At 40.4% G+C, this 144,179-nt stretch overlaps 2 protein-coding genes and 1 long non-coding RNA gene across 6 annotated transcripts in view; all 3 read right to left on the bottom strand.

Annotated features, from left to right (window-relative positions):
• Positions 1-41,806: 41,806 nt before the first annotated feature.
• LOC106924438 (uncharacterized) lies at positions 41,807-84,018 on the bottom strand. Its single transcript, XR_001419630.2, has 3 exons — positions 83,850-84,018; positions 42,802-42,920; positions 41,807-42,626 (listed from the first exon to the last, which is right to left on the bottom strand). It is a non-coding gene; the product is annotated as an uncharacterized LOC106924438 (long non-coding RNA).
• A 1,659-nt stretch (positions 84,019-85,677) lies between these two features.
• On the bottom strand, positions 85,678-109,168 carry khdrbs1b (KH domain containing, RNA binding, signal transduction associated 1b). 3 transcript variants are annotated; one of them, XR_001419659.2, is made up of 12 exons: positions 108,826-109,168; positions 104,949-105,070; positions 102,867-102,983; positions 102,415-102,561; positions 98,120-98,253; positions 96,860-97,100; positions 96,613-96,680; positions 96,270-96,328; positions 95,927-95,956; positions 94,463-94,656; positions 92,240-92,301; positions 85,678-87,473 (listed from the first exon to the last, which is right to left on the bottom strand). XR_001419659.2 is itself a non-coding variant. In XM_014998323.2 (10 exons), the coding sequence occupies exons 1-10, from the start codon at positions 108,917-108,919 to the stop codon at positions 94,550-94,552; spliced, it is 1,119 nt and encodes a 372-aa protein (XP_014853809.1). In that variant the 5' UTR covers positions 108,920-109,168; the 3' UTR covers positions 93,286-94,549. The 3 variants fall into 3 exon arrangements, 2 of the variants coding, with proteins under 2 accessions (XP_014853809.1, XP_014853829.1); XM_014998323.2 differs by lacking the exons at positions 85,678-87,473; positions 92,240-92,301 and having other exon boundaries at positions 93,286-94,656; XM_014998343.2 differs by lacking the exons at positions 85,678-87,473; positions 92,240-92,301; positions 95,927-95,956 and having other exon boundaries at positions 93,286-94,656.
• A 21,420-nt stretch (positions 109,169-130,588) lies between these two features.
• Positions 130,589-144,179, bottom strand: part of LOC106924569 (homeobox-containing protein 1) — an 18,958-nt gene continuing 5,367 nt past the window's right edge. Inside the window, exons 4-10 of one of the 2 annotated variants that reach the window (XM_014998355.2) lie at positions 142,368-142,478; positions 140,977-141,204; positions 140,187-140,343; positions 137,641-137,723; positions 135,830-135,925; positions 134,114-134,232; positions 130,589-133,097 (exon numbers count right to left, since the gene is read on the bottom strand). In XM_014998355.2, coding sequence (XP_014853841.2) covers positions 132,942-133,097; positions 134,114-134,232; positions 135,830-135,925; positions 137,641-137,723; positions 140,187-140,343; positions 140,977-141,204; positions 142,368-142,478 — 950 coding nt within the window. In that variant the 3' untranslated portion in view covers positions 130,589-132,941. The remainder of the gene's footprint in view (positions 133,098-134,113; positions 134,233-135,829; positions 135,926-137,640; positions 137,724-140,186; positions 140,344-140,976; positions 141,205-142,367; positions 142,479-144,179) is intronic. The other variant, XM_088010096.1, reaches the window with a different exon arrangement.

Here is a 144,179-nt window from a genome sequence, read left to right as displayed (position 1 = left end):
CTAAAATAGTTTGAAATTTTTTCTATTTGTTTTTTTTTTTTTTTTTTTTTTTACATCTAATGAATTTTGTGGCCCTCAAGCAGTTTAGATTTGCCAGTTTTGGCCCCGGGCACAAAAAAAAGTTTGGATCGAACCGATTTAAAGCAAATGTCCGACATGGAGACTTGGCGACCCTGATAACTCAGGATTGAATATTATTTTTTTTTAATCTCTTTTTCTACACTATTTACTGGTGGCAAAATAAACTGTTTTTCACACCTTTGCCAATACATACGAAAGGTGCTGCATGTGTGCTGGTCAAAATTTGAAAATGACAAAAAAAAAATAGATTCTCTTAATAAATGTTGCATCCACCAGCTCCGCTCATTTAATAAACACCTCTTTAGTCTCTTTATTGTGTTTTAGCAGTGTGGGAACAAGGCTGTGCTGAATTATTTACTCACTGTCTGCTCAGAGCCTCATCTGTCTGAAAAAGGTCTATAAATCTTAAGGATATCCATTCTAGTCACATGAAGTTTCTCTTTCACCCTCAGAAAGTGACTTCACTGGAAGTTTAATTTTTTTGCAGTGACAGACAATTTTGAATGTTCATGACAAGACACTATAGCCAAAGTACCATCAGTTATTTACTATACAGAAACACTTTCCCTCATTCTCTCCTCAGAGAAAATTATACAATGTTCCTTTCTCTCTGTTGCAAGGTTATTCATGGGAATCCATCTTTTTTTTTTTTTTTGTAACCTGAAAAATGGATTCTGCATAACATGGCGTAACAAATGTAGGTTCACACTCCCACTGTTGTACCACGAGAAAATCTTTGAGATGCAATCTGAAAACCAGAAAATCAACAAATCTGTGATAAATGTTTGTAGAAAGCACAACGTGCTGCCTAAACCTGCTTGGTCATTTTAGGCTTTTTGTTTTTTTTACTGTTTATTTCATAATTTGTACTTAAAGTTGCACTTGGTAACTTTTAGAAAAATTTTATTTTTTTAACAGATTTGTTAAAACTGATAGTGAGAGTGTAATATGAGGTCAATGACTTGAGAAAAAATTAAGCTCCTCTCTGTGGTCCTACTGCTATCTGCAGAAATGAATAGCTCCCGGTCAGAAACAACCAATCAGAGCCTGGAGGAGGGTCTTAACGCTGTCAGTCAGTTTGTGTATGCGCTGCTCACACCCCTGCCCTTGCTCTCTGACATTCTACAGCTTCATTCCCACAGCGGAGCCTGCCATGAATACCAACGCTAATGCTAGTTAGCATAGGATTTTCAATACCAATGCTAACTAGTTAGCACTAGCTAACTAGCGTTAGCTAGCATTAGCTAACAAGCATTATGCTACCTAGCCCATGCTAACTAGCATATGCTACGAATGCTAATTAGCATACGCTAGTTAGCATTGGCATTCATGGCATTAGCCATCACCAATGATGGAGGATAAACTGTTTTTGTGCAACAGTAAGCTGTTTTTCCACCATCATTGAAGTGTGATTGACAGCGCTAAGACCCTCCTTCTGGCTCTGATTGGTTGTATTTCTGCAGATGGCACTAAAACCAGAAGGCAGGAGAGATTGATTTTTCACAAATTATCTGTTGAACTGTCACAACATCAAGACAGTTATAAGAAAAACATAAAAAACATTTTTTTAAAAAGTTATCTTCTGCAGCTTTAAATGGGATTTATCCTAATCTTCAGTTGTAGTCGGGCTTGTAGCTCATGAAAGGTACGCTAATTTCCATCCAACATAAAAAATAGTTTGAAATTTAAAAAAAGGAGGAAAAACAGAGCCTAGAATGTATCTGACCGTTGCTGCAGAGTGAAACATCAAATCCAGAAGACTAATAAATATTCAGCTCTTCCTCGAAACCAAAAGAACGTCCTACATTGTGACAGAAAGGCAGACAATTAAAATAAATCTCTAAATCCCAGTTTGTAGATATGAATAAAATCCTAATTTTAGTTGAGAAAAATGACATCTGCTTGCAAATTGCAGACAACATCTGTGTTATTTGGCAACATTTACGTATATGATAATGAGAAAGAATAGCTACAAGACTTACAAAAAAAAAAAACACAGCTTGTTACAGAGAGAGGCTCAGAATCAGGTAACAGAAGAAACACCCCGAATCTGTTTGCAGGAATAGATGTGATGTTTATTCCCATAACCTGTTTAAACAGCACAGTTGTTTTGCATGAAGAAGAAACCTGATGTCTCACCACTGGCAGGAGACAAGAAACCGTCTGTATCTGGAGGAAAACAAGTTTTTGTTTTGTTTTATCTCGTCAGAAAAAGCTTTCAAAATGACAAATCACCTTTGAAATCAACGGAACGGTTATGATGTTATTCAGTCAAATATTCAGTATCTGTAGGTTTTATACTTCTAAGCATTTAACAGATCATACTTCTTGAATTGCTGCTGCATTTACCAGACTGGCTCTGCCACAATCTGCACTCACTCCCACTGAAAACCAATGCAGCCATTGACTGTGTACAGGACTATGCTGATAATATGAATACAAATAAGCACACAGCATGCCAAACTGAAGGGGGAAAAAAAACAAAAAACATTGATGCAATTGAAATTTTAAAAAAAGTGACTTCTGTTAAGATCCCCACCGGCAGCTAAGTGGATGGAAGCTGATGTATTATACAGTTTATAGAGTATAGAAAACGTCGACCTCACGCCTACAGGCATGTAAAGGTCAGCTACATTATGCATGGAGGACACACATATGGAACATTTTAGATACTCCATGCTTATTACGCTCAGTAAAAAGTTTGAAAAAATACCGCAGAAAGTTATGTTTAAACAATTAAATTCTTATTTTTTTAAAGCTTTACAGCTCAGAATATGAAATCTGAGGTTATTTTAACAATATGTATTTTTATCTAATGATGCTGGTGTCTATGTTGTCCTCTAAGATGCAGCTTCGGAGCGGTTCAGGAGTTTGTGTCGTCTAGTTTCTTTAGGCGTGGGATGCCTCAGGGATGTAATCTAGGACTCTTTCTTTTTTTCTTTATTAGCCCTTTTAGGGCAGCAAATAAAGCAAATTTTAACTTCACGTAATTATGTTAATGACTATTCAGTCTACATCCTTTGAAAAGAAAAACACACACACAAAGCTCAAAGAATTTCAATGGATTTGATACATTTTTTGGGCTTCAGTAACAAAAAGACAGATTGTATTTTTCCACCCAGGTAGTCTTGGCAGGTCTTAATGTCAAACTTAATTTGACTTTAAATTTAAAATCCATCATCACCAATCAAGGGGTAAAAATTGGTGAACTTAGATTTGGACAAGCTTTTTTCAAGTTGCTCAAAATCTAGACAACTTTGTCCATGTTGGAGTTTGAACAGATTATTGAAGCCTTTACTCCCACACAACTTGAACATTGTGACCCGCTGTATTATAGGGTGAGAAAGGATTCCAGCTGTCACCTACAGTTTGTTCAAAACACTGACGAGAACACATCCCTCCTGATCCAGAGCTTTAATTCTTTTGCTCTTAAATGTCTTAATGACCTCGCGTCACCTTCGCTCTCCTTTACGGACTCTAAGGTCGGCTGGGCAGCTGCTCTTATTCGTTCCAAAGACAACCTCTGCAGCGCACTGCGAATGACTTTTAAAATGCGAGTGTGCGTGTGGGCGTGCGGCAAGTGTGATATCTGAACACAGGCTTAATAATAAATGTGCAAATGTCACCACCTGAATATCTGAGTGCGTTTCTGCTTGTTTTGTCTTGTATTGTGAGCTGCAGCGGCGACAGATGTGCTGCTCTGCTGGAGGACCGGCCCTGAGGGTTCGACCAGGACCCGGGTCAGATGCCTGAACACCAAGCTTCTGTTTTTACAAAGAAACTCCCATTCAGAGTTTCTTTCTTATCTATGTGTCTGAGTCAGTGTTACAAATCCTCATCAGGACTTCCCATCAACTCCTGTGGAGTAAGGATAGTTGAGCCTGACAGAATTGGCAATAAATGTAGATTTAAGTGGCTTGATCAAGCAATATGCCAAAAAAATTGCATTCAAAAATAATAAGAAAAGCAAAACAGATATTTTGGCATGAAAAGTGTACGGCTGACTCTAGTGAATTACACAGTGAATGTCAAATATCCAGTTTAAAACTAAGTGCACAGCAGGAGTAAAACCATCATGTGAGTAAAACTGGACATTTGGAGTGAAGGAGAAGGATTGTCCAATCAAAACCGTTTGAGGGTGGAGTTGGAGGTCCAACCCCGCCCACTATCTGGACTCTGGCTGGACCTCTACAAACTTTCAACAATACTTTCCATTCAGGATAAAAAGCGTGTTGGGAAAATAATACGTCTAAGTATCAGTAATATGTAAAATTTATTTTTTTGTAGCTTTATAATTATTCCCTCACCAAAAACATAGCTGGAGTATTGATTTAATCCTTTCATGAATGTTTGAGAAATCCTTTAATCTCACAGAGCAGCCCTCCTCCGCCTCTCAATTCCTTCAGACTAGCCAGCAACATTTAGCAAACAGCTGGTGAATCTTTGGAGCTCAATATAGGAGCTACTTCTCAGAAAAGTGCTGGTATAAAAGTCATTTAGGGGTTAATAGAGGAGCCATGTTGTGATGACTTCTTGAAGAGGTTCAGAAAGAGCAGGAGTTTTTAAAGTGACAGAGGTCCAATTTCAAGGCGTTAAAGTCAAATTACTTGATTCTGCTATAAAATGCCTCCATGTACCTGGAAAGTACATGACTGTGCCCCTTTAAGCCTAAATCAACCAGGGGTATGAATAATTCTGGACTCAACTGCAAATGGTAAAACAGCTAGATATATAAATGTATACATGAATAAGACGACAGCAATTTATCACATATAAAAGTGTGAGAAAGCAGAATGTGAAAATATGGCTCATTTCACATGTGATCCTACAGAAAGTAGACCCAAGTGACCTTTAGATAACAAATCTCTTGGAACATGACGCCGACCATGGCAACATAAACAACATTATCAGGGCAGCTTAACTAATAGGGGTTAGTATATATAGAGCTGGAAATGACTGGTCTGTGCTCTGCGGTTCTTCCTTGCATTGTGTGGACATATGTCTTAATTCCATTATCTCATTAGATGCCGCAGGGGTTTTCACAGCTTTTCGTGACTCACACAGACGAAGCCAACTCCCTTATGACAGACGCCTCAGATGAGAAACTACACGGCAAATCGAGGAACGCTCTGCGTCTGGAGGTATATGGATGTAATTAGACTTTGAAAGGGAGGAGATATCTGTAAGCCGTAGGAGAACGAGGTGTTGGCATGAATTAATAATCGTGCCGTGCTCCATACTGTCCACACCGGAATATGAATAGAATGTCTTACATTCAACTGATGAAGAAACACAATGGTCTTTTTCTGAACTGCATCGGGTCGACGGTTTGACGGACTGCTGTCCGTGAAAACTTTAACGGCCGTGCTTCAGGGTTTCGCCTCTTTAAGCAGTTCCTGTTCTGATGCTCTTCCTGTCATCCACGGTGGAAAAGTGCTTGGTTCCCCCGGCAGCCTCCAAATCATCCGAATTAACACCTCTGGAGCTTTTTAGACATAAACATCTGAACTTTTAATCCCAACTTTTCATATTTTCGGACCTCATGTGAGGAGTTTTGTCTGAAAGCGACTCGTCTGGCGGTATATGTTGAGCAAAAAGGATAAGTACTATATTGTCTTATGGTTTGTGTCTCATTATTTCCACTGATAAAGTGAAGATTTGCATCAACTTTAATGATTAATACACAGTGTACTAGTCATAACAATTAGTCACACATGGTAAAGACTCAATATCTTGTTGGCATGGTGATTACTTTCAAACACCCCAGTAAATATTCCTCTCCTAATAAATGTTCACATATGGATGTATATATAAAATTTACTAGTCTTTACTAGTCTAGTCTTTACCACTTTATGCTAAAATAAGTGTAGCTATCCAATGTTTACAGATTGTATATCAATCTCTACCAATAGTTGACATTGGTATGGTACAGATGTAGCAAACCAGAGGAATTAACAAAAATAAAAGGTTTTTTTTTTTTTTTTTTTTTTTCAAAAATACATGGTGTCTATTCTGATTTGCAAGCGCTGTTAACATCATATAACTTTATATAATGTGGGATTCTCTGCTGACCGGTGTGAACCATGTCTGAAGGCCTGGTTGTGACGTTTTATGGTTCTCACAGCTCCGATAGTCACCAGAGAAGCCAACTCATTTCTTGGTTAATCCATTGGTGCCCGTGGCAGCTGGCTGGATCTACAGTCTTTCTTCTCCATCAGTAACTCGTATGAGGTCACATGACTATTCCCATTCAAATCTCCCTAATTTCTAGGAGACTTAAAAGCTTCATCCAGTCATACAGTAGACATTACTGTGTTGTTTGTTCTCACCATCTTTATGGGTTTTGGCTTCAAAACCAAACTGTAGAAATAAAACCAACCTGGAAGAAATTTGACTTGATCCCTTGAAAGTGGCCTCCGTCTCTTTAAGAACCTCCCAACGTTTCAGACACTCTCCCTTTCAGCATGTCATCACAACAATACTTCTCTGACTGATACTGTTTACAACCGTTCTCAGGAGCCTTGTGAGCTCAACAGAGATGTTTTCACCAGGTGTTTGCTAATTGCTGCCGCTAGTCTGGAGGTGCAGCGTCGCAGCGCGCGGGGGAGGGGTGCTCCGTTTGGCCACAGCTCAGCTGGGGACTGAAGCTCCAAGGTGGAGCTTTAGGTAAATAGGTGGTGCATTAGTAGGCGCTATGGCACCCCTTGACGGTTGCCATGGTAGATTCAAGGATTTCTCAAACATGCATGATTGAGTTAAAGCAACACAGCAGCTCAATGTTTAATTAAGTTATGACAATACACAAAGCTCAAAAAGTTGATTTTGTGTAATTCCTCTCCAATGATGACTCTTAAAAGTTTTCTGATCTGCTGTCCAGAATCCTAAAGACTATCAGAGGCTCTGCTAAGATTTTTCATGTGGCTAATTGTGCAGACTGCAGTTAATCCCCCTTGCTGTGAAATATTAGCACTGGCTCTTTACATATTTCCACACTGTCTGTAATATGTGTGAATTTCTGGGTTTTTATAACAACACCTAGTCTGGCTCCATCGTAGGTGGACAGCTCGTTGTCAAGCTCGGCATGCTGCGCGAGCACACACACACGCACACACACGCACAGATTAGAGGCAGCCACATGGACAGAACCGTTGTTAAAGTTTGGAGGAAAGGAACAGACACATTGAGGGGCGGCGGAGTAGAAACAGACAGGAAAAGGTCGAGGCAAACGGAGATGGATTTATGGATTTAAGGAAGGGGGCAGGGGGGTGATTCAAAGAGGGGAGAGCTCAAGGAAAGTGAAACTGACTAGATAAATTAGATAATTGTTGATTAACATAAAAGTAATTTCGATAGAACATGGTTATTAGAAACAGTGTTGAAGTAGCTTACCATCTCCGTAAAGAGCAATGCTTAACAGGTAGAAGTGGACATTTTCAGACACTTCACAATTCAACTATGACTCAGTAGGCTATGATGTGAATGTAAACCCACTGAAGTGACATAATAATAATAATAATAGTGGCTAAGCAGCGGAGCATTTGCCCATTGTGACTCTTATTCACTGCTGTTTGTCAAAGTATCCAACACTGTAGATGCCACACATCTAGAAAGACAAAGTTACATGATCTTGGTGATCCAATCACTTTGTTTGGTCTTGCTGTGTCCCATGAACTCCATAGCACCAAACCCCTGGGCCTCAACTGTAGACGGCTGCCAAGTCTTGGAAGTACAAATTTCTTTGCCTTGTTTATAGTTAAAGAGGAACGGCAACATCACTTGCTCGATGATGTTGCCGTTCTGCAGAACAGATGAGGCAGAAACAACCAGCTGTTCTTGCTGCTCATCAAGCCACTTGTTCCTCTTTAAAGCATTCACCATAAGCTGTCTGGTAATCTCACTTTGGGAGATTTTGTGTGTTAGTTGTTGGATTTAGAATCTCGATGCATTGAAAAATGGTCGACTTGTAATCAGAATTGTACCCAACCAAAGGGAACAGACTCCTGCTGCATTGACAGACAGTTTAATGAGCTCACTGACTGCTATACAGGAGAGGCGTATGCACTTACAATCTTTGTGTTCTTTCGTTTGCTATGGTCACCTCCAACATTTCGGGACGTCAAAAACATTCAATAGCTTTGATGTTGAAGGCCATCACTTCAACATCAAGTACAGACTGAAATCCTACAGGAAGTAGAAGGTTGGACTGCGCAGGTTCTTCCTTAGAATACACCATCCAGTTATTTGGTGCATATGAGAAAATCTTTGTCTGGAGAACTACAACAGCCTGGCATTATGAATCAGCAGGGAAGCATGTTGATACCATCCATGTTTGGATTTGGTTAAACCTAAGGAAATAGGTTTACTCACATTTCTACTTATGAACCACGAATAAAACGAAACAGGTTTGATGATGGTCTCTGCATTTTCAAGCATTTCAATTCAAAAGTATCAACGCTTATATTACCAAATGTGAGCAAAACTTTGTCGATGTTCCGCCAATGTAAAAAAAAAAAAAAAGTAATTTCAGTCTTTCCATTAAATAAGAAACGTAACCAAAAATCACGTGAATGAGTTTACGTCACTTAAAAACGTGCCGCACCGTTTTCCTCCTGCCACTTCCTGTCATTTTTATGTTTTCTGCTAGTAGTCACATCTGGTTATGGTTTGTAAATTTTAAACATTCGCAAATAAGTCTTTGAGACAATATTTTTGTATGTTCTTGAGTCAGAAATAACAGAAGAAGCTCCATTTATAAAACATTATGTTTGCCCATTAAGCTTAAATGTCCGGATTACAGTGGAGGTTTGAAATCACAGGCAGGGATAAAGTTGGAGTGCTGGGTGGGCACAAAGGGGAGTGGAGATGAAAAGACCTTTATTCAAACATCAAAACTGAAAATAATACCGTCTTTGCCAAACAAAATCAAAGCACAACAGATGAGGAAAAACAACGAGGGACTGACAGAGAATAAAAGAAACCGAGGAGTATTTATGGAGACTGACATGGTGCCGGTGATGTAATCCGAAACTAGGCGAGATCAGAAAGCAAGACTGACTGAAACAAACCAGGGAACAGAACGAAGCACAAAAGAAGAGCGGGTGTGAATCAAAAGCAATAAAACTAAATCAATGTGAGCTTAACAGAACCAGACACAGGAGGACGACACATTAAATCATTAAACCAGAGAGAAAATAGAACCAAAGAGCTAAAACGTCAGAAATCTATATCCGTAAATTAATTTAGCCCAACATATTCTTCATCTCTATGCCGTTAAACAGATGAACTAGCAGGTTCATTTTGGTCCTCCACATCACTCTCCCTTAAGATTTCACTTTTTTTCCCCATGCTGGCCTTAAATAGCAGCAGTGCTCTGAGTGTGATTATCATTAATTCAGTTTAATTTCCTCTGCCATAATGAAACATTCATATCTGCACATGAATTATTGGGCTTGGGTCTATCACAGGCCGCATCGCCAGAGAAGAAGCAGAAAATGGAGTTGAAGTTTTAAGTAGTGCTCAATATTTGAACGGCGAGTTCCAGGAAGCAGGATAGAAGTTGTATTGACTTCTGTCGATTGTGTTTCACTTTGTCTCTCAGAGAACATCGAACACATTGGAGCATCGGCTGGTCTCCGAGGTATAAAGATGGTGCATGAAGAATAAAACGGGCGAGAAAGACTGGAAATGATGGGAAAACAGGAAAAAAACAAAGGCTGCAGCAAAGAAGAGCATTTTGATACAGCTAAAGTCATCTTCTCTGTTGTTTCTATGAGGCGTTTTTTATTGAATCTATTAGGTTACTATGGTTACCTGGGAGCTTTAATAGCTTTTTCCCACACCAGTACTCAGAGTTCAAATTTGACGTGATCATAGATGTGTTCAAGTGTGTTTCTATGATTGTTTGAGCTACGCTAGCAAACAAAAAGCTAGCCAACAGCATAAATGTTTTTATGAACGTCCACCTTCATTCCTAAAAGTTTGTCGCACAACAATTCTTAAAAAAAAAAAAAAAGTAAAAAAAAAAAAAAAAAGTTCCACCATCGTCTATTTCCATTGACCAGAAAATTGGGCATTTTGACATTTCGAAAACACATTTGCTTAATGGAAACACGACAATTTTGGAAAAACTCATTTTTGAATAAAACATTTCGGCACCAAGATGAGGTGAGATCAACGACTGGAAGTTTCCGCTGGTGCAAACCACAAAAAAGAAGACAACAGGAAGTTGTTGGAGGATGACGGTGCAGCATGTCTTATCACAGGAACAAACTTATTCACGTGTGATCTTAAGTGTGTTTAATGCAAACACTGTGTGATGCAATTGTTGCAGTTTATTTTTAATTTTGTAATAAAATCTCTGGATTTGGTCTTTTTAACAGCATTTTGCGAGCTTGGCTACCATTTTTTTCCTCTCAAAGTTAAAAAGTTCCATCTTCTTCCTAAAGTTCAATTTGTAAAATAATTAAAAATTTTCATTTGAACTTTTTTCTTGTCCATTCAGTCTTTGCCGTTTCTTTATCTTGGGTTTGTGCCACACATCTTTGTGCTCCAGTGACACAGCTTTGTTTTTATATTAACGGATTAAACTCACATCCATCTATAGCATGTCTTCCATATTGTCTGACGTTAGTTCATAGAGGTTTGTACCAGAATAAGGAAAACCCATAAATCTCTCTACCCAGGGACTCCCCTAAAGCTTTGGTTATATCTTTCGGCACCAAATATAACAAGATGTGGAAAAACCTCATTTTAACTCTCATATCTTTATTTAAAAGGACAGGCCTTCACTGTAGTTCTGGTTTTACTGGTGGATCTCACTGCAAATCAAATCTGCCTCTACATCAGTAGAAAGTACAGGACGTGCAATCCTGCTACTTTAACTAAAAAATTTGACCTTACATGTAGTGATCAATAAAATTATGTTAACTTTCTATAAAACCTGGGATTACTAAAAACTGGCAGCGCAGATCAGTGTGTCGCCACCGACTTAAATTGTAAAGCTTGTATATACTCTTGTTTTTTTTTTCTTGTTTTGTTTTTTTTTATATCTGTGCAATATTCTGTAGTTTGCCTCATTGCTAATTTTTGAACAGAAAGCCATTAAGCTGTCAAAAGAAATCACTCTGCCAATATTCTGCCCCTGGTGGCAAACTTAGGTAAAACCTTCAGCTACTTGTGTTGACCTACCATTTCCTGTTCTGTGAAAACTAGAGCATTAGCTAGACTCAAACTGGATTTCTTTGTTCAAAACTACAGAAAATACTGAAAGAGATTCATGCTGGTGGAATTGGACAATTAACACACAGTTGACGTATTAATATAAGTACGACAGCTTTATGTACGACGTACATGTAGAGCATTTCGAAGCCATAAGAAGTGGGAACGGGTAAAAGACCGGGAGAAGAAAAGAGGCCAAGGTGGATAATTATATCACAGAATTAACAAATGGAGAGAAAATTCTCTTTCAAAGCACTAAAATTGTTAAAAGTGTGTGTGAGCGTGTGTCTGTGTGTGTAAGGAAGCTGTCAACTTCTCCAGGCAAGAGAGTTCCAGCAGTGTGTCAACCTAATGGGCAGAAACTGGGGCATAGTGAATTATTCAGTAGCTTTTTTCAGGGGAAAGGAGATGCTTCCAGTATCTTCCCTTTGGAAAAAAAAAAAAAAAAAAAGCACACCCTGCTCTCCCAGAACCCTCAAACACAAATTTGAGCTGAACAACTATGTGATCAAATCAGTTCCAGCAAAACCAGTAGCACCAGGATGAACATTCCTGGATCGAAAGACAGACAGAGCACAGCTGGGACCGACTTCAGGTTAGTTAACAGAGAACATTTTTAAGTTTTATATGCTGTTTAACTAATGTAACAGTACATCTGTCTAAAAGTAATAATTTCCTCAACCATATTTTAGTCTGAGAGGCAAGAGTGTTGACACTAGAGATGCACCGATCTGATATTAATACCTATATTGGTCCCGATATTGAAAAAACATTCTAGATCGGGTATCGGTGACAATGTGCCTGATAGATAAGGGTAGATCTATTCAGTTTAATTCTTTGCTTTGTGCTCTGAGTAACGTCATGCTTTGTTTATTTTACATTATATTTAGAATTCCTAAATTTACTTTCTGAACCATTTGAAAGGATAATGTCAAAAAACAAACACAATTTTGAAATTGCGGTGTTTCCATCATTTAAGAAACACAATTAAAATCCTACATGAATAAGTTTGATCATGTGATATGTCATTAAAAACGACTACCTGTATTCTTCTTCGTGGTTTGTGCAAGTGGCAACATCCGGTTGTAAACCTTGTGACTCATGTGATGCAAAAAAAGTGTTTCCATCACGATTTTGTGAAATAAACCAATTTTATTACGGCCAAAACAAACAAACAAAAAAACCCGACCTCATCCTAGCATCAAAACTTATTAAAAGTTAATTTTTTTCAAAAATGGGTGTGTTTCCATTAGGCAAGCTTTTTCTCAAAATGTCAAGTTGTGCAATTATACAGTAAAAGTCTTGGCAGGCCGTGCCATGACCTCAAAATCAATGTTCCGTTTAATACAGCACAGCTCGATCAAAGAGGAATGGGCAAAAAAAAGGAAGAAAACATAAATGTAGTGGCAACAATTCATTTGTATATTTTTCGTCTAGAAGGTAGCTAACGACATGCTTTACACATATTCAACAGAAAAAGCAACAGGCAAAAGGAAGCTAACAGAACCTGAACAAATCATACGTCACTAAAAGTTTCTTTCCTTTCAGTTCCTTCTTTCTAAGCTGCCAACAAGTCAGACCTTATGTAACACATGACATTTACAGCAAGGTCCATTCCCCGTCTACTTGTCTGTCTCGCTCACACATTTTTTTTTTTTTTCCTCCTCTTTACCTCAGACTCTCTCCTCCCCTCTGCTTCTCCGTTTTTTGTTCAGACTGACTCGCTGACATTTAATTAGCTGCTGAGTGGAGGATGCCTCGCCACATCAGCCCTGTAGTGTGGGTGACCTTTTCCGAGTGGGTCACTCATCTACCTTTAGCGCGCCGCCCTAGCATCGCCGATTGCACACGCACGCACGGTCATTACTCGCTCGGCGTTAAAGAGCAAGCAACGCGGCGTGTTGCAGCGAGCCGCCAAGCCAACCCCCGTTTGGCAGGAAGTTGGAGAAGTCTTGTACAAAGTCAAGCTGACGCAAAAGGAAGCGTTTGACGGTCCGTGTGTTCCGACATCGCGATTCATTAACCGAGGTTTGATATCTTGTTGTGACGACTTTCTTTCAGTAGGTTGCATCACTTTCATCAGCCACCTGAAGAGGAGACCAACAACAGCTAATCCTTTCATCTCACAATGCACAAGAAAGCGCACACACCTGCATGTAAAGTCAAAGCCAATCAGCAGCTTCCCGTTCTGGTGAACCCCTCACTGGCCGTCAGCGGCCCCCGTGTCTTCCTTGGCTCCAGAGCAACTGTGAACCATAACCCAGTAACGTCAGCTGCCAGACACCTCCTATCAGGAGCGGTTTGGATGCCTTTTAATCCCTTCTCTAAAGAAGTCTTTTCTGTCAAAGCAGAGAAACGTGACCCCAATACTAAAAGTAGGAAAAAAAACGAAGAGTGAAAGCTACGGTGGAGGGATCCAGCACGAGGGTCTGGCAGAGCAGACAACCCAACTGGCCCCCGATGTCTGTGCTGGGCTGCAGCCCAGGCAGTCTGGGTTTTGTTCTCTCTGGGTTTAGAGTTTGGAGGTATCGCCTGCATAGACACATCATGGAGAACGGAAATGATTTGGATCACTGATGTAACCATGGGTCAGCACAAGCAGAAGTGTGTGACAATTGTCTACTTACAATGGCAACAAACTGACAGTTGGATAAGTTTTAAAAACTTTAACTTTCGGTAAAAAATTGTGATTTAATTATGTTTGTGTTGCCATTACAATCAAGGAGTTCCTTACTGACAGATTATAATCAAATTCTGCTCTGTGACTTTGAGTTGATGGTATTTAAGATGCAGTTAAATACTTACAATTTTATAAAATTAACATAATAATATATAAAACTCCACAAAGTGTAACATTTATTTTGTAAATCTTAATTTAGCTCTTTTAGACTTTTGTATGAGTGTGTGAGATCCTCAGGCTGTAGTAACCTTTAAGTAAAGATGATGGTAACACAGAAAGTTAAAACAAAACCAAAATACACAATGACCTAACAGCACAGACGACCACATTTTCAAGAATAAGTCATTTGACACGCTACCATTTCCAAACCAGTATTGTTAAAGTTACTCATCCAAATCACAGTGTTACTATTTTTAGACACATTTCCCGTCTTCTTGCATCACAGTGAATAGCGTTACATAGGCAACGAATCACGTTTAATTGGGGGTAATTTAGTATGTTGAACGCTCTCATCAACTACCAGAGGTAAATAACAACTATGGAGTCTATTCCATGGTGAACGGTATTTTTCTGACAACTGTCTGTAAATCTGAGAGATGTCGGCGGTAAAAATCCCAATGAAGAATTTTTTGACATCTTCTGTAAGGACCCTGAATTGAATTGCCAGTCTTTAACTTCTCCATGAACCTCCATCCACCCTTTGACCAAAGTAGCTTTTAGAAAACTTCTTGGCAGAATAGTTGGGTTGAAAGCCAAAAGTGAGTGTACTCCCTGGCTCAGGTGTTAATTCAACAAATTCATGTTAATTTTACAAAGTGTTCCACAAAAGAAGAGATCAGATCAAAGATATCAAATTGATTAGAGCGGCTTTAAGCTCAACAACAAAGGCCACCGGTTTGATTGATTGTCTCACATCAGCCACACAAACCAATAAATGTCTCATCGGAAAACACTGCCAAACATATGTTCCTCTGTGGCCTCACGGCCACTGAAATGGAGAACGGAGTGCTGAGAGCCATCATTATTGTCCTTTCATCATTATGCCACTGGCATGATGTTTGACCATATGTCATCTCACTTCTTAACTCTTCCAGGAGCCAGTGGAGCTCAGCCCAGAGCACTCCATCATCTTCTCTGATTCACAATTTAATCCATTTTCCTAAAAACTCATCTGTGCCGCGGTAAACGCGTCCAACTTTGTTCCGAAGATGGTCTACACAGGTTTGCCTTTTACTTATGCTATCAGTCAGAGAGTGGGATTATTCCAAGCCATCATTACTTCATTACTGATGTAACCATTCTCAGTCGTGCAGCATATTACTGTAAGAATATTTCAAGGTGTGGATATGAGCTTAAAACTTAGCATGCTCAACCCTTAGGTCAGTGGTCCCCCAAACGTTTTCCTGTGGGCGCCACATAACTTTTCCCTTCTCTGGTGGGGGGCCGGAAATTGTTGACGGGGGGGGGGGTGCGTTTCTCGATTGATTTTTTACCCAGAAAGCACATGGGCAAAAACCATGAGTGAAACGGTCACTGGGACTAACTAGTATATATTCCATTGAGGGAATGTCACTATAATAATTTCTCATATGTTAACATAAAGGCTCGTTTTGAAGTATAAGCTGCTACTTACAGGCATCGCTTCGAAGAATTCAACCTGGAATGCTGCGTTCTTAATAGACGCGTGTTCATCTGCTCTACCGCTAGCAAACAACCGTACTGATTAAATAACATAAAAGTCAAGCAGTTCCCTAAAAGTCCAACAGATGGCAGCAATGTGCCATGCAAAACAAAACACCCATAGTTTACACACTTCCTGCTAAAGAGCCCCCTGGTGGTTGAAGAAAAATCCACATATAAACCGGAAAATACAATAAATGAAAAAAAAATCTGAATGCTCTCTGGTATTGTCCAGGGGGCCGGACCAAATGTGGCGGCGGGCCGCATCCGGACCGTGGGCCATAGTTTGGGGACCCCTGACTTAGGTTGTTAGCCATTGTTAGAATTTTAGGATGACACATTGTTCAAGATGGCTGGCATTATTTGAGCGTTTTAAACTAGTTATTGCAGACTTTTATGACATGGATGAAGTTAATGTCACATCATATGTTTTCATCTTTGGTCATTCTGGTCAGACAACAACAAATTAATAATATGTAGCAAAATCAGAAACTGAGGACTTTGCTGTTCATGAGTCTCACATCAGTTATCAAGTGGAAGGAGATAAAGCAAACAGTCATCTAAATGGTTAGCATTAGCTTTCACTAATTTTTTGTGATTAAGGGTTTAGAGCTAGCTTGCGCTAATTTTTTGTGTGTTTAGAGTTAGCTTCTGCAAATTTTATGTTTAAAAGCTTAGGATTCATTTCTGCTAATTTTCTATGCGTTTAGTGGTTTAGTGTTAGCTTCTGCAGATGTTTTATATTTAGTGTTAAATTGATTTGACACCAAAACAAAAATTATTTTCCAAGACCGACATGGTGGACATCTTAAACAAAATCAAAAACCTCTAAGTATATGATTTCTATGGTAAAAATGATGTATGAATTGATATCAAAGGTATTCAAATTTAGTAAAAAAAGAAAAAAAAAGAATTTTCTTTAATGAATATGCCATCTTGATTCTTTTTCAATGGCTAACATTTTTTTATTTTTTTTTTAAAGCAAGTTGCTGACGAGCTTGCTTTTTTCTGTGCCAAGTTATGTTCTGGTATCCGCATATGAAAAGATTTTGCTGAAATATTCATTTATCTGCTACACTTCGAGTCTAACCCTCAACCAGAAAACTGCAGCGTAAACCTGTATTTGAACACTCGAGACATGGTTGCTGCAGCCAAGCTGCCAGCTAATGATTGTAAACAGCTGCAGCAGTAAGGGCCATCACTGGCCTGTATTAGACTGTCTGGATCTCCTGTGGAGTCCGAAGCAGAAAAATGTGACCAGGGCAGCCGTGGACAACAGCTCAGCCATTTCTTTTTTTTTTTTTCCTTTTCACAACAGATGACACCATTAGGTCAGAACAGATTGTCTTTCCATCACTTCTCCACTCGTCTTGGTTCAGTCAGTATCAGACCAGGCTGTTACACAGACGTGCCGGGGCCCCTCGGTGCCTCATTTAGCAGCTCGGTTGAGGAGTGAGCTGGGTAAATGAACAATCTGTCACCATGGTAAATATACCATCATGTAAGAAAAAAGGAACCGTTTACATTTAATTATTGAAACGCCACAGCAGTGAAAGACTTTTCCATTTTTGCAGCGAATTAAGCGAGATGGGGAAGAAGCTGACATTACCAGCTCTGACAACTCTGAGCTGAATGAACATGTTCAAATGTAATTTATTTATATTCATTCATTAACCTATCTTTTTCAGAGATTCTGACCAGATAGCCAACAATCCACAGCCCTGAAACATGAACTGGAGATTTGAAGAGGCCAACTGTTTTGTCATGTAATGTAAATTACAAAACAGATGCACCAATCTGATATTAATATCTGTATCGGTCCCGATATTGAAAAACATCCTAGATTGGATATCAGTGACAATGTGCCTAATCCATAAGGGCAGATCTATTCAGTCTAATTCTAAATTTTGTGCTCTGAGCGACATCATACCTTTATTATTAATTTTACATTATAGTTAGAATTCCTAACAATTCTGAACCATTTGAAAGAAGTTTTGTTACATTTTATTTTTTACATGTTGTGAACCTTGGTCAAACATGTTTTTGTCTGTTTCAGTTTCTTTATTATAAATAATAAATATAAAATAAATAAATATGAATGCAATATAAATTTACATTACATTAGCTGTTATACTCTGTAACTGCATTGACTGAACAAATTAAAGTTGTTTTGTTTTTACATGCTGACCAAGCTTGTGAAGCTATAGTGTACTGTACCGGTGCAGATACTAAATATGTTTGGAATTCAGTACATTTATGTTTTTGTTTAATAATAGAAACATTTTAAGTCAATCCAGCTGTTTTTCTGTATCGGATCGGTATCTGCCTCTGAAATATCGGTATCAGTATCGGCAGTAAAAAAAAAGTGAATCGGTGCATCAATAGTCCTTTCTGAAGGGTACACTATCTCTCACCTGTTCTGAATGGTCACAAATTTGCTAATCTACTGCATCAACAAAGAGGAAATATGAAAGGTAATATTGCTTCATCTCTCAGATTCCTAAATATTCTCCTACGTATTTTCCCGTTTATGTTTGCAACCTCGTAAACACCACGCCTTCCCGTTTAAAAGACGAACAGGGACGGCGCCGTAATGTGATTGTGCATTCCCTCGGCGTCTCACGCGGCTGTTTTTCACGTCAAGCAATAACTGCAGTGACAGCAAACTGAGGGGAAATATTATCCCTTTTCCATCTAAAAGGACAGTTAGGTGTCCTGATTAATGAGACCGGGCGATCCCTTCGAGCCGAAGAGTTTCGCTAACATCTCACAGGTCTGCACTCCTCCGGTGTCCTTGAGCCATTCAAAGAGATTTTGTGGACTCCGGGGACGCTCCTGTAAAGCAGACCCTGACCTCTAATCTCCAAGAGGTGGGAGGGAAACTGAAATTTCCCCAGGGATCAACAAAGAATTACATCCTCATTATCATTTTATCCCAAAAGAAAAAACAAAAAAAAAATTGTGGATGAAGTCTGACACCGGAGGAAGTTTTAAACATTTCCCTATTTGCTTTTAGCCAAATGCAAAACCGGCACACACAGCCTGAGGCATGACACAAACCTATTAAGAATTTAAAACCCTTGGAAATAATAATAGAGTAAGACAAAATTATAATCTGGTTCAAGATATTTTTCTCCTAAAAAAAAAAAAGCACAACTCTCCTTGCGGACATGTTTTAATCTGCTTTGCTTCAGAATAAATAAGCACACAGCGCAAACATTCTCTTACTTTTTCCTTTACTCTACTGCCAAAAAAACTTAATATCTTAAGGTATACTGGTATATTATGCCTTGCTGCATTTTTTTGTTTTTCTTAGTACACAGCATTTCTCCATGCCGTACAAAAAAATGTACTACCCTTCTAAAACGAAGCTCAAGCCTCTCACTATTGAAACGGCGGCCAAGTGGAGCGGCACACAGCTCGTCCTTTAGTCAAACAACAGGAGTTCAAGTCCATTGCAACAACACACACTTTCCCTCACCCCCCCAGCAGAATACCGAACGTGTGTTAGCTCCGGGGCAGCTTAATGTCAATTAGCATCAAGTATGAACTGACCCTGGGAAACACAATCACAGGAAATGGCGACCACAGAGAAAACCAGTGACAACGCATCTCATTAAAAATCTTGGCTCTTAAATCAAATCTTTTTTTTTTTGTTGTTGTTGCTGCTGTTCACTCTATTGATTGTCCAAAAGAGTTTCAGCAGCTTTGTGCTTTTTCTTCTTCTTTTTTTTAATGTCTGGCACTGTTTTTTTTTGTTTTTTTTGCTGCATTAATTTAATCTTATTTAGCTTGTGTCTGCAAAGCTGCAGATTTGCTTTTGTGGCTATAACTGCCGCAGTAAAAGAAAATTAATCATCCAATTTGGAGTTGTGCTTTGGATCTTATGCTGTGTGTTTTGGAAAGTGCCAGCTCTCTCTGTTCCAGGCACAAGTGTCTCATGAAGCTTACTTGTGTTTTTTTTGTGCTTCTTAATGCACTCTGCTGAACGTTTTAGAAGTATGTTTTTACATCTAAATAAATGTTTTGATGGCTTGGTGTGACGGAATCTTACACCCTGACATCTTCCAATATCAAATCACATCTCGCTTCCACTGTTGGTACAAAATTTTGTCTGGTACATTTAAGATTTTATTGAGTCCTGGATATGATGTGCTTTAAGACTGATGTCCTATACATATATTTTATGCTTTTATTTTGAAATAAAGTTTTTGGTTTCTCCAGGTCTGTTAATAGAAAAAATTCAGTTCATAACAAAAATCCTCTACAGACTCCTTAAGACAGATTCCGGCTAATCTAACTCCTCCCCAAACTCTTAAAAAGTCTTGGTTAATCTGGGACACGTGACAATTCCTTGAGTTTCTCTTGTGTTCATTATTAAATATGTGTTTAGGTCGATAACCTTCAAACAGCAAAGAATGAATGGATTCTTAATTCTCATTCTCAGTTTTAAACACTTAAAATCAAGTTCATGGAATCCTTTGCAATCACCGACGAGGTACGAGATTAAATCTGAAAAACTATGATCTTTAAAAATTAAAACAGTCACATTAAATTATTCTTCAACAGTTGAGGCAAAGTCAAAATTAAATTTAACAAGGGTAGGTTTAAAGGTGATTATTTTTGTTGTACCTTCTTTTTCATTGTGCATAATTTTCACCGTTAAAGGGGAGGTATTTATGTATTATGCAGTTACATAGTGCGATTATATAGCATAATCAACTAACTACATAACCAGTTGTTATGAAAATGCTATAGATATCAGACTTCGCAATTTGATGCCTTGAAATTGCCCTCTGTCTCTTTAAGAAGCTCCTTCTCTTTCTGACACTCCCGTTAAGTCCTGGAAGACGAACAAAACTTCAAACATGAAAAATCAGACATTCCTGAACAACCGTCTCAAGGTTCTCCACATTTGCTAAGAAGACACCATCAGTGACATCAACCTGTGGGAAAAGATCTGCCAACTCTCAGTGGAGGCAGAAATTAGGAAGAAAAGATGGAGCCGGGTAGGATACACACCACACAAAGTGCCAACCAACATCACCAGACAGGCTCTCAGGCAAGCAATACGCCATCCACGAATCACCAGGCGATGAGTTGAGAGAGGTAGATGGGGATCTGCCTCTGCCAGCCCATACCCTGGGACAGGGTGAAGGGCAAAAAGACGATGATGATGACTGTTAGGTCCGATAATCATAGAAAGTTTCTTTTATCAGGGCATCTTCCAGGCTGAACACTGATGTCCGTTGTCTTAATGTGCGTCTGGGGATGTTGATGGTGTCTTTGTATTTAGGCGTCCTCAGAAACTTAGGTTGGACAGAGAGCTGAAGAAAGTTATTGGTGGGTTTAGAGTTCAACATTAAGCAGGATTGCTTCTCACCTAGCACTTCTGTGAAAGGTTGTACTAGGGATTCCAGTTGCACCTTTTATTTTTATTTTGACCCATTGTCCGTGGTTTTATTTTTGAGCAAGATTAACTATTGGACCTGGACATCTACAAGAACAAACATCTGGTTTATATTTAGCCCCATAAGTGCTGACCACAGATATATAAATTTAGCATTTGTTTATTGAGATTATCAATGCTTCTAAATTTGATTTAATGGTTTCAGCATACATAAATTGTAAGTAAGTAAGTAAACTTTATTTATATAGCACCTTTCACATATAGCACCATTATTAATTTTTCTAAAAATAAAAATAAGCCATGCTTAGCCTGGTGGGGGGCCTAGCAAAGCATGGTGGGCCGCCAGGCTTATAATACACTGGGTGAAACCCTGATAGCAATACAGTCAATGAAATCTAGTTATAACTCTGCCTAAGGCCCCTAACAACCTCAGGCTCTGGACATAAGTGCTTAAGTTGTCGTCTCCCTCAGCGCTTTTTATTGGTAATCTACTTGTAATGGCTCTACTTACGCCCTTATATTTATGCGTTTCAATAAAAAGGTCCAAATCGAACCATTCCTTCTGGGAGCCAAATTCATTGCCTCACCATTTGTGTAATTTATTGTAAAATGCTTGGTACATGTAAAGGTCTCCTGTTCACTTTTACTCTAACATCTCCCCGCAAAACAGTTACTGTTTTCACACAGTACGCCTTGTCCGGTGTATTCTGGAATCTGTGGAGGCTAGGGCTGATATGTGATTGGATGCTGCTCACATTCAGCTGGCAAAGAACTCTTCCTTTGCAAAGATGGCTTCATCAATCCAGAGGATCTAACGCAGGTAAGAAAATAATGAGGGCAGACTTCAGAGGTTTGAGGTCAAGCGGTGTGTGGGATGTTTGCTTTGACCAGCATGTATGCCGAGGAAGATGAAAGACACAAAGACAGTCCAACTCTTATTTTTCGCCGCCAGTTACGGGCGTCTGCTCATCATTTGTCACATCAGTCGCTGGCTTTAGGGAGGAAGTTATCCTCAGAAGTCTGAGCTAATTTTTTTGTCCACTTTTCTGCATAAAATAGAGTATCTAAACCTCGATGAATACTTTGTAGTTCACCCTTAGCCATTATTATGGGTGCGGATGTTTTGGGGTTATGGCATTACCAGCTTTACATCTCAATAGGAACATTTATGCCTGTTCCTTTGGAGAATAGTTGAACCTCAGGCTGACTTGATGTAGAGCATTTGTGAATATCAACTTTAAAGTGTTGATATTCACAAGTGTTCCCACACAATGTAATTGGTGTTAAGACTTTGACTGGGCCATTCTGTCACATTCTTCCCTTTGATCCGAACCAGTACATTGGAGTTTTGGCTTCACGTTTAGGGTTGTTGTTCTTCTAGAAGAAACATTCTCACTCCACCACATTTATAAGTCTTTTATGCCTCAAGCAGGTTTTTCCCATTGAATTCCCAAAATCCCCACAGCATGATGCAGCCACTACCTTGTTTAATATTGGGCATTACGTATTCCAGTTATCTCATCTCATGTTTCTTGAGTTCCTACGCTGTAGTCCTAATTTGTCTCATTTGTGTAATTAACACTGTTGAGTGTTTATTTCAGGTCAGATCATAAAACTACTCGTCTCCATTGTGAATTTAATGAGGACTCAGGGATTGGTAACACGTCGTCTCTCCACAGTCCAGCTCACAGTGAACGCCAAGGCACCCGCAGTGTCCCACAGGGGAAGCAACAATCAGACAATGCATACACGTTTTCCGTCTCTGACTGGTCTTTTTATTGTTCAGTTATTCTGGTAGTTTGTTGTTGTGAGGAGGCATTGTTAACATTCAACTCTAAACACTTTTACATTTTTACTGTCTGGACTCAGATGTCTCAGTTAGGCTGCAGTTGTTACTAAATGCATCATGTATTACCATGTACTTTCCAATGATCTTATACCTGCTTTCATTATACATACGTGTTGTTTGCTGTTTCTCTGTTTTCCTTTTTCTCTCTTTCTGCAGGTTTAGAGGCAGACTTCAAGGGTGTTGACTTGTGTCCTCTCCGTTTCTTCCTCTCCTCTGCTCCTCCCTTGTTCTTTCCCTCTAAGCATTTCCCTCCACCTTTCACCCCTTCTTTCTTGTCTCTGTGTCTGTTACATTTGAAAGTAACCCAAAGCAATTTATAATAAAGTTTTACATGAAAATATTCAGTAGAACATAAAGTTGCAATGCTCCGCTTGTGGAAGTCAATCTGTTGACTTTCACCTTGCCACTCCGACAACAATTCAGAGTGCTACACTGCCGGACAGGACAAGCTAAGAGAAAATACATAAATATGACTCGGGCAGAAATGCTCAGTAACAAAGACCCGTCTGGCCCAGACAGGTTGCTAAAGCTTCTGCTGTGTGTTTATCAGAAAAGCTGCCGAGCTCCAACAGCGTTTGGCCTTGGGGGCGATCGGGTCTGAGTCAGACAACTCTGCCTCACAATGCAACTGGCTGCTGCTTTGGCCTTTTAAAACACCTCACTACAAGTACTTACACAGCCTTCTCCCCCTTTTTAAAAGACTTCCTTGCACCTTATCAATGCAAAACCACAAACTTTTACCGAACAGTTTTGCTCTAGTTTCTAGTGTAAATATCTCGGTACGCTTGAAATGAGAGAAAAATATCTTACAGGTAACTTTTCTGAAAGAAATGGAAGCATGTTTTAAGTCAATAATCCCTTAATGTTGATTTAAAAGGTACTAGTTCCACTGGCAGATTATTTCACTAATAACATGACAAAAATGTCTTCTTATAAGTGGAAATCTGGCAGTGGAACTAGCACTTTTTCATCAGTATTGAAGAAATATTGATTTAAAACAAGCTCAGTATATATTGCTGAAAAGTTACCTGTAAGTAGCTGCAGAGGTCAAAGCTCTGACTATATGCGTTGCAGCTAGTCATGTCAGCTACAGCGCTTCTGCTTGAAGGACATAAATTAGGTCCAAGAGTGAAAGACGAAGTCTGTTACAACTTTCATCCCCATTACCAAACCCGACTACAGCTGCAGTACTGAACCCAGAGAGAAAGAGCTTCATTAGGCCAGAGCAGAAGTAGAAAGTGAACTAACCTCATGCAGGTATGTGCATATGAGCACCCCCTCCTCCCCCATGCTCTCCAAGGAACACTCTCTGGTGATTCGCTGTTCCACAGGATGCCTCCAAAATGGTGGCTCAGGAGGCGCAGTCCCCCCCCCACTCCCCCCCAACCCCACCCCCCCATCCCAACCCCCAGAGACACAAGGTTCTCTCTAGACGGCATCGCCGAAAACAGGAGGAAGTTGTGTGTGTGGCGCCGCGCTCCCTTTATTTTCCTTTTTTTTTTTTTCCTCTCTGATCTGATCTGATGTGAAATCACAAATTGGCCCCTAGCCGCTGCCCCCTGAGTACATAACAGAACTCATTAAAGAAAGGAGGGTTATTAAAAAGTGATGGAGCGAGGGAGGACTCTGACAACAACGAAAAAAAAAAAAAAAGGATTCGGGTTTATAAAAGGAGGCTGAGGAAGCTCCAGAGAGGAACTCACATCCGGGGGAGAAAAAAAAAAAGTCGTTGAGAGAGCTGGTGACAAGAGGAACTCGCTATTCCCTCTCAGGGAAACGACTTCTGCAGGCGCACGAGAGTTGTACAGGTCTTACATGTGCGCCAATATTTACTTTTCCAACAGATTACAACATGGAATAGAACATCTTTCCCACCGGCTATGTTTACGTGCCCTACATATGAGGCTGTAGCACAGACAATACGCCAATAAGAGTAAGACAGTTGGGTGCAGAGTGAACTCCACGTCGCTTCTTAAATCCCAACAATCTGCAAAGAGCCCCCTTAAGGTCTTGGCTAAAAATACAACATGCATTACTGCTCACTTTAGATAAAAGCATTTGTTAAATGACCGCACCATAATGACTCCGCTCCTCGGGGGGAAGTCTCTTTGTGTGAAGCGGCAGCAGGAGATGGTTGGTACTCTGCTTCGACTCTGTTTATTTATAATTAATCTGCTGCGACTCGAAACACATGAATAAAAGTCGCATGACTCTCAGAGGTTTGAGAGCAAACGTCAAGACGAAAGCGGACGAGTGGAAGTTGAAGGAATCCCACCAAGGTGCAGAGGATGGAGGCGTCTCCATCGTTCCTGACCGGGCAGAGACTTTGGTCCACACAGGTTTGTATATATTGTATTGGAGTGGCCTAATCAAAGACTTGACAAATCTCATTGGTGTGATGTGGCATGACCTTAAACAGGTAAAACAATTTAGCAAAGAGTGGGCCAAACACTGATGACCAGTTGTCTGAAACACCTGACGGCAGTTCATGCTGTCAAGAATGCAATTTATCAGACGTCATCTGAAAACTACTTTTTGTACTCGATGGAGTTGTCTTATATTTTTGTAACAATCTGAAAGATTCATGTGTGACACAATAAATCTGTATGAAGCCAGATCCTTTTTCCTTCACCGCACTGCATCCACAAACAGAAGAGATTAGAAAAATGGCTGTGGGGTCGTCCGTGTAGGAAAAGGTGTGGCTCGCTGTGTGGCTGTCTGACACTTTATAGCTGTGTGTAAAAATGGAGCCAGTGACCTGAGGGAGCTGCAGACAAAAGAGGAGAAGAGGGGCCCTTCTTCCTCACCCCCCATCCACCACCCCTTCTCCATGGACAAGTGAAATGGAGAATATCACGACAGAGGGAGGATGGATGAGTCAGTGATGCCTGTTGGCATTTCTGTTCTCGAGCGAGTCACTGCGGAGAGCAACCGGCAATATCTGGGGAGACAATAACCTGTGGCCTGCAGCAGCCCACCTGAGCGCCACAGCAGAGACAAAACCACCATCACCACCACCTCTACTCAGCCACTTCTTTATGAACACCTCATGTAGCTAAAAAGAGAAGCAAGGAAAACATGACTCTTCTTAAAGAGAAAAAGAAGTAAAACAACAGAAACTATTCACCAATCCAGCTGGAGTGTAATCAAATCATTAAAATGTATGGTACTTTATGTGCTAAATTAGCCTGCTAAAAACCAGCCCCTTCTTCTACGCTTCACTTCGTACACAGGGTCTGGAACTTCAGCAATTGAGAAACAAATGCTTCGTGGAGGCGTTGAAGTTTAACCAATAACTAACGTCGGCCCATTAGAAATTCAACAAACGTCCGATTGCAAACGCTATGAAGCTTACGGGAAATTTCCTGCGCTGTAAACAATCATCCTCCAATGTGAAGAGAGAAGTGCTGATCTGAACAAGATGGCTGTTGATCTTAACTCAAGATGTGGATGTGTGGTCAACAAGGACAGAACGACTCTGTTCACTTCCTCTGCTGCTATTGTTAAAACTACAAGCCAAACCAGAGGAACTTTTGTTCTATGAAGCAAAGCCATTTGCAAGCATCTTTCCTCTCATCTCTTTGCATAAAATAATATTGCATATGACCTTTGATGGAAAGTAGAAAAGCTGGCTCTCAAAAAAAAAGCATTAGTTTGAATGCTACTATAACAAAATAACAGCAGAATTTCACACAAGGTAGTACTAGATCATAATGCATTTAAAATGCATTAACAGACAATATGAGGTGCCCTACAGAAAATATGGATCTATAGCAACAGGTGATTTCCATACACCAGGCCTGCTCTGAAAAATATGTTGCTTTCTAATGAGGCAACAGAGCTTTCAAAACTGTTTGATCACTCTGCACTGAGATACAAGAAAAAAAAACACATGTGAACAAGAAGGACAGAAGCAATTAGTCTGGTGTTCTGGTGAAGACATGACAGAATACTCTGAGAATACCACAGCAGCACTGAAAACATTTCTGACATGGTGTCTGCGTGAAGCAGGGTTGTCTGCAGTGACAGCAACCACGACAAAATCACAGAGCAGACTGGACATGAGCAACACACTGCAGGTGTCAATGTCTCCCATTAGCCCCGGATGGGACCGTCTCGTTACAAGACACAGGACTCCCACTGTTGCTATAGGGAGTTGTATTTCCCTTGAACTTTATGTTGAGAGTAGGTTGCTCATGTTACATTGTTGCCACAATGATACGAGGACGGCGGTAGTGAAGTTATGAGTTCAGATCAGATTTACATTCTTTATTGCTGGTTGTGTCATTTTGTTTTGCTGTATTTATCCACCACTCCTTAAAGACTCATCCACCCATCCATCGTCTATAGCAGGGGTCACCAACTCCAGTCCTCGAGGGCTACCATCCTGTAACTTTTAGATGTGTCTCTGCTCAAACACACCTGGATCAAATAAACTGCTCGTTTCCAGCCTATTGCAGAGAGGAATGAATGCTGGTGAGGGAATTCAGACTGTTTGGAGCAGAGGTGAATCTAAAAGTTGCAGGATGGTAGCCCTTGAGGACTGGAGTTGGTGACCCCTGGTCTATAGCCATCTTTCCTTTTTGTGTCATGGAAAAGTTGGTGCCTATCGCCAACAATCATTGGACGCGAGGCGGTTACAGGTTGCACCGTAACTGCTGGTCTGTGAAAATACTGTCTCTTGGCAGAAGGTAAAGAGCATTTCATTTGTTTTTCATGTCACAACATACATTAAATCTAAACTGCATTGATTTAACCTGGAACGGATGTAGCAGTGTCTTACTACAGTTAATTCAGAGACCAAATGTCAACACCTATCACACATTCAACAGCAACACAGAGAAGTTGGCAAGAAAGTCACTGATTCCTTGATAGCTACGCTTGGTAGCTATCAAGGTCAGTGTTCAGTCTCCATGACAGCCAACTGCTTTTCTGGCCTATGGGTGGTGGTATTCTGTACTGCTTCCATCGCCGCCACAGGTTTTAACTCAGCTATCCACCAGAGTATCAGGATATACGTTTTACCACAGACCCAACAGTTTCAAGTGGACAGAAGGATGCTATCGGCCACGCGAGCGTCGCAAGTCTCACGCTAGTCTGTACACATGGAGCATGCTGTTATTCAGGGGGATTAATATTAGAATGACAGAATCACTCAGGTCCAACCGACTCCACAGTAAGGCTGCAGTCTGTTGATAGCAAAACAAAGAGCAATGTCTTGTCATTTTTCACACTGCAAAACCCATAATTTCTCACCCTCACAAATGAGTGCCATGTAACTAGTTCATTAAAGCCAACCCTGTCTTAATCATCACTCCCCGCTCCCTGCCGTGCTGAGCTCGGCGTCTCCACGGAGTGAAAAGCTCACTGCATAGACACCCGCATCAACACCAGACTAATTAACGAGCTGGCTAAGCAGACTGAATTAATGAAGATCTTGACACAGGGACTCCTCAAGACACACTCTCAGTATCAGGTAATAAAGCAGGACTAAATAAAGTGCTCCACTGTTATTGTGGAGCTGGTGCACTCATTATTGGAAGGCCAGAGCAGATTTGTCCTCCTTAAATGTGTCTGTTAAACTTTTAGCAAGAAGTATAAATAAAAACACTAAAAAGGTTTTGCTTTCTGTACGTAGACAAAATGTATTTTAACATTTAATGAAGCAGTGAGCGTCTAATGGATCTCTTTGAGGAAGATAATTTAAATGACCATTTAAATGCCAGGTTTCCCCTCAGACGTGACCTCGCTGTTTGACAGCGTTTACCAGCCATGACAAATGTGTGCAAAACTTTGTCTAGATTCCGCTAATGTCCAAAAACCTCAACTTGGCAATTAAAATCACACATGAATAAGTTTGTTCACACAACAAGCCACTAAAAAAAACTTGCTGCACCATGGTTCTCCTACAACCTACTGTGTTCTTCTTCGTGGTTTGCGCCACTGGCAACTTACGGTTGTTGATCATGCGACTCTCGTGATGCAACAAAAGTTTCCCTGTTGCAGTTTTGCAAATTAAACCAATTCTGATACAGCCAAAAAAAAAACAAACAAAAAAAACATACCTGATCCTAGCTCCAAAACTTACCAAAAAGTTTTAAATTGATGTTTCACCATCTCCAATTTTGACATTTACTTTCAAAACGTCAAATTGTGAAATTAAATGGTCAATGGAAATGCAGCTAGTGACAATGTCTTTGTCAGTGGAAGAGTTTCTTAACATTGGCTCTTTGGTTTTTACTGCTGCTGTTTTTATTTCCTTGTGCCAAATGAAAACAACTTGCTGCTCCGGAAATATCCAAAGGAAATATTTTAGTCTTCACAGTCCCTGCTGCAAATTTACAATAAGAAGAAATTTAGGAGTGTCCACTGCATGTACTGCCAGTTTCAGACCCATGTCACATTGCTTCAGAGCGCTTTGACTTGGTCAGTCCTCATAATCTTAAAAGTACCCTGGCTTAAACTTTACATTTTAAACATTTACCCACATATTTTAACAAATCTTTCAGATCTACCTCCATTTCTCCCAGAAATGTATGCGTAGCTGTGGGTGGCTTGGAACCCGCTGACAACGGCTGGCTGTTCTAGTCTGTAATTCTTTTTACACATGACAGGCAGAGAACAACAGATACGGCAACAGCTGCTGAACATATCGAAGAAAGTTTCCAGATGTTCGATGTCACAAATAAACTCGCTTTTTCATTATTTTCCACTGTTAGTTTGAGTGTCAATATATGTCTATCATTTGCAAAGGATATAAACTAGTAGTAAAAAAAACAAAAAGTAGAACTATATTGATCACTTTGCCCCTTTCTATTTCATACTGCTGCAGCTTTCGTCTTTCCGTACTTTTTCAGGTACAGGAGCTGTTTGTCAATTTTTACCTGCCTTGAAGAGATCTGTATTGAACAAATGATGATTGTAGCTGATTTTCTGTCCTCTGGAGTTCTCTGTATTACACTAGTAGTAAATGTTACTTTGAACAGCCTTCTATACACAAAAACTTCTCGCCATCTCCGAGTGTTTTCTAAAAGGATGGAGCCGTCACTATTGGCTGTAGTCAACTCCCACACTTCATGCCACCAAGGCAGCCACAACCCACATGACAGCTGACTTCTATATTAGAACAGTAAAGCCCAAAATTATTGATACCGTTGGCAGATTTAGATTTAAAGTAAGTTTTCCGAGACTCAAAGAGCCCAGAACTCCACAGATGCATTTATATGGATATTTAATGGAAGCAGGTCAATTTCAAAAAATAAATTTTTGATACAAAGTTTTGGCGTTAGGATAAGATTTTTTTTTTTTTTTTTTTTGGCCGTATAAAAATTGATTTCACAAAACTCCAACAGGGAACACTTTTTTTGCATCACTTGTCACATGGTCAGCAACCGGATGTTGCCACCGGCGCAAACCATGAAGAAGAAGGAAGTAGTTGGAGGACGATGGCGTGGAATGTTTTTAATGACATCATGTGAACAAACCGTGATTTTAATTGCGCCTCTTATTTAATGGAAACACTGACCAAACTATTGACCACATTTTGAGCACATTTGCTCATGGCTCCTTTGGTTCCACAATGCTGACTTAGTTTTCTGAAAGCTCACAGGTTTGACGACATCCTCAACTTGACATGTGATTCACTAACAACCATAGGAGACTTTGAGCTGGGCTTGTCTTTGCTGCTTCCAGGTAAGAATGTGTTATGAAACTAACTAATATCTTCCTAATTTCTTTTGGCTTTATCAGGATTCAGGGAGCCTAAATAGACACCAAAACTAATGTAAAAAGGATATGATATTTTAGACTCATGCCTGGTCAACATGGCAAGATTTTAAAATTTTCAGCTGATTGTCAAAACCTGTGAGATCACACGCAATGATAAAGAATAATAGGTATAACAGGTTTGGTCGCACGGCAGGAGCAACCATGGTTGGGAATTTAGCGTATCATTTATTGTGATAAATTTCTTATAAGAATTCTGACCTACCATTGCGACGATAAAGTCCAAAGTTCAAAATCCACCAAAACTGTCCGTATTGTAGGGATTGTTGACTTTGTTTGTTCAATGAGGGTATCAATAAATATCAATACATTTGAAAGTATGATTAAAGTTAGTGTGCAGTTTGTCACTTTTATTGATATCACAATAGTGCCACAAAATATCGAGATAAAAGTTTAAATCTATATCATCCAAACCACACACCAACTGATTTCATCCACCAACACTGAAGGGGGAATCTCGCAAAATCTCTCAAGACCAAACGTGAGTTCAGAGACAAACATGGCCGACATGGGACATCTCAAAATGACTAAGAAACAGCCCAACTAGCAGGTATTAGCTTTGTTGTGCTTTCATTGCAAAGCTTTGCTTGAGTGGCCTGCTGACTAACTACCTGCTGACAAGCTTTTACAAGGGGGGAAAAGACTACAGGCAGGGACTGAGGGAAATTAAAGCAGAATACTCTTCACATAAATTAATATGTAGGCTAATGTATTCTGGTCATCGCACATGAATTAACAGTAATGAGCTAATTTGAGTTTTATTGCTGATTACAGTTTATGTTTCCCCATCAGGGATGCTAAGAATATCCTCTGCCTACACATACAGTGCCTTGCTAAAAATAAGTATGGAGGCTTTTTTGCTCTGTGATGGAGCAAAAACGGTAACAGCACACAACTAGAAAGGAAAAAAATAATGTTTTGTTTTTTTGTTTTATAAATAAAAATAAGCAAAGTGTGTCATATCATCCCTGACAGATGTATATGTTCAAATGGAAAATGTTGGGTACAATAGAAAGTGTGGGTCTTACTCATATTGTCACCTTTTGTGTCTTTTCTCTTGCTGAGAAAAGACACTAAGTTTGTCCTGACAAATGAATTAGAAAACTTATGATCCTTTTTATGTCTTAGATTAAAAAAAAAAAACAATCAATTACTTTTCTACAAAAATCAGATTACTTGTGAGAGTAAATGTTGGAAAATAGAACCAAAAAAAAAAAAAATTAAAAAACGTCTAACAAAAAATGTGAACCATGACTAGTTTTACCATAATTCTCCTGTGAGGGACATTTTCAGAGTACAACTCAGTTTTCTTATCAAGAAAATTTTACAGCTAAGATACAGATCTCTTAGTTCACTGAGTGGGTTTGCCGATATAATTTCTTATTAACCAACTTTACACCTTGTCAGAAACTTTATCATTGGCCTCTCTAAAGTGGCCATAATCATGATGGTAGTTCAGAAAAGTAAAATAAACACTAACAGACTAATTTCCGATTTTTGCCTATAAAAGGAGAAGCTCTGTTTTCAGATTCAGGGTCTTTTTCTTGGATAATCCTCCTTTTTTATTGTTCTAAAATTGAGATACAAAATCTTTTCTTTTCTGAAAGGAAAAAAAAGGTGTCATTTAATATCTGTTTTTCTTTGAAACATGCACTCCTGGTAGAAGTGTTTGGTCTCGTTCGATGGATCTGGAGAGGGAAGAAGAGCTGCTTAGTCAGGCGTCCCCTAAACAGGCATTGACAGAAGGACCCTGTGGACCGGGAAGCGATAGCGGGCTTTGACCGGGGAATGAACTCGGTCGCAGGTGCTCAACCGTTAACATCGACAGTCAATGAGCCACAGCGGGATAGCCGCCAAATAAATACAATTACTGCAAATTTGCAGTTGACAATTAGCAACCGCTACCTCAGCTAACCCTTGTGGATTCACGCCGTTTTGCTCCTACTTAGCAAAAATCTATTTCCCCCCGCTCTCCTTCTGTTCCTGATGGTGGTATTCCGTACACTTATCTTCAAAGCTTATGTCAGCTTGAGCCCGGGGTAAATATGACAGCCGAGGTTAAGTTGAGCACATGACAGGAGGGCAACGAGGAGAAACAAGACGAGTGGATTTGGGTTATCTTCCGGCCGCAGAAGACACCTGAGTCGGTCGATTTCCTGCTGTGTCCGTTCTTGTCTCACCTGCTGCCGTTCGCCTTTAGGAAGGCCCGCCTACTCGCATGTCAAGGACGACTTGATGTCTTTGTCCTGAGCCGGAGGAGGCTTCTGGGTAGGAGAGAATAGAAGCACTTGTTGGTTTAAGAGTGCGTCCTATGAAGGCTTACCAAAAAAAAAAAAGAAGAAAAAAAGCAAAAGCCTTTCTCCAGTTCAGCTCACCAAACTGGACCTGCCTCAATTTTACAACAAGCAGCAAACTGGGCTTTCAGCTTTGGAGTAGCTTTTAGCTTCCAGCTAAATGGTAATCCCTCCCTTTGAAGGCTGGCCAGCCCCAATCCCACAGCTGACATAGCCACAGAAAATAAGGGTTTTGCTTTTGTGACCTTTATGGTGCTCCAACTAATCTGTCCTCCGCAAGAGAGGGGAAGGCGAGGGAAACTGGCACAGCTTTCTATGACGAGCTCACCGCTCTACCTTCCTGCACGTCCTCTGGTGTCTCTCTCAGAAACCCTCGCAGTCCTTCATCCACCCGAACACTATAATGATGTTGTTACTTTCTTTACAACAACAAGCGCAAAGTCACGCTGCCGTTTCAGTCGTTTGACATTTAGCGGCTGCTCTTGTTTCTGCCTCCGGCCCCGTGTTCTTGGTGAAAAGGAGGGTCGCTGGCGCTCTCGCTCCCCCGGCGGCGTTTGGCACATTTACAAACGAGGCATCATTTAAGGCTGTTTCACACCTAGCTGGATCGAATCACTTACATCACTGGCTTCAGCTCTGATTTGGCTGCATGGGCCACTAAACATGCGAACCGGACTGCCTGACGGGTTTTGAAGGGTTGTAACGTAAATTGGATTGTGAAATTAATTAATGAATCGTTTTCTGAACAGATAGGGAACTAAATAGAAATGGCTCACGAGTCTTGACATTACATTTAGCCATCACTCTGACAGTGACAGTAAAGCCGTTTGTTTTTTCATAGATGATATGTAGTAAACTATTTGAAGAATTCTAGCTAGCTAACTAAGTCGCTAGGTAGCCAGATAGCCAGCTAGAGAGATAGTTAAATAGCTAGCAAGGTAGAGAGACAGATTTATTTTGACAACAAAATTCAGTCACTAGATCACAGACTCAAGGAATAACGTGTATAGAATGAATATCTTCTAATTCTAGATTTACTTTTCAAGTATGCAGAGTGTTTGAAATGCATGTCGCTCTTCTCAAATAAAAAAAAAAAGAAGCACAGTCAACTGATATAATTAACAGCTGTTAAATATGGGCCATCTGCACATGTAACCATCTTGTCGTTGCCTGTTTAACAGACATGTGACTCTTGTGTTTCTTTATTGTGTGTTTTAAAACAGAAGCATTAGTGGGAGATAGTTGCTAGCACTGTCGCCTTGCAGCAAGAAAGCCCTGGTTTCGAATTACATCTTTCTACAAGTGTGTTTCACCCCACAGTCCAAAACATGACTGTGAGCTTAATTGGTCTAAATTGCCCTTAGGAATGAGTATGTGCATGATTGTTTGTCCACTGGGTTTCTGTTGCTGTGTGATGAACTGGCAACATGCCCATGGCGTACCCTGCCTCTTGCCCAATGACTTTGCAAGGACAAGTCGGTATACAGACAAGGGATGGACGGTTTATGTAAAACAGCGTTAGCACTTTTCAAATCGAACATTGAGAGTAAAGAGTAGATAATATCCTGACACCCAATTACTGGTTTTCAAACCAAAACTGCCATCAAACATTTGCAGTATTTGGAAATGAGTTTATTTCACTTTGGAGGATGTTATCTCTCTTTTGTGACCAATGAAGACTCCTGAGTGAATCTTCATTGCACCTCTTGGAATAACTTTGGTATGCTTTGTAACCCTGCCCAGACTAACAGACGTCAAAGATTTTATTTCTCATCTGTTCTTAAATTTCATTAGATTGGGAGCATGATGAACTCTTTGAGATATTTAAACCTACTTCATGTAGGTAGATTCAATTTAAGAGATTGATTGATTCAACAGGGCTGGTGGTAATCAGATCTGCTTGTTGATAGTCAAAGTTAAGTTTATGGAAAATTCACAAAGGGGAAATTGTGCTTTCAAGTGAGGCCTGTATAGTTTGAATAGAAATCATCACTTGTTTGAGGAACTGAAATACTCAAGTGTCACAAAAAACCTATTCAGAAGACGGAAACACTTTTTTTCCTCTAATGCATTTCCATTACAAATATTCGCAAAATTGTGTCTATATTTCGCTAATGTAAAAAAAAGCACAATTTCACAATTGCTTTGTTTCCAATAAATAAAAAAAGCAATTAAAATAAGTTTGTTCACACGATAAGTAATTAAAAAACATGCCGCATCACAATCCTCCAACTACTTCCTCTCGTCTTCTTCATGGTTGGCACCAGTAGCTACGTCCAGCTGTTGATCGTATGACTTGTGTGAACAAATAGTTTAATTTTGCAAATTAAACCAATTTTGATGCGACTAAAAAAAAACAAAAAAAACGCCTCATTCTGGTGCCAAAACTTTTCATAAGAAAACTTGACTCTTTTTTTTTTTTTTTTTAAATTGGCCCGTGTCCATTAAGCAAATTTATTTTCCAAATGTCAAATTGTGCAACTATATATAACATAAGCTGGAAAAGTTGTGTTCCAAAATCTGAACGTGAACAAACTATTATTAAGGGTAATCGTGAAATGGCTCCTCTGTTGGACGGCATTTTGTTCGATTTATCAATTTTCGGTCGTCCAACCCGTTGTTATCTCTTCATCTCTTTTGCTCCTTCCACATCCGACCAAAAGTCGGTGCGGCCTCAACATGAGCTCCAATTGACAGGTTGCCTCCAATCTCCAGCCATTTTCCAGCATGCTACCAATCAACACTTTACTCCCACCCTGGGGAGATGGAATGCGTGTGAGAAAAAGAGAAAGAAAAAAAAAAAAGCCAGGGGCTGAGGAGGGGATATGGTGTTCGGAAACAGAAATGGGGACAAGAGTAACAAGAAAGCAAGAAGGCAGCTTGTTGTTGAGCATCCCAATTTTACCCCCAGATCTGAGACGCCCCGTCGTCTTCTGCTATGCCTGCGTAAAAAGATCTGTGCTTCAGCCGAGGCCTGACGTACGCGGGCGCTACAACCTCCCCCGATCCACAACCACCAACAACCACTCATTTTTAAATAGAAGCATGGAACCTAAGGGAAGAGATTTTCCCAGGCCTTTGCTAATATTTAAAAATAATGTGCTTGCTCTGAATATGAAAGAATCAGTCAAATCACACTGCTGCAGATATTAATCTTTCGTTTTGCCCAATAAGACCTTCTGTACTTTCACATATTTCTGCAATTTATCATAGCGTGGCCTCGCTGCCTAACCCCTCGCCTCACAAGCGTACTATTGATCCGAGCTATTGCAAAGATAAATGCAATCTTTTACCCAATGACCAGATTTTACAAATGAGAATATAAATGGCTTTGCACACATAGCCTTTATCTGTGGCTCGGGTCCGGAGACCTCGCCGGTATACCGTTTAGTTCCGATGTAAATTCACTTTGATGCACTTTCGACTCAAACAGATGGAGGTTTGATGTAGAGGCGGCAGCAGAAATGGGAATTGTAAAGCTAATTACCGACAGAACTGTGAAGAAGGTGAAGAACAAGAAGGAAAAGAAAAAAGATCAAAGTACGGTGGGATTTCTGATCGGACTGATTAGTGACAGCTCTGGAGGTAAACGTGGAAGATTTTATTTTCTGACATTGGCAACATGATGAGATGAAGAATGCTCCCTGTGAAAAAAAATATGAACACCCCTTTAACATTTTTACATCTTCTCACTTTTTAACCACATTGGGATTTTGTGCAACAGACCAACACAAAAGTTTGACGAGTTTGGCATGCTTTTGTATTCAACCCCCTTTACTCTAAGGTCCTTATAGAGAAAGAGACAAACAGCTGTCCATAGAAGTCACCTAATAATTAAATGGTTTCAGTCACTAATGGATCATCCAGTCATGTCAGGACCTCTTGTGTTGTTGCCCAGAAACTGGGTAGAAGTTTTTTTATAAAGACTGAGCAACAGTATCAAACCCGGTGGTGTTCCAAATATGGTTTCCAAAACCTATATCCATATTGTTCCTCCACTTCAACAAACCGTTCTGTAGTTTAAAGGTATGATTCAAGCTAATCAATTGCTTGTTTTGTGATAGGAGAATGCTGTGGTTGATCGCACTCAGATCGAGGTCATTAACACTCACAGGCAGATCAGGCAACTGAAACCAGACAATCTATATGCCTGCATGAGAACCAAAGAACCCAATCAAACCATTAAACCATTAAACCCAATGCCCAGTCCCAGCCTACACCCCAACCTGACGACCCACCTCACCACCCCAAATGGCAAACATACAACAGTGGTGGAGGGAGACCCCAGTCCTCCCTCCACCTGCTCAAATGTGGTGTGATACGTGTTGTTATACTGTGCATTTAAAATAATAAAGTGAATGGCATAACTCAGTCTAAAGCCATTGTTTTTAACAAGGTCAACCATTCATGTTACATTTCTCTCAACTACCTTTGAAAGGTAAAACTACAATGGAAATAGGACAAAAGGCTGAACATTCTTTATTGTTTCCTGGAATGAACCATAGTAAACTTAAGACTTTTTCTCCAGCTATAATGAAAATATGCAAGAATAAAGTTGAAGTAGAATGAGAATAAGTCCTCGTAATAAATGATAATCTTACAGCTTTATTCTGGTGATATGACTATTCTTGTAATTTAATGACTTTATTTTCATAATGTATTTTTTTTTTTTATCAGTATGGTCCTAATACATGAATAAAGTTAGTCTGCTTTGGGGTTTTAATGCAGTTACAAGGTACAGCAACTGTTTCCCATAAACAGAAACCTGCATAGAAGTGAATGCAGGCAGTTTTTATTTAGCTGTGACAAACACAGAAATTAACCAAGACAAGTGCAATTAGTAGGTGAGGCAAACAGGATGAAAAATAGACTTGCTGAGGTTAGCATTAAGTGAAAAAGTAGACACATAAGGAGAGAAAAATAGAGAGAGGTGGCAAAACAGGCTCGGGCTAGTCGAACGTGAGGAGGGAGAGGAAGAGCTCAGGAGACAGGGAGTGAGAAAAGGCAGAGTGAAAACAGCAGATATACACCGCGGGCTGTTTGTGGCTGGGTCAAGAGCAGCGGCAGTGACGGTACAGGAGCCCAAACAGAAGGCCGAGGAAGTGGCATTTGTTGATTTCACAGAGCGCCACGGACCGAGCAAAACAATGTTGAAGCAATCAGAGGGTAATTGCTCGCTAATGGCTCCCTTTTCTCTCGGCTTTTCTAATTGGCTGGAGCGCCATCTGCCCGCACGTGCGCGCCCCGCGTACACAAGCCGGCCGGCAAATGACACAAAGGTCTGGCAAATTAGGAAATAATGTCTTATGAATCAGACAAGTGGAGCATGAAAGATTTTTCTTCCAGTAGTGAGTGACCCAGGGGGAGCGTTTACAGTTTATACTGCTGTTGAAACCTTCAGCAGGTTTGCATTGATTTTTTTTTTTTTTTTTTTTTTGTCCTTGCAGCAGAGTGGATTAAATAACTGTACAGACGTTTCCTTTAATAAATGGATCCTGGTTAACGTGAAGCGAGTTTGCGAGTCCAACCAGCTGCAGCCGCTGATGGATGCACCCTGCGTCATCGGACGGAGTTTGGTGCACACTCACACCTTCACTGCCAATCATCAGGCATCTCTGCTAGCACTCTGCGGGAAATCTGTTTTGTCCGTGCGGCGCAAAGCATCCTGGCAAGGCACAGGCACAGGTGAAATGTCGTACGACTAGGAAAAGTGTTTTAGAGAGTAGCAGTTGCCACGGAAACCACCTTTACCCAGGTCCCTTCCCTCCTTTTTGTTTGTTATCCTTGCAGGATCTTACCTAATTGACAGATGCAGAAACTCTGACAAAGACACTTCTGGAAATGACTAAACTCCCAGCCCACTTTTTATTTTATTTTATTTTTTTACACACACCGGCTCCGCTTACCTCATTTCCTATTTACTGAGACATTCTTCCACACTGCCATATGTTTGTTTTTCCTGTGTGGTGCATCATATTTTTCAGAATACAAGCTAACAAGAGCGCTCATATCGGTTTTTCATATTTCACCTCGTTCCAACTACAAATGTAAATGTACGATGCTCCAAAATAGTGTTTTGCCCTTTCATTGCTGTTACAAATCAATAGCTGTGTTTTCATTACAAATGTACAAAAATATGTTGATATTCAGCTAATGCTGAAAAGCACAATTTTGCAATTGTCTGAATAAGAAATGCAATCATTGAATAAACTTGATAAGTCATTAAAAAGAATGCCATGCCATCATCCCCCAACTACTTCCTGTTTTCTTGGTGGTTTGCGCCAGTGGTAACATCCGGTTGTTGATCGCATGAATTGTGAATTGTGTTTTTCAAAATGAACCAATTTTGATACAACCAAAAATACATTTCATCCTACCGCCAGAACATTTTCAAAATCAGCTATTTTCGAAATGTCAAATTGCGAAATTATGTGGTCAATGGGAACCAAGTACCAACAAAATGTGACCTTACCTAAAAATTTGAAAAAAAACACAAACATTTAATGTCAAAGTGAAAACCAACTTTAACTAAAAAAATGACAATTAATAAAAGCAAACTGCTTAAATATTCAGTGACTTAATTCAACAGAGGTCCAGCTAGTTGGTGCTTATATTCTCACAATGAGTGGAATGGAGGTCACCAGAGTGCAGTGAGTGTTTATCAAGTGGAAAGCCCATTCACTGGTTTGTCAGTACTCATGGCAACCACCATTACAGTCTACATCAGAACGCCAAATTAAATATAAATGCTATTTAATTACATTTCTATAGAAAAGGCATACATTTTAAATCCCTTTGAGGATTTCTGAAATATATTTTTTAGGATTAGGTATATTTGGAGCTTCAAAGAACATACACTGCATTGAAATTGAACAAAACAATTTTTTTATGAGTCAGAGGGCTTTACTGAGAGTGAGCTCTTTGATTCATTAAAATATTGTATGATTAATTTAATGTTAAGCAGGTAAAAATAGTTTTAAATATGTTTTTTTACTTGATTTGAAATATTGGCCCAAAATATGAACACCAGTGATTTAAATTGTGTTCATGTATGACGATCCATTTTCAACTAAAAACCTAGAGGTTGGAGTCCTTGTCAAACGGTGTTTTTGACTAAAGTCCCAGAGGGTTAGAGCCCCGGTTAAACGACATTTAACTGAAGTCCTAAAAGGGGTTTTAATGTTTTTATCTTTTTTAATCTTTTTCAAAATGTCTCTCTTTCTCACTGTTTGTTCCATGTCACATGCTGTTTTTATTTTCATTATGTAAAGCACTTTGAAATGCCTTGCTGCTGAAATGTGCTATGCAAATAAAATTTGATTGATTGATTGATTTTAATTTTCCAAAATAATTTCCCCATTATGCACTACTTTGATTATACACCGAAAGTTGGGTTTATAGCATATAAAGTTGGGTTTATTCATATAGTATGAAGTTTCATGGCAATGTATAAGACAGAAGGCAGAATATATTTTGTCTCAATCATCCTCTTCACACAGCAGTTGTATAAACATTGTGGGTTCACCAGGCTGAAACAGAGGTGTCAAGATACCAGCTCGGAAAGCCAAGGACAGCTACACCTGGCTGAGATTTAAAAGAAAAAAAAAAAGTGATCGTATGCATCATACATAATAGATTTTGTTTTCTTTCATTGCTCCGCTGCTCCTACAGCGACGGAGCTGGCCGCGGGTCTGTCTGAACGCTCGCCTTTCTTTGAATTCCTTCTCAAACGCTGCCTCCGTCCTTTTCGAGTCCGTCGCCACAAACACCACATTCATCTGAGCTGATGCAAACACGAGCAAGATAACCGAGTTGGAATCGCTCCATTGTTGTCAGCTCAGTAAAAACAAAGTCTTCAAACATCAGCTTGAAGAAACAATGTTGAGAGCTCAGCATTGAAAGGCGGTGCCGCTCTCACACGGAAAAGATCAGAGGCAAAAGCCTTTTTAATTTCAATCTGTGTGCGCCTGCTGGACGTTGTTCCAACCCAGGGCAACGTGAAGTTTGCTTTTATTATACATTTGTGTGATGCAATGGCTTTTTCCAACCACGCTTTGAGTTAGCTTCATTGGTTCTGTTGTTCTCAGATAATGGCTTTCAGACATAGCTTTTATTCTACTTTACGATCTTTTTCAAACTTTGCATCTTCAGGTTTTACACTGGTTTTCACATCATTGTTAGATTATTGTGCAGAGCGATTAGATTCGATTCAGTTTAGTTATATGGCACTAATTCACATGATGCAACCTCTCAGTCAATCCACAGGGTTTGTTAGCAACTGACTAATCGGCATTTGTGATCTGCAAAATGCCAATTACCTGGAGGAACTGAAGCTGCCTAACCTCCAACAAGGTGTCGGGGTAAAGAGAAGAGAACTGTTCCGAGGACCAAAACCTGTGGTACTCCAAAAGTAACGCTGGAGTGTGAAGAGCTGTCATTTACAAGAACAAACTGGAATCTGTCAAACAAAACAGACTTAAACCAGCCCAGTGCTGGTCCTTTCATTCATAAAGACATTTTGACCAGTGCAAATGTAGACCTGTTTCAGCGCTATGATGAACTCAGACTTGACTGAAACTCTAACTGATCATTTTTATGCAAATGCTCATACAATACACATATCAAATTAGCATCCATAAGGACAGAAGAATCCAATGTTTCCCAGCATAACATTTCAAAACATCATTCACCAAAGTTCAGTTCTGACACTCGTGCCCATCGCTGGTGCTTCCAGCAGCGGACAGACCATATGAACCCGGTGGATTGGTTGAGGCCCTGACAGATAAATTGCAATGGACAATGTGTCCGGACAGGTTGCTATGGGAAGCAACAGACACTTCTTCAGAAATTTAAGCTACATGGAAAATTTAAGTTAGCTTCTAAAATGTCGCAGGAAAAGAAAAAGCAATTTAGCCGTGTTTACATCCACTGGTTTGCAGTGAATTAACCAGGCTGCATGAAGTGTAACTTAGTCAGATGTTGACCATAATAAAAAGGAAGTAAAGGCTGCAAACTAGCATGCAGCACACGTATCAGAAAAACACAGAGAGAGGTTTTCAAGAATGCGATGTAATTCTGTCATCTCAACTAGTATTGGCAATGTTGCATACTGTCCAGAGACAGGAAACTAAAACAGAGACACTAAAAGCGAAAAAAGCTGAAAACAGCTGGATGTTCGCTGCATCAGATCTCATTCGTAAAATGCGCTTCCGTCTTTTTTGGTCAAGCTAAACACCGCCTCAAGCTAGCGTAAAAAAGTTTTAGCAAAATTTGAAAGTTATTTCAAATGTTGCCATTCTCATCAACCTTTTAACACATCAAATGAAGCCCAACCCGAGACACAAACATGTGAAGTATATACGGTAGAAGTTGTTTTTTTCTCTCTCTCACCATGGCTGTACTCGTGTGTGCTGTGAGCTGCAGCCCAGCACGCCACGGCGCTCTGCCACTCGTCCCCGAGTGTGACAGGAGCAGATGTTGAACTCGGCGCCAGCCGCAGGACTTTGAACACAACTCCCATCAAACAAAACCGACTCCCCCCGCCTTGTGGACAGTGGCTCTGCAGGCCACTTCAGCTCTTCACCCGGCGTTCGCTCCTTTTTTTGTGTGTTCATCATCTGCTGATGATGCCTGAAGGAAAAAATAAATAAATACACACACACACACACATATATATATATATATATATATATATATATATATATATATATATATATATATATATATATATATATATAAATCCAAAAAGTTCCACTTAAATTAAAGCCCAGGCAAGCGTTTCGGAAAGCTGTTTTCATTTTCCTACCTTGTGGCGCTGATGTCACTGCGCTTTGACTGATTGAGTTGTCAGAGTATTTAGGTCACCGTATGAGGTTTGATGGACGTGGAAGTGCAGGGGATGATGGGTAAATCGAGCAGCATGGCCTATAAAAAGGTCAGACAGGTTTGCTACATGAGCAAATTAAAAGGACTAGGGCTGAAACGATTAATCGGGTAAATAGCGATTAATCGATTATTGAAATAATCAAATTTAGCGATCGATTAATCGTTAAGTAGAGCATACAGACTCAAAAAAGGCCAACTGCTGGAAGAACAATATGCCAAGTAATTAAGCCAAAACTGTGCAAGAAAATATATAAACATTTTACATTTAAGATGAACAAAACCTTTGTCTCTACGTTATCCAAACAATCAACAGATCATCCCTACACTGAAATGATGTTAAGTTTTGCAGATTTTTTTTGCTGTAGATTCATTATTCTTTGCAACAAATAATCACGTGCCCATTAAATAAATGCCATGTTATTGCATGTTTGGCAATAAAATGTTTATTTTCTCATTTTAAAAAGGAACGGAATTGTTTTTAAGCATCTTTTAAAGATAGTTAAATGGAAAATCAGCAGAATGTGACTACAGTTTTTAACCAATTAATTGATTAATCGTCAATAGAATAATCTCTAGCAGGAGCCCTAAAAAGAACTAAAAGAGGAACAACGGGTGCTTTCACTTGTTTGAGTTTGTCTCCTGGGTGTTTCCAGCTCCTACTCTGTTACATCCTAACTTCTTCCTGGCGTTTCGAGGCAGACAGCAGGTCGGGGTTCTGAACTAGCAACCTGGTAGCCACTTTGAGAGGGAGCCGGCTCCCCTCAGAGGCGTGCCGGTTCAGAGCTCCTGGCAGAGCCTTCTGACAGGGAGCAAACACACGTGGGAGTCGGCCCATCTGTCTCGGCCTCACCTGCAGCGGTTCACGTCTGAACACACTCACGTACGCAACTCGGCCGGACAGCGAGATGTGAGAACGTGTTGGCAGTGACTAACGATGGGAGCGGTGAGGGAGAACCAGCCAGGAGATGAAGTGATCAGTGCATCAGGCAGATCAGACTTTTCCTATTTCCCCCCAAAAACTTGTTCTTCTGATTTTTCTTTTGCTCACAGGATTCGGTTTGATGGATGTAATATTGTTGATTTCCTTTTGAAATGTGTGGCTTTACTAAATGTATTGTTTGAGGTAGGCAACACAAAGTTTGAACTTTAAAGAATTAAAACCAGAAATTAAATATGGGCTTTGACTGGGCCATTATAACATTACAATACATTTTGATCTAAACCATTCCATTGAAGCTTTGGTTGGATTTTTAGAGTTGTTGTATTGCTGGATGGTGACCTAAACCACAGCTTCAAGACTGTCTTCTAGAACTGGTCTGTATTTACTGTAGCTCGGTTTCCTGTAAGTCGTCATGAGAATTTTGAGAGAATTTTTAAAATGTCACAAAAAAGGAAAAAGAAGATGCGAGTTTAGGCGTGTTTTCATCGACTGGCTTGGAGAGAATCAGATGTCAACGTGACGCATGGTTGTAATAAACACGATGTAGAAAACAATAGAAAAACGGGGCATATAAGATCAAAAACTGATTTTTTTCTGAGTTTTGTGGATGCGAGTGTTCGCTACTTCAGCACTTATTTATCAAAAGTGTTTCCATCTCACCTTTACTGCTTTGGCTCTTTTTGTGAAAGCCAAAAACCACCTGAACAAACGTTAAAACTTTTTCTTTTGCGAAACTGACAAAGATGTTTTGAATTTTGGCGTTTCCATCAACCGCCTCTAACGCGCATAAACAAAGACGCAAATGGAAAACCTTCTTCTCACCATCTTCACATCAACGCTAAGCAGCAGGACTATAAACTCATTCTAAAAGGTCAGATTTAAGGAGAGAGTCATAATTGCACTGGCGACAGATTGAGGATCTGGGTTGAGGATCTCTGCAGCTGCTCCAGAATCACCCTGGGCCTCTCAGCTGACTCTTCATTTAATGCTCTCCCTGCTCAGTCTGTCTGTTATGGAGGACGACCACATCTTGGTAGGTTTGTGGTTCAAATATACTTTTTTAATTTTTGTATGTTGGATTAAACTCTCCTCTGCAATTTGAAAACTTAGGGCTTGTTTAATAACCCTAGCCCTTCTTTAAAACCTACTTGCAGCTTTACCCCCACCTGATGCGCATTATTCAAGTATTTAAAGTTAAGATTAGTTGTGGGTAGGGCTGAAACGATTCCTCGAATGATTCGAGTACCTCGATTACTAAAATATTTGTTTACAACAGCCCTAGTTGTGGGTTATTCTGAGGCTGTGGAAATTGCAAAACTAGAAACAGAGGCAAAACATTCCAGGAGACTTCCTGTGTAGGGTGAAAGGTCATGACCAAACATGTGGTCTACAGATGATAACCTGGAACAGAGGAGTTGAAGGGTCATGTAGTTTACTATATTTAGGGGTGACATGGCACACTCTTCATGTTCTTTTTTGTAGGATAAATGAATAAATAACCCAAAAACCAAAACAGTTTATCACATTAAATCCCAATGAAACACACTGACTTTTGTGCTTGGACAAAACTGAGATTCATTTAAGGGATTTGAATACTTTTTCAAGGCACTATTATAATTTTGTATCCCTATAATATATCTGAAACATATTTATTGATTAAATCTACCATATTTTCCATATTAAAAGGTCACGTCAGTCAAAAAATGTGTCATAAAGAGATAAAAAACAAACACAAGTCACATGACGAGCCAAACTAAGAAAAAAGTGACTTATATACTAACAATATCACAACAGAAAATTGATTAGCATCAATACATAACATCTGGTAGAATTCTCATAAATGTCGCTGAACTCTGATCAAGAACAGCAAAGCACTCTGGGAGATGTAGGCAGAGGAAAGGCTGTTGCTGCTCAATCCCTCACAGCCAGTTAAACTGGGATGGTGGCATCAACCAACAGTCACTTTTTGGTTACCTAGCAACAACCTGTTGAGTAACTTGTGCAGCAGCAGCTTCATGTTTGGTCACCTGCGCCTCATAACTGCTTATCATTCTTAGAAAGAAACAGCATGGAGTAAAAACTGTGGATGAAACATTCAAGGTCGTGTCACCAGTTTGTCAGAACTTCAGATATTTAAAACAAATAAGAAAATCAATGATTATCAATATTGACCGATACGATATGCTTACATTGCATCAGCCCTATTCTCCAGCCGTAGCAATTTTATAATTCAGAAAATGTGGCGCAATTTGTTGTGAAGAATAATTTTGAGTAAGCATTTGTTGTCACGGTAATGAGGAGCCGGAGGAATAACCAAAACATGTATCTGAATTTGAAACAAATAAGCTGTTTACAGCTACTTTGCATATTTTGCTGCTTAGTTCCTATTCGAACAACACAATAAGGACTTCATAGATTTTATTATTGTTCATTTCTTTTGCCATCCTGAATCCAGTTGAAGTAAGTGACTAATTTCTCAGAGAATAGTCTGGGCTCTTTAATTCCTGTGGCGTTCGGTGGCGGGGATGGAGGGGTGGAAAGGTGTGTGACAAAGAGAGAGGAGGGGTGAAGAAAGCAAGATAAAAAGAGAGAAGGACAGATTGTGAACGAGCAAAGGAAAGGTGGTGGCGGGTTCCACCTAAAGCGGGGATTCATTACCATGCATCTGTCAAAGCGCCGACGGAGGTCTTGTTGCCAATGGCAATGTGGAAGGGAGTTAAAGAGCACGAGCAACCCCCTCCCACCCGTTTTCTTTCTTTCTTTCATTCCCTCCTTCCCCTCTCTCTGAATGTCTCGCCTGTCTCTCCGGCTCTCTCGCTCTGAGCCGGAGCAGTTAAACACATCAGCATGTCTGTCATTGCTCCGGCTTCGCCATCTGCAGAAGCCGACACTGTGCAGACAAGAAAAGTCCATTATCGCTTCCCTCACTGTGACTATTTATCTCTCTCACCATCTCTCCCTGTCACTTTCAAGCCCACCCACCTACCCCACCCTGCCTGCTCTGCTACCACCCACCCACACAAACACACACACACACACACACACACACACACACACACACACACACGCACACACGGCATCGACTGGGACTGTCACGGGCAAAACATTGCATCACTTGTCTTTCCATTTTTCCTCAGGAAAAGTGGCACTGAGCACACCTTTTCTTCCAAAAGAAAGGTGGATGTAAACAATGTGTTTGTTGGGGAGAATATTCTACGATGTGTGTGTGCTTGTGTGTGTGTGTGTGTGTGTGTGTGTGTGTGTGTGTGTGTGTAGACTAACTGAATAATACCCCAAACACCTATCGTCCATGTGTTCCCTCCATAAGACATTTAACCCGCAACTGCTCCAGCGGCGAGGCTCCAAGCCAACCCACTGGATCAGAAAGTTTGGTTTCTAAAGCCGCCTGGGACCAAAGTCAAGACTGGAAAAATTCACAAGAGGAAAACAAAGAATTTTAGAGAAGCTCCGATCTGATAATATCGGCATCGGTCCTGATATTGAAAAGAGTTCTAGATGGGGTATCGTGACAATGTGTCCAATCCATAAGGTCAGATCTATTCAGTCTAGTTCTATACTTCATGCTCTGAGCGACATCAAGCCTTACTATTTACAGCTCTGGGAAAAAATACAAGACCACTTAAAATGATCAGTGTCTCTGATTTTACTTTTTATAGGTATATGTTTGAGTAAAATGAATGTTGTTCTTTTATTCTATGAATTACTGACACCACGTCTGAAATTCCAAGCAGAAATTTTGTAATTTTATTTGCAGAAAATGAGAAAAGGTCAAAAAAAAAAAAGCAGTGCTTTCAGACCTCAAATAACGCAACGAATAGAAGTTTATATTCATTTAGAAATAAAGAGTCCATTCAGTGCAAAGGTCTCTTAATTTTTCCAGCGCTGTATTTTACATTATATTTACAATTCCTACATGCACTTTCTGAAACATTTGAAAGGTTTGTTGCAGTTTACATTTACATGAATGACCATGTAAACGTAAACTTACAAAAACGACTTGTTGTTTTTGTAAGTTTTCAGTTTCAGTTTACCATTTATTTTTACATTGGCTGTTCTACTCCTAATTGCACTGACTGAACAAATAACAGTTGCTTTTACATGTTTGACCAAACTTATGAAGATATTGGTGTATTTAAGTGTGCTGTACTAATGCAGAGTTAGCAAACGTGTAATTCAGTACATTTATGTCTGTGTTTAAGTCAAGTCAGCTGTTCTTTATCAGATTGCATCGGCTGATACTAATCCTCAGATATCCGCATCAGTATTGGAAATGCTCTCAGTGCTTCTCTAACAAATTACTGCAACTGAATAAAGGAGATCTTCCTTTAATAACAAAACCGGCTGAACTGGGGTTAAGACATTTGTGGACATTTAGGTCATTCATGTAGTCCGCTATGATGCCCTTAAAACTGCGTATCAAACTCCCCTCTTTCAACTCTTAATACAGAATACCTTAGAAAAACCCAGCACCAATCCGTTTTGCTTTCCCTGGACAGTTTGGCATTTTGTGCTATCTGCGGAATTGCATTCAGGCAATGCGCTCCCCCACTGTGACCTTCATTTTAAACTACAAAAACCCCGATGAGTAACAAAGCGAGCCCTATTTCAGCTCGCTGAAATCCCTGCCCACACACCCTCTGAGCACTCGCTATCTGAGCTGGACGCAGCCAGTGTCTAGGTGAGAGAGGGCCGGTCGGGGATGGAGAAGGGTCATGCCTGGCCTAACTGAATAGATAGGATCTCTATCAGCGCTACAGAGACCTCATACTTTTCAAGCCTCCAAGCATGCTAACAGAAAGCCAGGTGAGAGTCCTTCCATGTCCAGGATACTTTTTAACAGAGAGATCAGCACAAGCTCATAAGTTATAACTCTGATGTTTCGTGTGAGTTCTGGCAGAAGGTAAATGCTACTGATGTTCCGCTTCTTTTTATGTTCTAGACGAGGGACAAATGCTAAGGCTAACTAGCATATCCTGGCAAAGAAAAGGCTTCCCTTCTCTCTCTTTGTACAATCGCCTCTTTGTATCTGCGACTGTACAAAGAGGCTCTTCCCATCATGCATCTATACACATTTTTGGACAACTTTGACATTCTTGACGCTCAGTATCAAGTGTTTGACTTCAAAGTTCACAAGCGTCGAACTTGAGGTATTGGTGTACAGTCTGAACACACGCTCTTTTAGCAAAACACCAACAGAAGACAAAGAAGTCCTCAAGGTTTGACTACTTGGAGTCATTGTAAATGACTCAGCGACTCAACATTTACATTCAGTCATCTTAAACTGGCGACGCTGTCGAGGCTGAAGTGAGAAAACCAGATTCGTCTAACTTCTTGTTTTGTCTTTGATTTTCTATACTCCACACAAGGCCCTGCTAAACCAACAGGATCCGATGAGTCTGAAAGCTCTGCTTCATCCCAAGTAAATACATCGGATTCCAGTACGCTGGAGGAAAAACAGTGACGACATCTCCGCCAATCTAGGCAACCGGGTGATCCCTCTGTTGTTCTCTTCAACCAGCATTTACTCCTGTGTTTATCTACATCACCAGGCCCAGCTGCCGTCCGCTGATTGGTTTTGGCTGAGTAATGAGCACGATTGACACAGAGTACAATTTAATTAGGAGCCTCAAACAGCAACGCAGAGATGGAAGATACTGGAAAGGCACGGGCATGACGATTAATGAAACGACGCCTTCCCGGCATTCCATCATTTCGATCTGATTTATTAATTATCCGTGGCGGTATTCTTTTTGGTTTTTATCTTGCTTGTCATGCAAATTGGCAAAAGAGATGCACTAAAACAGAGAACACACACAGACACACACAGATATCATGGGGAGGCCTTCGTTCGAGCCGCGTGATGCCGAGCTGTGCCTCGCAGCAGGTGGATGTGAAGTTGTACATGAAATTTGGTTTGACTGGCAGTTTAGTAAAATCACTACATGCAAACATGGCAAAACTTGGCTGAGCTCTTATATGCACCCATTATTTGATTATTATTTTATAGGCACAGGGGTAGAAGCTGGCATTTTGATTAAATGCTGCATGTTTTCTGCTGCCGAGACGGTAGGTAGTGGAAAATAATAAAATAAAAAATAAAAAAAATGAAATCCCACTTTAATTTCCAGCTGCTGGCTGCCTCTGGCACGGATTAGGACCAGATCACGCTCGAGTGCGCTTTACGTCCTCTGTGGTGCCCTGTTGTTAACCAAACGCGATCAGACAGACGGTAATACAGAAAGTGCAGAATGGCAGACAGACGCAGTGTGAGTGTAAACAAGCAGGCTCTCGGTCTTTAAAAAAGCGAAGCTGTGCTGTGATAAAAGAGATGGGAATCTCAAACTTCAGTTTATAACATTTTAAAATCCATCTTAGTTTAAGTTTATATGTTTTATCCTACATGCAAGCAAACTAGCTAAAAATTCCACAGTTATTTTGAATGAAGGTCGGCTGTTTTCCTGATACATTTCTGTGTTTCGTGTTTACATACCCTCATAACGGGAAGGAATATCACAATTTATCACTCTTAAAGACATATTTCAGTCATTATTTCTAGGCTGGAATGATTCTACAACATACAACTTCAATGAATGAAGAAAATAACTTTTTTCTCTGAAAGGTACTTCCAAATTTTTGCACTGAATTCGCCTATTTGTGTTTTTTTTTTTTTTTATTTAATAGAACACATCTAAAATATCCAGGAAAAAAATGTAGTTTGGAAGCTGAAATACCTTGGCCAAATGCCACCTGTTGTGCTACTGATTGGTGTTTACAAACCAGTCAGTCCAGGAGTGCCATTCTTTATTCTTGGTGCTGATTGACTGTATGACCAAGAACGGAGACAAGGAAGACTGTAGATATTAGCTTCTGCAGTAGTAGTAGGATGGTTTGTAGTAATGCATATCAAGATAAATTTGGTTTTTGAACTATTAAAATAGGCAGCGTTATGAGTTTTTAGAGGGGATCTCAAGTTGAGGGCATTTGTGGGTGCTGTCCTCTGCAAATCCCCTGAAGGTTACCGTTTTGTGATTTTTCTCTAATTCACACAAGGTCATACTTCACATACAAGTACAAATATATACATACACTTTCACTCGCAGCTGGATAAATGTCCTGTAGCAACACCCTTTTATAACCACTCTTCTTATGACCAAATGGTTGAGCTCATTAAAACTGATTGTCTTCCACAGATCTGGCTTTTAGCCCCAGTTCCTCCTTTTCAACTATTATATTATATTATAAGACTAATGTTCATAATTGCACTGACTTTCCACAACCGAATGACACTGGATTGGATTTGTTTTTATAATGTAAACTGTGTTTTTTGTCATTTTCCACAAATATTCAATAGAGGAAAATGTATGCATCCTCTTTAGCAAAAGTTTTATGTTTTCCTTTAAGAAAACCTAGAAGCTGCAATAAAAAGGATGAATTCTTTAAAAAGAAATACATTTTCTGTAGTTATTTATCAAACTGTATACCTTGTCGTTTTTCAGAAGGTCATGTAACATTAGCGGCTCTATGAGTTTTATTCAGGTGGACTTAGGGCAAAAATGGCTTTGTGGATTGTAAAGGTCACAGGTCCCTCAGCTAAATGGTGCAACGCTGTGAGCAATGAGAAAGTTTACTTAAACTACAAAGTAATTTAGCAAGGGTAATTTCAAAATTTTTGCTCAAGTACATATATATATGTAGGATAGACAGACAGACAGACAGACAGACAGACAGACAGACAGATGCTTTTTGTGTTAAAGGAAAAACATTTTATCAAGATATACAATTTTTGATTAAAACATTTGAGTTAGCAAAGCAGTATTTCCACTGAGGACTGATAAACCAGTGGAATTACATGCATGCTTATGTATAGGGATAATATTTAAGTCCCTGGTCTGTCCAATCAGGAGGAGACTCGGAGGAAGATCCAAAAAAAAAACTGGAGGGGATTGGAAATATAATCTTTCAGGTCTGGTAATATCTAGGAAAGTTTCATAGGGTATGACTGGGATATCGTTCGTGGATTTGTAACCCTCATAACCCTATCTTGGCTAGGCAGAAAACTCTAGATGAACAGAAGATAAAATCCACTGGATTCCAGCGAATGCTTCCTTGTGAAAATACTGACTGGGATGCCTCTTAGGCGACTCCCATTGGAGGCTATTCTTGGCACGTCCCACTGGGAGGAAACTCTGGGGCAGATCCCAAAAAAGCAGGACGAACTACAGAATATAATTGTCTGTGTCTTGGAAAGCATCGTTGGCGATGTCTAGGATATTGTTTCTCGACGTCTTACCCCCTAACCTGATCATTCATTCATTGATGGATTGATGGATGGTGAAATGGATGGTAAAACCCACTGGATTCCAGTAGATGTTTTCTTGTGCAACCACTTCCAAAGGGGTTGATGGAACGCACACCTTTTCTCTCTGAAAACAGCCTTCAGTCCCATTCCTCCTCCACATCTCAGCAAAAGACCTTGATATTGCTTTGAGTGTTTGCCACGGCACATTTCCACGGCAAATCTACCGTGATATGCTTGTGCCAGTGTTGCCAAGTCCTCATCACTCATCGTGATGACTCACCAAGCAAGCCCATAACACAGATGTATCTCAGCCACGGAACCCCAGGGAATATTTTGAAAATCCTCGTGCATTTGCATCAAACAAGTGTCCCATTTAACTCACGTGCAAGGAGCAAACTAATTTTGATACCCTGGGAAATTAATTATCCTCCCTAGTTACTCATCATCCTCCCTGTGGGTCATCCTCCCTGCTAAATCAGGCAAAACAAATTGAATCCCAAGTCAAATCGCGCGGAAACATAATGTGATGCGATACCCACCAACTTTCTTGCAAACTATAATCCTCCAAATGTTTAAATTCCCCCCTCAAGGTTATTAGAATTAACACCCGGCTCGTGCAAAATCAATGATCATTCGAGTTCACGGTACAAAAGGAGGCGGCGCTCGTGCTTGCAGTGATCAAACAGAACGGCAACAAGTCCTTGAGGCATCTTCCACCCACATGAAAAAGTGCTCTGTGGTCCCACATACGTATGCATGGGCACCCGAACCTTTCCAAAGCAGCTAAAAAAAAAAAAAAAAAAGCATCCAATAGGAGGGAATGGATATGGAGGAACCCAAAATTCTAATCCTTTGACAGCAACTCAGTGGGGTCCCAGTGGCGCTGCAGCATCCGCCTGAGGGCACTGGTAAACGAATCTGTCTGCCGTCACGAAGGCAAATGAACACAGGGAGCTAAGTAAGGGAGCAGGCGGATGTGGCAGTTAATTTGTGAAATATATTAGGATTTATGAGGCAATGAAGTGTAAAGGTGTTTTATTACTCTCCCACTGCCATCAGTCCACCAGGATGGCAGAAATGACACTCGGAATGTTTCGGCTCCTTTTTTATTCGCTCCTCTCTGCTGGCAGGAAACGGGCATAATGTAGGGAAAAAAAGGGCGAACCGATTTTAAAAACATCTCATTTTTGTCACATCCTAGATATTTTTCCTCCCCTTAAACTAGAAAGCGTCATATTTTCTGCTTCGAGACGAGGCTCTTCTCCAGGTCAAACCGTCAGCCAGCCTGACAAAATACACCTGACGCTGTATTTGCAGAAACTTATTTCCAATATATGCTCCACGAGTTGAAGCCACCATCAATATGCTACTCCATGACCCCCAGCTGAACCAATCCATGGACCAAATGCCGCTGATCTCCACAAGCTATCTGGAACACAGCATAAAGGAGGGATCTGATGGGTGTGTGTGTTTGCCTGCATATTTGGCCACACGCGTGTGTGCGTGTGCCATGGGACTGGAATCCGAAGAGAGGTTTTACTGGTTCAGTGCATCCTGGTCGAGATCAAAATCATCTTGAAGTTGCGTGAATGAGGTCACCAAGGAGGGTAATGAAGAAAATAAGTCATCTTGGTGGTTTGAGGGGGAGTATGGGTATATGTCTCTGTGTGACTCCATCTTTATAAAGTGGATATATTGCATTTAATAGCTGGATTTGATCATTAGTTTGGTCAGTAATGGCTGACTTTGCCCCTCAGTGTGAATATTTTGGTGATGGATGAGTTTTTGTTTTTTTTGCAAAAAGCAGTAATGTTTGGCAAGAGAAGCCAAATTTGTGGAAACCAGATAACAGGAAGGACATAGAGTGCAGCAGAACATGCTTAATTGTCTCATTTATCTGTTGGTTAGCCATGGGATTTACTGATGGAGATAAGAAGGGTGTACGGCTATCCAGATGCTGTCTCTCAAGACTGTACTCTGATGGCCATATGTTTTATACTCACTAAACATTGTTCATATGCTTGAAACTTTTACCAAGTTATTTAAACTTTTCTTTTCAGGTTTTACACTCAAATATAAAAACTACATTACCAAAAATATTCACGTCCCATTTTTAATCTGTTAGGTTTATCGACATATTGGCCCAAAGTTTTCAGCTATAAGAGCTTCAGCTGTTCTGGAAAGGGTTTCCACAAGGTTTAGGAGTGTATTCATGAGAGTTTTACGTCTTTCTTCCAGGTGTGCACTTGAGAAGTTAGACACAGTTGTTGGACAAGTTGGATTTTCTCAAAGTCAACACCAAGTGTTTCCACATCTGATAGTCCAGTAGACTAGGTTTGGCCAACGATCAAAAATTGCAACATTTGTTAAATTTTTAGTTGGTGCAGTTCAGTTTCACACTCCACTGTGTGAAAGGAAACCAAACCCTTAGAAAAACCTGTTTACTCCCTCGCATGTGGTAGCGCTGCACCAAGAACCACTGAGGAGAACGATGCGCAAACCTCAGAATTAGACACTGAACTCAACTGCTTTCTTTGCAAAAACGTAAACAAAACGCAGTGACATCATATTTTAACGGTTGTAGCTATTATCTTGGACAAAAGATCACATACCATTTCTTCCGCTAGTGCTGGACTAGCACCTTTGTTTTGGTTGTATTAACCCAGAATAAATAAAGCGCTATAGTCCCTGCTTTTGGACTGGTCGCTGGTCTGCATATGCATTCGAACCACGCCAGAGTTACCTTCATATTTATGTCTTTCTTCCAGGTGTGCACTTGAGAGGTCAGACACCTCTCGTCCGCATCAGAGTTTGATGCAAACGACTTTCTAGGCAAACGAACTAGAGTTTGATTACAACAGAATAAGCAGGGCTGGTGTGAACAGGTATTCTACTGAAAATACTTTTGACTGTGAATCAATGGGTAGAGTAGTTGTTTAGCAATTGGAAGGTTATAGGTTCTGTTGAAGAAGATTTTAAGTTATAATATATTTTTGGGAAATCTCTGGCTCTATCTTCCTCTTACGGATCCCAGGTTCTCCCGGCGGGCCGAAGTGAAGCCACACAGAAAACAACAATGAGTGTTGACATCAAAGAATTACAGAGTTTAATCCAATAGAAGACAACGTATGAAATTACAACAGAAACTACAGAACAACAGAGACATACATTCATTTACCTGAAACAAATGAAAAAGAAGAAGGAAAGAAAGAAAGAAAAGCAAAGACGTGCAAAGACGTCTTTGGAGAATTTCAAGAGCAAAATCTAATTTGTTACTCCTGTGTAGAAAGTTTTATAGTAAAGGCGTATTCTTGTCTTTTAATTTATTCAATAAGGCGTATCTTTCCTCATCCAACCAGGAGCTGTCTCTGACCCTCTCTAAAATTAGAAACTCCCTGCAATTTGTTTCCAAGATCAAAAGCCATTTATCCCCTTTGTCTAAATAAAGTGGAAGCAGAGACTCTCCTCTACTGGCCTGGACTCCTGCTGTTTTACGACTTTTCACAGATCAGTGTGAAAAACTGGAACGTCTCCTGATTGTTTCCCACACAGACAAAGGGCAGTTCAAAAAGATCTTAGCAAACAATCTGCTGTAACTACAGGTAAAATAAAGGTCAATAGGGCAGAATAAGTTATTAATCTGAAAACTATAATTAGGCCATTTCATTCAAGACATGTTAAGTTTTAAAACTAGCTTATTTTAAATTTATTTTCTTAACAGTTCAATTCCACCTTCCCCTCTGTCACATGTTCTCCTGACCAAAGCGTTTAACCCACAGTTGCTTATTTATCAGTGTATTTGTGAATGTGAATGACTGTGGCTTTGAGTGGTTGGCAAGACTAGAAAAGTCCTGTTATTATAGTCCTATTACCGAGGGCCTGAGCCTAAACAAACACCATAATCATCTCTGCATCAAACGTGACACTTGAAACAGAGCAGTCAGGCTCCTAGCAACTGCCAAATTAAAACTCACTTGCACTTGATGATGTAAAATTTGTATTCAAGCTGTAGGGCCATGCTATGAGGTGTTCTTCAGCTAATCTGAAACCTGCTTTAAGCTAGGAGGCTATTGCAATTAACTGCACAGAAACTAGGTGACCTCTACCTGACCCCAGTTGGGGATTCCAAGAGCCCTTCCAATCTGAGGCCGAGTTGTTGCCATTCCCAATCGCTTCCACACAGTGAGCATTTTCTCTTTGTGTTGAGTGCAAGTCTAAACAATGCCTAAATGGCTCACAGGCGTCCAGACTCTATTTGATAGGTATTTGATTCAAAAGTGAATGTTTTTTTTTTCATATCTAAGATGTTTATTAGAAGTCTAAATATAGACTTGTTTTTGTGAAGACTGACTAGCGTGCAAGAAGAAAAAGAGGAACAATTCCCAGCCTAGAACTCCTGACACCTAAGTTACTGATCCTGAGTTTTTCTAACAAAGCTATCTGACAAGCTACCCACCTCTGTGCAAATAATACGTTTTATAACAATTTTACTTTTGTTGTGATCCATTAGTATTCACATTATCAGTTGCAAACATTTTTACACAATGGTGGATATTTCTCTCAAAGCAAAAAACTGAAGTTTATCTCATGATATTGTTTAAGTGTCTGTCAGTGCACACCAACTAATTGTTTACCACACTTTTAGATTGAAATGTATGTTTCTGGGCTAATGTCTGGTGCAGCAGTAAAGAAGGTGCCCTACATAAAGAAGACTGTTCTCGATGTCCATGAAATCTACAAAAAAAAAGTTAAATATCTTTTCATATTTGATGCTATTCATCTAATTTTTCACCCATGAATAAGAAAAACAATACTGAGTGTTAATATGACTACAGCAACATGACTGAAAAATGGATGAATTTAGTTAAGATATATTACATGAAGCTGCTTACGTTTAACTTGGAATTAGAAATGCTAAAAAGTTAGCTAATGGAGGTTAGATGCGGATTGTTATATCTCAATGAAATCTCATCTAAAACAATAAAAAAAAATAAAAAAAATATATATCTTTGAGGTGCTGCCAGAACATTTTGCACTTCATTTTGTACTTTTCTTTTGATGAATAACACTAGTTTAATGTATGAAATGTTTTTTTATTTACCTTATGTGTAGCTAATTAGCATAGGTAGGAAAAACTACCTGTGATGACATTTCTTCATATTCTCAACTGTAAAAGCCAACAATGCATCTTTTGACCTTAACTGCATTTGTTTGAAAGAGCAACAACTCTTAACTTTAAACTGATGCACTTGAAGTACAGCAATAAACTTATTGATATAAGCTATGGTGAACAAAAAACCTAAAGAAAAATCAGCTTTGTAAATATTTTATTAGAAAAAAAGTACATTCAGAGCATTTGCCAACCCCTGCAGCGCACATCTTTTTTCTTGGCAGAGCAACATTTAATATCAACCAAAAAAGTTTGCTTACAAGAAAAGTTAATGTGTTACCTTTCCATTTCCTGATGTATGATCAATCAATCAATCAATCAAATTTTATTTGTATAGCACATTTCAGCAGCAAGGCATTTCAAAGTGCTTTACATAATTTTAAACAGTGAGAAAGAAAAAGAAAGTAATAAAAAGATAAAAAGAAAAGATAAAATCACAGATTTACAGGGTTAAACAGTGAGAAAGAAAAAGAAAGTAATAAAAAGATAATAAAATCACAGCCTAACAGGACAAGGCCTCCAGCCTTGCAGCACCAGGCTCCGTCCGCCTGTTTCGCAAAAATTTTGCGCTAGGACTTTCGCTGTCCTACGCGGATTTTGTGCATTAATTGGTTACCTGTTAGTCTAGAATTTACAGGGTTTTATATACGCGCAATGACTCCCAGTCACTCGCAAATACATAGAAGGCATCAATTGCCATAAGCAACTGTAAACAGGTGGGTTTTAAGTTGAGATTTAAAGGCACCCAGTGTTTCAGCTGTTTTACAGTTTTCTGGAAGTTTGTTCCAAATCCGTGGTGCATAGAAACTGAATGCTGCTTCTCCTCGTTTGGTTCTGGTTCTGGGGATGCAGAGCAGACCAGAACCAGAAGATCTGAGGGGTCTAGATGGTTGGTACAGCAATAACAGATCTTTAATGTATTGTGGTGCTAAACCGTTCAGTGATTTATAAACTAACAACAGTATTTTAAAGTCTATTCTTTGAGCTACAGGGAGCCAGTGTAGGGACTTTAGAACTGGTGTTATGTGCTCTATCTTCCTGGTTCTAGTGAGAACGCGAGCAGCAGCGTTCTGGATCAGCTGCAGCTGTTTGATTGATTTATTAGTCAGACCTGTGAAGACGCTGTTGCAGTAATCAATACGGCTAAAGATAAACGCATGGATGAGTTTCTCTAGATCCTGCTGAGACATTAGTCCTCTAATCCTGGAGATGTTCTTCAGGTGATAGAAGGCCGACTTTGTGACTGTCTTTATGTGGCTCTGAAGGTTCAAGTCAGAGTCCATCACTACTCCCAGGTTTCGGGCCTGATCCCTGGTTTTCAGTTGTAATAACTGAAGCTGAGCATTGATTCTAGTTCGTTCCTCTTTAGGTCCAAAGATAATAACTTCAGTTTTGTTTCTGTTCAGCTGGAGAAAGTTTTGGCCCATCCACACATTTATCTGATCTAAGCATCTGTTCAGTGATTGGATGGGTTCAGAGTCACCTGGTGACATCGTGATGTAGAGCTGTGTATCATCCGCATAGTTATGGTAGCTAATCCTATTTCCTGCTATAACCTGAGCCAGCGGGAGCATATAAATATTGAAAAGAAGGGGTCCTAGGATTGAGCCTTGGGGTACCCCACATGTGACCTTTGACCTCTCTGATGAGAAGTTTCCAATTGAAACAAAGAAATTCCTGTTCTTTATGTAAGATTCAAACCAGTTGAGCACTGGACCAGAGAGTCCGACCCAACTCTCCAGTCGATTCAGTAAAATGTCATGGTCAACAGTGTCGAAAGCTGCACTGAGGTCCAACAGAACCAGCACTGTGGTTCTCCCACAGTCTGTGTTTATATGGATGTCATTGAACACTTTTACAAGGGCCGTCTCCGTGCTGTGGTGAGCACGAAAACCAGACTGGAAGGAGTCAAAGCGATTCATTATTGTTAAGAAGTTATTTAATTGTTTAAAAACTGCTTTTTCAATAACTTTGCTGATGAATGGGAGGTTGGAGATCGGCCTGTAATTCTGCAGTAGTGATTTGTCTAGATTGTTCTTTTTTATCAGTGGTTTGATAACTGCTGTTTTCAAAGTCTGGGGGAAAACACCTGAAGACAACGATGTGTTTACTATATGGAGCAGATCATTAGCAACGACAGGCAGGACTTTCTTAAAGAAATGTGTGGGTAGGACATCCAGACAGCAGGAACTGGAGCTTAATTGACTTATAATTTCTTCTAGGGTTTTATAATGAAGTAGTTGAAATTGGGTCATTTTTCCTGCATTCGTTTTGTTTGGGCACAGCATTGGTACTGGCTTTGGAGTGGATGTGCAGATTAATCCTCTGATCTTTTGAATTTTCTCTGAAAAGAAACTGGAAAACTTGTTGCAGGCGGCATTAGATTGAAGTTCAGGTGGCAGCATCACAGGAGGATTTGTGAGCCTGTCAACAGTATCAAATAAAGCTCGGGCGTTGTTAGTGTTTTTGTTTATGACATCTGCAAAGAAAGCCTCTCTTGCAAGTTTTAGTGTTGTGTGATAGTTACGTAGTCTTTCCTTGTAGATGTCATAATAAACGTGTAGTTGAGTTGATACTGTTTGTGCAGCAAAACTGAGCAAAAACAAGGATTTATGTTCCTCCCCTGCTGTGGCTCTTACTTCCTCCTCCCAAGACAGTCAGAAAGTGCTTTTTCTGAATTCACAATCAAGCAAACTTTTAGCAGTTCCTCCACTGTCTCACTCTCGGGGCCCTCACTGATTCTAACTGGACGTAGAACTGAAAAATGTATCTATGTAAATGATATAATAATCCAATATATATACTATTATGCTTATTTCATTTTGGTTTAAAGACAAAACAATTAGATACTTCTCTGTAGCAGGACGACTGTAACGTGAGCTTAGTTTTGTGTTTTCTTGCTTAGTTTTGTGTTTCTTCTGACTGTTTGCCTTCAATCTGTTAGTCTACTGGATGATTTAAGGTTTGGAGATTTGAGAATAAATAGCTCAATCCTACTTTTCATTGACCATAAAACTCATCTTGTGTGTGGTGGACATAATGAGGATAACAACTACTCTCTCAACAGGAATTCTGGTGTATCGGAAGTTCCCAGTTCAAGGCATGGTCCTTGGTGATCCCTGAGGATCCTAACCAATTTTCTCTCACTTGAAAGGTATTCAGCAGGAAAAAAAAAGAGATCCCAGACTCGCATCACAACTTGTTGGAACAATAAAAACAGACTATTATTGAGCTTTCTGAATGACCTTCCTGAGCTCTGACTTCCACCCTGCTTAAAAATTCGTGGACTCCGCTTAAAAGTCGGGTCGATCAGACGAGTGGATGAGTCAACTGTTAAATCAGTGGCCAGCGCGTAGACACGAGTGTCAGGGGTGATTCATGACAGCGGAAGGCAGCAGAAGCGAAAGTTTAACAAGATGCTAGCGAGACGTGCCGGTGCCAGGATCCACGGTGCAAAGAAAGAGGCTCTGACTGGAGGTACAGCTGAAAGTGTCAGAGCCAAAGATTGGGGAGATTTTTTATAGAACTGACCAAAATGGACAGAAATGAGCTTACTGACTGGCAGCTCAGATTGACATGGAGTTAAAAAGACGTGGCTGAGATGGTTTGGACATGCGCCAACAGAGACAGTGGATATTTAGGATAAAGGGTGATGAATATGGAGCTGACAGGAAAGGAGAACCACAGGGCACATGGCCGCCTGCGTTACATCACGAGGGTTCATGGAGGAAAATGTTTGTGGTGTGTAAAGAGGGAGCAAATTATAGAAGTAAATAAAACGTAAACTTCATTTGTTTGCTAATCTGGCCTCATTTTCCAAATACCTCAAAATAAACCAGCTGGTTTCTCAACTTTCCCATCGTTTTTATTGGTTATTGATTCTATTCTTATTTGTTGAATGTTACCCATTTTACCTTTTGGCAGTTTACTACTTTCCGTTACTTTTTCATTTTTCACTTAGGAATTTATTTGAGTGTTGGTAACTTAGTGAGTTTGTGGATTAAGGAATTTTTGGTTGGAAGACTGAAATATTTTGTTGATAAACTTTTATGTTTTGAAGTGATAGTTGTGTTTGCTCCATATTTTCTCAAACAGCAGAACTATGCTGTTTGAGAATAACAGTGGTGAATTTAATCATTCATCTATTATGATCTAATATGTGAGACTTATTAGGCACATAATCATGAATAACAACTGACTGAAAACTATTTGGATTTTATTTCCTGATAATTCACAACTTGCTATTTTAATCTAAAAGTCATCCTCTTTGGCATGGATTATTATTCATACCAAACCCATCGTTACATCAAACTGCTTGAGCTTTACATCACATTATAATGTTATTCTCTCATCAAAAACTTCTGTAGTGTTGCTTTGATTCTTTCATGCATGTTTGAGAAGTCCCTTAATCTCCCATGGCAACCACACAGCTGTGCAAAATGGCTGGACCTATGCCCACCTTCGAGGTGCAGCTCCTCCTCAGAGCTCCTTCAGACTAGCCAGCAGCAATTAGCAAACAACTGCTGGAAATACCATCTGTTGGTTTCATTATACGAGCTACTTCTCAGAGCAACGCCCATTGAAAACGTTGCTAAAGGGTTAATAAGAGGCGTCATGTTGTGATGACTTCCTGAAGGTGGAGTTATGAGTTTCTTAAAGAGACTGAGGTCCAATTTCAAGAAGTTAAATTACAAAGCCAAATTTCTTTTAAGTCATTTTTAGGTAGCAGGTTTGTAATTGTGCTATGAAGCGACATTGTGTGGCTGGAAAACACATAATACTGCCTCTTTAAAGAAAAAAATAAATTGATCAATACTTGTTAATCATAAAATCTAACATAAATGGCTACCACACATGTACCGTGCATACCTTTTCTGCTTGTGCAATGAGTGCTTACCAGATGTGCGTGTGTGTTTTCTACTGCCTTATACCTGCCAGCCCAACAGGCCTGCAAACTTCCCACCCAGTACGGCGTATTTCATTAGCGGCCAGCGGGAGACGAAGGAGGGAAAGAACTGTACCTGACCCGAGGAAACGTCGCATCGAAGAACAGCTTCACCAGTCGGCTGGGCTGCTGCTGTTGCTCTCGAACACACCAGCGGCTGCAAGGAAGACGGAGCCGGGATGATTGTTCTCTTCGTTTATTAGGCCGCCACTTAAAGACAGCGCCTCTTCGACACGCTTGATCTTCTAATGACACCTAATTATGAGGCTGGCTAATGACGGGTTCTTGGAGGTCAAGGCGTTGGCTGGCCGCCGTGCTGAGGAGGATTTTTTAGAAATACAGAGGTAATTATTGGCAAGAGCTCCCCTCTCATTAGAAACGCTCTGTATCTGAGCAGTGCACAGAGAGTGAGAGGAGAATCTAATTATCGCCCTCTTCTCACCAGCCCCTCCGCGACATCAATACTCCATTACAGCACCTTGTCCCCGGAGCGCAGACAAACTCCCGACTCCCACGCGTATGCGGCGGCCGTGTGCACGTGCAGCTAAAACGCATGGAAGTCATTAAAATTACACGCTTTGTGGTATTTGCCGCATGTCGGCCCTGAGCGTTAGAATCTGAAAGTTGAAGCGACGTCTTCTCGACTTCACATGACGACAAATATTTGTGAGAATATAAAAGAATTTAAAAAAAACTATTGAACTTGAAGACGTTCCCCCAGAGACAAATTCCGTGGGAGTTTCCATTTGGATTTGGATTATAACAAGGTGTTCTGCTGAAAACAAACAAAAGAGTCCTGACAGGATTTCATGTGACTTCACTGGGCCAGATGGAGCTCGACGTGGAACAGCAGCTCTTCGTAGTTGTTGCCTCGGTGAAGATGACGAAAACAGACATGCCTGATTTCAGGCCGAGTCTCCTGCAGAGTTCCAGGAGATCTACGTTATCACAAACATCTTATAGGAGGATTAAGCAAGACGTACTGCACTGTACAGGGAAATAGTTTTTAACAATGTCCACAAATTTCTATCTCAAAAGAATGATGTGCATTTGCACTCACACCACCTGACTCAGAGCCAGTTTCAATCAGAGCTGGAAGATTTTTGGGGGAATATCTCAGATTTTGCACTTGTAGATAACCACTGCTGGTCTCGATACAAAACAACGTCCAACTCTTTAGAAATCGCATCCCAAAATCTTTTGATCCGTTTGCGTTGTAAAAAATAGCGGTGAGAATAGGTTCTAATCTCTCTTCCACATTTACTGCATAGGGAAGAGGACTGATGATCCATCTTACTCAATATGAGTAGACGGTGTAATATTTTCTATTGTCTCTTCACAAATCCAAGTAGTGAGAAGACTTTCTGCGAGGTACTATAATTCCCACCCAGCTGACCAAAGCACCTTTTCAACCCGCGGCCCGTCTCAACACAAAGAATTTGTCACGCTCCATCTCTTGCAACATAATAGCTGACTGACTTGTAACAAGCATTCCTTAAAAGGCAGACATGCCTACAGAGGGTTGCATCAGTCTGTGTGAAGTTGACCTGCTGACTTGCAGCTGGTGGGCTCAAGTCTCTGCAACGGCTCTGCTTTGACGTAATTACTTGTGATCTAACTGAACGGTCTGGGAACAGCTAAAGCCAGGCTTAGTTGTGGACAAAAGTCAACTCTTAGACCAACGGTCTTGTAATATTACAAGAAAAAAAAGTCACATGAGAATGACATCATAGTATGAAAAGTCACAATAGGAGAATAAAGTCACAAGACAAAGTCAAAATGATACGAGAATAGTTGTGATAATCCAAGAATAAAGTCATGTTACAAGAAAAAAGTCGTTCCGTTACGAGAATCAAATTGTATGACAAAAAAGTCGTAATATTACAAGAATAAAGTCATAGTAATACGAGAATAAAGTCATAGTAATATGAGAATAAAGTCATAATGTTACCGGAATAAAATCATTGTATTTGGTGAAGGAAGTATTAATTTTATGGGAACATAACACAAAAAGTAATTAAAAATAAAATGAGTAATGTTGAGCATCTTATGAATTTAGCTTTGAAGCTTTTTGTCTTATTAAAACAACTTTTTTCTTGTAAATGTATTACTTTTTTTGTTCCTATTCTGCTAATGTTATGACTTTATTCTCATAATACAATGACTTTACTCCTATAATTAAATAAGAATAAATCCAAAATTAAAACACCGGTGGAAATTATAAGTTATGCAAAGCTATGTTGCTTTGACCAGCGGGTGGTTATTGTGTACGCGTAATTAAAAAAGGAACATTATTAGCCTCGCCCTACTCCATCAGACAGCAGTGATAGCAATTCCAATCACTAGATAAATCAGGCAGAAGGAAGACTTGAAGGCTGAAACATACCAAGACCTGAATGAGGAGGATGCTGTGAAACTGGAAGGCCTCAGTGGAGCCTGCGGTCTCCTTCACCACATGAGCGGACTTGAGATTGTGGAAATACTGAAATATTGACTTTGGCAGATTCCAGGAACAATCTCAGATTTCTGTCCAGTGGGAATCAGTTGTAGGAACAGCGAAGGCACCGCAGAAAACCTTCAGTCGTCAGAAATGAATAATATGGTGAATTATATGTTGTTAGATTCAATTTTTAACTATCAAGAGCAGCATTATTGGGTCTAGTTTTTACAATTCTGTGCGCGCATTCCACATTACAGACCCATAATACAACAAGCTGGACTAGATTGCAAAAATAGAACCAACTAAGATTGAAAAAGAAAAAAGAGATAGCAAACAAATAGCCATAATGTAAAATTCTTTACCTTTTTGTCTTTTTGGTTTGTTGTTTTGTTTATATTTCCTTCTAATTTATGTAAAGCACGTTGAAATGCCTTGTTGCTGAAAATGTGCTAGCACATTTATATAGCACATACCCACAAACATCAGTATCAAAAAGCAGCATTAGAACCTTTACCCAAAATAATATTAATAGGAAGGAACCCAAGTCACAGGTGGGACAGAAAAACCAGATATCAGTCTGCATTTTTTTTTATAACATTGGTTTTAATTGTAGAAGTAAAAGCGATGAACTATGTTGCTTACACAAGCAGGTAATTATTACCTAAGTGTAACTCATCAAACATTAGCAAAAACAAGTTTATTCTACAAAAGCTCAGCCTGGCATGAGTCACTAAACGGTAAACGTTCACTGCAAGTTGCCTTGGGAACCTCCGGAGTCTGGATCCGGTCTCGTCTTTAAAGTTTCAAGCCCGCGGGTTAGAGTTCAGGAGGCCACGGAGGAGCTGAGATACGTCTGCGGATGCACTTTGAGACCCTGTGCTTATTGTTTCACCACGGGCGCTTTGCCACCACTCTAATATCTATCGTTGAAGTTGGACGTCTGTAGGCGAAGGGCAAAGGCTTTCGGGAGGAATTAAGATAAGTTGGAGCGGAGTTTGTTTGGACTCTCCCACTCAGCACTCAAGCAGAACTATAGTAAGTGGGTGGGGTTTTTTTTCCCTTCTTCTTCTCTCTGACAAAGATATGGAAGGAGATAGAGGGCAGGTAAATGAGAGGGAGGGGTGACTCTGTGTTCCAGACGGCATGTGGAGGGGAGAGAAAGGTTTGCGTAGGGAGGATATATTGCATGCAGCTCCATCAGTGTGTGTAATGGTGCTGAAAGACTGCGCCCTATACCGCTGACCACCGTGATAGTAGAAGTTGAATTAAACGGTCCCTGCCGGGGAGCGCCAGTCTCATACTGAGCTATCAAAAAAAAAAAAAAAAAAAATTATTTTCTTACTCTGCCTGCTGGCACACATCAAAACCGAGCCTTCTGGTTTGCTACTCAGCGCGAGATGAACTCAGTAATGACGACTCTTCGTTAATTACCTTTTGTAGAGCGAATGAATCCGTGCTCGCCGCGGTGTGGGCCCAGGTAATTGGACGACACGCTACCAGTGGAAGGATAGTGGTAGTTTGATAACTGTGGGATAATTGTGGAGTAGCGAAAGGGGTTAAAAAGACATGTGAAGTGCCTTTTAAGTGAAAGATTTTAGCTTTCAAAAACTCTAATCAGGGGTTTGTTTGTTTTTTTCCCACCAAACTAGTTCTAGTGACTATGTCTAATTAAAACCAGTATTTTCTTTTTTCCTTTTTCTATTTTTTGGTGATGGCACCGACTCTTGTCAGTCAGATATTCACTTTAGCTAGTGGTGTTTGAGGCCAGCAGCCATGTTCAAACCCCCACCACTCAGTTGGAAGATTTCTTCCTGATTAAGTCTTTCACATGTCACCTTACAACACCAAACTTTAAGATATTCATTGGGACTTCTTGTATCTGGCCACTCGAAAATAGCTTTCAAAATTTGTCGCCAACAAAAATCTGGAAATTGTGGCGTGTATTTGTATTCAACCCCTCTAATCGGATCCCTTTAAATAAAATTTTGTACTGCCAAAACAGGCTGGCTGCACATGTTTAAATTTTAAAAATGTAAAAGGAAAACTTTTTAAATTGTAAGAATGTAAATAATTTTACTGTAAACCAGCCTCACAAAATTAGTATTTTGTGTTTTCTTTTTGGTGGAACCGTTTCAGCAGATGTCATTTAAAGTCACTAGCAGGGTGCCAAATCAAGAAGAGGCGTTTAGGTATTTAGAGTAAAATATTCCATGTTGCATGTCAGCACAAAACATCTTAGGTTTTCCACAAACGAGATGTGACGTTAAAAAAAAATCCTTCATCTGGTGTCATGAGATATTGTGACGATACGATACTGCGTCATTTCCTTTCCCTGCATGTCAAACCAAGGACATCCAAGTTGGGATAAAATATAGACAAACACTAAACCCATACTTTGTTTTCTTAGCTGTTAAATTTGTACCAAATCCAGTTTTTTTTCTTGCCTTCGCTGTCCAAACCTTAGTTACTGCACAGACCCTGCGGCTGTCCAGGGTCATAGTGAATTATGGAAGCCAAAAAGGCACACGGATCAATACAAGTTTTAAGTGCTGTAAGTCCAACCTGCACAGCATATTGATTAAACAGCAGGCCTTGTTGGCGGTGCATGAAATTCACTGTGTTACAGCAGGCCCTTTTTTTTCCCAATAGCAGGGTCTTAAACTTTCCAGTTACTTTCCCTCTGTTTACCTTTAACCGAGGAAACTGAGGACACACAAGATACGTCAAGTTTCTATTGATCAGGTTAAGATTTAAGACTCTGGTAAAAGAACAAGAGAAGAAATCAAGAGAAGAAATCTGCTCCTCCAGTTCACAGAGTGCAGGAGAATCTGAACAAGCATCAACATCGTGGTCATCATGACCCAAATAAGTGACAGGAAACACCGAGGTGAGGGGTGTTAAGATGATTAGAATTTCATTTTAAAGGTGAATAACAGATTTGCTATCAGTCTTACAAAAGATTAAAAGTCTTGGTCATAAATTCTTTACTTAGTAAAGAAACTGGTTCTGTTGACGATAAATCCTTGGTTTATTGACTTCTGACCAAGGTTTGCACATAGCAGATAGTGATGATTAGCTTTTCGATTATTTTGTGCTGCAAACTTCACAAACTGCTGCAGTTATTTGCCAAACTGTAAACAACATAAAAAAAATAAAAAGACAGACAGACAACCCCAACAAGCTGAAAGAAATGCAGTGGACCCCCTAGTCACGGTTCTGTAGTCGCAGATTTTTCTGTGCCTCTAAATTCTTTGCCGAAAATGTACCTACTGGCGGGAGCTTCTTTGGAACAGATATCCAAACTATTTATCAGAAAATGAAGAATAGGAAGCTGAAAAAGCGAGGCCCAATACTTCTTGGAAACTTACTGACTGGCATTTTCAAAGAGGCCATTACACCACCAAATGTCAATACAAGGCATTATGGGTCCATTTGTTTACACCAGATTCTGACCCAACCACTCAGCAAACCATGATACATTTTTCCAATCTCATATAGGTTTGATTAGGTCCAAACAACTGGATCCCAAATGTTTTTTTATAATCTTATTGGACCATCCTCTGTAATTCTGAGATATTGTCATGTATGAAAGAGTTAGCAGATCAGCATTGTCTGAAATACTCTCACTAGCACTTCTGGCGCTAGTAACTGTGCCATGCTCAACGTCACTTAAATCCCTTTTTTTTCTCATTCTGATGCTTGTTTTAAATTCAGAAAGTTGGCTTAGCTAATTTTGGAAATACCTAAGAAAACATCAACGAGGTGGCGCTGCAGGGCATCGAGTTCTGGTCCAATGAATAAGCTGGCACAAGGTCAGCAGATTCATTACTTGTTCCAACAAACAATTGAGGATGTTTAAGCATTGCTTCCCTTTACATGAAGATGATCAGACAGCACAAGTTAGTTGAGCCACAATAAGGCTTCTGACTTTTGAACTGTTCAAGGTATAACCCAACACTTAAATACCAACTGCCGAAGACAGGCACCAATCCTGTCTTCAGTAAGGATTGTGGAGGTACAGTATTCAGATCATTGTTCTTATTTTTTACTTTCATTGCCCTAATAGTTTATGATAGACTTGTGATCCATTAAGGTTGAATCTGACCTCTTACCTTGAGGTAGGCTATGTCTCCCAAAGCCCTAGGAAGATTCTTTGGGAATTTGTCCCTTCTCCTTAACATAGGGGAAACTATTTTCTATAAAGACAAATGTATTTTCTCTATGAGTTGGCCTTTGCTGCCTGTAGGCATGGGCCGGTTCTGGTTTCAAGGTACAGTGATCCCTCGCTATAACGCATTTCACCTTTTGCAGTCTCGCTGCTTCGCAGAATGTTTTTGTGCAGTTTTTTTCACAGTGCATTGTGTTCTGCGTCCTGATTGGCTAAACAGTCTCCGAGCTCCTTCTCTACCTGTGTGCCAATAACGTTACGGTATTTAAATCTAAGTAATACAGATTGGCCATTCAGGAGATGAAAGCTGAAAACTCTGAATGCCTGCTGGAAAAAACTGTGGCCAGAGGCAGCGCAAAACCCGACCGGAGGCTCGCTTGACGAGATCCATCGCTCTGCCGTAGATACTCTGTGAATCTCGCGGGTTGGAGGAGATGCTTTAATGACATGACTCTGGATCACATTAAGGCCCGATTGATGAACATGCACATCCGCTGACCTGAAAACAGGTTTTGTTCTTTGGTTTCAAAGTAGAGTATTTAATTATGCTGTACAATAATGGTAAAAACTAAAGGTAACTACTTCGCGGATTTCACTTATTACGGGTTATTTTCGGAACGCAACCCCTACGAAAAACGAGGGATCACTGTATACCACGATGTGAAAAAGTCACAGATTCAAAACCACTAACATTTTCCACCATACTGTTCCTGCAGCATAAGCGTTTATTTTGTCTGGTCAGAGATAAAGTGCAACCACCTCCATAGCTACTTGCTCCCCTGGAAGCCCCCACCTAAAAGAATCAAGTCTGCTTTATGGGAATACGTTGGCTACCGTAAGGAGACGGGGCAACTTGTGACTTCCAGAGGAAGTGAAGATTATCACATATCTAGCTAAATTCAAGGTAAAGTTTATGGTGTCTTGAACTGAACAAGCTTCCTTTAGCATCTGGGATTGGTGACACAATTATCACCTTGTTACTGTGGCACATTATGCAGGTCACAACTTGTCTGTATCGATGTTTAGGAGTTGTTGGATTGTGTATTTGATTGATGTTAAGTGAAGGGTGAAAGTACCAAGTGCCTCCATAGCTGTGGCCGAGCAGCTCTTTAGCCCATGCCTAGCTTCCTTGTACACAGTAACATATTTCCTAAACTGCATATTATTATTAAATATTCTACTTGGAGAACTTTAGAGAGCAAAAAATCCAGATAGTTCCTGTTAAAAGCTTTTTAGCAAGTTCCATTTTCCTAACAGGCCCCTAATGTATTCCAGCTCCAGATGGGTGTATTGACATTACCTCCACAGGCTTTTACAGGAGTTGTAAACAATTTTTCCACCGGCTTTCCTCCAGCCCGGCAGGAATCTCTGAATGCAAAGTTGAGCAAAGGTGCAAACTTCCAGGCACATTAATTATTAAGCATTTAATTAGCGTAAGCATCCCAAAACAATGCACAATCAAAATGACAAACATAATGCAACGTTTGCTCCATTTCAGGAGTGGACAATAAGCTCAAACTTGTGAGAGTTTGGACAAACGTGCAGCCAAACAGAGGGAAAATACAGATGGAAGCGAGGAGGAAGATTTGAGGAGGAACGGGAAAAGATCAGATGGGGGTAAATAAAAGGTAAATAGCGTGCCATTAAGTTGTCGTTGGTCTTGGCTTTTAATTTCCTCTCTCAGTGTCTTCTCCCTTTCAAACATCTGTATTCTGAAGCATGATTCCCTGCCTCTCCGCCCCCCCACTCCCAATCCCCCCCTCCTTCCTCGTTTCTCAATGTCTTCCTCTTGTACTTCTTAACGCTGCACTGCTTGGTGAAATGGGTATTATTTATTTATGGTCAGGCATTGTCTGTCTGCGTGGGCTTAAGTAATATTCTTCTAAGCTGTGCCACTATAATACAAAGCCTCGTTTCTTCTTATGTGCAAGGGTTGAAAGATGGGCCTCGGAGCTCGCTACGGTCCCCAAGTCTGAATACCGCCAATTCCAAGGCAGGAAGAGAGCGAGGCGGAAGAGCAGGGGAGCTTTACGGAGCTCAGCGTGCTTTCTTGCAATCTACAAAGAGGACAAAGTCACACTGTCTTTCTTTTACATACATGGCTTTTTTATACATATAGATCAGGGGGGAGGGTTGTTTTTTTTTTTTTTTTTAATCCCACCTCCTCATCTTTGCTTGTATGGCCCCGTTCTCTTTTCTAGTCCAGTACTGCAGGAAGGGTTTGCTGCTGAAAAAGTTTTGGTGCAGCGAAGCAGAAATAATTCATTCAATACAACGTGTCTTACCTTATTAAATCTGGCTGGTAAATCTGGCTATTCACCTTTCAGAGAATAGCTTTAGTTGTTTTTTTTTCTTCCACAGAAGGCATTTTTCCACATAAAGTAGTTTTTGAAGCAAGTAACATTGTTTTGTACAAGAAGAAAAAGAGGAATTTTTAATTTTGATAATTTGTTGTCATGCGAGTGTTTCTGTCCAATCAGACGTTCAGTTTGAAAACGGAACCTGTTTCAGCTCATTAGCTAGTTTTCCATTGGCCATATAATTGAGCATAGTGGAGTTACAAAAAGAGATTTGCTTAATGGGAACAAAAAAAAAAAAAAAAAAAAACACCCTCAACTTTTATGATAAAAGGTTGTGGTGCTAGAATGAGTTGCTTAATGCATGTATCAAAACTGGTGTATTTCGAAAACTGCGATGGAAATCCTTTGTTCGCATCACAAGTCACAACAACAACCGGATGTTATGGATCCGGTTGGTGGAAATGATGAAGACGACGGTAGGAGGATGACGGGGCGGCGTGTTTTAAATGAATTATCACGAGAGCTAACTTATTTGTGTGTGATCTTAACTGCATTTCTAATTTAATGGAAACACAGCAATTGCAAAATTGCGTTTTTCAACATTAGGGTAACATCCACAAAGTTTTGCATAATTTGTAATAGAAACACTTTGACCTTGACTTGCAGTGGCTAGAAAAATGATTGATAGACCTTTGACTTCCTCTATATTTTGTTGCATTAAGAGAAAAACTTTTTCTTTAAATTTCCAGCAGAAACACCAAATTTTGGAGCCTCAAACGTTTTTCTTTCAGGATTTCCCTCTTTGTAGTTCTGTCCTTCTTTCCATAATCTCAAACTGACTTCCTCATCCTTGCTAATAAAACACATCTCACCACATAATGCAATACTTTTCATCTGATCTGACCAGAGCACCTTCTTTCACGTTTGCTGCAACCCAATTCTTTGAGGTGTCTTCAAGATGTGTTGGTCTACCAAATAAAAATCCAACAGAAGACACTGTGGTTCGCAGTTGTGACGTGACAAAGAAGGAAAAAATGCTCAACTGGAATGAAAGCTTCTTCCAGGCTCTGTTTGACAGTAAAGTTGTAAATAATAGCTGACTTCAGACAGCTTTTACAGTATTGATCTGTAGTTCTGACAATGCTGACATGGACCGAGCACTTACTCAATCATCCCAAACTTGACAGTTGGGACATTTCTCATCAAACATCTGTCAACCATCACCTCTCCATCAACTGTTTGGACCACTGAAGAACACATCATTTTTTTTGTGCTATTTTACAACAACAACAAAAAAAAAAGCAGAAACCGATCTCTAGTGACTCAGGAATACAAAAAGAATGCAAGAAACAAATCTATTTGAAGGATTTACGTATATGAATTTAACCTCTATTGCTCATTTCACTGCATTGTCCATCAACTTCACCCGAAACAAGTAATAGGATGATGACACACATCAGCGCATGTTCAGGAAACAGAAAAACAACAGAACAGTAGCCATGTTATGGTTTGGGGTTCAGCACCAATAGTAGTAAGGTTGGCAGTCATCAGCGCAAAGACTTAATATATGGAATATTCATATTCTTCCCATACCTGCATGTGTTGTCTCAAGGTCTTCCGCTAAATACATTCACTCTGGATAAACCGGTGAGTATAGGTTGCCATAAGTGAAGGTGCATTGTCTCATTTGTCTGTCTGTCCTGTGATGGAGCTGTCCAGGTTGTGCTCTGCCCTTAGACAGAGAGAAGCAACTGTACGGAGAAGCAAAGTGTGAAAGTGTCTGGATTTTAAAAATGGAGCTATTGTTCAGCTCCAACTTGGTTGCCAACAACATCTTGGTTGCCATCAACATCTTTCAAGGATCTTTCTGGTGGCTATTTGATGTCTTTTGTTGGCAGAACTGGTAGAGTTCTTCTAAAATCTCTGGTTTTCTGGTCCTATGATCTATTTATTTTAAATGTGGTTGAGGTCAGGACTTTGGGAACACTTCAGAAAGGTCAACAAAAACCTCAAAAGACATCCCTAAATAGAACAATTTTACCATTGTCTTATTTAAACTTTATTAGAGTTGCACACACTTTTCCAATAGGTCTGAGTATTGGTCAATCCGATGATTGCCAACCAACCAACCAACCAGTCTTTGTCTCTTCTCAGTGAGCCATGCCTAGAAAACCTCCAGGTGTGTTGGAACGGGGAAACATCTAAACATTGCAGAATATCTGCTCTTGATGACTGGAGTTGCAGACTTGTACTCAAGAGAAAATGAAGGAGTACAGTATCCAGGATCTTATTTTTTTGGTTATGACACACATATAGCCATAACTGAGGGTTGGATCATAGACAGACCAGTAACTCAACTGCTTCACTTTTTGACTTGTGCCTTTCTCTTACCATGATAGACATAAGCAGTGCCTCAAGTGCTCCAGACCAGGTCTCCATCTGACTAGCCACCTTCATCCTACTCTCCCCTCAGGAACTAGTTACAAAGGTACTTTAAATGCTCCAGTTGCAACTGAGACTGACCCTGTACCTACAGTTTCCTATGGAGAACCATCACATCCCAGCCCTTTGCCACTTAGCTATGAACTCCTCACACCCTAAAGATCCCAACAGATCCCTTACTCACATCTGCAAGAAATAAAGTTAAGACCCTCAGGCAGGCATGTCTAAAGGCCCTGGAACCATTTGTGGCCCTTGGAGCAATTTCATGTGGCCCCTGACCGCAGTTAAAGAATGGTAAAAAGCAAAGGGCTTTTTCAGTAACAATTCACAAAATGAAACACATTTTACAGACCATTAGACACAGATTGATGTTTTTAGCATTTAGCATTTATCTTTGTTAATTCTGTTTATGCTTTTCACTTCCAGCTAAAATATGACATTTAAGATTAGACTGTCACATTTCATTTGTTATTTTTGTATTCTAAATTTCGGCATGGAGTTGTACCCAATTAAAATACCTGTTGATGACCAGATGAATTTGAAGTTGGGGGGGATTATGATGAAACTTTCACATTCTATTCCAGTTTTTTCCCTACTTGTTATTGTTGCTCTATATAATTAGCAGGGGAACATTAAGTTCTTTAAGTGCAGCCAATCGGCCCAAACTGGCATTTTGCTCTGACAAAGATGTGAGCTGTGGAACGTAGTTAAGAGCCCACAATCTGTTGCTAGAGCAATAGCAAGGCTGTGTGGGTGTGAGAGCAGAACAGAGCAAGGGAAGGAAAACTAAACTACCTAAACTTCCACTCTCATAATCAACCCCTCACTCTGAAAGCACAAGCTTCTCCTCGGAATTGCCTGAAATTTCCGTCTCTCCCCAAGCTTCCATCTTCATCCCGGTTTCTGCCACGCTAGGCCTAATGGCGTCCCATGTGACAAGCGCCGGTTAACCAGTCGCCATCAACACTCACAGGCACACAACACACACACACACACTAGACTACCGCTGCGTACAAACTGTACGTACTCTTACATTTCTGGCCAGCAGCTGGCAGCTTTGCCAACTGTGTCCCCCTGAATTGAAGGAGATAGGGGAGGAGGGGAGCAGATGTGACTATTCTGCCTGACAGGTCTGAAGGAAGAAAACAAAAGCCAGCAGGCTGGTGAGGGTTTATGAAAAGGATAGAAGTGGCAAAACAAGTGGCTGACTCCAGCCTTTCCTCCAAGGAATCACACGGATTTATTTTTTGCCTGGCACGGCTGTGGTCACATTTTTAGCACATACTGAGCAGGTTGCATTCCATTACCCCAACAATGCCTCACCGATCCCCTCACTGCTACCTCTCCTCTTCTCTGCAGGCGTGGCCCCTGCCGTCAAGCCACAGGAGGAACTGCAGTGAGCTGCTTCTTTATACTCTTTGCAGAGGCTTTGTTGGAGAAAACAATGGAATTACCCTTTCTGGGAGCACATGCGATAGAACAACATAAAGTAATTCTTACTGTGAAGTAGAAGGAAAATTGATGGCTTGTTAAGACACTGGTGCTTTTGTTTCCCTTTGAGCCGCTGACACTTTGTGGAACTTAGAAGGATGCACAGTGATGCAATTGCTGGCAACGTTGCTTTGACGCAAGAAGGTCCTAGGTTCAAATCTCAGCCAGTCTTTCATCCCCCGTTTCATTCTTGGGTTTCCTTACATCCAACAGTCCAAAAAGAGGGGATATTAGGTTGATTGGTCTCCTTTAATTGCCTATAAGAGTCTTGTTTATTCTGTGGTTTATGGAATGGTAACATGTACCATTCCAAAAAGGGTGTACCTTGCCTCTCTCCTGATGATCACTGGATAAGCACAACAGGCCCTAAAAGCTGCAGAGCTTATTCCAATTTGCAAAACTGCTTAAGCCCAGACAGATTTGATTGACAGCATCTGTGAAAATTAAATTTCAACTCTTGCCAATCTATAGTTAAGTCTTTAAGTCTTTGACTTGGCACCCAAATTCATGAATGTGCCCTGATCTATAAAGCATTCCATTCTATCACTGAATGTATTGTTTTTTACTGATGTCCTGTTGGACGGGGAACTTTCGTCCATTTTCAAGTTTCAAGTTTCCTGCAGCATGTTGTCTTCGAAAGCATTGACTTCTGTTATCTGACCATCATCTCTCACCAGTTTCCTTGTCCATCACAATGTGTCACAATGTCTCTTTCAACGTTGCCCGGAATAAAACTGAGCATTGGATCTCTGCAGCTCCCCCAGAACTACCATCCATTTATTGTCTTCTCTGGATAATTCTTTTCATTTTTGAAAGGTAATTTTGTCTACAACGCAATTTGCTAAATTCAGCATATTTACAATATTGTACTTTTATTAATATGCACTGTCCCATTTAAATAAACTGAATTATGCCATTATCAGTATATTACTTGAAAATCGTCTCAAAAACATTATCATTTATCGCCGTAACTACTGGGAGAATCTAATGTCCAGCAAAATTTGCTAACTTGAAAGGCCTACAATTTCATACTACTTTGTGCTGAATCCTGTTATTATCAGAGGCCTATATGCTAAGCCTATGAAAATCCTGGATATTATTTAGCTTTAACAGAGCATTTCGCTGATGTTGGCGTTAATTTAAACAATAAAACAAACCGAGCTTGTGGGAACTGTGCAGTGTCTTGCAATACTCCCAGTTTGTTATGGAACTCATCCAATATATTACATTTTAACGGCATGTACCAGGAGGCAGAGAGTCCTGTAAAGCTTCATGATCCTTTGTCTTCCCCTGCCACTCTGTTACAACATTGCTGATCACGGATCGCGCTCTACGCCGACGATACGCGACTCGCGCATCTCCTCGACAACGTGGGCGCGCAGATAAAGAGGCCTGGATTTAAATTAAAGATGCGACTGTTTGTGCATGCTCAGCTTGTGAATATTAAGCGCTTGAATCCAGCGCTGTGCGCGAGACGTGGTGAGGGCACAAGTTTAGCTGAGCTACAGCGGTTTATAATGAATTCCCCCCATGAGGCATGACGGCCAATAAACACACTGTACATGTAAATGCTAAATGATCAAGTGAGGGTATCTCTTAGTCCTTGTCATCATCCATCATATCCTGTCACTGCACTGCGTTTTGTGTGTATCTGTGTGTGTGTTTTTATAGCGGGGTAACACAAGAGTTTCCTCACCGTTTCATTAATCTTTAGGTGATGGTCTTATCTGCAAGCAGGCTCATTTCCTTTATATGGAGATTAAGGCAGAGTCATTAATCTCTTATCTCATCAGATGCGCTGCTCCGACTGGAATCCAACGCCGCACTGAAGTTGCAGCTACAATCCACAATGCCATGCATGCACGAAGACGCTGACACACACGCGTATACTTGGCCGATTAATGGGTAATTTGCATTGTGTATGTGCTAATCTGCAACAAGGATGTAATTACATCAAGTTGCAATGGCACAGCATAGTTATTAGACTACTCTTTACAAGAGAAAGCTTGAGGGGCTGTCAGTATATGTAAGCGGAAGAAAAATACTGATTTCTACAGCCTTTTTTCTCATTATAACACAGGCTAACAGCTCATATTGGACTCTATGAGCAGAATCTGACTGGAGAAGACACACATTACCCAACATCCACCAGCCCATTAAAAGCACTTCTTTTAAAGTCTTCAAGTTTAACTGTGTGTTGTACACCTAATACCTCCCAATTTTATGGCTTCCAGCTAAGCCATTAAAGTCACTACAAAGTGCTTTTATTTGTCCTCAAATTATTTGATTAAACATTATCTATCACAAAAGTATCAAAAAATTAATTTTGATAACTTTACTTTCCTGACTCACTCATATGATATTACGATAGTGACCTGACAACAGAATGTTGATGTGGACTCATGAGAGTTGGGGATAGATTATTCAATTGTGTGTAATTATTCAATTGTGTGTAAAGTTTTTTGGCATTTATAGGTTGATTCATTTGCTGCTACAGAGTGCATGAAATGTGACTACAGCAAGAAAAAAAGGATATATTAAAAAATGAAGTGGCAACTTTAAGTTATGATTAACATACAGTATTGTTTAAAAGTACTAACCCTCTTTGATATTTTACCCTTTTATTGACGCTGCAAATCAGTCAGGATGAACTAAATTTGATGTTTTATGACTAAAAATTTTTGACAAAGACAACTAACTTCTAAAAAATAATGAAAATTAAACAAAATTAAAGAAAAAATAATCAACTGAATAAATATTCACCCCTATCTTATTATGCATTAATACACAGAGTGGAAAGTGTCCCAGCTCTACCACAGAAGCAGCTTTTCTTGTTGTCTTCCTATGCAGTTTAGCTTGATACACAAACCTCTTTACTACTCCTATACTGCTGCTATTGAATTAACATTAACAGCCGTCTGGTCTGGTTGTTTACAGCACAGGCAATTTCCAGTAAGCTTCATAACGCTGAACAGGCACACAACATACGCCACGGCCAAACATTAAAGACTGAGTGAAATTTAAAACTTCAACACAGTCCACGCTTCGAGGGATTAATCGTTTCTCAATAGCCGAGAGACCAGAGGGTGTGGGCCAAAGCAGACACCAAACAACAAGGAGCTGGATTTTACCTCGCCACCACAGAACCCAACATCTACAGTCTTCTTTATTCAACGCCAACAAAATGGATGTAGCTCCTATATTAGCTGCTTTGCAGATTCTAGCTAATCCTGAGTCAACTGGCATTCCAGTTTCCTGAGCCGTTTAGAGAACTTTAGGTATGAGGTTGATGATTATCTTCAGCAGTCGGTGGACGAAAGCTAGGGTATACCCTATACAGGTCACCAGTTTATCGCAGATCAACACAAGCTGCGCTGCATAGTCCACAGACTAGATAATTACACAATTTGATATTTGCTTAATGGAAACACGGCAATTAAAAAAAACACATTAAAAAAAACGTCTCGTTCTTTGATAGAAAATTCTGGACCAAGGACGATGTTTTCTTTTTCTTTTTTTCTGACCGTATTGAAATCGGTTTATGTCGGAACACACAAGTCATGTGATTGACAGGATGTTGCCAGTGGGGCAAAAAACAAAAGATAAAGACGACAGGAAGTGGTAGGAGGACGATGGCGCTGCATGTTTTTAATAAAATATCAGGTAAACAAACTTATTCATGTGCGATTTTGAAAATGTGTTTTTCGATATTAGCGGAATATTGATAAAGTTTTGCCTACATTTCAGATGGAAACAGCTAAACAGACACTGGACAAACAATCATCCACAAGGACAATTCAGACAGACAAGTTAACCAAACAATCATGTTTTTGGACTACGGGAGGAAGCTGGAGTACCTCCCAACTCAGTCCTCTGGGCAGGATTCAAATCCAAGACTTTCTTGCTGCAAAGCAGCAACTACTCCACTACCTGTAGCCCCAGTAAAAAATAATGCTGATAAATAGATTATTTAATATGCAGAAAGCGAACATCTTAACCACGACTGCACTGGTTTTCACCTCCCCTCTATAAAACACAAAACTAAGATATCACTGACATTTATGCTCACATGTAATCCTCCACAGTGAGCCCTTAAGGTTATCTGAGGTCACCCTGTTTTTCTGTTTTTGCACTATAATAGTTTTGTTCAACCATCTAAATGACAGTTAATGACAGCAGATACTTTGCATCCTTACATCGTAAAAGAAAAAAAAGGCTTCCATTAAGATCCCATGGTTTTGCAGGAACAGGTTTTATAACACAGAGACTACATTTGAAGCAATACATCACCTCCTAGCTAAAGGGCCAAACACACACACACACACACACACACAAACAAATGCACACACACCTTGTCACAAGCCTTTTTAGAGCTCTAATCTGAAATGAGAACATGCCCTGGGTCACACTGGGGGAATGGAAGTCAAAATACAGAATGAAAAAAAAAAAGAGGAAAGATGGAGAGGGGAATGAAATGAAAGAGAAAAGCCAAAGGGAAGAACACGGAGAGATAAAAGGCTGAACCAGCAGAGAGGGGGAGACGGGGCACAGGGGGAGTGGCAGCCAGAGCAAAGCCGACAGGGACCGTGGATCACCCTGGAGGGTCAGAGGTGTGAAAGAGTTGTGGTTGGGTGTAATGCCTCACCCTAACCGAAGCAACCCCCTCTACCCACCTTCCCTTTCCCTCCCGTCCCTCCCAGCAGCTATTTAACATAGAAATTGATTTAAACAGAGGGTGAGATATCCGCTGTGGGACCGGAGGACAGGTGCCTCCAGTCAGCAGAGGAGAAGCTAATGAGAGGTGAACGAACTGAGCGGCGCTAACAAGAACAGCAGAGGGAACGACGAGATGGGACTGTGGGGGTGGAGGGGAAGAAGTAGGGCGCCGGAATTTTTAAAGTTTGTAGTTTTTGGAGAGTATTTATCAAAGAGTCGTCGAGTGGTCGGATGATGACGACGGTGGGAATGGATGTTGGGTAGCAGTCAGCCTCTGACTAAAGACTGTTGCTGTATGACAATCATGACATGCTAACAGCTCAATATCGTGGCAGCAGAGAGAATATTTCACCATTGAAGGCAGTGTAACTTGTTGGCAAGCGCTGCTAATCCGTCTCATTTGTTTTTGCTAAACCACTTTCTGGTCAAATGTCTGGAGGGCAAAGAAGTTGGAGTAGGGGATGCAATCATTGCCCATTAGGATTGATGGAAGAGATGGTGAGAACATTTCTCCTCGCTCTGCTCTTTGGTGTAGCCCTTCAACTGGGTTAGACCAGCATATGTCATGCAATATGTGATAAAACATATATAGCATGACATATGTTCTATCATGCTATAACATGTAGCATGGTATGTTATTGCACTGCCAAACCGCTCCTGTTTGAGGAGGAGAGTGCGAACAACGACGTTAATTTTCTGTGCCATTTTAGAATTGCAGTCTGCCCAGATAGGGTTGAAGAATTTGAGCAACGGCAGTGGAGGAAGTGAACAAAGTCATTCAGTCGGTGTTGGCCGCTCTTTCAAATATTGAGCAATTAAAGGTCGGACTAAGAGGAAGTTTTAAGACATTTTATTGCTGCTGTCTTAAAGATGTAATTCAGCTCAGGACTTTTTTCTTTGTGTTGGGGGACCGTCGCCCACCGCGACCGCTTAAAGTGCACACAATTTCTGGTAAGCTTCATCAAGCTAGCATATTACATACAACACAGCCAAATGTTAGTGATTGGGTAAAATTAGATTCAATTGTTTACAACATCAACGGAGTCCATGCGCCTAGGAAGCAATCGTTTCCCAACAGCCTCTGTACAAAGCAAAGATTAGAACAAAGGATTTGGTTTTTACCAGGCTTTGATAAATTAAGAACAATAAATAAATCTGTGACCAAAATCTCTCGATTCAGATTAAAACATCTAGAACCCCAAAATCACTAACTAGGTCTACTTTCTCTCCTTATTTAGTAGTAGGAGGGTCCATAAAAAAAACACGGTAAAATCTCAGATGAGTATCAATGTTAGAATCACTCTGAACTCTGTTCCTGAACCATCGGTTCTTTGCCACCATGTATCTGCACACTCGGCGCCGCTGCGGCTGACATTAGAGTCAGCACCGTCAATACTTTTGACAGGTGAGACGCTGCAGAGGCACGAGGAGGACGAGCCGGGCTGGCCGGAGCGCCTCTCCTTGTTTCAACCGTCGCTCTGAAGCCGAGCCGTCTGTTCATTAAGGAGAAGCTGGACTTCAGAAAAGGCGTGCGTCCTCATTGATCCCCTGCCTGTCACTCGAAGGACGGGAGAGTTCGACATGCCGAGTTGACTCCCGTACGTGCCCGTTTGTGAATATCAACGGGATTAGTGAAAGGTCTGGCTGTCAGGAGAAGTCAGACTGGAACCTGCGCCAAAGAACGGGCCGGGTTGCTCTTTAGGAGTAATCTCACATTTTGATAAATGTTACTTAGGAAACACGACAGGTGTGGCATTTTCTGGTTGGGTTTTCTAAGATCAAAAATCCTCCCCCACCCTCTCTGAATATGATGCGTTTATGCATTTAGACTGTTGAGTTGCATCTTTAAGCAACCCAAGATGGTCACACACATTACATACACGCTCCAAAGTGTCCAGTCTTGCACTGCAGCATCTTGTACATACTCCATGGCAACCATTTCAAAATGAAGATTCATCCACTTTATATAGTTGGCCTAGTTTGTGTACCGCAGCCCCCGCTGAGCACTGCCATCCAGGATGACGACTGGGCCCTTTGCAGACTACACTGAGAAGGTGTGTGTGTGTGTGTGTGTACGTCTGGTGGAGTGAGAAGGAGTGGGGGGAGGGGAGTGGTGCAAAATCCCAATGCAAATGCCAACATTTAGTCTTAAAAGTTATGTGTTCTACTTTGCGAAGCTTTCAAGAGACCCACATAAGAATTCAAAGAGGCCTGATTTAAGCTCCAGCCGTAGTGCTGGAGCTGCAGACTTCAACAGTAGATGAGGAAACAACTGAACATGCTACATTGCTCTAGTGAAACAGAATAATGGTGGTCCTTTTTTTTCCCCCAAAACCCCCATTTCTATGCATAGAGATGCAGAGTAATAGTTCTACGGTTTAATTTCTCCTGAAAGTGACTCGGATAATAACAGTTGTCCAATATATACTTGTATCCCTTTAGTACAGAACAAACATAGTTGTTCCATTATGGATGTCATTTATAAATGATATTTGTGGTAAATCTTTTTACGCCTAATTGATTTCGATCAAAGACATTTTTATGTTAGCCACGCCTCCAGTTTCATAGCTATATAAATAAACACATAAATAAATGAGCCAGAAAAGGGTGCCTTCTCCCAGTCGGGTGGGATGTCCTGCCACAAGTGGAGGAGTTTAAGTATCTGGGGATCTTGTCCACCAGTGAGGGAAAAATGAATGGAGCAGGAGATCGACAGGCGAATTGGCGCAGAGTCTGCTGTGAAGCGGGCGCTGTACCGGTCTGTCGTGATGAAGAGAGAGCTGAGTCACAAAGCGAAGCTCTCGATTTACCGGTCGATCTACCTACCCTCATGAGCTTTGGGTCATGTCCGAAAGAAAGAAGTCATGGATATAAGCAACGGAGATTAGTTTTCCCCGTAGGGTGTCTGGGATCTCCCTTAGAGAGAGAAACTCAGTCATCCAGGAGGGACTAAGAATAGAGCCACTGCTCCTTCACATCAAGAGGAACCAGTTGAGGTGGCTTGGGCATCTGGTCAGGAGGCCCCGGGGAAGACCCAGGACACTCTGGAGGGACTATGTTTATCGGCTGGCCTGGGAATGCCATGGGATTCCCCCAGAAGAGCTGGCCCAAATGGCTGGGGAGAGGGAAGTCTGGGCCTCCCTCATGACCCGACCCGGATAAACGACGGATGGACGGAGGGATGGATGGACATATATGTGTGATTACACATACAGACAGTGATGCTAGCTAGCTAGCATGTTTCTTGCTAGATTCAAGAAACATGCTTTCCCCTCCCTCCTCCATACATAGCAGAAAGTATAATACAAAATATTATTTTGAATCAAAATGACAAAAGTAGCATAAAACACAGAGAAAACACGGGTCAAAAAAGACTCACTCATGGAAGACTGTATAGTCAGTCACTCATTTATCAACTTTTTAAAACTGTAAACAGTAGTAACTTGCCAGCTTATTTTCCAAAAGATATATAGCTTAAAAAGTTTTTTTGATACAAAATCTGCAACAATATTGCTTATATTTCAGCTTGTCAGAAGAGATGAAAAGTAAAGCGTCACAGTAAATAGGCGCCGTCTATTTCCTGGACTTTTTCTGCGCGCTCGTTTCTTGCTCGCAGCGGTGTAGCAGGTCCAGACCAATAAGTTTTGTTTGTTTTTAATACGAGAATAAAGTCATAATTTTCTAACAACTATACAGCGAACTTCGTTACAATAGGAATTACTGAGCATCTTGTGCAGATTTGGTAGTTATGTTCCTCACAAATAAGGAAAAGCTTAAATACACATTAGCATCAATTATTGTCAGACTGTCTAGTTCAAAGACATAACCACGGACTCGCTGAGCTGGTCATGTCAGCTCTTAATAACTGTATTGAAGCCTTTTTCCCCCATTATAACAACTTTTTTCTCATAATTTTACACTTTGTTCCATTTTTAGTCTGTCAATTGTACAACTACTCTCATGATATGACTTTATACTTGAATTTAAGAAAAATAAATAAAAATTCTCGTATCTGTCTGATACTTTCTTTACTCACCTCAGCTGCCATTTTTCTTTTCACCGTCACAAACTTTTCCAGCTCTCTTCACTGGAGGTGCCTGTACCTGTGCTTCAAATCATCCGCGATTGTGTCTTCCTTCGTCAGCTGTTTACGCCATTGTGTTGGTTCAGGCTACTCCTTCTGCTGGCCTCAACAGGCACCCTGTTCATTCATTCGAACACTGCTGCCGCCTAGTGACCGGAGTTTTGTTTTCAGTCAAGAATGAATAAAGAAAATAAGCCCCCTTACATCTCACCTATTGACTGTCATAACCCAAGCGCACTTGAGCTTATGCTTAAACATTCTAATTTTTAAGGATGTTTTTTTTTTCAAAACGCTTGGTGACCTAGTCCTGAATGAGTCAACTATGCCTTCTTGGAGTAATTTTGATAGGCCAAGACTAAGGTTCACCACAGTTTCATGTTTTCTCCATTTGTAGGCTGATATATGATTGCCTGATAGCCAATGACTTTGCATCTCATCTGTTCTTGAATTTGGATGCCTTGTGAAGATGTGCTAGAGGAAATGCAATCACAGGTTGATTAGCAACCTGGAAACCCAGAGAGGGTTCCACTCTTCACAAACCCTCAAAAAGGGAGCACTTCCTTTGAACTGATAAGAGAAAACTTTTTTCCCAGTCCAGAAAATTTCAGATTGTTTTATTTACTATGTTATTGGGGAACGCTACTATTTGTATGTATATTAATAAAGATGAACCAAGTTCTTCACAGTGAAAAGTGAGACCACCTGTTTTACCAATGAGCAGCTATATAGCTGTAAATGTTGGGACTACAGGAAAACTGACAACGGATGAAGCTACTGCTGTTGAACTTGATTCAGTTTAGTGCATATTTTCCTTGCAATTTTATGTTTGTTTTTGAGGTTCGTCCCAAATGTTTTATCAATATACTGTAGTACTGATCTCACAATTTCCTTACAACAGCTCAAAAAGCTGGAATAGGTTGCAAGAGTCAGCTAGCATCAAATGTTAACAGATGTAAAATATTACACTGCAAACGAGAATCAAACCAATTTTTATTTTAGGCAAAGACATGCAATGCAAAATGAAAATCAGTCATTTACGTTACTGTGATGGGAAAGACCATCTTAGTCAGATTTAGGTCTGGACTTTAACTAGGCCATTCCAGTTAGCATGTATTGTGTGTTGCATAACTTACTGCAATCTTTTTTTTAACCTCAAAAAGGTCTTTGAGGTAAAAGACCTGAGGATGGGATAATTCGAGGATATTAATTTTAGAATATTGGGCATAATTTGGATTAGTAACTGGACTTTGACCTAGCCATTCTACCACATTAATAATAATCTTTATTGTCCGCAGATATGGAAATTTGCCTTTGGCTTTGCATAGTAGTTAAAAATTCTCACAATACACTAAAAAAGGAAATACAGTCAGTCTTTCAAACCTACAGATAAAACTTCACATCTGAGCAATGGTCAACAGTTATTAAACTTGGGATAATTAATTTCTTATACATGTTCTCAGCTGTTCTTGCAGCCTGGTATCACTTTGTATAATTCTCCCAGCATCCTTTGCTTGGTGCTGACATTTTAGACTTCACTAACTTTTGTGCTGTGCTCCTTGGCCTTCATGAGTCATTATTAATTCTTTTGTTCTTGAACAAACCTCTGAAATCAAACTGAAAAATACTTTGAACAATACTTCCGTAGTGGTCTGTGTCACAACTAATCCGAAGAAGTCTCTGACTGAAGAAAACAGCTGAGTTAATGATTCGATTCCTGAAAGTTACTTCAAAGCACCTTTATTTAGGTACATCAGAGTAAAGGGGGATCACCAAACACAAAGCACTTTTGAGTTTTATTCGGAAAATTGTACAATTTTCATTCCTCTTCATAGTTATACACTTTGTGTTTATTACATAAAACAGACATTTGCAGCTGGAATGTAAGAAAAAAAAAAAAACGCAATCAGAAATTGCAGGTTTGGCTCTTGGCAGCACATTATGACATGAAAATAAAATAACCTTATTTTTGTTTATTAGGATTCACAATTAATAAAGCCTCTGACCTCCACCTTGTATCTTTGAGACTAGCATTTATTTCCCCCATACCTGGTGTAAACAGTGCGCACGCGCACACACACACAGTATTTATTAATAGAATCCAGCCATATAAATCTTCAGAGGTTTTCCTGCAGTTTCCCTGGACCATCAAGGACACCAGGCATGAAGCGGGCATACATTAAGTCCCCCTCCCACCCCCAGATTACTGCCCCGTCCTGCTGCGTCTGGAAGAGAGCTTCACTGTCACCTTTTTTCCTTCTTTTTTTTTTTTTTTTAACAGGCATCAGCATGCGATGTTCTTCTGATGGTGTGAATCCGTCAAGGCCAGGGGGAAGCGATCCAGCTGTCCGCTCTGCATTTTAACACATCCCACCCTCGGCGAGGCGCCGCCGACCCGTCGGACGTGGGCAGAGAGGAAAAGCGACGGATCCACGGCCCGGCTCATATTCAAAAGTCTACCTTTCATCGATCGGCACCCCGGTAACGTTTACTTTCCTCTCCGCCCTTATGCTTCCTGACAGTTTGTCGATTCCCAAACGAGACTGCTTCCACACCATCACTTATCTGGCATTAGATTATAGGAGACGTGGGGATCATTACTCGAGACGTAATAGCGCATAAAGACTGAAAAATGGTGTGTTTTGGATATGGCTCCGTTGACGTTTCATCTCCAGTGATGTTTTTTTTTTCTCCCTTCTCTCCCAGTCCTGATGTCCAACGTTCAGCAGAGGCTTTTTCCAATAAGCCGAAAGGAGCTAATGCTGCCTCTGACCAACGGATCAGCACCGGGAAATTTGTTTTTAATGCGGGAAAGTAGAGTTTTGACCTCCGAGTGTAACTCGGCACTACGGACAGCTGTAATGTCATCAGTGATAATGGCTGAAAACGGCAGATCGAATCAACAGAAACATGATGGACGGATGGATGGATGAGAGGAGGATGCTGGTGATGACCGTCTTTGTTTCTCGCCCCCCATCCTCCTTTTCCCTTCGGCTCGGCTGCTCAGTCGTCTCGCTGAATTCTAACGATCTAGATGTGAAAGCGATGAGAACAGGACGGCGTCTGGATGCAAAACGCGCTTCTGCGTTGGTGTCGGACATCTCCAGATTCACACGCTCCCCATCTCAAACTGCTGAGTGTAATTTCATCATCAACAATGAGGCATGAAATTTAAAAGATGATTCCCTAATAAAAAAAAATGTATTAGAAGTGAGTATGGCTATGTGCCTGAGTCAAAGCCAAAAGGAAGTGTTTCAGGTTGGATACAGGGGGTTAATGAAAATTAAAAACAATTTCACAGCGTTCTATATAAAGGAGCGCTCATTTTCTGCTACATTAGGCACCAGAGGAGAGGAAATGTGAACAGAAGCATTCGAAAGTCTTCGAAGATAAGAAAATAATTACACTAATTCACCAGTACAACTCAAAAGTTCACAGAAGGTTCTTGGTGTTTCTGAGGGACAGCTTCTGCCTTTGGCCCCGACTCGGCGGCCATCTTTGCGCTCTTTCCTCCCCGTTGGGATGCCCCTGAGTTTCATCTGACCACCTTCTTCACGGCGACCTGCTCCACTTTCTCTGCTGAAAAGGAAAAAAAATGAAATAAGAACAGGCGATTTAGAGATGGGAAGTACGAGATGCCAAGTAGAAGAAAAAAAAAAAGAGTTTTTATAAGCTGTATTAATTAGAGGCGTTTTTCCTGCCAACGTGCACAGCTTTTCTACAGTAGCTAAGCAACATTTTTCTTAAGCAAGTTGTGATTATAAGCAGGTCTTGGGAACTTTGAATAAACTCCATTACTCTTTCAATTAAGAGTAAATGTGTTTGTGATTCTTGGAATGGCGGAGAGACGGTGTGCAAAACGCCAGACGTCGTCTAGTAAATCAAGGCTATTGTACATACAGTATGCATGACGGCTAAACCACCTGATATGATTTATTAACAACAAATAGTTTTCTTATAACATTAACTTTGAGGTCTCATTTTTTTTCAAAGCAGTCGCTTTTTTTGTCACAAAACCATTATTTGGAGCTACATCTCTCAGACAGGAAGACAGGACTCCATTTTTCTGCTATCTTGCAACCTCTACTTCAGTTATTAGTCATAACTAGTGTCTACTCTGGGAAAAACTGCATTTTGCGTAACCTGTTGGCTCAAAATCCTTATGACAATTGGATGAAAACAGTTACTGTAAAGGAAAAAAAACTCCCCTTTAACAAGAAGAAATCTCCAGCAGAAGCAATACCGGGCTCAGTATGAGCGTCGTCCTGCTAAGACTGAATGTGGGTTTGCAAATACAAAGCGTCCACTCACACTGAGAACAGCCAGATGAACTGATCCAGCGGTACTTTCTATGTGCAAGGAAGTTAATGGCAGCCTGGTTAATATCAGTAACGGCAACTTGTTTATCCTCAGTCTGAGCCAAGTCATTGTCAGACTGTAGGTCAACATTTTAACTTCTTTTCAAAGTGTAGCTGTTGCTACACTTAGAATGCTAAGTGTAGTTTCAGGGGTCCCCATGAAGCCAATGCTTCAGGGGACCATTCAACATCTTAGAAAAACTACAAACATTCAGTGCTTTGACATACTGGGTCCTCAGATAAAGGTGCCAACAGCCTGTTGCTATGATGCAGTGATGAGTATGACATTGAACGACTATAAGAAGAAAAGTGTGACTTTAGGCTTCTTCCATTCACTTCCACTAGGATTTAATGCAAAATACAATATTCTGCTGAGATAGTTGTTGAAAGAAATGGAATTCATAAAGCCTGAATGCAGAATAGATCAAAAAATTTCAAGTTTCCTCACCACACACAATTTTATGTTTTGACAGAGCCATCGGCTATAGTGGAATATAACTGGTAGTGTGCTTGGCCGGTGAAGGGTATTAATTGCTTTTTTTTTTTTTCTGCCATATTTCTCATATCAGACATTTTTGACAGAAATCATAACATTCCTGAGTTACAAGCCCAAATGCAACCAAAAGCAAAAAATACTATAAAAACGATACCATATAGAAAACAAAAAACAAAACAAAAAAAAAAAAACAACAAAGGCATTGCTTCTGTTCTTTCATCTTTACGCTGCGTTCAAGGTCTAGTCTGGACATCAGGAGAAATCCCAATCCCTTTCTGGATTCCTAGTCCCCCAGTTCCTCCGTTTTCCTTGTGTTGGCAAGCCTACAGCTCCCACTCCCCTCATTAGTCACTTCCCCTCATGCCGTGGTGACGCCGGCATCGTGCTGCCCCCGCCTCGCTCAGGCTGGCTGAGGGGAGGAGAGTGCCCCGTCCACACACCAATTCACAGCCACTGTCAGAAGCAAGGCCACTTCCAGAAAGCTGGGCAATCATCGGAATCAGTCGAGCTTTGAAATGCTGTGAACGTGGGAGATGTGGAGTAACGTTACAGTGGCTGAAAAGCCCGCGGGCGTCGGGAGCACACTCTTTTACACGAGTCTTTAGGGGAAATTGAGACGTTAAAGGACTGCACTGGTGGTTCTGAATTATTTAAACTCTTAAATTGCAAATATTATGCTTTAGAGTTTTAGATGGCCGACGGAAATGGGGGGTTTGGATCCACAAGGCTATTTCAAAATGAATTTGCCATTTTAGTTGAGTGAGAGACATAATAGAAAGCTAATTCCTCCAAGGGCCGAATAGTAGATATGACTGATTTTGTCATGTCAACTAGGTGTGAAGCCTTTGCTGCATCGTTTATTGTAAAAATTGTCTCGCTGTGTGAAGATGTTTGACTAATTGTTGCCATTAACTTTAGATACTATTAAAAACTGACTGAAATGTTAATCTTACCATTTTCTGCCATGAAAAAGTGGGGTATAATGTGACAAATGATTGACTGATGAACACATGCATTATTTCACAACAACACAATTTATTTTTCACTGTCATGTAAAATCCACAAAATAAATAAATAAATAGAATGAAGTTTGTGGTTGTGTGACAGTGCAGGGTATCCCCCAGAAAACTTGCTAAGCCCAGTGGTCGGGGTGCCAAGTCGGTCCACCGGTGGTCCACCATGTTTTTGTATTAAGATGTTAAGGTGACAGGAAATATTAAAGTATTACTGTGTAATTATATGTTAAGGAAAAGATCTCCAGTGAAATGCTATTTAAACCCACAACTAGTCTAAAAACAAATATGCACTTCTGTTTAATCCAAATTAAGTCAGCAGCTCCATCAGGCCCCCGGGGCTTCAGTGGCCCCATAAACGCTAATATTTTAAAACAGACCACAGATACATAAATGTAACACTTGTTTATTGAGATGATCAATGCTGTTAAATTTCATTAAATTGTTTAGGCATACATAAATGATTTTAAATTGTTTAAAATTTAAATACAATATTTTAAGGAGCTGGCAAGTTTACTTTATAAAACTTCAAAGAGCAATATTCATAGTTAGATTGTTTTGTTACCATAGCAACAATCTGATGCTGCGAGTTTAGTCTTTGAATTTACAAATACAAATTAGTAAACTGTGATTATAACTTATTGCTTTTTAGGCTGGCCAATTAAACTACTCCCTTCTCCCATATTTCACTAAATCTAACACAGAAGCTGTTAGAGGTGCTGATATTTTTAGCAACAAAAGGGACCCCTTAATCAAAGTCTGCTCCGGGCCTCATACAGCCTTGGACCGGCCCTGAATGATCAGTTAAATCTGCTGCACTATGCAGAAATGCGCAACAAACGGGAGATTTAATTCAATGCTGCTAATGTGGCTTTAGTAGCTCTTCCATTTCGTGTCTGTTGAGTTTTTAATAAGCGTCACAGAAACTATTCTGGTTGGTCGAGTTTATGGGACGAGTTTCTCAGATCTCCGTGTGGCCGCGCGTATTAACTCTAAGTAGACAACGCATTTGATATGGTTTGATGCTAATACTAAAAATAATAATAAAATAATATAAAATCAGCGTGATTCGTGACTCCGAGGAGATCGCGAAAGCTCCTCACCAGGCTGAACCTGCATGATCAGGTTAGCGCTGCTCGTTTCCCACAAACGCTCCAGCCAACCGGGACCACAGACATAAACTTTACAGGGAAGACAGACACAGAGCCACGCTGGGCAGCGTGTTGAGATGTATAGAATTGTTCGTTCACAAAGACGAATCATTCTCACCGCTCCACAACGCGACTTCTGAATTCGCTACAAGTTATTCCTGCGGTTCACATTGAGCTGCGCAACCAGAGCTAACGCGCCGGGTTTTAAACTCTTACCTAGAGTTCTCCAATACCTCACAGTAAGTTGATACAGGTCAGCCTGTGTCCAGTTTGAGCTAAAGGAGGAGCACGCGGTCCCACTGAGGTAAAGCAGCGGCAGAGCGCGAGGCAAAACGCAGAGGCACCAGCGGTGTGAATGGTCCGGGCTGTTGGGTTTAAATGCATAAACTATAAACCTATCTATTATAAAACTATCATTTAGGAATAAATCTGCTCTGCTAGTGAAATGCTCAGAGCAAAAGAGACGCTTGCAGCCCGGCTTTTAAAAAAAATAAATAAATAAAAATTTCACCCCTAGAAACGTAAACAAGCCGGCGGGGCTAGTAAAGCATGGCGGGCCGCCAGGCTTATAATGCACTGGGGGAAACCCTGAAGTGGTATAAATAAATCTGAAGGACTGTGAATATATTTGCATGACAGTCAATTTCTTGAGTGGGAACAGCAGGAATGATGAGGCTAAACATGCTAGCATGTGCTAAAACATCAAACAGGCTTGTCTGAGCAGTGGCCCATGGGACATTTCACCTACTCTGAATGATATGGTGTTAATTTTATTAAAATGGAAAAGAAAGGTTTCTAGTTTATCGACACTTACTTTAGATTTGTAGTACAAATAGGCACAGCTTTTCAGCTACATTTGCTCACAAGTACACTTAACAGCAGGAGAACGTGACCTATGACCTATTCTTTTTTTCTGAATGATGCTAATAATAATGTTGTGAGCTTTTTTATAACTCATTATTTAACTGCATCATTCTGAGGACACTCTTGTACAACAGATATTTGACCTCAAGGAGTTTAATCCTGGTTACATAAAAGGTTGAATGAATGAATGAATGAAGAGCAAAAACTACAAAAAAAAAGAAAATCTACACCATAAAAATGTAAAATTGTAGGCCTGTCATAATAATGCAATAAACATTTGTTCCTTTATGATTTACATGTCCCTATACTTACAAACATCTGACTATTTTGCTCATTTCAATAAAAACTTCCATCTTTACGCTATTTATACATTTAAAAAAAACCATGCATATACAAATACTTTTGTATATGCAATATAATACAAATATATTTTTTAACAGACACCATGCAGCAGCAGACTAACCTGAAGGCTCGTTGGTCTCCAGCAGACCGTCTCTCTGGACGCTCAGTGACCAGTAGCCGTCCCTGAAGGAAGGACAAAGCGCTAATCAGTACCTCATCTAAAAACGCTGGGAGAGAAATAAAAACTTGAAACATATCATGCAATGTCTACAGGAAAAAATAAAATCATGCAACTCACTTTTTTTTGTTAAAGTTAACTCTACAGATGAAACATTGTCAAAAAATCCTACAGTAAACAACCTTTACACAGCAAAGAAAAAGTAAACAGCAGAAGATTTGGCTCTGTTCATTTTTAACACTACCCTGACATATTTTGATAGAAACAAACAAAAAAAAACAAATTATTTTTGTCCATTAAAAAAAGTGTATGATGTTGGAAGTTACTTTTTTTCTCCTCTTTACTTTTGAACTGATTTTTTTTGTACTCTCATGATTGTAAGAATATTTTTTTATGTCAAAAGGTTTATGTCAAAGGATAAAACACACTAAGAAATTAATAATTAAACATTTAGGGTTAGGTTACCTTTACAGTGGAGTTGTCTAGGTTATAAGCATCCTCTCCATTGCACTGCCATTACTCTCTACTAAAGTAGCCATCGCGCCAGCATCGTTCATGACAACGAGGCCTAGACCTGAATGGTGGTTTGAATTCAGTTAATTTTCAAGCGGCTCTGAAAGCAAATTCTCATTGACGATTACGACCACAGGTATAAGGATTGAAAAAGTCTTATACATACCCAGGCATTCAATGCTTTAGAACTCTATACACATTAGGAAGCTATCCAGGTTATTTTAGAGGTCTTACCTCTGGCTCCTTTTTAAAAAGTATAGAAAGAGAGAGAGAGAATAAGTTGTGCTCTTTTGATAATCAGTCAAGACATCATTTAGTACGGTTAAAGCCTCCAGACGTCAATACATTCATTTAGATTTAAAAAGCGCTTTTGAAGAAGGAAACAAAAGGGGAAAACCAGCTACATCTGACTGCTTGTTTAAAACCATGTTGTTGTTTTTTTTAACAGGACAGGAGACAAATAAAGCCAGTTAAGGTTTCATAAAAAACAAAAAACTAAGCTTTATTGACAAACTGCTGCAAAAAACATCTTTTGGACAGATTTAGTAACCTATTTAGCCAAGCTTACACATGGAGCATAATGCATTTTTAATGGAGAGGGTACAGATACTAGTGGCAGAGTAAGTACAATTAGGATATTTTTAAAATATGTACAAGAGTTCGGATTGAGCTGCAGGATCCCTTCTCTACAGGAAGAGAAGACCCATGTGGAGATTTTTGTCCCAATCCTTCTTTTTTTTCTTCTTCTTCTTCTTTTTTTGGACTTTGTGCATGCAGTTTGTATAGAATCAAATCACAATGAAGACCTGAACTGCGTTTAAATTACCATTTACCAGCCAGATTCTCATTAAAAACAATTATTTTCTTTTTCTTTTTTAGATTTAAAAAAAATGAGGATATGAGGACAGTCCATCTCAACAGTGTCTATTAGGGCTATATTTCAAAACTCTACGCACAATAACAAATATTGCTGCCTAAGGCTAATTGGACAATTGTTTTAGAACTATTTAAAAACAAACAATTATAGAGAATGAATTGCACCGATTCCATTAACTTTGCTTTAGCCTTAAACTTAATTTAGGATTTTTTTTGTTGTTTTGGTTTAGATATTACAGGATTTAAAAGAAAGAAAGGGTTAAAAGGTCATTTAATAATAGGCTATATTAACAGAATTTTGAAATGTAGCCTAAGTGGGAATCTGCAACTGACCCTTAACAGGTGCTTTATATTTAAAACAATTAAAACTGATTCTTTAGACAATTAGTTCTTGAGCCACTAATTCTACGAGAACTAACTATTCCCAAACATTGAGAAACAGAAACAATGCAAAAAAGCCAAAGAGGGGGGAGAAAAAAATATACAGCAGGAAAAAAAAAAAAAAAAAAGAAAATAACCAAAATGGAAGCTTGACAAGGTGCCCACGAATCCTCTCTGACCAATCGAAAAGCCACTTTGGTTGGCTGGACAGGAAGTATGACAAAAAGAGGGTGAGAGTAGGGGATGGGTTTGTGGTCAAATCTGGAAAAAAACAGTTCCAATTTCCAGTTCCCAATTGGCTCTGTAGGGTAGAAGTCCAGTGAAAGGGGGAAACCAAAAACAAAAAAACAAAAATAAAAATAAAAAGACCAACCCAAAGACAAAACGGACAATTACTTTTGTCAGGCTTGATAAAGCGAGAGCTGCCGTGGTAACGGGCGATTTATCGGGGCAACACTAAGGGTGGAGAGGGTCCGTTTCACTTCAGTACTGTCGGTAGGGGTGCTCCCGGTAAGCCGTGCTGCCGCCTCTAGAGGGGGGAGGCGCTTTCCCTGGAGCCGTCCGCTGGGTGCCGTTCCAGTCGTCCTGGCCTGGACAGGAAGCAGACAGAAAATAAAGTCAACATCAAATAGTTCAAATGCACAAATGGCCCTTTAACACTGGCACGGCTCCACTCTACATGGCTTTAGGGGGTTTCTACTAGCAACGGCTACATGGTAACAGTTACTTTTTGGGAATCCAAGAGTGCAGAGTTGGCCATAAAATGTAACATCAGAAGACTATTGGTCAGTGGTTGTAGTGGGTGGAGTCACTGTGGGTGATGCAACCAGTGAGTGATTCCCAAACAACTTCCAAAAACTAACAACTACTGAGCAGATCTGGAGTCTTTTAGCAGACCAAGCAGAACACCCAACATTCACAACCAGTGCGTGGTTCGTTATTGGGTTTTTCTATTTCAAAATAAAATCACAAAAAGGAAATAAGAGTTTTGTTTAGTTTGTTTTCCGTTTTTAAAACCCAAATGAAAAAATGTCCATCCATAGTTCAGCTATCTAAATCCAGCTGTGCTGAAAGTACCAGAAGAAGTTTGTTCATGGTAAGATCATCAGATCTCAAAGACTCAATGACTAAAGTCTCTAAATAAGACACACATATCCATGGTGAGACTTGGGCAGTTTATAAAGTGCTAAGTGAAAACGTAACCCGCCCAGAGTTTTGCCATGATTTTCAGTTCCAAAAGGTGCATTTAAATATACATAAAGGGGAGTCTTTTTTTTTGTAATGCGCATTCCTAATTTAGCTTAAAAAAAAAAAGAAAAGAAAAAAGAACTACCTAATTTGTTTTTGTCATGTTTTAGTTTGAAATGGGGAGGGGGTGTGGATGAACCATGTACAGATTCTCCATGTCAACCGTTGTGTTGAGTTTGTCATTGCACCACAACAACCTCACTGACCAAAGCTGCTTGGTGGTCAACAGTAATGAAAAACCACCTGGACTGGGTGGAGTAGAGCCAAGTTGAGAAAGGCCAGAACAGGGGAAGAGAAAAAAAAAAACACCACCACCAAGTCAAGATTCACAGGATCAAATTTGTCCCAAAATAATTTTAGGTAAAGTTCAGAAGGAAGTTATTTAAGATTTTTGATATAATGGGCAAATTTTCAAAGTTAAACCTTCAAACATTAACTGGAAGGAGGATAAGGAATCCAGGAAAAGACAAATGGATTGATGGACAGTTTCTTCTTTTACACTAATCCAGCCGAGAAAAATAGACAAAATTTCAACCCGACACCAGATATTATTCACCATGATCCAAACAACAAGCCACCCACATATACAGCGTTTTGATAAAGTTTTCATACCCCAGGGGCTTTGCCACATCTCCTCATGTTCTATCCAGATACAAAGTAAACTAGAGTTAGAAGCTGCTGTGTTCACGTGAGACCAACATTAAACTCTTTGTATGGCAGAAATCAAACATTAACATGATTTAGGATCTGCATTCCAGTATACCACAATTCAGATTTCCATTTCTTAAAAACAAAACAGGGGATTTTCTTCCTACACTAGCACTACTGTTATGGTCTATTACATAAATCCCATATAAAATACATTCAGGTTTATAGCAAGGCTCTGCACCAGCTTTGATTTTTCACTAGAACTAAACGACTAAAGCGATCTCAGCTCAGAGAGGTCGGCTCTTACCGTATGACTCGTACGACTCGGTCGTCTCTCCGTGTCCATAGTCGTAATATTCTGGTTCTCTGGTAGTTGCAAAAAGAGAAATGAAACAGTTGAGAAATGAATGTTTTATCTCTGCATAACACCACTAGCTGCTGACTGCAATAACCAGGGAGATGATATTTGTCTTTTACAAATGAGCTCTAATCTCAGTGCTCCATCAGACAACATCTGAGCTCAATCAGGTCTTCCTAAATACCACATGAAGAACTGAAACTGTACTTCTGATGTTTCCCAGTGTGATGCAGAGCAAACGTGGCTGATGTGAGAAGCAGGTGAAAACCTAAGAGTTGTCTGATTCACTTACGCCTGCGGCTGGCTGTAATAGCTGTCGTAAGACTCGTAGGCTGTGTCTGTGTAGCTCTCGTCGTAACCCTGGAGACCAGAAGAAACAGAGAGAGATTTGAGGGGGGCTTGTTCACCGATCCTGAGTGTCAAGCTGTCCCCTGGAAAACATCCTGACAGTAAAGCTGACACGATCCCTTATGCTGACATCTAGACTTAAAGCTAGCTGTTGGAAAAAATTAGGAGTTGAAGGATTAGAAACAACTTACGTATTCGTCGTAGTTCTCTGCGCCGGCGCCAGCTGTGTGCTGGTGAGCAGGGGGCGGCGCCATCCTCTGAGGCGGGCCGCCAGCCGGGGGTCTGGCGCGTGGTGCCACGGCCCCTCTGGCGGGGGCAGCAGGAGGTCCTCCTCTGCCTGCGGGGGCGCCCCTCACTGCTCCGCCCCTGGCTGGGCCTCCTCGAGTCACACCTCCTCTGGCCGCAGCACCGTGAGGAGGCATCCCTCTCCCCCTGGAGGGAAACGAGGGCAGAGTGAACACACTTTCTGCATGAGGTTCAATCCAGCCAACATGTCACCCAGCTATCTGTTTAGGACCTTTTAAACAGACTACTTCATTTATTTTCTTCATAAAGAAAGCACATTATATTAAGTAGCATTATTGTTCACATGGTTTTGATTTTTAAATGTCAGGGTAGCAGGATACAGATTAAAATCACAAATTACATAACTTCACATCAAATTTGCAATATTAAGCATTTTAAAGCATTGTATGTGGAGGAAGGAACTAGTAGCTAACTTGCTGTTAGCCACAGGTAAAATTAGCATATAAGCTCACATTAGCTTTTAAAATATTTCAGCCTTTATATTGGTGTATATTACAATCACAATCATAATCTTAACTTTGCAACAGAATGCTGTTTAGAACACTATACATGGAGCAAGTCATTATTAGCCAACTTGCTACTGTTAGCCACTATACCAAAATTTTGCATTTTAGCAAATTTGTTTTTGCATCATGAACAGCTTATATTGCAATCAAAATAATCAACATTTTTACCATGCCATCTCTGCAATATAGAGCTGCTTGAAGCATATGGAGCAAGTATTTGTTAGCCACTGTTAGTTTAAATGTAAACTAACATTAGATTTACAGCTTTTATGTTGGTTTTTTCATGGTGAGAGTGTATTACAGTATATACTGATTATATTACAATAATCAATTTTTTATGTTACCTTTGCAATATAAAGCTGTTTAAAGCTTTATACAGAGAGCAAATCCCCTACTAGCTAAAGTGCTACTGTTAGCCACTACAGTAAAATTAGCATTTAAGCTAACATTATCATTTCAGTGGATTTTAGCTTTTAGGTTTTTCACAGTGAATGGAGTATATTACTGTATAAGACATTCCCAATAATCATAACTTTATCATGATAACTTTGCAGTATACAGCTACAGAGAGTAGATGAATGCTGCAGTACATATGCCCTGAACCTTATAATGAGTGTGTAAACAGGTCTGCCCCTCTACCTGTGTGCTCCAGCAGGGGGGACACCACGGCCCCTGACAGGCATGCCCCCTCGGCCTCTGCCTCCGTGCTCCTGGCCTCCGTTCAGGTAGCTCATCTCCATGAACTGGCCCTGGCAGATATCATCCATCATATCCTGCAAAAACACACACACAGCAGAAATACACAGAAAGAAACCATTAGACGCATCAGTACCGCACGTTGGAATGTGACTGTGCAAAAATCAGGAGGGGGGGGAGAAAGGGGACTTAAAGCAAAACAAGGGGAAAAAAAGAGGCTATACAAGAGCTTAGAGCAAGTGGGGGGAAAAAAGCCTCTGTGCCAGTGACTCAGACTGTTAAGGGAGGTGGGGTGGGCTGGGTGGGCTGGAAAGCTTCCATCCACACTCCATCCCTTCATTCCATCATGCAGAAAATGTAAATCTCATCTCTACACAGCCTTGACAAGTCTAGTGTGACTGCATCAGCAGCTACCTTATTTTATCTGCAAAACAATAAGTTGGGCTGAATTAGTGAAGCAGCGTGCCTGAGCAGCGCAAATCCAGTGATGCGAGCTGCTGGGTTTTTTTTCTCTCTCTCTCTGTGACCCAATCAATTCTTGTTCATTCATCAACCCCAATGCAGTCTTGTTAAAGACGGCTCTGTAGACATGTAGCGCTGAGGACAGGAACACTGCGGCAGTGATCTGCTGTGGGATTTACAGCAGTAAAATATGAGGCTGCACAGACGCTAGAAGGATGTCAAATCCTTGGATTACCTGAGCACAAATACTGGAAGTAAAGGACAAATTTTCTCCAACAACATAGCCTCGCGTTTTCTATAAGCGTTTCTCAAACTCCAGCTTTGTTCCACATGACAGCCCGACAGATTACAGGCTTTAATTGTTGTGACAGGTGCTGCAGGGGACAGCTCTTTACATGACAGCAATACTAACGCTGCAACTAGTTCTCTCGCTTATTCATCTTGGTTCTCGTCAGAATGAGTCTGTTGTTGCACCCTGCACAATAAGAGCCGCCTTGTACAACGGTGGGGGCCCCGTCGGCCCGACTCACCCTCGTTGGATTGTTGCGATCCAGAGCCGAGCCCGACACACAGACCCTCCCTGGCTCGACTGTGGCTGATAGAAACCAATAAAGCTGGTGTCAGCTGTGTGCGTGTCTGAGTTGGACATTTCCAGGCAGGGACTTTGTTGAACGTGCAGTGATGGACAGACATGCGGGCACCGTGCTGACATGCCGAATGCAGCCCCACTTCCTCCTTTTGAAGCCGATTGCTTCACGTGTCTGGACTGTGCCGTGAATTGTGTTTGCTCAAGGTAAACACCCACTCCATTTTCCCCAGCCTGTCTTTGCTGGGCTCCCACCTAGAGCTCTTTCCATCTATAATGCAGCAAGTCGCCCTGGTAAGGCGCTGAAGCCCTGTACGAATCAGGTTTGCATGCAAACAGCTTTCAGATTCCAGCGATCAGAAAAGATGAGGTGGAATCTGAATAAAAATACAGTAAAAAAAAAACAAAACCTGACCATCTGTAGCTTTTAGAAAAAAATAAATCATTTAACACTAATGTACTGAACAGCCATACTGGTCTGAGGCAGGTACTAATATGGGATTCTCACTGTATGATTATGTTGATAATATGATTATGTTTATAATATGATAATGTTTATAATATGAAACCAGTTTCATATTATAAAAAGAAAATGTATATAATTCAATTGCTTTTATTTCCACTAGAGAATCAGCATTTATTCCTACTGCCGATTATGGAAAAAAAAGGATGAATTTCTACATCTATAGCAACTGACAATATTCTCCATCAGCTGAAGAATTGCACTGTTCTTCCAGCCTATTGAACAGGCAGTGCAGAGAGGCAGCAGGTAGGGGAGGGGCAGTATTCTGTAAAAATAGAAATAAAAACCTCCAGTCATTCTTCAACCTTCTCTGGCTTGTGATTGAACAGGACACCTGCAGATTTCAGAAACTCATATTTAAGACTTTTAAGACCTTTTTAATGCCACCTTGAATGAAATTTATGACTGAAATGAACCTATAGGGGAAGTTTTGTGGGGACTCTTGCTGCATTACAATCAAGCATAGCAAAAACTAAGAACCCAGCTTTGTGCACATGATGGAGCCAAAAAAGCTTGCTAGCTAGCAAGGATGTATTAGCAGCTAGTTAGCGGTAGCCTCAACCGCCTCAAGTGACAGGATGCATTCAAGATGTTTGCATGAGAGTCAAACTTTTGCCTGCCAGAAAAGGCCCATGAGAAAAACAAAAAACTACATAGAATATTCTAGATTAAATGGTCATGCAACAACAAAATTGAAGACCATCTCTACACAGCCTTGACAAGTCTAGTGTGACTGCATCAGCAGCTACCTTATTTTATCTGCAAAACAATAAGTTGGGCTGAATTAGTGAATTTGTCCCCACAAAATATCCCCTATAGGTTTATTTCAGTCATAAATATTTAAGGCCAACTGGATTTTTTTTTTATGAATTCAACATTTTTAAGACCTTAAATTTAGACAAGTTTAAGACTGTAAGGATGTGCAGATTAAAAATACCTTACGCAGTAAAAGCAGTGTTGGAGCTGAGCAAAATACTGAACTGCAACACAATCATGTCCAAAAACAAAAATTGCATATTAACCGCTAGGCCATTATTTATCAAGTGTGACACAGTTAAGCTCTGCAAGGCAATTCTATCTGCAGCCCAACTTGGCTTGATGCCCATAACTTATACATGACTTGGAGGTCAGGATGCTGGAGCTCGTTAAGAGTCTTAGGGACACTGAGATAGTGGCAAAGAGTGGGGAAAATGTGGGTTAATCACATCTGGTTATATTGCAACCACAACATTTTTGCATGCATTAGTAGATTCTTAATTTCTAAAACCTCAAAAATGTAATCACTTCGGTCACATGCATCACATTTCAATCTGGTTAGACATGTTGACTTCTTGTTCTTTTTTTCTGCCTATTTTCTACTAAATATGCTGCAGTTTAAAAAAACAACAGTCCTGTTGACTGATGAGCCCAGGCTGGTTACCAGTGCTAGCTTATTTAATACAGGTTATCTAGAGCTTAATTCTTTAATGTCAAAACCACACAAATGGCAAGAGTGGCTTTCCTCCGCTGAAGTAGTAACTCTTCACCTCCTATACGTTTCTGAGCTACTACACTTTTCCTCTCCTTACAAAAACAAATTCTGGGACTTTTGGACGCATCAACAAGAACCAGCAAGATACGACTGGAATCTCTTGCTCCATTTACATTGTGTATAATCTAATGTTTTTGCTTTAGATGGAGCAGGAACATAAAGAACATCAACCCAGACTTAAAGTCCCAACACTGGGCCCCTGTAGCTCAGAGAATAGACTTCAAAATACTATTAGTTTATAAATCACTGAACAGCTTAGCACCACAATACATTAAAGATCTGCTGTTGTATCAACCTTCCAGACCCCTCAGGTCTTCTGGTTCTGCTTCTGCTGCGCCTCCCCAGAACCAGAACCAGAACCAAACATGGAGAAGCAGCATTCAGCTTCTATGCACCACGGATTTGGAACAAACTTCCAGAAAACTGCAAAACAATCAAAACACAGAGTTCCTTTAAATCAAGACTAAAACCCACCCGTTTAGAGCTGCGTTTGAGTAGCACTAACAGGAACACTAATCAACATATTTGATGTACAGTTTCTTGATTTTGATGATAGCATTTGACCAAATGTAACATTTATTGGTCATTTTGTTACTGCATGATGTTTTTATGATGTAAAGCACTTTGAACTGCCTTGTTGATGAAATGTGTTACACAAATTAACTTGTTCAAAGTAACAGAAGCAAAGGATTGGATTTAGTGATCAAAATGTTATTTTAAAAACAAGTAGGAATACTAACAGATGTTTAAACAAAATGACAGTGAAGTTTTTATTCCAGGTCATCACAACCTGAGAAACGCCTCAGACCTCATTCAGACCTCATGGATGACTGTGCTACAATCACTGAATGGAAACCTCACAGGGCAGATGTGGCTACAATGTAGCTCAGCACCAACAGGAAATGTGTGTATTACTGTAGTGTAAAGCGCTCTGGAGCCCTTAGACCTTTACAGAGGTGTAAAATACATTTCAAATTTGAGGTTTAGTTGTAAAAAGACAAGAAAAAAACAAATACAAATAATAATAATATTATTATTAATAATAATAATAATAATTTCACAAGGAACAAAAATAAAAAGTCAGGGTCAGAGGACCGGATAATGGAACGCTTGTAGTTTGGGAGGGAGAAACTTACAGGAAACAGGAACTTCTTGACCTCCTCCATGGCATGCGCCATGCGCAGGTAAGCGTCCGGCACAGGGGCGAACACCTCGATGAAGACGTGCAGCTCCATGGACAGGTGGGCATACTTGGGCTCGCCGCCTTTCCTCAGTTCCTCCTCCTGAGACGAGCAACATCAGAGCCGTGTCAGCGAGCCAGAGGGGGCGCAGCCTTACTCAAATATTACATGAATTATGCAAGCCGTTATCACATTTCATCCACCTCGGGGGCAGGAGAGGGGGTGTGATATTGCTGCTTTTACAGAGCCCAATAATCACACCGAAGTGGAAGGATATCCTAAACCAGATGTGTGGCGTTCTCCTTTCCTCGGCCTTATGTTTAGACTTCCTGCAGGTTAGCAACATCTGGCCTCCTCCTCGTGGGAAATCCAGATGTGTTGCCGCGTCGACACAGTGTGTGACGTACCTTGGCTTTGTCTCTCATGGACCCCTTGCCCAGCACGGAGATCTTGGCCCCAGTCTCCTCCTGCAGACGCTTGATCGTGTTGCCCTGGGGTCCCAGGATCTTCCCCACGAAATTGAACTAAACACAGCAACAAAGAAGAGCAAAATTAGTCTGACAATCAAAGTGGGGCCCCAGTTAAATACCAAGAGATTGAGGGAGCAATCACTGTCAGGGGGCTCTCTGCTAAAACACACACAATGCGGACAGAGTCGATATGATCCCCTGAGGGCTGGAGCGCTGTCAGCTGCTATCATCCATGCACCGAGTCAGACTCTGCTGCTGATCAAAAGCTGCAATCTTGGTCTGCTCGGGTCTGAACCCAGTCATGACCGTGGATTACAATTAGCTGTCATCCACAACCGTGCTTAGAGGTAACAGAATTTATTTTATTTTTTTAAAGCAGCTTTGAAAGAAGGGAGCAGTCTCTGCTTTGATTTCTGAAGCAGTTTTGGCAAATGAGCTCAGTCATCTTCAACGGTGGTACATTATGTACCGAATCGAACCATGTCTGGAAGATCAAACAGCTGTCACTCCCACATAACACACATTCAGGCCTCTTGTTGATCCAACATCCAATGCAACAAATAAGGACAGTAACAATGTTTCTAGGGCTCAAACGATTAATCGGATTAATTATGATGAGTCGATTATTTGAATAATCTTCAACTAAATTAGTAGTCGATTAATTGCTAAGTGGAGTATAAAGACCGAAACCAGGGAATTTTGATGAAGCACAGTCAGAACAGAAATGAAACCAAAGCTGTAAAAAAATACATAAATTTTTCATTTAAGCAAAAAACATTTGTAAGCTTACAAATGTCTTTAGCATCTCATATTACTGAAACAGCCTGTTTTCTAGAGACTATAGATACTGAGCTTATCTCAGATTTCCAAAAGCCTAACTCTGAAAAGCTCAAAGAAATAAAAAGAGAAGCTTTGCTGTAATATGTCCAGCCTTCCTGTTACTTCCTTTAAAGATCAGCTCTTGCTCAGTTGGATTTCTATTGAAAAATTGAGACATCTATTCATTCACTTTCTTTTTAAAAAAAAAAAAAAAAAAAAAAATATATATATATATATATATATATATATATATATATATATATATATATATATATATATATATATATTCTGAACTTATTTAACCATGTTATAAATACAAAAAAATGGAGACCTTTAAGTCATTCATCAGTACTTCTATTAACATGAAGAGTTCTCATCCAATTCTGGCAAACAGTAAATTTATTTGTGAATATATAAGAAATTAGTTCTACCCAATGTTAAAAAAAAATTACTTTTAGTGCCCAAAACTACATTTTAAAAAAAACTTTCCATAAATAGGACTTTTACGATAATTTTTGCTGGATGACAAATTGCCCCAGTAAATATTGCAATAAACGATAATATTGTTGTATTGAGATTGTTTTCATGCAATATGTTATTAATGGCATATGAAATGAAAGTTTTCCCTCTCAAATATGAACAAACTTTAATTTTGTAAAGAACTTAACACTGGAACCAGAAGACATTTAAAATAGTCAAAACACAACTAAAAATAAAAAATAAAAATTCCACTTACAACCAAAACCATAATTATAATTATGGTGCCTGAACAAAACTGCCATGATAAAAACTTAGGGCAACGATTAATTCCTTAATGAGACAGGCTTCTTCACAAGTAAAAATTTCACAACTGCTGAGGTGTTTCTGTACCTGTAGAGGGGAGGTCCTCCACTTATGAGCCTCTTACTCTGAATCACTGCTACACTTTAAACACACACCCACTGAACTGATACAAACTAATCCACATGCAAGGCTCAACTTTAAAGGAATAGCAAGATCTGAACATGGAGGGAATCAAAATGAACCTTTTGGTCCATCTGTTTGCTGTTATAGTCAGGAGTTTAGAAAGCAGAGGTCAGCACCAAACTGGGAAGCTACTGAGTAACACATGGCTTTGTGAAATTGAAACGTACAAAGCCACGGTGGTCAGCTGGTAAACGATCATTTGGAGGCAGATCAAATGAGAGCAAAGCGTCTCACCTTTGGGTACTGTTTGACAGGTATGAGCACTCGCTCCTTGAGTTTGATGTTCTTTGTTGTGAAAAGGTCCAGGTAGGTCTCCGTCTCCTTCTTTGGCTCTCCTTTCTGCACTCTATCGATTTCTGGAGAGGGGAGGAAAACTTTTTTTATGCAACTAAACCGCATCGTTTGTATCTTGCATCAAGAGAGAACTATGAATGTAGAAATAAAATAAAAGAGCAACAAATCAGTTTAAATATCAAACTTGAACCAGATAGTTGATAGTTTTACAAATTTTGATCTACTTTTAACATCTAGAAATGTGAGAAATGAAGGATATATTCAAAAACAATAGCACTACTGGGGGATTTTGTTATATTCAGCCTTGTTTTAATAAAGAAATAAAATCCTAGGTTAATTTGCTGACGCTTATCGAATAAGAAACATGCAATCATTATTTTATTGTTTAACGTTGTCATGACAACCCACATTTTTCTCATTACAGTGAAGCCCCGCTATTCACATGGTTCAGGAACCAAAACCGCTTTCAAATACCTAAAATCAGCAAATACTTCAGACACCCTTTAAAAACTAATAACTGATTATTTTAATAGTTCAAACCCTGAATAGAACTTAACATGCATTAATAAGCACAGTGGAAACTGTCTTAGCACTACGACAGAAGCCAACATCTATAGTCTTCCTCATCGCCACTCTTTGGGCTACAGCCAATCAGCAACAAGGATAAGTAAATGGCGTTCCTGGATTGGCTTCTTCGCAAACACCAGCCAATAGCGTGTCAAGCAGCATTGACTGGGTATTTCAGGTCCCAAAAGCATTTTTCTTTTGAATGTTGTAGAGAAAAATCTACTAATAGGGAAATTTTCCACAAATAATTTGGAGTTCTACAACTAGGATGATGTCCACTCTGTCTTTTGATGTTGTTATGGTGCATTAGGATGTTTACATGAAAGACAGTGAAAGTTCTTCCAAGTGATATAACACATATTTCTACGCATTACTGACTTAAATTCCGCCAACAAGATATTGCACCCAAGCAGTCCTTGCACAAATTCATATTGCAGATGTTATAGACAATTTCATCATCTTAGCTGTTGGTAAGCAACATTTTAAGAGCATTAGAGTATTTTTACAGACTCTTAATGTAGAGAAATTGTACTTTTCTCTGACAATGGCTTTTGGTCTGCTGGCGTGGTGAAAGAATTAAAAACAAACACTTAAAGATGCTTAAATAGTTTATTGATCCCTCATCCCAGTTTTAAAGGAAATAAAGTAAATCTTTAAAAAGTAAGACTTGATAAAAAAAAAAAATCTCAACTTGCTCACTTTCCTTTCTTGACCCTCTTTCCTGCAACTAGTCCCGTCACCAAAACAACTTTTGCTGAAAAATAAACCAATGCAACTTGTCCATCTATACAAGGATCAAAAAACTTAGATCATATAATACTTTAACTAAATAATTTTAAAAATCCAACATAAAAAAACATTAATTAAAATGGATTATGAAGTCTCTGTAACCAAAATTGCATTTTAAAGAATAATTCTTAGCTCAGACAAAAAGTGGCAGGTAGTGCAAACTGTCAAGTCTTTTCAACAACATTACAGGGGAGCATCTCTCTAACGACTGTTCAAATGGAAAGATTGCACTCATTCTAATTCATCATTCCCTTAATTGACTTCATGCTTGTTGTGACAGAATTACCTGCAACACAGCAAGAACAAAAAGTTTATCAAAACCCCATCCAATGCCTGGCACCCATTGGTGCCACTTTTCCCAGTACAGACAAGAAGGCTGGATATTTTTCCTCCCTAGTGTCGTTGGACAAAGGTGTCCCATCTAAATCATGTCCCATCTATGCCCATCCCGCTGTTGCCAACTTAGCAATTTTGTACCTATATTTATCAACTTTTCAGACAAAAAGAATCGCTATCCGCCAAAATTGGAATGGGCAGTCCAGGCTGTTTTAAAGAACGTGATCGGACAGAAACGTTAAAAGTTGAAAAGTAAAAAAAAAAGTTGCGATGCACCAGTTAACTGGCCATTGACGTCTAAAAGTGAAATCTGCCAAATACTGCAATACTGACAAATATTGTATTTCATGAAGAGACGCTAATTATCAGTTGGAATCAGCCAATTGTTCCATCATTGGGTCAAATATTTAAAGACCACTTTAAATATTTAGGGTTCAAGATTTTACGTTTTCCCAGACTTATCAAACATCAGACCCAGATTTCTGTCTCACGATTCCTTAATTAACAGAATGTACTTTAATAAACGTCTTTGATTTATTGATATTGATATCTTTGGGATATTCACTTGAATACAGTATGAATAATCCCATTATTTCTTATATTTCTGACAGATTCAAAACTTCTTCCTTATCATTTTTCCTGTGTCCTACCACTTTTATGGTCACTTGTAAAACCATCAGTAATAAGCATATTTAAGTGATGTTTAGTAAAAATAAGTGAGGTTCTGTAACAGGACCATTCACCCCTTCATTCCCACAAACCACCTTGTGCCTGTGTAGTGAAATAATTCCTTATTAGTTTACTTTGCAATAACTACTTTAACAAATCATAAGAGATAAGTGCTTGTTTGTATGTTATCTAAAGACTTTCTTACAATCTTTTCATTTAGTTCCGCTCCCTGTTTGGGCTGACTGAAACTTGGCTTGAAATCCTAACAACTGATAGACAGAAAACAGCCCTTAGCAAAACAACGCTCACATTTATATGCAATCACATTTACTTAAATTTAACTACAAGTAAATTAGAGAAAATATGAACCAAATATTCCATCTGGCACAGATCAATTTGGCACCCAAAAAAGTAAGGTGGAAAACAAAAGTAGTACAAAGAAACATAATGGGGAATGGATATGGATTTATGGAAGATATTTTTTATTTGATTCAAACTGCCTCTATCAAAGAAGTTGCAAAAAAAAAAAAAAAAAAAAAAAAAAAAAAACATTCAGTGTCAAAGTTTGCGTGATACAATTGATAGAAAATTTGACCAGTCCATCTCTATTAAAATTATTTTTATTTTTAACAGTGTCGCTGCTATGACCCTGTAGAACTTTCATCGTGTTATATAATAATTTCAATGTACTACGTTATGTTAGGGTATTAAGAGTTCATTCTCTTCACTTGGACAAAAGTTCAAACATTAAAAAATAGATATATTTTAAAATAGCACAACAAAATGAAGTTACATGGAGACCAAAGTGAAGAACTAAAATGGGCAGAGAGGGTGTTTCCACAACGCAGGAATGAGAACAGCAGTCCCAGATCCGCCATGGCTGCCGTCTCCGTACAGAACGGCGGCTCACACCGGGACCTCGAGCTCATTTACACCGTTAATAGAGGGCCGAATCTCGGCTTTCAGATGTTGGGGTTAGCGGTGTCCTGCTTACTTGTCTTATATCTGTACACTGCTGTTCAACAAAGCTGGCAGACACGTAGTGAAACCAACAGAAACACAACGACGAAGACAAAGGACGGTTTGTCCGGGAGCCATTAAAGTTTGCAAGTTTAAAGTCAGCACGAGCCTCCACTGTGTGACCGACATCTGTGACTACATGTCGCAGCTGCGCGAGGGGGAAACGGAAATCCTTCAGCTGACTACATGGAAGTGTGCGACGCTGCCCGAGGTTTAGGCTATTTTCTGTTTGAGTCATAAGTCATTAACCGCCATTTATCTTCACCACAGAGCTACAGGAGCCCTCCGCGTTAGCGCTGCAGTTTTTGGGGGGCATTCTAGGTCTTGTGCCAAAGCACACTGCGCTACTAGAGTACAACTGTGTCCCTCTGCTCCCTCGCGCTGCTAGTCAAAGCACACGATAAAACACAAAAAACACAATTTAGTAGTTGTCTACCTGCGCTTAAAAGTTTCATGGCGTGTGTAAATGACGAGTCCAAGCTGTCCTTCTCCGCCAGCAGTTCGGGAAGATATTTATCGTCGTTCTCCATCTTGTTGAGTTCGCAGAAGCAGTCGGTATGGATGGTGGAAGATGAAAAAGCGTGGGAAAACTCCAACAAGAAGACAAAAAAGTAGTCCGTTTATGTTGCTATGGCGTGCCGAGTATCCCAAGAGTGGACGGGGCTTCGCATGTGGCTTACAGTCGGACGGCTCCGCGCTTTGCCTCGTATTGGTTCCCTTCGCAGGCTGACCAACCTCTTCTCGGAAGCGCGGACTCGTTGGAAATGGGAGAACAAAAGCAGTGAAGGGTATACGACTCCAAAAAGCGGAAGTGAGCTCACAGGGACGTGGTTCTCTGGTCTGACACCGCCTACCGCGCGGTCACTGGATTACAAGAAAGTTAAATATGAAAACTGTCCAGGGTGCTCTTAAGGTGGTAAAATCTACAAACACTTGATTCAGAGAAAAATGAATCATGAAAAGTTGTATAATAATCCTTCATATAGAAGTGGCCAATAGGGGCGCCTCCATAAAGTTTTGTGCGGGTGGCCACAATCATGGAGGTAGGGAAGATTATCTGTGTAACACTTTTCACTGAGTTATTCAAAATGCTTTATAGAAAAATAAGCAGACTCATTCACTGGTTAATAATATTGGCTATAGTGACTGTAAAGGACTACAGTCATTCTGTGGCATAGAATTAAAAAGTTGTGTATCAGCATGTAGGGGTAAGGAATATTTTTATTATTCTACAGGGAAGCGCCTACCTTTTAAATAGATTGGCACCTTCATTAGCTTCATATATGATTGATCTGACTTAAGGAAACAAATGTCACACCAAAAACCAAATTACAATTTTTGCAATTCTATTTAGGTATTTTGCTTTGGTAAAACTTCCAAACTTTGGCACAGCAAAAAACATGTGTAACATTTCTTTGTTGTTGTTTTTCAAACAACCTAATTGCGTTTTAAGAATTATATTCCCAAAATCAGCTTACTCATTTGCATATGCGTTTCTAACCCCCACAAATGTTTACATTGTTTGCTTTATAATAGTGTAACTCTCTTAGTTTTTAACCTAGATTTTCATCCTGGTATCACTTCAAATCTGATACAAGCTCTTCCAGATAACAAAATGTGTTCTGACATAAAACTGTTATGCTTTAATGTACATTTTATGTGAAATATGATACAACCATATACAAAAAAGCTAACTATTCAAAGCTTGTATTTTGTCATATGTGTTTTAAGTGTTGAACATATTTTTTGGAAATGAATCTTTAAAAGAGAGTGTATGTTTCATCATAATTTTTACCTTTGTCCTATTTTGTTTTCACAATGAGCCGTTTTCAGTATATGTCCCATAGCACAATAAAACATTGTGAATCAACACATCAACGAAGTATAGTTCAAAAAGTAGTTTTTTATTAGTATCTTTATTGATATTTGTGTTCCATAAATAAAAATTGAAAATATCATTGCAAGAAAAATATTTTCTAGTCTGATTAGTTGAAATTGGTTTTCATATTTATTGAAGCGCATGTATTGTTGTATGTGGCCTTTATAGAATTAAAGAAGTGTGAAAAACATGTCATGTGATGACAAACACTCTATCGATTACTGAGTTTAACTCCAGATAACAGGATATAAGGATTGTGTAGCACTTTTGACTGAGGCTCTCTTCTGCCCCTTAGTGGTCGTCAGTGAGCACGACAAACAAAAAGGATGCAACCGAAGGTTCTCCCCATAAGCAGAGACAGTCCTTTTCTTAACCTAATCATCCATTTTCCTTTCCTCTCACAGTATTGATTAAAAAATGCTTACCTGTGAGCGAAGAGCTTTGTGAGAAGAATTACTAGGAGAAGCATTTCAAGGATTGATTTCTTCCACTCAGGCACCTGTAATGAACCTGCCTTCCTGTTCAGTGAAGCACACCAGGTCAGAGGTTGGAGCTGGCCTGTGCATACAAAGCAAGAGAAGGTCTTCCCTCCATGTTGGGCATCTGGTATAAGCAGGGGCATGCATTAAGTGCAGATGGTTGCTCCTTGAACAAACAGCAGAGAGCCTGCAAGTCATTTGTCAGTCCGCTGCCAGAGTGAAAACTATTACAATCGACCGCAGGTGTACCAGGGCGTGCATCTGCTCGAAACAAATGAAGGCAAAAATTGTCTGCAATAAACACTTACAGGAGAGCGAAGACCTACTCTAACCATCAGTGCTCAGCTTGATCTATCTCTGACCATTACTGTGTTATTAGTGTTGGGGGGGTTGCAAGGTTGTTCTAGCTCCTCTTGTCATTGACAGAACGAATTGCCTGTGAGCTGAATTTCAATTGGCTCATAAAACGAAGACTTACTTCTCTTGGCAGGTGCAAAGGTTCCGACCCAATAGCTTACACTTTTGCCTTCTGCCTGTGTGGATCTTTGCTGTCCCCCAACATACAGGTTCACAGGCTGGGGTAAACAGGGGCAGATGGAGGGAGCTAACCACTGGGGTTCCATTTGTAGGCAGCCGCCTCCACTCCAGATCTTTATTACCATTCCTCAAGCCCCATAGATTCCAACAAAAAGGCAAGAACTCAACGTGCCTATAGAGCTCGCCCCTCAGTAGAGCGGCATTTGGAGCATCAAGGGAGTACGAAACTCCCTCTGAAGTACAAATAATAAAATCTTAATGGCTTCATATGGCATTTGTGACTGCCAGTTTTCACAAACTGCAAAAGTAGAGGACTTAAAGTCAATTAACAGGCTTGGGGGAGGGGGTCTTTTTTGCACTGGCAGGTGGATGAGAGGCGTACCCACTCATTGGGCAGGTCGTCAGTAATTCATATGGCAAAAGAAACAAAAAATGCCATGCACACACACAGAGGGAAGTTCAAAGAGGTCATGTAACCTAACATAGATTTTTTTTTGGGGGGGAGAGGGGGTGGTAGAATTAAGCCAGAGTACCTGGAGATGACCCTCCCATGAAAGTGCAAGGAGATCATGTAAACTATTTTCAAGAAGGCCCTGGCAAGGATTCAAAGCAACACTGCGTAAAACTGTGCTACACAAAATATACAATATTCAGAAGATAAAGTAGTCTTGTTTAAGATGGAAGAACATCGAACAGTACTTAATGTAACAGGTGCTGCGACAGAGGGAATAATCAGTATTCCGTACAATGTCTTGGTCAGCAATAATGTCCATCTACCAGTCTCTTTTCTATCTCCACAGACAGTGAGTAGTATAGTTGTTCATTTGTGCCACAACATCTGGACATGTGGCAACCAAACCACCACTTTGTAATGTTGACGGAAGAATGTCAGCTGCCACTGCAGGTCGGTTCTAAGTCCTGAAGCTAACAAATCCAGCTTTCCTGTCCAAGCAAACTGCATTACATGTCAGTAAGGCCTGCCTATCAGCAGTACAACCAAGAACTTATTGGAGAAAAAAAGTAATATTTCTCTGTGGACATTTGCTCTTCACTTAAATCTTCATTGTCAGTGTTGCATGACAAGTGCAGTGCCAAATAAGTTGAGGCAGTTCTCTTGTTTTTTGGCCACACTAAAAGAGTAATGTGTATGTTTTTTACCCCCAATTATCTTACCCTTATAATAACAGCACCAACAATTAATTTCAAATCAACCAATAATTTATATGTTTTTCCACTGATGGTGAATATTTTGTGTCAAACTGTTTGACATGTCTGATTTCATCTACAGCTAGCTGATCCAGTGAACATCTCCATGTTTGTTGTGCAAACCGTGTACAACGTCTCGCAGTGGCACTAGAGAAAAAGTCTGAATATCACCAAACTAAAAATTTCATTTTAGTCTGACATTGAGATTGAGATGTTAAGGGTTGAAACACTATAAAACAAGCAAAGGAATGTTTGCACAAAGTATTACAGTCTTTTCAATTTGACATCAACACGTTTGGGAAGCCGACAGTCAATCGGTCAGCAGACAGGGACTTTGCTTGGCTCTCCCGAAAATATATTGGCAGAACGTAAACCAAGAGAAAACAATGACACCTTTCATGATAGTCAACTTTAAAGAGAAGGCTTTTATCTCCTGCAGTATATTTCCCTCGGTCAACGGCAGCCTGGAAATAGAGATAAAGTGGAACCAGTGGTGGGACAAATAGAAGGAAAACAGGAATTTGTAAGCTTAAATCTTCTTTTCTGCACTGTGTCAGCAGAGGCTTTTCCTTTGCCGGAGAGGTTTAGGCAAGAGGGCGAGAGAAAACGAGCAGGAGAGGGTGGCTGGGCTCTGTCTGAGGGTCACGCTCAGTTTAGCATCGCTACAAGACCAGGAAAACCTTTTATTCCCCTTGAAAGCTTTCAGAACTGTCACACCTGCTTAGGTCTTGACCAGCACTCCCTCCTCCTCCTTGGTCACCCACACCTCTCCTGTTCTCCCAATGCCTGCCTCAGCACCTCACAGACCTCTTCACTTCTTGTCCTTTTGGATGATCATTATATTGACCGTCTGTGAGAAGACTCGGTTCCGCAAAAGTAGAAAGACACAAAAACTGACTCAGCAGTTAAAAAATTACTTTACCTCATTGCTAAATTAAAGGTCTAGAAAGAACGACAGGTAAGATTACACTATTTTATTTTCAATCCCTATTACCTTCAAAAAGTGCTCCCCTTTTGCCATAATTTGTTACATTTATGTAAATGAGAAACATAAAAAGTTACAAATGGACAATATCGTACAGCCAATCCCCTCTACTGAGACTCAATTACAGCCCCAGTCTGTGCAGATTCTGCTAAAATACAAAATAGAATATGAAAGATCCAATATAAATTCACTTGGAAGCAACAAATCCCTTGAGCCTGTGGGGGGAAAAAATCCATCTCAAACCTTATTTATAATTGAGCAGCATTACATTAAAACGGCATTAAAACTGCAAATATTCTGGAATTTAAAAAAAAAAACCTATCAACTTCATCTTCTGAAAGGAAGGGTAATAGTATTTGACTTAAATTGTGTGTGAAGTACCCTCTCTGTATAATCCATACTTTTTAGATAAACACTTTGGGAATGAAAAGCTCCAATATTTAATCCATTCTTACCTGACTTAACCAGATCGTAAAATTACAGTTCAGAAGTCGGATTTGCCCTGAAATACTTTGGCAGTTTTAGAAAGCAAGACTTCGTAATAATGCAAGTGAAGGCAGAAATTCCAATCTAAAGAAAACTAGGAAACTGCCGGTGCTTTCATCAACAGTTTCCGGTTTCACACTATTCTAGTTTGGTTGCCTAAAAAGTCTAGTTGACTCATCTAAATCGTCTGGTTTGTTTGCTAAGGTGTGAATGCGCAATGGAACTCCTCCTAAAAATCTAGGTCCCGGTTCGGCTGATGTGAGTTCTGGTGCGGTTTGAACATAGAGGAGGATGCCTAATGGACTGGAAACTGCTCCACAAGCAGGAAGCGAACTATTAGGCATTCTGGGCAAATACAACGGAAACAAACACTAGAGACCGGCGCTAGCGGAAGAATCGGCTCGTAGTCTTTCCCCAAAGACAAAAGAGAAATCCTACATCCGGTAAAATCTGACGCCACTCTATTTTTGTTTACATTTCATGAAGAAGGAAGTTGCGCTCAGTGTCTACTTTGGAGGTTTTTTGTGTTGCTTCCTTCAGTTTTCTTTTTCTTTTTTTTTTCTTTTTTTTTTGGTACACTGCCCCCAACAGGTGAGGAGGGGAGCAGGTTTGGCCGTTTGACACGGCAGCTAAAAATGTAACAAATGTTGCAATTTTAGTCCGGAATCGAACAGAGTCTACCGGACTATCAGGTGTGAAAATATCCTATCTTGGAGAGTCGGAGCATCATTTCCATTTCTTTTCTTTCTCTTTTGTCTTTCTCTTCTGTCTGTCCTCTGCAACAGGTGGTCCGTCACAGTCAGAGCTCATCTCCTCTGCTGCCTCTGTGATACGGCAACATCAAGCTCAGCTAACAGCCCTTTTCGTTTGTCCGTCTCTTGTCCCTCCAGTCGCTTTCCAGCCGAACGGCGCGCAGATAGCACAAATACTCGAAATAATCTCCCAAACCAAAGCAGGATTTAGGGTTCGCCTTTTGCCTTCTAATAATCCGAAACGCATTTAGACCTTCAAAGGCTCTCTGCCGATTGAGACCGTTGGCCTTTCTTTGCTTTCAAAGCTTCAAGGGAGAGAAAAAAAATCGACAGCCGAGAAGGTTTTTTTTTTTTTTTTTTTCTACCTAGTCCCGTTCACCTGATGCCTACCTTTAAGGCCACTTAGCTGAATAAAGTTATCATTCATTCAAAATTCACTTTTTAATGATCGGAAATGATCTGCCTCTCTTCACAGTTTCTTCAAAGCCTCTGTTCTTTAAAGGTAAACTGGATGGGGGTAAAAGAGGGGAGAAGAAAACCCGCCTTTGAGCTGGTTTTCAGGGTCGCCTTTGATCGAGGGACGGCGCGCGCACGTCCAAACACACGCATACATGTGCATCTGTGTGTGTCATTAAACACGTGCTCATATGCACAATAAGCAAAACCAGCATGTTCTTCTGAGCCAAAGATTTGAGATCAAAAGCAGACCTCGGCATTGTAAGTGTGTGTGTGAAAATGACAAACTTTAGCTTTTCACTTCATCAGACTGAACGTGAAAGCAAACTTGAGGGTGGATGGGAGGAAACCCTACCTACGACCCCCTTCCCACCCGTCTCATCTACTCCTGCTTCATTACCTTTCCCTCTGGTAACATACATTAAATGAAGACTGTTCCTGGTAACCGGTTCCTGGAAAACTGTTGGTTCCCAGTAACTGGTTCCCAGGATCTGGTACCCGGTCGGTTCCTGGTAACTGGTTTCCAGTCAGTTCATGGTAACATGTTCCCGGGAATCGGTTATCAGAGCTGATTCCCGGTAACTGGTTCCCAGTTGGTTCCCAGTAACTGGTTTACGGTAACTGGTTAATCATGATTAATCTGAAATAATCGTCAGCGAATTCAGTAATCAATAACTTGTTAACTGAAATACACATACTCAAAAAAGGTCATTTTCTGAAATAACAACAAACTTAAAGTGATAATTAAAAATTTGGCTCAAATTTAATTAGAATTCCATGAAAAAAAAAATCTATTAACCACTTTTTTCTATCCAATTACTAATCAGTTAATCAAAACTGTATGACGAGCTTTTCACATGTTGATCTTAAAAATATTTTTTAGCTGCAGATGCACGTCTTGCTACAGAAGATCAAGTGTATGCCACAAGAATTCTACGGTATTGGATTTTGTTAAATAAAATGCTTATTTTCTCATGTAAAAAAGGAACCGAGTTGTTAATTTACCTCTTTTAATGTATTTCATATTTGTATAAAGTAAACTTAAGTGGGGAAATGAAAAATCTGTGCCAGATTTTTCTATCCAAATAATCGATTGCTAAAATAATGATTAGTTGCAGCCCTAAGTAGTCCCAGCTAGTTCTGTGATTGGTGGAACATGCAGGAAAACTTGAGGCAGAAATCTGAATGAATATCTGTCTCTGCATTTGATGAGTACTTCTTAGAGTTAAACAATATTGAACATCTTTTCACGTTGCTGTAATGTTGCATGAAACTTTGAATACCAGGTATTCTCTTTCTGTGTCTTCATTTTCTGGTTATTAATCTCTATTTTATTTTAGCAGTAAAAGCAACACAAGCAACAACATCAAAACCTATCAGGGTGTTTTTCTATCATCTTGACTTCTCATGTACCACAAAGCTCTGCTCAGTTGGGTCAGGCTCGACCCCCTCACCCGCTCACGTCAAGGTCACCGGCTCAGTCTTGGCTGTCGGGTCACATTTGTCCAACTTAACTTTTGTTGAAAGCCTCCACACTCAAACATACCAAACACTGCCCAAGAGAAGCCGAATTAAAAACACGCTCAAACCCGAGCTGTGGGCGAAGCGCGGGGCTGGGGGAGCCACTCTCGACTCGAGCAACACCTGCATCCTGACAGCCGGCCTGATGAGCTGTGATGTGTGTCTGCATCGTCCGTTCCATTGCTCAGCCACCTGAAGTGTAGCCCGCAGCACAGAGGTCAGGCTGCAACGTCCAACCTCTGAAACCAAGCTGGATTTTCAGTAAAAAAAAGAAAAAGAAAAGTGGCTTTTGCTACAATCGTCTCCCAGGGTAATGAAAGAGTGATGAATTCAACTGCGTATTGCTGGAAGTGGCGTAATGTGACCATGTCTCGTGTGGAACAGCAGCTGTGTTTGCCCAAATGGGCAAATTGAAATTAAGATTATAAATTAGCTCAACGGGAACACGCCAAACTTGGAAAAACTCACGTTTTCCTAACAAAAAGTCTTTGCACTCAGGTCAGGTGTTCATTTGGTAATATTAAAATACACGTTTCACAAAACCGCGCATCTCACGAGTCGTGTGATTAATAGTCGGTTGTTGCTACTCTAAAAAATGTCAACAAAGATGATAGGGAGTGGTAGGAGGATGATGGTTTGATTTTGTTTTTCAGACATTGTTCGTACAAAGATTGTGCATCATTCCAAAATGTTGAATCCATAGGTCTTCTGCAAAATGATTGAGTACAATTTCCCCAATGATGAATGAATTTAATGATTCATTCATCATTAAATTAGAGCCATTTTGTAGCAGAATCAAGGAGGAGCTGGGTCTCAAAGGCGGAGCTAGGTCCACCTAGGCATTTCGCACAGTTGAATAGTTGCCACGGGAGACTAAAGGATTTCTCAAACATTCATGAAAGAATCAAAGCAACACTCCAGGTATGTTTCTGATGAGGGAATAACATTATAACATTGTGTAAAGCTAAAAAAAAAGTGGATTTTACATAACACTGCCCCTTTAAATTCCGTAGTTATGCCAATTTTTGGCAAATTCTGCTCTCCTCTCTGTACGTCGCAGGTCATTTATAGGTTACCTTCTGGGAACTACACACACTTAATTACATCGATACTGCTTCAGTAACCCACCGCTGCCAGGAACACACAGGCACAAAGTACGTCAATTCAATCACCTTTAAACTTTTTTTTTCCCCCTCCAGTTTCGACCATCAACCTTGTGAGCAACAAAGACTCAAAGTCCATTAAGGTATTCCACCCCTGCCGTTCTTCTCTCCTTGCGGTTCTGAGCGCGATATGAGCTGAGGAGTTAATAAGCGTATTAATTACCTGTGTGGAAGGCAAAACCAGCTCCCAGAGAGAACCCGGAGCTCGTTCTCCCTCCCACGCATCCCCATCATCAATGTGTCGTTTTAAACGAGCCGCGATCCAACACCTCACCCCCCCACACACACACCAGCCACGTCCTCCAAGGTCAGCCGAGGTCTTTCTGTGAGCACACTACCTCCTGCTGGAAGTCTCTAAAGGCTCTCCATAATGAGAATAATTAGAATATCGCAATGTCAGATAGGACGACTCGGGACGCGCAGAGTCGAATTTTCACAGGAAGTACGCTCGCTGTTCTGCTGTGTTCCTGGGGTTTTCAAGTGAGGAAGTGTTAAAAAAAAAAAAAAATTCATATCTTTTATTTTTGCCGGACCACATCTCAGGACACACATCTGTCAGTCACACCTCCACACGCCGTGCAATAATGCGATATCTTGGACACGTCTGGACGTGCGAGCGGCCGGCGCTCCGAGCATGCCGGGGCAGAGGTGATTTTCAGCAGAGAGCTCTCCGGCTGAGTCGACCGATGTCAGAAGAGCGAGAAGCGGTGGCTCGGTGCGCACGGTGTGAAGAAGAGGTCAACACAGGCCAGCTCACAGGAGCAGCCCAGAGCCAACAAACAAGTCAAGCAAACGGCAGATTTTCTTTTTCTGTACTACGGTCGTCTCCTACGGATGCAGCCGAAGCTGCTGAAATCATTAAATTCCATAGGCTGTGCAACATTTAACCAATTATTTTTCCTTTTCTAAGTCATGTTCTGTACCTCAGGTTATCCAACACGCAGGTTGGGAAGGAACTATGAATGGTAGCTACGCTAAGGAAGTGCTGGTCTCTCCTTTTGGAAAGTTTTGGTCATTTCGTACAAAGTATTTTCTTTCAATTAACAATAATTATCTCATGGATGTTCCATTGTTTCCACTCTGCTGTTTGGGTCAGACTGACCGACTCTTTTTTCAGTTTCATTATTTCTTTTGCATCGACTGTTCTGCTCTTAATTGTACTGACCAGACAAATGAAAGTTGTGTTATTTTTACATGTCTGACCAAGCTCATGAAGCTGTTGGTGTGTACGTGAGCTGTACTGGTGCACAGTTATCAAATCAATTTGTAACTCAGTACATTTATGTCTGTGTTTAAAAAAAAGAAGCGTTTTAAATCAACTCAGTTGTTCTGTATCGGATCAGTATCGGTTGATACTAAACTTCAGATATCGGTATCGGAAGTGAGAAGAGTGGATCGATGCATCCCCAGTAGAAACCAGCTCCTTGTTCTACGCTTTGCTTCCTCCAGACAGTCTGGACTTCCGGCTATTGAGAAAAGGTTGCAAAGCTGGAAGTAGTGAAGTTTTGAATTTTACCCAATCACTAACGCTTGTCTGTGACACAACGCGCGCCTGCTATGAAGCTTACCGGAAATCAGTTGTGCTGTAAACAAGCATCCTGCAAAGAGAGGAAAAATACTGAGCTGAACGAGGTGGCTGTTAATGTTAATTCCAATATTTGGAAGAGTGGCCAACACTCTAACTATAAAGGAGATAATCTTTTTTTTTTTTTTTATAATTTCTTTAGGATTTGAGGACAGGCACGTTAAGAGCTTCCTCAGCTGCGGAAACGTCTATTCCATAAAAGTTGTTTGCAAAAAGAGCGTCCGGGTGGCTCTGTGTCGACACAATGTGTTCCAAGTTGACGTCTGGCTCGTAGATTGTCCACCGGTTTATTTGATTTGGGATTGAGGCCACGCATGATCCCCACCCCCTTCTCCTCTCCTTTTCTGCACACTCTCTGCCTCCCATCGATCTGGTTTTGGCCTCTAGCGAGAAAAAGGAGGAATTTAGCGCTTTCAGAGGAACATCCTGCACAAACATTGCGCGTCCAAGCAAGCCGCGTCGATCCCCTTACGAAGCCACAAAGCGCCTGAGCCGCTCCAACTTTATCAAGCAAACAATGCGGACACAGAGGAATTAGTAGCAGGAAGGAGAAGCACATGCCTGCCAGGCTTTTTGGCTTTGAGTGTCTTTGCTCGGCCTTTTTTTATCCTCCCGCTCTCATTTTCATTCTGAGCGGAGGTCATAAAATAAAATAAAATAAAATTAAATTAAAAAAGACAGAATGTAATAGGCTTTTTATACTAATAATATACAGGGAGGGCGGGGGAAACGGGTGTACTTATGTGACTGTGGGAAAGCCTGTGATGGTAAAAGGCCAGGAGTTATGGTGGCTGCGTCTGCATGCGTGACGGCTCTTCCTCACTTTCTCTGCACATCATCAGCGAACTGAGAGACAGAAATCTGGCATCTTTTACACACCAGTACACAGACTGAATAAATTCCCACACTAGACCACCCTTTCTTATCCACACGCACGCGCACACACACACACACCCACACACACACACACACACACACACACACACACACACACACACACACACACACACACACACACACACACATACACACACACACACACACACACACACACGCACACTGCATTATAAAAGAAAGCACACAAACAGACATGTGGAAGTTTGCTGAGAAGTGAAAGTCGCCTAAGCTGTTGATCCTGTTTGCTGCTTTGAAATTTACTGAGAAATCTTCCGTTTCAATCTTTTACACCCAGAGCTGAGCTCACATCGAAGGAAGCTGAAGGAAAGGGCGACTTATCTTTTTGTTGGCCAGAGAGGAACCCTCTAGTGTCCTCATGCAGCTGATTTATTTTATGCGTAGCCTGCGAGGAAGTCTAAATCCATAAGAAACAAAAGGCAGGGCCGGTAATCTCTGCATGTTGACGACCTATTTGAGGCTTTAAACTGTGATTAGTGAAGGTACGACGTCTATTGGTTTTGTCTTCTTTTTTTTTCTTCTCAAATGCAATTCTCGTTGAGCCTTTGATTAGGGTTCAGTTAGCATAATTGAACAGTGACACTAATTGTTTTCAGAGTTGAGCAGTTTGTCTGCTGGAGTTCTTCTCCTGGTTTCTGTGGTTAATGTGCCTCCAGGCTAACACAGAACAAACTGGCAGCTGTGTGCAATAAACTGATGCAAATAAAAAAAAAAAAAAAAAATCAGATTGACTCCAGTTTTCTTTCTCTCCTTTTACTCCTGAATAAAGCTCTAAATGAACAAAGTGAGCCAGATTAAGGTGGGGAACTGTTTGTTTTCAGTTGAATTTTAATTAGGTCTTCTGGTGTTTATTTGTCCTGTTGTCCATATATTTAATATTTCCAATATTTCTAATAATCCATCAATAAAAAAAAAGAAAATCTGCTTTAGACACCTTTGGAAGTTCCTTAACATACAAACTAAACAACAGAGGACCGGACACACATCCTTGAGGTACTCCAAAATACTTATCTGTTAAGATTTTCACTCTGACTGAAAACGTTGTTTCCCTAATAACCTGAGCAGCATCCAAATGCTCGATCTGTTAGATATTTCTTGACTTTCTGTTCTTTACAGAACAACTCAGTCAAACTAGCTGATAATAAGTTAGATCAGTTAGCTAGTCTGAAGTTTTCTGCTAACCTAGGTGCGCTAAGCGTAACCTCAGTGATGAGGAGTACTCTGCCCACAGTTTACCGTCTGTCTTTTAAAAACAAGACAAACATGTAGTGACCAAAGGAGCGCACTAAAAAACAAAGGAAAGGTTCTCTTGCATTGCATTAGAAGGATTTTGTAGCGTTGAAATGAGAAATTTCAGCTGTTTCAAAGCTGTAACTGCTGGGAACCTTGGTGAACTTTAGTAGCATTGGTGTTTGATTCCTCATACAGTAAATAACAAACCAAAATACTTTTACTTCAAATGTCAGGCGGAAAATTATAGAATAAAATTCTAAAAAGCTAAAAATCAGATGCTGAATAAAGGCTAGAAATATAAATATATTTTTCATTCTGAAATCATCTTTCCATACTTTCCCAAAAGACCTTACAGTATAACTGTGTGCAGAGTGACTGAGCTATAATAGTAGTAGAAGGCCTTTTTTTTCCATACATGGCAATGAAGACAAGCATGAAGGGAATCAAAACTTCCTCATTGAACTCGCAGAGCGTTACGAAAAGGAAAAGTAACAAACCTGTTCTGGGTCATCAACTGACTCAAGGTCCAATTTTGACTCGTATTTCTACTTGCTTTACTCAAAAATGGTTATAGTTTTTGTGTGCAGCAGAGAATGAAATGAAATGTGCTCCATTTTGATTTTTTTATTATTTTTTTATCCTCGTTATTAATTTGGAAGTGTCACGACGAAGGTGGGAGAACGGAGAAGGTTGAAAAATAGTTTGGGTAACTTCTAAGCTCTAAATTGCAAGCTCTACTCGAGAAGGAAAAGCAACTAATAAAAGCAGAAACGATCAATAAAACGGTACAAAAGGAACTTATAATGGCCTGGTGCTGAACAAACGATGAGCAACATAAAATCTTCACACCGCAAACTCCCAAAAATCTCTGGTTTCCATTTCAGAACCGAAGCCTCCGCTCAGAATCGGGGAAATCTTCCCTGAAAACAGCGAGCTTCGCCTTCCGACATAAATGAGGACCTGGTGCAGTCGATGATAAATGAAGGGATTTGTGTGTTTTTTTTTTTTTTCCCTTTTTTTTTGCACTACCAGTTCAACGAATCTGAATCATTCGTCAAAACTGGGGTGGGGTTGGAGGGGGGAAGGAAGGAGGGAAGAAGTGTAGGCACTTTCGAGAAATGGCTGTGAGTTTGATAGATGGCGGAGGGGATTCGGAAATTTTTAGCTCATTTAGGCCCGGAAAAAAAAAACTGAATCCAAGCAATTGAGGGGGGAAAACTTTGTTTTCAGACTTGACAAGGAGCTTCACAAATCTTTGGGTTTGATTACATAGAGAATCGGTTTGGACCATTACACAAACGTATCAGGAAAGGCTGTTTGTTTTACACATTAAATATTAAAAGGTGTGGGGGGGGGGATGAGCTCATATAATCAAAAGTTCTTAAGGAGAAAAAAAAAGTAAAAAAAAAAATGGGCAAAGCAGATGAATTATGGCAGCATGTATGACAGTCAGTATTTTTAGATCAGGAGGAATGTTTGATATGTGTAATGTGTCATTGTGAAGGTGCGGTGGAGGCTTGTTCTGCTCTGAGCGATCGCTGCGGTCTGATATTTGATTCCCCCTCCTCTCCTCCTGTTCTCTTTTTGGAGGAAAACCGTGTCAAATATTTCACCCAACTGAAGCAGGAGCGGATCTGATCACACTTTATGCAGATTTAAAAGTTGCAGAGCGGAAATGTTTTTATATTTTCAGACTAGTTCGACTTTATTCAACATTTTTACAGCTTCGTTTAGGTTCTTTGTGTGTGAGAAACTCTTGATCACTTTTTATTATCATTTTTTTAAAATTATTTTTATTGAATTCTGCTTTTGGTGCCTATTCTGGGTTTGTACATCCATTTTGTCACGATGTTTCATTATTTTCTGTATTTACTTAAATTTATTTTCTTATATATTTATTTTTTCCTTCTTTTTTGTTTTGTTTTGTAGGAACACAGTGTTCCTACAAAACACTGTCGGAACAAAAGTAACATTTTATGTTTTGGAGTGTAGATCCAAAGTGATCGAAACACACAGAGACATTTCCCACAGAAAAAACAGAGCACTCAATCTGTTACACAATTATTTTTTCAGGCTTGATGTTTAATTTAAACTAATTTAACTAATTTAAATACCTGCTGTACTGATGATCTGTCAGAGTTGGTGTGTGGATCATCTAATTATTTTTTTTTAACTGAACCAAAACACACCGAATTCCACAGCACATCTAGATGTTAAGGTTGTCAAAGTCATGCTAGCATAGCTACTTCGCTGTCCCTCGCCCCTTTTTCTGTCATATGTCAAGCATAAATTTAAGATTTGGAACTTTATGTTGACAACTGTACAGCTAAAACCAATGGTAGTCATCATCAGTCTGCGTCACGTCAAGTTTCAACCCGTCTATAGGTCCTATGTAAAAGTCTTGCTTTCTGAAGTGTTTAATTTTGGAGTTTTTATTATGTGTAAGCCTAAAACAGCAACACACCCACACTGAAAAGACCAGCAAGCTCCTTTCCACAGAACATCCATGCCTCCACAGGATGTGTTATGGTACAGTTTCATGAACGCTGCCAAAAGACCAAATAAATAATAGACAACCAGCAGCAGATAGAGGTGGCGTTCTTCGGTCGAAATCTCCAAACTGAAAAAAGTCAAAGAATGTTAAACCCAGCAGAAAGCGTAAAAGGGTGCGCTGTAGAGTGAGACATCGCTGTTCAAGGGTTCTGTTTAATCTATGTAGCGGCCAGTGTTGGAGAAGTGCAGCCATGGGAGGGCTAATCCTGCTGCGGAGTGTGCGGAGAAGTTTTCTTTTTAACGAAAAGAGGCCATGGAAAAAAACGGAATGACAGCTGCTGGTTCGGTAATGTTGGGCTGGATGTCTTTCAACATGAAGGACTTTTTTCTATCACTCCTTTCCTCCACTCCTCTACCTGCAGAGGAGCAGGACGATCCAAGCAGAAAGGAGCCTTACAGGAGCCGGCGAAGGAAGCGAAATTGCCAAACGCTCACAGTGGCACGTTAAATTATTCAACTCCAACTGCGGATGAGATTTACTGGTAAAAACATGAAGCACCTGTTTATGATAAACAAATCACAATTTGTATAGATCATCACAACCAAACTTTTTTTTTTTCAGATTTAACACAAAATTAAATGTATGTGTTTTCCAGGCACATTGTGCCATTTTATAGCACAATCAAGTAACTATGTTACCTTCAGGTTCTATAAAAATACTGTAAATATCAAACATAAAAGAAATTTGACTTTGTAATTTAGCTGCTTCAGATTGGGAGTCTGTCTCTTTAAGAAGCTTCTGCTCTTTCGGAAACTCCGCCTTTATAACAACATGGCTCCCCTATTAACCCTTTAGCAACGTTTTTACCAGCGTTTCACTAAGAAGTAGCTCATATAATGAGCTCAGTGGATCCATAGTTCAACCAGGTGTTTGCTAATTGCAGCTGGCTAGTCTGAAGGAGCTGAGTGGGAGAGTCGCAGGAGAGGACTGCTCTGTGAAGCAGAAGCTCGGAAGATTGGAAACAGCAGCTCTGAGGAGGTGATGCTTGGGCCCACCAAGCATTTTTCTCAGCTGAATGGTTGCCATGGAGATTAAAGTATTTCTCAAACATGCATGAAAGAATCAAAGCAACATTCCAGATATGTTTCTGATGAGGGAATAACTTTATAGCATGATTTAAACCTAAAAAAGTTTATTTTTACATAATACTGCCCTTTAAATTTCAGGGTTTTTTGCATTTTTAAAATTCCACAAGTGATTTTCTGAACAGAGTTCAAGTCAGGTGATTATAGCCATGTTTTCATCCAGTGGTCAAGCAAAGTTTAAGCTGACTTTTGAAATGCCGCAGATAAATAAATAAATAAATAAATAAATAAATAAATAAATAAATAAATAAATAAGGTGAGGATAGAGACAAAATGCAAATTATTTTTGTTGTCATCTGCTGAATGGAGCGAATTAACTTGGTAACTTAAGAACCAGCGCCATGTTCTACGCTTCACTTCATACAGAGGGTCTGGACTCTGTGTTACTGAGACAGGAGAGTTTTCTGGAGGTGTGGACTCTGATGAAATTTTTAGTTTTACCCAATCTCTAACATTTGATGGATTTAATGCATCACTTTGATGCTATAAATATTACTGTAACCTTACAGGAACCCTAGCCTAACCCAGTACTATAAGCAACCATCTTCCACTCTGAGGAGAGAAAAATACTGAGCCGAACAAGATGACTGTTAACTTTAATCCAATATTTGGAAGTGTGGCCAACATGGACTGAACGGCTTTGTTCACTTCCTCCGCTGCCATTGCTGAAACTACTGGCAGACTATGATTCAAAAACAGCACAGAAAATCAACATTATTCACAACTTCTTCCGTTCGCCAATTGGCTCAGTACAAATTCTCTGGGAGAAATCAACTTCAATGGCAGAAAGCCCAGACTGAGCTGTGAAATAAGATTAAAATCGCGCGTTTTTGCATAGAAATGCAACGGCCAGGCTAGCAGTGAAACAACCAGGCTAAGCAAAACATAATTTCATCAGACGTTGGCGTTTCAACAAGATACAAACTAGTGTGGTGCAGCTAGGAAATCTTTGGGTGGGCAGAGCTAGAAAACCGTCGCTGAATCAGGAGTAGCTAACAACTAATTGACGCCAGAGCAACTGAACGCAACATCCGCATTTTCAAAATGATTCACTAAAGACCGATAGTACTTTCTTTAAAGCCTTGCTTTGATGATAAAAATAGAAGTATACTGATGATGCCACTACTGCCACCACCTGTTTTGGAGGGGAACTGCTTGTTCCAGACGTGAGCTCTGCTGGTGAGTTATCACCCCATCGGAACAACCAGCCTCACTATTTGCAAAAGTATTCAAAGAAAATTATATTTAGTGGGTTGAAGTAATTAAAAGTTTAGCTTCACTGCTGAACCTGGATACAGAAAAAAAAATCCAGTGGTACCTCTGAACCTGCTTGTGTTTATTTGAGGAGAGCTCTAGACGGAAAAAGTCAGCATGGGGAAAGAAGAAGAAGAAAAGAAAAGCAGCTTGGTGCGACTGCGACAAGACCTTTGAGGAATTCTTATCTGACTTGTGGAAGGGAAACCAGGGCCATGACAGATTCAGGGCACAGCATGACATTGTTTTCCTTTCATTTGTCCTGTGAGATAGGACATGGTAAAAAAAAAAAGAAAAAAAAAGAAAAGAAAACTGAAGATTTCTCTTCATCTGCTCTCGTGTCGTTCCATAAAAAGGCCAAATAACGTGTTCGGGAGGGGGGCTTTATTTGATCAGACACGCTCCCGCAGCGTCGTGCTGCAGAAACAATCAGGAGTAACCGGGATTTTCCTCTCGGTCTGAAGGTAACCTTTCCCTTCGTCTCCTTTATCTTCATCTGTGTGGCTCCTCTCGTCTCTCTTCGTTCCTCTCACTTCCTTTCTTTTCGCCGAATAAAAGGACAGCTGGCTGAAAGGTGATGCCTGGCGACGAGATGAAATCTAATCAGACAAGACTGAGGGGCGGGGGTGGGGGGCGTTTAATGGCTTGCCGAGAGGAAAGAAGTAAACAACTCGGTTCTGCTTTTCTGTCTTTTTTTTTCTTCTTCTTCTTCTTCTTGAGGAACAGGTCGGAGGCTCGACACAAAATGTCCACAATCAACACCTTTCTGGAAGCGTCTGCGTCACACGGTAACGACCGCTGACAAACTGAGCCGCGTTCTCCTCGCGCCACTTGTGTCATCAAGTGTTTTGTGAGGCAGCTAAAATAGCTAGGGGGGAGGAGGGGTAGTGGGGGAGGGGGGGGGCAGAGGATGCTGTGTGTGCAGTCAGCAAAAGAAAAAAAAATGGTGGCAGGTCATGAATTTTGTTTTGCAAGTGGCTGCTAAAAAAGACGAGGATGAAAAGCGCATCTGATAGAAGAGCAATGATGGTGTTAAAGCCTGACGCTGCCGAAACACACCGCTGGATACCTGGTGTGTGTGTGTGTGTGAGCGTGTGTGAAAAACGGAGCGGCTCTCATCACTGTCTGCACTAGCGGCAGGGGCGTGTCTAGACTTTTTTTTTCTTGGGGGCGGGGAGGGACGCAAACTGTAGAAGGATGGAAAACTAAAGTGGGAATTTCATCTAAATGCACTGCAGGCTCAGATTACAACGACCAGTGGGGTCAAAACATGAACAACTATTTATTCACCCAAACAAAACACGGATCTGTTCAGCGTGTGAAAACTGTGCAGCAGTTCTGTTTGGTGCAGCGTCTTATGGCACATGCTAACTTTTCTAGCCATACAATTAGCCTGTTTAGCTTAGCGTAGCTTAACCATGTATATACGTCTCTATTTTTACTGTTATGTTAACTCTATTCAACTTTTCACATTTAAACGGAAAATTATTGAACCATTACAAATGAACCACACATTACAAACACCTATCTAATTACCCCCTTTTCTCCATTATGAAGAGGGTAGTTTTTAGCCTCATGGCTCTTTCTTATCATTATTAAACATAATGTGCATCAACCTGTCAATGGGGCGAGAGATGAAAAATAGCAGCTTGTCTGTAATTACGTATTAAAAGCTTTTTAATACGTAATGTAACATTTTAAAAAGAAATAAATGTGAAACTATCAAGAACACGGCATTTTGTGAACAAAACGTTAATCTATGTACGATAAGAAACGAACATCTGGGGTGGCCAATCAGATTTCAAGAATAACCGGCGCACCTCCATCAGCCATCCCTGTGGCCACGCCCCTGGGAAATAAAATCCTGGTGTAGATCTACGATGACGCGCTAGTTCAATTGTAGATCAAAATAAATAAATAAAACTTTGAGATTAATCTCAGAAAATTTCTATTAAAAAACAGAACTTGGTCACTTTTTACTCAAAATGCTGAAATTTTGACCGTTTTTCTCGGAGTCTTCTGAGTTATTTTTCTAGCAAATTTACAACTTTCGAAACTCAAATTTCAACCTTTTATATTGGAAAATTTCTGAGATTAATCTCAAAATTTCTATTTTTTGAGTTTTCAAACTTGCACATTTCCTTGTTTTTTCTAGAAACTTTCAGATATTTTTTTGTGGAAATTTACAATGACCCCAATACACTGTCATAAGTCATCTTATGGAGCTTTTTAGTGGTTTTGATTTGTGTCATTATGAATCTGGTCTGTATGGCAGGCGGGTTTAAACCCTTTTATTGCACTAATTAGCATAATGAAATGAAGAAAGGAACAATGGAGAGAAAGTTTCTCATCCGGTTTTTTCCAAGTTAATTGCACATAGATGCAGAGGCTCCTCAGTCTGCTCCGGGTACCAGATGGCCGTGAGCCTGGTGCGAGCCGATTATTCCAGAAATGTCAGAAAACAGAGGAAAAAATCCCAGAAGAACCTGCAAAAAGTTTACTTGCAAATATATCAGTGACATTCATCATGTTTTATTCTGAAAACACTTTGAATTATTTAATGACTCTGCTTCAAGTTACTAAAAATAATCATTCCTTCCATGTCATCTGTCAGCATAGCACGTGGAATATTATTTTTTGGTTTTAATTTGCTTTAGATAAACACCACAGGACTTTTAAAAGTATCTCATTCAATACCTCACGAATCAACAGCAGACAATGTCTCCCTCTTGTGGTTTGCAGCAGGAATGGCAATTAAAGGAAGCGCATCATAAAAGTTTCATTAGGTCTACACAATTTGGGATTTTTCCATCACTAAAACTTTTGAAACACTTAAATATGACTTTTAAAAAAAGCAAAACAAAAAAAACACAGATGTTGTTTCAAATAAAACAAAGTTTTAAGATCGAATTTAAGCAGATACAAAATGCCACCAACCCCCCCACCCCCCCAAAAAAAAACAAAGCAGTCTCAAGAGTACATGAGTAGACTGTGAGAACGCTTCACTCTTTTGCACGTTCTACAGACATGTTCCACAACACATCAGGGGACATTCATGACCACTGGACACATTGTGCAGCATGTTTGTCTTGTTTGCTTGAGAGTTTAATACTAAAGTTGAACAATTCATAAAAATGTTTTTTTACACAAAGTCACTCTTAGATAATGAGACGTTAGTCTGGTCAGTTCTGCTGATTTTGAGTTGTTTTATGGCCCGTTGTCACTTTAAATCCATATAAGCTGCTGGCCACGCCCCCCCAACTCAACGTTTACACTCACATGTGAAAATAGTTACAAACAGATGTGCAATTATATAACGTACATCAATAAAAAGCAGAACAAACAAGAATGCAGCATGTGGTTTCTGGATGGTAAGTCAACAGTAAAACACTTGTACTTTCCAGCAGCCATTGTACAGCACGTACAGAAGCAAAACTAGCCAACCAAATGTGCTAGAACGCCACTTGGGTTGCTAGGTGATGTTCTGAGCTTTGCTGGGGTTGCTAGGTACAGGGCGGTTCCTGCTGATTTGCAACATTACATTCATAAAGTTTTTGAAACGCTTCACTTTCCAGACACCGGGAAGCAGCAGAAGCCCAAATGAAAGTACAAAAACGTGCAAAATGTCAATTTTGCATAATACGTCCTCTTTAACCTGTCATTCACAGGTTGTCATTCACAATGACAGGGGTGTCAAACTCCAGTCCTCAAGGGCCGCTGTCCTGCAGTGTTTAGATGTGCTACAGGTAAAAAACAGTGGAATGAAATGGCTTAATTACCTCCTCCCTGTGTAGATCGGTTCTCCTGAGCCTTGCTAATGACCTAATTATTCTTTTCAGGTGTGGTGCAGCAGAGGAACATCTAAAAGTTGCAGGACAGCGGCCCTTGAGGACTGGAGTTTGACACCCCTGTCACGAGAGGACCCAAATTTGGGTCCTCTCGTGACAGACAGGTTAACAGTAAAAACTTAATAAATTGTCAACAGTTCAAATGAAAGATTTTGTATGATTGTAATTCCTTACCTGAATCATACAGCGACTGAACGTCAAGCTTCTTCATCTTGGCCAAACCTCAAATTGCGCAAGAATGATCAAGAGAAACTCGACAAAGATTGTGTACACTTTTATTATCGTCTTCCCTCGTTAGATAAAAGCTTATGCAGAGGAGCGCAGTAATAAGAAACCGCTGCAGCTTTGGGGGATTCCTGTCCAAAGCTGGACAGCAGAACTGAGGAGGTGACTGGACACTGAGAACACAGGACGAAGCCCAATGCCGTAAATGCTACATGACACATAACACTGTTCAGAAGAGAAACAGTCCCATTCACTGGCTGCTGTCAGCCAGGAAATCACTCCTAGAAACAGTCATTCTGAGGTAAGCTTGAGGTGGCTAGTGTTGAACGGAGCAAATAAACCTACTCTCTGCTCTGGGCATCCGTAGATCAGCTCTATCTGGCATAGCTTTGGCATTAGGAGGCAACAATGGTGGCTTCCTTTGACAATAAAGTATTGGTTGTTCATTACATGAACAATTAGATTCGACTCCTGCAGCCTTGGGTATGGAAATATGACAGTATAACTAAAAGAATACACACCCCCAGTGAGGTTTTGAGGGATTAGTTAGAGTGAGGTTCACTTTGAAGTGCAGCTTTGCACAAAATGTACAGGAGCTTAAAAGCTTTAGCTTATCCCAGTAAGAGAGGAAAAGGTGCCTGAAGCCTTCCTGGAGAAGCAACAAGCGAGTCAGCGTTTCTGAAACGATATACATATGATATACGATATACATTTGATGTTGATACATCAAAATAAGTACGATTACATATAATTATGTAACCAAGCTAGCCTCTTTGGCTAGACTCTGACATGAGATTAAACAGCACCAATGAGTTTAACAAAAAAAAAAAAAAAAAAAACCATTCTGTTGTAGGTGTGTAAGGTCTAGAGATGCACTGATCAGGATTCTGTGGCCCATTTCAAACCGGCTTTGAAGCCCATTAAATCACAGACATATGTATTCTGTTACTGTGTGAAGGTGGAATTATCCCAAAGTTTAGCTTTCTAAACTATCTGTAGCATCTTATATTAGTGGTAAGTTTGATAGCATTACTGAAACAGCAGCCTGTGTGTTTTCCATGAATGTGTAAATTCTTACCTTAGAGGCTCTCCTACTCTCAACAAAGTTAGAAGTAACAAACTTAAAAGAGGTACTTTGAAAAAAGACAATAACACTTCATTCAATAAAGTCAAACTCATAAAACTGAAATAAAAGGTAAGTAATGAGGCAGTTAAATAAGATAAATAAGTCACCATCAATAGTCTCCATTCAGCTCAACATTTGGGTCATTATTGCTTGTGTCGCTTATGTGAGTAAGTTGTTTTGGTCAAATGTCTAAAGGTTGAATTTCTGTAAAGCCGCCTTGGGAAACAAGACAGCAGGACTCCCAGGTGTTTTTTTTTAGTTTGGCATACACCACTCTATTCAGCCTTCCTGTTATCTGCTCAAAATCTTGCTCTCTCACGCGGCCTGATTAATATGCAGATATGTCTCAACATTTCATAGAAGACACTAACTTTATGACTAACAAAAAAAATAATTGAGTGTTCTTCCCACAGTGACAACATCCACACAGAAGAGTGTGGCTGTATGCTCCACCTGCTGTTGGTTACATGTAGTGGTGGTTGTTTTGGACTGATTGTTGAAAATTGTTTGATTAGACTCAGCAGTTGACTTCTCGGAGCATCTCTAGTCCAGGACACCATGAAATCAAAAAAGTATAAATAACACCGTTTTCTTTAAACACAATTTTGATAAAAAAAAATACACAGAATAAAAGGAAAGGTGGTGCAATTTGTCACTTTGGGATTACCTGAGACGCCAGTTATCCCTCTGGGTTGTACAGATTTAGTGTCGGCACCATGTGCTGATTGACCAGGCAAAGACATCCCAGCACCAACAAGACGGCGTTTTTTTTTTTTTTTTGTCTTTTCCATTTCATCAAAAGACAGAAGCCGCACTCTCCACAACAGCCAATCAAAACCTGACCTGCAGGCTCAGCTTGTTCCACTCAGCAGTCGCACGCTGGAGTAAACCAAACGTAGCAAAAGAAAAACAGGAAAAACAGCTTATGTTGAAATGGTGAGGCGTCCTTTACATAATGCTCCCCTCACAGGATTTAGGCATTTTGATACCATCTTGGAATGCACTATATATTGATATATATACCATAGACCTTATATACCTCTACGTAGACTGTATATTGCCATTATTATAAGCAAGATTACTGTTGATAAATGCAGTGGCCTCCTCACCTGAGGCACCTCAGAGGGCTTCAACCAACCCCCACCCCCATCCTTCCATTGGCCCAGAAGGTTCCACCCGCGGGTGGAGCAGGAGGCATTTTACTGTTCTGTTTCAGACTGAATCAAATTCAGACATGGCGATTGAAAGTCTGGCTGGGTTTAGTCACTCCTCGTCCACCGACTCCCTTTTTGAATCCTCGTCCTTCTGTTCCGCCCCCTGAGGGCCGGGGCTCAGCGGGGCCGCCGCCTCCGCCGCCGCCCCGGTGATCAGCGAGGAGCCATCTTGTTGGTCAACGATTTTCTGGGAAGTGGCGTCCTCCTGTGAGAGGCAGAGGGGTAATGAGATGGCCGTTCTGCCTACACAGCAGCTCAGAAAGTTTCGGTCGGCTTGTTAAAGCCATCAAAGTGGCGGCTTTAAGATTTCCAGAGTGTGTTTGTGTGGCGCTGCCTGCTGTTAGCTCGTTCTGCTGCTGCTGCTGCTGCTGCTACACACCGACTCCCACAGAGCAGTTCACTGCTAACACAAAGGGCAGAGTGGGAACCGCTGAGGTCCAACAGTGTTAACATATGAGGGAGCTCAGGTGTAGCTCTAAAGATTTAAACGCAACATCAAACAACGCAACAGGAATCAACTTTCTCTCATTTTATGTGTCAAACAAAAACTTCAGTGGATCCTTTTGGTCGATTTACGTGGCAAACTTAAAGACCAACATAACCGACATGTGGAAGGAGGAGGAAACCTTATATTAAAGCTATTTACAACCTAATTTAGCTCTGGACTTTGACTAGCCCATTCAAAAACATACATCTTAACTCTAGATGTACGGTCAGGGTCATTGGTCTACTGGAAGGGGAAACTCCAATCCACTTTCAAGTAGAACAGATTTTCAGGTACTGTACTACAAAGCTACAAGTACTGAATGCAGGAAATGATCAAATATTTTTTCAGAATGGGGCATTTCTATTTATAATACATGTTATTAAAATAAATTGTTAAATTGAAGTTAGTATTTTACTTTTCTGAGTCACTGAATGTTTTGGCTGATTTATCTGTGAGCCATGAGCATCAAAAGTACAAGAAAAAACCTTGAAATATTTCAATATATGTGTGATGAATCAACAAAATGTAAGAGCTTCATTTTCTGAAATCACTGAAAAAAATGTATTGAATCTGGTTAGAGCCTTCCCAAATAAAGAACAAGTCTGTGGAAAAATGTAGAGAGGAAATCAGTAGTTTTGGAACACAGTGTAGGGAAAAGGTTACGCTGGTGATTCTGTGTTTGTGATCGTTCACCACACACTGTGCACCAAGTGGCTCCACGTTCGTTCATGTACCTGCTCTGAGAACCGATGAGTCACCTGATCTACAAACTCCTGCAGCTCTCCCTCTTCGCCATTTGAGTGGCAGCTTGGACTTGGCACCTCGATCCCATGGCTTTCCAAGATGGCGGCTTCTGGTTGAGACAAAACAGGACGGAGCAGAGATTGAGCACTCACAACCCGTTTCCACTGAAGGTTTTTAAACTGGTTCTGCTGCCTTCAAACCTCGGTGCCTCGTTGAGAGCCGACGCCGTTTCCACCAGTTTGTGGAAGCGAGCATGTGTTGAAAACAGCGGGAATTACAAAACGCGGTAGGAGAGCGTAGTCGCAAGATGTCGGGTTCAATGGTTGTCATGGACTACAACAAGCAACACGGTGAATAAAAACACAGAGGAAGTTGAAGTCGGCTTTCGATTGCAAGTTCAGATTCCATAAATCCCCCCAAAAAGTTTGAAAGACTTTGCTTGTAAAATAACGTAGTCCATATTTAGGAGTTTAAGTAATGTAGTTCTTAAGCTTGAGCAAGTTTTAGACCAGTGGTTCTTAACCTTTGTGGAGGTACCGAACCCACCAGTTTCATATGCGCATTCACTGAACCCTTCTGTAATGATAAATAAAATATGACCCCCCCCCGCCCCAAATTCAAGACACAGGAGTGACCCAACTGGAGTCTAGTTGGGTCACCCCATGATCACTAAGTCTTCTTAAAAGGTAGAGTCTCTGAGAACAGTCTTCAAAATATAGTCAGTGTTTTCAGCAAAGTTGAGCTGACTGTCCAGGAATGACCCAAATTTGCCACAGTTTCAACAGGTTGGCCATCGAGAGAAACTGGAGCCACTTTAAGGTTTTGTTTAGATCATTTAATTAGCTCTACATTCTTAAGAGAATGAAAAATATATAATAAATAATAAAGACTTTGCTGCATTCTGATTTAGTAATGTAATTATATTAGCTGCGTTACCACCCCCACGCCACTAGAGGCAGTACCAACCCCGAAAAGATGCGACTAAGGAGCAGATTTAGAAGTACACCGAAAACAACAGAATTTGGTAAAAACTGTGAGTTTTGCTGAAGTAATTAAAGACACAAGTTAAAATTCACGCTGAGAGGAACTCCTTCAATCAGTGCTCCTCCGCAGCTCTGATTGGCTCAGCAATGTAACGTGATCCTCTGCAGCAAGTGATGGCAAAGCGGGGCGTCACGACTTTACACAAGTGTGTCTTTACCTCCGCGGCAGAGGCTCCGCCGAACCCCCGAGACCGACTCATTGAACCCCTGGGGTTCGATCGAACCCAGGTTAAGAACCACTGCTTTAGACACTTAGTTTAGGAAAAACAAGATTGACCAAACTGTCGCCGTTTCCACGATAGAAAGTAGAGTTTAGATCTAGAGCCCCTCCCGAAATTTGGATTTTTTAGGCCCCATCTAAACTATAATCGAAAGCCACAAACGGAAGTCAGCTTCAGTTTCTTGAAAAGTAGCTCATCTACAAAAAAGTCCAGCTTTTTGCTAATTTAACAATCCTTAGACCTTTCAATTGATCATCAGCACATCACAGAGAGATGTGCCTGTGTTGAACCACAGTTTGTGCCGAGGAACCTCGTTATTTTCTGTGAAAACACATTCGGGAGCCTGAATGGTTGGTGGAAAAGGCCTTTTATATGTATGTGGTATATGTATGTGTGTGTGTGTGAACTGTTGGCCGGCTCTTGTCAGGTCAGCCGCTCTCACCTATGTTTGCTCTTCTCTTCATCTCCTTCCGACGGTTGGCGAACCAGTTGTACACCTTCAACGCCGTCACCCGCTCAAACTCTGACAGTTTGCAGCCTGAAGCAGGAGAGCAATGAGTAAGTAGGATCAGTTTTATTCTATTTAATGGCAAAATTAACTTTTTATAATAATAAAGAAACTCATAAAGTGTTGCAAAAAAAACAAAACAAAACAAAACAGAAAAAAAACAGGAGGTCTAATATTCGTTCCTCCAAGACTCTGTAGTCATCAAGCTGAGTTTTACTAATAATCTAAAAGCATAAAGAGACACCAGGGGGAGAAAAGATAAAGAAAAAATCTATATTTATGGAATATACCACTAAAAGGTTGTTTTGTTTTTTTGGGATGAAGTGCCATCTAGTGGTTGACTCGACACCAACCTTTTGTAGCTCCTGGGTTATTTAGAAATCAGGACATAATAAAATGATCTAGCCTTTTAGAGGTTGTAAAATTATTTCAATTTAAATGCATATTGTAAAAAACAAAACAAACAAAAAAAATCCATCCAACCAAAATATTTCATCTCATTGTTTACATGACAAAAGGAAAGCCATAGGTTTCCATTTCTCACACAGGTTTTTGGTTTTTCATAAATTATGGATCTGAGGTGTCAGATGAGCATGCTCACCAGTCAGGTCACATGCTTTTCATATTTCTCATTAGCCACTTGAATTTCAGGATCATGACTCACTGTCCAAGATGACCGTCAGCTAAAACAGTTCTTACCATAAAACGTTCCCCATTTTCATGACTTGGATTAACTTTATGTCACATCAAATATGTTTGACTTTGGTTCTCTTATTCATACAGCTTTCAAGTAACAACATGTAGCAAAATCTGAATCTGAGGATGTTTGCGAGTCTCACACCAGCCGTCAACAGGAAGGAGATGATGTGTGACAGACGGTTAACGTTAGCTTCTGCGGTTTTTTAAAAAATGCATTTAATGGTTTTGTGTTAGCTTCAGATCATTTTTTTGTGTTTAGCGGTTTAGCGTTAGATTCCACAAATTTTTTGTGTCCAGGAAAAAAATGGTAACGGAATCTTCTTGTGTTTAGGATTAGCTTCTGCAAAATTGTAAGTGTTTAGCAAGTTAGCGTTAGCAGAGCTACAATTGATTTAACACCAAACACACTCATCTAATTGGTGATTTTAGTGCAAAAATTATTTTTCTACAACAGCCATGGTGGCCATCTTTAAAAAAAATATCAAGAAAGCATAACTAAATATGATTTGACACTAAAAGTTTTCATCCATGATTGGCATATCTAGTGCAACAATAAATTTTCCTACATGACCATGCTGGTCATCTTGAATTTTTTTCTGTGGCTAACAGTTTCTTTAAAAAAAAAAAAGCCCCTGGGAACATCTGTACCAAGTTAGGTTCTTGTACCTGCATATGGAAGATTTTTCTGAAATATTATTATCTACTGCACTATAAACAATCTGGTAAAGACCAGATGAATTTTGTGTCGTGATAAGCAAGTTATCACAAAATGATGTTTAGAAAAGTACCTGAATCCCTTCCAGAGATTAAAGCAATTAAAGACCAAAGTTATGAGGAGGAAGTGCATTTTCTATCCAATAGGAGGAAGCCAAAGTCTCCGTAGATAAAAGGGAAGAAAATCTAATAAAAGCAATGTTTGCGTTTATTCTCAGTAGCTCAATAATATGGTTGGAGGTGTCTGGATCTCCCGGTCTGTCGGATAAAGACGGAAAAAAAAAAAATCTAAATGAGAAAATAATCTGGGTGAAAAATGACGGCCTTCCAACCTGGTTTCTGGATGACAGAATTACATGCGCTGGCGATCTCCTCCCGCTTCGCCTCATCTGGGTACTGATTCTCCATGAAGAAGCTGTAAGAGAGCATCACAGAGCTTCCAGAAATACTTCACCATCTTTCTGCATATTGCAGACACGACACCATTTCTGCCCGTTTGCGCCGCGTCACTTTTTCAGTCTGCTTCCTCCACAGTGTGAACATAAGGACGGCTACTTTCTGGAAGCCAATGCTGATAACTTTTAAAACAAATCACGTTTCTGTTTTTATAAAAAAAAAGGCTGAACAGTAAAGCTCAAAGTGTTCCTCTCTCTCTGAAGTCGTTCTCCTTTTTCTGTCACTGAATGGGCTATATCATTATCTCACGTTACAAAACACACAGGGATCAATTCCTCTACATCCTCCCTCACACACACACACACACACACCATCTTCACCTCTGCTGTGTCGTCCTTGGGTCTAAACCAGCTCGTAAGGAGCAGCACTGCAGCAGAGTTGCGTAATCTGGAGGCGCTGTCGGCTGCTGAGACTCGTCTGTGTTGCTCTTATTACTGAGAGCCCAGACTGCACTACACTTACAGCGACCGATGTAATAGAGAAATCAATTGAACACAGCGGGTGCTTTGCTCCTTTCTGTCAGCATCTGTGAGAGTGCCTGTGTGCGTGAGTGAGTGTGTGTGTGTGTGTGTGTGTGTGTGTGTGTGTGAGTGGGGCAAAGCAGGGTGAATGGATGTGTAATGGGAAAAGGATGAAGGGAAGGAGCTGCTTTCCAGAGGGCAACGACATGCAGAAGTGAACAAAGAGGGAACAATGTTTGACTTTATGATGAAATTTATTATTATTATTAAATACCTCAAATACACTTTTGGTTTTAGACATTTTAACTTTACAATATAAAACTTAGAAACACAATTCTGGCTTAAAATAAGGTATATAAACTTTGCTTGACTTATTATCACAATGATTCATTTCAGGCAACTTATTAGAATTTTGTGAGATGACAGTGATGTCCAAAACTGGCAAATTGAATTCAATTAAAAATGCAAAAATCTGTATATATTGATTTTTTTCTTTGTTTTTGTTTTACCTCCTCAACAAAAACATTTTTATTAAATCTGTATATCATTAAAGATCCAAAGCATAAAAAGGACTGGGGGGCGGGGGGGAATGAACTTAACATTTTATCGCAATATTTTGTGGTACTACTATGGTAACAATAAAGATCATGATGATAAAAAAAACAATCTTTTTAGGTATGCTGTGACCGCATGACTTGGCATTTATGACGCCACAAACAGAAATATTGTTCTTGACAAACATTTCCATTTGAAATAGGCTTCTTCAGGACACTACTTACTGAAAAAAAGTGTGATTTGTATCACTATGCTGCATCTAGACACTGCATTATGTCATATGTTTTAATTTACTGATATTTATTGAGGCTTTAGTTGAAAATATAAAAAAACATTTCCAATAATACAGTCAGTTTTTCTTGGTTTTCAAATGTTCCCACTGTTGCGTTGTCTCACTTATTATGCTTCCAACTCCATTCCCTCAATATATATTTTTCTAGTGAACGACAGGAGGTTCACTATAACACTATGACAGATTTTCTACAGGTTTTAAATATGGAGACTGCAAAAAAAGAAGAAAAAAAAACAGACACTCAAAGCAGAGAAGTGAAGGACACTACAGAGAACAAAAAGAAATAAATGATTTGAGCAGGGAAGGGAATAAAAGGACACAAGAATGACAGGAAGTTAGGACAGAGCAAACAATGAGAAGGAAAAATGTAGAAAGGAGGGAAGATGGAATCTGAGATGTAAAGAGAGAGAGAAGGAAACATGAAAGCCTGCAAGGAAGAAAGGGACTAGGTAAGGAATGAATAACAAGAAAAGAAGACAGAGGGAAGAAGGGAAACAATGAGGGAGATGGAAAGAACAGAAGGACACAGAGGTTTGAACTGGAGATGAAGGAAGGATCTGAGATGTGGAGGAAGACTGACAACAAGGAAAGCAGAGCAGAAGGAAGGAAACATGGAAAGATGTGAGACAGGAAGGAAGAATAAAAGAAAGAAAGAACAGGATGATCTGAGATAGGAAGTATGGAAGACAGGACACAAGGAAGAGAGGACAGAAGAATGGAAGGAACCAAGAAAAGATTTGGGCTAGAAAGACAGAAAGGAAGGAACAAAACAGGGAAGAATTTAATCTAGGAAGGAAGGAATGAAAGAATGGAGGGACACATAAAGAAGGGTAGAAGAATACGAGAGAGGACGAAAAGACAGGAAGGAAATTTTGCAAAATAGAAAATGGAGTTTGGAAAACTCAAACTGACACAGGGTCGATTTCCAAAAACCACTGGGAGAATGGCCATTCAATCCCTAATGCACACACTGGAACCAAGCTATAATGAAAACCAAGCAAAAAGAAAATGGGTTGAAAAGTTCTCATTCTACGTACAGAATGGAAATTCTTTCCAAATGCGAATGAATGCCGACATTCATTAAAACAAGCTGTTGTCTTTAAAAGACGCTCACCTCTCCATGATGGACTGGCACTCCTTCCTCCAGGTGAACCTGCTCCCTCTGCGCAGCCTCAGAGGACCGCCTACGATCCCCGCTCTGTCGCTGGCGATGATACCCGTTCTCCAGTCGGGTTCCTCCTTCACCAAAGAGCGCATCGACAAGGTGGCACCTGGGGAAGATGGGATCAAATTGATCCGTGCAAAATGTAAGAGACCTGCTGGGTAAAGTCAGGTTTCGATGAGGTTTTAATTATTCACCCAAAGGGCAGAAGTGAAACATCAACTTTAAATCAAAGGCCTGTTCATCGGCTTTATGTTAATAAAGTTTTACCTCGCTATATATTCTGACATTTTTACGTGACAAAAATCACGACATAAACTGGAATGTGGAAATGCTCCACTTCTACTCGGAGTTTGGGAAATTCCAGGTTGCAATTTCGATTTTGATTTCTGATTTTGTCAAATCAGATCTGATACGACAAAAATCTGAAATTTTCTTTTCAGGCCATGCTGCCCAGCCCTGTTTGAAATTTACGAAAGCCTCTCGACTGAATTTTTGTATATCACAGAAACGAAGATCCTAAAACTCAGAAGTAGTAAAGTATGTAAAAAAAAATAAAATAAAAAATAAAATTCTCAACAACTCTATGGCCGCAATCTACTCATTAAAAGATAAGAGTCAGAAGCACATGAACCCCATTTTAGCCATTTCCTGTCACAAACAACGGCGGTACGTTTCAGGACTACAGGTGTCAAGGAGACGAAGGGCGTCCTCCGCAGCTCGCCGCCGAGGCCGCGGTTACCTGGCTGGGCGGCAGCCGCTGCAGCGGCGGCAGCCGTGTACCACGGCAGCAGGTGCACCAGCAGCTCTCTCTGTCTGCTCCAGGACGGGTTGTGGTTGGGCATCAGGTTGGTGTTGGGGTTGGGGAAGATGTTGGGGGGGGTGCCGCTCGCCCCTGCTACCGTCCCATCTCTGTCCCCTGCCCTGGCCATGGGACTCACGCTGTGCTGGCTTTCACTCCACCTCAGGCCTTCATTGGGACAAAACCAATAAGTCATTGAGGCAGGCCGCGGGGTTGGGTTACACACCAGACGGTGGAGGCGGATTGGATGTTTTCTTTGGCACACTCCTGTAGACCTGCCGTAAGAGTTTCTGTATTGACTCTTTGCACAGACAAATTATCTCGACTTGGACAAGCAGAAGCTATAAACGGCAAAAACAATGGCAGCCGTTTGTGCAACCCTCCCATCCCTCACTTACGGACGTGGCGCCTCAACGTGACGTAGTTGCAAAGGGTCAATTTATTTAAAATAAATACTCTCTGATCTGAAGTTTGGAGGGTTTTTCTTAATGACGGGCAGGTCAAAAGGAGTTTATGTGAGAAGCAAAAGGACAGCAGCCATATTGGGCTAGGAAACCTGGCGGAATCATTCTTGTTAGTATTCCTGCTAAAGACCGTTAGCCATGTGGGGATGAAAACCAGCACTGGAGTACCTCCAGGATCAGGGCTGGGAACAGTGGAGGAGCTGAAGCAAAGCTTTGCTTGGGTGGTAAACGGAAAAAACAAAAACAAAAGGAGTAACACGAAGTCTGACAGCCGATGCTGTGTCAGACAACTTGTTTCTTCTTTTTAGTACTCAAATAAAAAAAGTCACATGATTTACTGTGGTGACATGCTGTTAAATCCAACACAAAGAAGAGCCGGGAGCATCCTCAATGCAGATTTTTTTTTATCTGTGTGTGTGTGTGTGTGTGTTTAAGTAGCTGCTTTGTAGGACATGAAGAGGTCAGAACCGATTCAAGCTGTTACTGTAGCCGGCGCAGACAAAACCACCTTCACTTCCTAACCAGAGGGGGTGGGGGGGTTTATCGATTAGAATCTCCTGTGACGGGACTACCTTTATCATTTTGTCTTCCCTCTGAAACCATAGATGTGTCCCGAGTCCTTCCTTGACCTCGCAGCCCTTGAGGAGCGGGTTGGGCGTTAGCAGAAAGGAATAGCCATGCAGGAGGGATGAGGAGAGGGAGCGATGTAAGGGGTTTTGGGGGAAGGTGAGCAGGCGGTAGGTCAAAATTCACAAAAAACACAATCAGTATCATCATCCGTTTAATTTACCCCCATTAACCTCAGGTTTGCTAGTTGGTCTGCGGCTGGCAGTGACAGAACTCCCGTGTGGTTTTCCGTCTCCTCACCTGGGTTGTTCCTCTCCAGCAGGTACCAGCGGTAGAAGGCTCTGCGCTTGGAGTCGCTCATCTCCAGGCCTTGCTGCAGCAGCCACTGGGAGATGTAGCTCTGGCTGATGCCTGCGCAGCAGAGGTCAAACGAATGGTTTCAACAAATCATTTCCTTTGTCCGTTTTTATTACATCTGCGCGCAGATCAACAGTCTCCCTGTTAATTTAATGAAGGCGCGTCGACGCCGGTGTTTTATTAAAGGATGTGTGTGTGGCCTCGTGAGGCACGCGGCGCTCCGTTTTAATACGCCACGTCGGCACAAACAAGACCCGTCTTCTGCATTCTCACATCTATTATTAGGGTTCGTATTAATAGACTTTAAAAAGAAAAAAACTGAGAGGTTGTTGTATGGAACATTATCAAAGCTAAAACTCAGACAGAATGTTTTCTCACTTTGTCTGCCAGTTTTGTTTCTGGATGTTTTTTCTGTTCTATTGAGTATTACTTAATATCCTACCAAACTGCACTTAAGAGGAATTATAAATATGGGAAATACAGCATTTCTTCTTTGTAAAACACTTCAAATTTCCTCAGTCTTTTGCAAGTCTTGCCACAGAATCTCATCTTAAGTGGGCCACATATTTAGGTTCATCGTCAGGGTATCAAGTCAAATTTAAAGGGCCAGTATTAGGCATTTTAGAGCCCAAGTGCCATTTTATAGCACAAACAAGTAGCTATGTTAACTTCAGTTGTTAAAAAAATTCTATGTATATCAAATATGACTTCAAAAAAATTTTACCTTCGTAATTTATTGCCTTGAAATTGGGCCTCTGTCTCTTTAAAATCTTCTACTCTTCCTGGTCTTAAAATTAAGACTTAAAAAAACTAAAAATATAGGGAATGCATATGGCCCTTAATACAGTGCTAAGCTTAAAAGGCTTTTTGAGCAGAATGCCTCATATTGGTTGGCAACAGGAGTGAAAAAAAACAGATAAATTTGCCCTAAAAGGGCTCTACACAAGGGAGGCGACTTTCTCTTCATTCATCTCCTATGGAACCAACATGATGAGGCAACAATCTCTTGCCCGATCATTGACGCTTGTGAAATTTTGAGCTCATACAAGTAGGCGTGCACACTCAGGGTGAAACCCAAAACACGGAGCATGATAGCAACAGCAGGTGAATATTTTCTGACATCGTCTCGTATCGTTAGCCCACGTGTGCACGCCTACTTCTACGAACTCCAAATGTCACGTGATGCACAAATTTTGCCGGTCGTTTGGCTGGAGGAGGGCAAGCGATTGGCGCCTCGTTGCACAAGTTCCACAGGAAATGATTAGAGAGGAAGTGATGTCGGACTTTTGTCCTTTGATGTGTGTTGAGTCCTTAAAGGATAAAAGTCAAACAATGGATCTGTTAGTCTTTGACTTCACAATGAAGCACCGATTTCTGTTGGTTTATCATCCCGATTAAAAATGAAAACATGAAAAGATGTGGAAGAGTTTAAGTGGTATGAATACCTCTAAATACTATGAATAAGTAGGACAAATCTTATCTATGGAGAGCCTTAAGTTCCACACGCCAACAACTGAAGGACAAGGAGAGAAACGTCGTTGCTCGATCAGTCTGCAGACAGGCTTTATCTAATTGTACCTAGCTATAATTTAGGCTCAATGACAGCAGAAGGACGGACTCGACAGAACATTTGGTGACAGGAGGCGAAGGGTCAGATTGTTCTGTTATTTGCATCACCAACTTTGAATTCATGAGCCGTTTTTATTCAGATTTCATCAAGTTGGTCAGAATAAAGAAGAGTTCATGAGACTCTGC

This window comes from Poecilia mexicana, unplaced genomic scaffold (genome assembly GCF_051168715.1).
Source record: "Poecilia mexicana isolate PSO_F unplaced genomic scaffold, ASM5116871v1 scaffold_11, whole genome shotgun sequence".
Lineage (NCBI taxonomy): Eukaryota > Metazoa > Chordata > Actinopteri > Cyprinodontiformes > Poeciliidae > Poecilia > Poecilia mexicana.
This window is presented reverse-complemented; position numbering and strand designations above follow the sequence as displayed.

Coding starts and splice junctions, on each gene's coding strand:
- khdrbs1b (XM_014998323.2), bottom strand. CDS start 108,919: ATGGAGAACGACGATAAATATCTTCCCGAACTGCTGGCGGAGAAGGAC. Junction 102,984..104,948: donor CTGTCAAACAGTACCCAAAG/GTGAGACGCTTT, acceptor TGCTGTGTTTAG/TTCAATTTCGTGGGGAAGAT. Junction 96,681..96,859: donor CAGAGAACTACGACGAATAC/GTAAGTTGTTTC, acceptor TCTGGTCTCCAG/GGTTACGACGAGAGCTACAC.